At 45.4% G+C, this 142,688-nt stretch overlaps 6 protein-coding genes and 2 long non-coding RNA genes across 14 annotated transcripts; 5 read left to right on the plus strand and 3 right to left on the minus strand.

Annotated features, from left to right (window-relative positions):
• Positions 1 to 26,248: 26,248 nt before the first annotated feature.
• LOC130536839 (uncharacterized) lies at positions 26,249 to 30,719 on the minus strand. The gene is made up of 3 exons (XR_008953486.1): positions 30,478 to 30,719; positions 27,274 to 27,475; positions 26,249 to 26,662 (listed from the first exon to the last, which is right to left on the minus strand). It is a non-coding gene; the product is annotated as an uncharacterized LOC130536839 (long non-coding RNA).
• LOC130536838 (uncharacterized) lies at positions 27,377 to 29,143 on the plus strand. Its single transcript, XR_008953485.1, has 2 exons — positions 27,377 to 27,740; positions 27,820 to 29,143. It is a non-coding gene; the product is annotated as an uncharacterized LOC130536838 (long non-coding RNA).
• Positions 30,720 to 45,520: 14,801 nt separating the features above from the next.
• ehf (ets homologous factor) lies at positions 45,521 to 52,060 on the plus strand. Of its 3 annotated transcripts, none has more exons than XM_057052772.1 (10): positions 45,553 to 45,775; positions 45,964 to 46,122; positions 47,273 to 47,404; positions 47,730 to 47,987; positions 48,924 to 48,968; positions 49,064 to 49,108; positions 49,209 to 49,265; positions 49,349 to 49,393; positions 49,488 to 49,683; positions 51,519 to 52,060. In XM_057052772.1, exons 3-10 carry the CDS (start codon positions 47,329 to 47,331, stop codon positions 51,616 to 51,618), a joined length of 822 nt encoding a protein of 273 aa, XP_056908752.1. In that variant the 5' UTR covers positions 45,553 to 45,775; positions 45,964 to 46,122; positions 47,273 to 47,328; the 3' UTR covers positions 51,619 to 52,060. The 3 variants fall into 3 exon arrangements, with proteins under 3 accessions (XP_056908751.1, XP_056908752.1, XP_056908753.1); XM_057052773.1 differs by lacking the exon at positions 45,964 to 46,122 and adding an exon at positions 46,689 to 46,731; XM_057052771.1 differs by lacking the exon at positions 45,964 to 46,122 and having other exon boundaries at positions 45,521 to 45,775.
• Positions 52,061 to 54,944: 2,884 nt separating this feature from the next.
• pdhx (pyruvate dehydrogenase complex component X) lies at positions 54,945 to 71,247 on the plus strand. Its single transcript, XM_057050955.1, is given in 12 exon segments — positions 54,945 to 55,121; positions 58,539 to 58,622; positions 60,249 to 60,349; positions 62,433 to 62,641; positions 63,932 to 64,030; positions 66,692 to 66,848; positions 66,985 to 67,132; positions 67,886 to 67,944; positions 68,070 to 68,228; positions 69,784 to 69,848; positions 70,506 to 70,633; positions 70,636 to 71,247. Coding segments are annotated over 12 exon segments (1,470 nt in total). The 5' UTR covers positions 54,945 to 54,985; the 3' UTR covers positions 70,761 to 71,247.
• Positions 71,248 to 76,232: 4,985 nt separating this feature from the next.
• On the plus strand, positions 76,233 to 84,928 carry cd44b (CD44 molecule (Indian blood group) b). Of its 3 annotated transcripts, none has more exons than XM_057050956.1 (9): positions 76,233 to 76,376; positions 76,493 to 76,679; positions 81,460 to 81,625; positions 81,886 to 82,028; positions 82,121 to 82,177; positions 82,296 to 82,562; positions 82,999 to 83,073; positions 83,164 to 83,242; positions 83,404 to 84,928. In XM_057050956.1, the coding sequence occupies exons 2-9, from the start codon at positions 76,613 to 76,615 to the stop codon at positions 83,615 to 83,617; spliced, it is 1,068 nt and encodes a 355-aa protein (XP_056906936.1). In that variant the 5' UTR covers positions 76,233 to 76,376; positions 76,493 to 76,612; the 3' UTR covers positions 83,618 to 84,928. The 3 variants fall into 3 exon arrangements, with proteins under 3 accessions (XP_056906936.1, XP_056906937.1, XP_056906938.1); XM_057050957.1 differs by having other exon boundaries at positions 76,259 to 76,380; positions 76,502 to 76,679; XM_057050958.1 differs by having other exon boundaries at positions 76,290 to 76,380; positions 76,506 to 76,679.
• A 420-nt stretch (positions 84,929 to 85,348) lies between these two features.
• Positions 85,349 to 108,448, minus strand: slc1a2b (solute carrier family 1 member 2b). Of its 3 annotated transcripts, none has more exons than XM_057050953.1 (11): positions 108,249 to 108,448; positions 94,823 to 94,962; positions 93,271 to 93,423; positions 92,779 to 93,029; positions 92,322 to 92,466; positions 91,648 to 91,774; positions 91,233 to 91,466; positions 90,950 to 91,144; positions 90,383 to 90,517; positions 89,881 to 90,142; positions 85,349 to 88,541 (listed from the first exon to the last, which is right to left on the minus strand). In XM_057050953.1, the coding sequence occupies exons 2-11, from the start codon at positions 94,950 to 94,952 to the stop codon at positions 88,470 to 88,472; spliced, it is 1,704 nt and encodes a 567-aa protein (XP_056906933.1). In that variant the 5' UTR covers positions 94,953 to 94,962; positions 108,249 to 108,448; the 3' UTR covers positions 85,349 to 88,469. The 3 variants fall into 3 exon arrangements, with proteins under 3 accessions (XP_056906933.1, XP_056906934.1, XP_056906932.1); XM_057050954.1 differs by lacking the exon at positions 108,249 to 108,448 and adding an exon at positions 96,882 to 97,144 and having other exon boundaries at positions 89,954 to 90,142; XM_057050952.1 differs by lacking the exon at positions 108,249 to 108,448 and adding an exon at positions 96,882 to 97,144.
• A 3,631-nt stretch (positions 108,449 to 112,079) lies between these two features.
• Positions 112,080 to 127,331, minus strand: pamr1b (peptidase domain containing associated with muscle regeneration 1b). Its single transcript, XM_057052525.1, has 14 exons — positions 127,087 to 127,331; positions 122,512 to 122,688; positions 121,972 to 122,097; positions 121,366 to 121,480; positions 118,883 to 119,100; positions 118,262 to 118,369; positions 116,370 to 116,540; positions 116,108 to 116,299; positions 115,095 to 115,940; positions 114,840 to 115,016; positions 114,614 to 114,680; positions 114,303 to 114,532; positions 113,144 to 113,502; positions 112,080 to 113,072 (listed from the first exon to the last, which is right to left on the minus strand). The coding sequence occupies exons 1-14, from the start codon at positions 127,244 to 127,246 to the stop codon at positions 112,503 to 112,505; spliced, it is 3,516 nt and encodes a 1,171-aa protein (XP_056908505.1). The 5' UTR covers positions 127,247 to 127,331; the 3' UTR covers positions 112,080 to 112,502.
• An 11,084-nt stretch (positions 127,332 to 138,415) lies between these two features.
• On the plus strand, positions 138,416 to 140,662 carry fjx1 (four-jointed box kinase 1). The gene has a single exon (XM_057052673.1). It carries the CDS (start codon positions 138,790 to 138,792, stop codon positions 140,071 to 140,073), a length of 1,284 nt encoding a protein of 427 aa, XP_056908653.1. The 5' UTR covers positions 138,416 to 138,789; the 3' UTR covers positions 140,074 to 140,662.
• Positions 140,663 to 142,688: the final 2,026 nt, after the last annotated feature.

The following is a 142,688-nucleotide window of genomic DNA, read 5'->3' on the forward strand; positions in this document are numbered from 1 at the left end:
ACCTGACTTAGCTTCCTCTTTTCAGGGGTCAGTTTTTCTAAGTTACAGAAAATCAGGTGCTGAGGAGCCAGTTATTGCGGCTGAAGCCCTGGACTAAATTGATGCATAGGCTCTTCAACCTGCTGAGGGATGGAATCTATCTGACCCCTGACATGATCTCTCCTCTGAGGTTTCAGGCCAGACCTGAATGAAGGGTTCCAGTAGATTCCTGGACATCACGGTCTCAGCTGCACCGCTAACATCACATAGATTCTCTGATGGACTGAGGTCACGGGGGGGATCTCCCGTTCCTGCGGAAGATCTGACAGTTCTGCACTGTTCTGTTAGCTCTCAACCATGGTGCTGCGAGCTGTGATACACTGGTCTGTCCAAGGATATGCCTCCCCAAACATTCGATGACCCCCCCCCCCCTCACCCTGGTCACGCTGGATGATGCCGCGCCCCTGGACTCATTGAATGCTGTCACATCTGCTCAGCCTGACCTGAAGTCTCATCTGTTAAGAGAATGGGAGGGCGTCGGGGTAGACCTGATGCTGATGCTCTCTCACAGGTGCCAATCACTCTGCACGGCTAGACTGTTGCCCACTGGGGGTCATTTCACAGATACTGTGCTGGTTATGGGGTTGATGGCCATCTTTGATGCTGCACGGCTCTCCCGTCCCCCCATCTCCAGACTCATCAAACCTCTCAGCTGCCCGTATTTGTTGTCCCATATCAGCGTCACAACATGTTTCAACTGCTTGTATTCAGCTGGATCGAGATAAGATGATGTAGTCTTAGTTTGCAGCCAGATTTACTGTATTTTGCCATCACGATCCAAAATGCAACCCTATTTAGTGAAATGGGTTTTATAGCTTAATATCATTTGAATCTGACCTTACAGCTGACTTTCTCTGTATGTTTGTTCATGTATTTTAGAGTTTTAATGCAGTTCCAGCAGGTCAAACTCGGACAGATCATTATTTGGCCTCCCACAGATCTGGCCATTAGATTTGATTACATGGCATCTCACTTTTAAGGGGTGATTACTGTTTAAGTGTCCTTTTGGAACAAAACAGTTTGATGAGCAACGGTGGATCGATATTCCCCAGGTAGGGGAAGAGAGCGCCGGGGATTAAACGATCTCATTGGTCACCCTTTTTTATTATGCCGGCCTAATATCGGCCTTGGAGAATCACACTATTGATCCAATAATAATAATAATTTTTTAAAACCACAGTCTTGTAAAGGCACGGCGATTCAGTTCTATCCATCTGACCGATCTGCTGGTCGCGTCTCAATGGGGACGGTCCAGAACAAAGTATAAACACGCGCGTGCGGGGGAAAACTCGTTCCCTTGAACACGGCCAAATGGCCACCTCTGCAGATCATCAGTCACCGAGCCAAAACTGCTGTGAGTCATTATAGGTGCAAATGAGCTATTGTGGGTTTGAGTGGGCCTGTGTTCCAGCAGGACCTGCAGACACTCGATATGTCTCCACGCTGAACGTTTCAGAAGACCGACTGGCATATTTCACGCTCTTTACGCAGCTCTCTTGCTACTTCATAAAATTATAATATTATCCCCCAATGTTTGTTTTTCCCCCACTTTATTATTTCCCAGCTTGCATCTTGGCACTGTCCCCATGCGCATATTTATATATGGGGAAGTGGCATTGTGGAAGTGATTGAGAAGCTGCCCTGAAGATGCGGGTGGTTTGTGCAGCCTGGCCAGGCTCTAATCCATCCTGCCGCCGCGCCGCACAAGAAGAATATCAAACAGGGGATCCCGGAGGAAAGAAGGCGGCAATGGGGACGGTGAGGAGAGATAGAGAGACAATCAGAGGCAGAGAGAGAGAGAGGGAATGGACACAGAAGACTGTCAATAGCAAAGAATAACAAGGGCTAAAACAGGAGGGGGATAAACAGAAGAAAGAGAAATCTAGTGAAAGAGATAATGCCAAACAACACAACAATGCCTGCACTCCTGCGGCTGCTAAACTCAGATCACGCATTTGTCCCAATAAGACGGGACTGAACAAGTCAAATCCTGCTCATGTTGGGGATTTTTCACCTCTCCATCACGACCAGCCTTGTCCTCTCGCTTCCACTGACACGGCATTGAGCTGAAGGGGCAGCATTTGGGCGAGTTTGTTTGATGTGAAAAGAATAGCAGTGACATTATTTAACGCACTAGCTTGTAGTGCATTGCTCCTTTGCCCTTGTTGCTAAATTACTGCGGAGAAGTCCATCGGTCTTCCAGTGCCTGGCAGGCTCTTCCAGGGGCTGTGTTCTGGCTGTAGTTTTCACCATTTGATTTTCTTTTTAAAAGAAGGTGAATTTTATTTTATTTTTTAGACCTCTCTCTCTTTCTCTGACAGTTAGCATAGTGTTGGTTGGGGGAATATTCAGCCACCAAAATAGTTTTGGAAAGGGCTGTTCCTGCCTGGGTGAAACACGGAAAGATCTGTCATGTTGACAGGCTGTTGTGATGATGAAGTCCTCTAAATAAAAGAAGCTCCTTCTCTCAGCAGCATATACGCACCGGCTGCAAGTGTCGGGAGATGCTAAAACAGGCGAACATTAAAGCCGCTGCCTCTGTGATACACATCACAACCTCCCTGGTGCTGCAGCGGGTTGATCGGTTGGACCTTTGCTGAACTTTAAAAGCACTCCTTCTCCATCTTCAGCCGCAGGAACGATCCGACCTGCTATCAGACAGGATTTCCACTCTGGACCGGTAGCTCGGACAAAAATGGCGATGCAGATTTTATTTTGGTGCAACTGGAGCCACAACTTCCAAATACCAGCTGTAATGAGAGTCGGTCTGCAGCTGCCGTGTTCTGACAGCTTTACTAATGGCTTTTCACAGTGATGTATGTTCACCAAACCTTCACAGCAGCTAACAGCTTTGTCCTTTGTAGAGAGGTGATTTCTTTTTTTAAACCACTTATTTTGTTCTCGTAAATGTGGTGTTATTCTGCGGTGACCCGCAATTAACTCTCCTGATGTGAATCCCCGGTTGAGATTTACGAATTTGCCGCGGTTGTTTATGAACGCCCTCCTTCGATGGGCCCAGAGCTGCTCTGTGCTGCGGCGGCAGCGGCGCCTCCTCCAGTTCAACGGCAGCATCGGCGAAGCACAACAGACTAATTAGACCAGTAAGAGTGGCGGCGACTGTATGTGCATGAAGAAAGGTCAGGGAGCAGTAACAAGGCCGATGAGCACAGCCATCAGGAAGGCAGTTGTGCGGAGAAGAAGTGTTGTTTTTTCCTGTGCATTAGTTTAATGCTTCTACCGGGATGCTTACAGATGTTTTATTTATTCATGACCATGTGTGTGTGCATCTGTAACTAACCGTTTACTCTAATGAGGCTAAACAGGCCATCGCTGCTGCAAATTTTCACAAACAGAGCGGTGACATTCGAACGGCACCGCGCTAACGGTGTCGCAGCAGCACAGAAAGAGGCACCGAGGTTTTTGACGACGTGGAATATTCACAGTACACAAACTCACTCCTGAGTCCTGTGATCAAACCGGACAAACTGCGGGGATCAAAATGAGTTGAAATACAAAAAAAAAAGCCAAGTCAAAGAAACCCTCCAGCATTTTTTGCATCTTTTTATGGAACCTTCTAAACGGAAGATCTCCAAAAAGCCACCTTTGGGTGCGATATGGTCTTGTTCCACATGGATGGCACATTCTACTCAGAAGAAATGCTCCAAATGACACCAACTTGAAAACTCGGTTTAAAAAAAAACAACGTATATTTGGAGCTCCAATGATTGCTTTGAGCTGTGGAGGCTTCAGTTCTAGTTCGGTCAACACTGCTAAACTTCATCTTCATCTCACCGGGGCCATTTTTTAAAATGGATTTCTCTATTTACTTTAGTTTGCCCATGCGGTTGTGAATGCCCTCCACCTCCCTGTCACCACCAAATTTTGGAAGCCTCAGCGCTGGTCTCAGAGTCATCAGACACCACCAGCTGTGTCTGGACCCCAGGGGCAGACTGCTGCTGCTCGGGAGAGATGTTCTGTGATTATGGGCTCCCCTGTGAAGCCCCAGTCCTTATTTTCCCCTCAATTTAAGCTAAATAAATTACAATAAATATAAAACAGTTAACAATTTAACTGAAGTAGCAATGGAAGCCTGTAATGTTGCGAAATTTGAATTAATTGTAAATAAAATGAGTCATTGAGCACCAACAAATATTAAATCAACACCATTTTTGCTCAAACATTTTCAAATAAATAAGGAGCATTTTGAATTTTCTTTCCATGTAACTCTATATTTCTATAGTGTTGTACTATATGGAAATAAAGACCTTCCAAATGAAAGTTCTGATGTATTTTCTAAACAACAATGGCGCTCTTATTTTTCAAGGTGTCTGCTTTTAAAAATAATACCTTTTACCTTCCAGTGAGTGCAGTAAACACCACTGTGAAAAGAACTGGGACTGGACTGTTGCTAAACAACAAAACACAATGTAAATGCCCCACAGACGTTGGCCGCAGCCATGACAATCCATGCCCGACACGTGATTGAGCGCCATCGTCAATAGGGCAAATCTCGGGTTGTGTCCCACAAGAGAGGAGACAGGAGTGGACCAGGGATGCTGTTAATACACCAAAGGGTTTATACGCCCTGATCGACCTGATCCGTGCTTGTTTCTTGTTTATTTAGCTGTCGGAGTGTTTGGTCACGTGCTGTCTTGAGTGTTATTGGCTGGTCTTCTAGGAGACAGTCTGACCCGGTAAAGCCTGCACTCTCAGGGTTTAGCACTGAACTTTCGTCTTCTTCTTCCTCAGCCAACACGATCAACTCAGGCCCCGTGGAATCGGCTGAGATGTAATCCACATTAGCACCAGCCGTCCTGATTGCCAGCCTAATGTAATCTCGGTTCCCGAGCCAGCGAAGGGAGAATATTCCATTAGTGGAACATTAGCTCACAGGCTAGAGCGCGCAGATCAAACGTGCAGATTTGAATCCATCACCCATTCATCTCATGTGCTGCTTTTATGAATCCCAGCTCCTTCATAAGAAAAAAAAATAAGGATTTTCCCTTTTTTAGACTGATTCAGGTGTCTCGTGTCGATAAGCAGCCAATTTCTGGGAAAACGGGTAAAAAAGAGAGAGTGTTCTCGACGTAGAGCCGACATGGTGACCGAATAGTACAGCTATGAAGTTTATTTATTAAAAATATGACACGTTTAATTGACAAATGATGCTCACTGTATAGTAGAATCAGCGTGGCAGCAGCTCTGATGGATTTAAACCAAGGGCCTGTGTGACCTTAAACGGTCTCCTGACCCCAGCGAAAACTGTCCCCTGAGTGTCACCCTGATTTTTGTCCATTTGCAAAGACGCGTCAAGGCTGCATTTTGGTTTTTCCTGGTGATTGAGCATGTTAATCTGTGGGATTCAAGTGTAATGAAGCCCATTGATTTTATTGATCCGTACTGCGAGTTTGCAACACGATTGAATGTGGTGTTTTTGGCAGTGCAGAGAGTGGCCTCTTGGCTGCCGCTTGTGTTTGCAGATACAAGATGGGTCATTCTTAGACGGATTCAAGTTACTTTTGTCTTCTCCTGGATCAGCCCGTTGAGTGACAGCTGCTTTATGCCCGCAGAATCCGCAATGCTAAAAGTAATGCTGTCGCTGCTGGTGGGTGATTTATAATTTGCATAGAACATCCACCTCAAAGCACAATCGCTCAGTGGGTCTGCATCGCTGCGTTTTAGTGCCAATTTCTGTGCGCTGCACCGTCAAGGCGAAGCGGGGAGCATTTCAGTCTTTGAAACATGGTCCAGAGCATAATGAATTGGCTCTTACTGTACAATTTTCAAAGATGCGTCGCAGATGCAGGAGAAGCTAACTAGCTTTCCCAGGAATCGATTACCTGCGCTGTATTTGAAAAATGGACACTACATTTATGTATTTATACAGTGTCTTTCCAAATAGCTAATCAGGATTTAGGAATATAATCAATCAGCTGCTTAATTATGCATCTTAACAAAATCTTTATTTGCGATATTATTTAATAAGAAGTGATTATGTCAAATAATTTGTTGCCTAACCATGAAATAAGGCCTGGGATCGAAAGACTTTTTAGCCACACGCTAAACATTTTTTAGGTAACGTTTATCACATTAATCTTATGTTCTTTACACTCTCATTTCTGAATTTGAAAGCATGTGAGCGAGCTGCCGAAACATAAGGCTACCTTTACCGGCACTGAATAAGCTCCTTCAAAAGCTAGCGCTACTGTGTGGGAGCGCCTTCAGAGAAAAATATGTCATTCACATGGAGAAAGTGCAGCAGTCGTGACTCTAAAAAAGAAATCACCTGACAGGAACAGTGGGCGTCAGCGCACGTTCCGGGGGTTGACTGCAACTGAAAATTGGCAAGTGACCCTTACGACAGGCTAGTCCCGACTTGCAGGCAACAAATTATGTGGAAGGCATTGATTAATGGGGAAGACACAAGCCGTTCTGGAGTTGTGGCGTCATCGTCTATCTCCGTCTGGCTAACCCCCGCTCCTCTCCTTGTAAAGATCAAACCTAAAATTCCCTTCAATAAATGAGCCCTTAATGCAGCGCTGTTTATTCATTATTTATGTTTCAATTTATTGCTGAGGGCAACCAATGATGAATTTGAAAATCAATGTTTTTGATTCAATCCATGTTTTGGAGGGTGTCAAACATTGTTTTGAGCCTAACCGTGACAGCTTGATGACTCTTTTACCCGGCCTGCTCATGTGTGGGCATCACATGATGCCAACATTGTGTTGCTTTGGCAAGATGTGATTATAGAAAACATAAATAATACGTCGTTGTCACCGCTTGCTGTCAGCCCGTGATGGGCGCTCCCTCGTTTCTTGTTTCTTTTGTAACGATTGCTCGTCACCGATCAATTGTTTGAGGCACAACGGATGGGAGCACTCAGCAAAGAACACAGAGAAAGTGAGACATTAGTGACGGCGCTTCGGGTCCTGGCTCTCAGCACAGACCAGCTAGCCTCTTTGTTGTGATCCGAAGGTTGTCCCTGATGCCTGAGTGCCCACATTTAATTAAGAATCAGACCTCCAATTGCATCAGAAGTGACATCATCTGTCGTCAACCATTGTTTCCCAAAACTTTACAGTCATAATGTGACTTTGGCTTATGAATGGGTGAACGAACCCGCTGTGCCGCTCTCAGCACCGGTCTGGCCCCAGAGACGACTTTCTCTCCCTTATTGGGTTATTTTATCGAGCCTCTCAGCGGCCGTGACAGCTCCAGCGGTGATTGAGTTTGGCTTGTTTTCACTACAAACCCTGACACCTGATTTCATTGAGGGAGATGGCTTCTGAAAGGTGGGGGACACGGGTCGCCAAACCCTTTTTCTCTGCATTAGATGATACACTGTGCTCGAGCCACTGATGTGAAAAATGCCTTTGCGTACCTGCTCCACATCCCTCTTGTTTTTGCCCTTTCTGTCATCTCTTGAAGACACACCGCTTTGAATTTTTGGAGTTTCTGATGAATCTGCAACCCCCCCATCTCAAGGCAGCCTGAACCTTGGAAACAGTAATCAGGTGTGGAAAAAGCCAACAACAGCTACACAAAACACTGCAGGTGTGAGCTGAAAGGTAGGATTCTCTCATAAGGCTGCGAGATATGCAATATATGTGTAACACTGATTTGAGCCAGTTATATCAGTCATCCACAGTATGGAATCAGTTGAAGCAGGGGCAGAGGATCAAGGTCTCAAGGGTCTCTTTCAAGGTCTCTTTCTCAGTTGTAGTAGCCCTTGCCTGCCTGGAGCGCCTTCATTTCTTGTGAACGAGTGAAAAGGTGCTAAAAGTAAGACATTTTACAAGCGCATCAATTGACTCTTAAAGGCGGGTCAAGTGGCGCCACCTCTGCATTCAAACAGCCCTTTGCAGTTGTGGGGACAATTGTGGGCCCTAATTTATTTTTATTTTAAAAACTCAATATGTAGGAAATGCATGGATAATTAAACTTTATGCCAATCAATCAATCAATCAATCAATCAATCAATCAATCAATCAATCAATCTTTATTTCATCATCAGCGTCTGTTACAATCAAAATTGTTTCTAGGTGCTTTCCAGAATCCCAGGGCCTAGAGAAACTACACAAGTGGGGTTGACAGAGGCCTGTCAGGTGATCATGTTTCTGGACCCAAGCACAATCAGCTTATAGCAGCATAGCTAAGATATTAAACTAATAATTAGACGAACATCTAAATATGATCATTTGTCTGTCTATGATAGTAACTGGAACTACAGAATTAGTGACAACAAGCTTTTTCAAAGAGAAAGGTTTTAAGCCTAATCTTAAAAGTAGCGATGGAGTCAGCCTCCCGTACCTGGACAGGGAGCTGGTTCCATAGCAGGGGGGCCTGGTAGCTAAATGCTCGGCCCCCCATTCTACCCCTAGAAACTCTGGGGACCACAAGTAGACCAGCATTCTGAGAGCGGAGCGGTCTATTGGGCTGATAATGTATCACTAGCTCCTCCAGGTAGGATGGAGCTAGGCCTCTGAGGACCTTGTAGGTCAAAAGAAGGGTTTTAAAAATTATTCTAAATTTAACGGGCAGCCAATGAAGAGACGCCATTACAGGAGTTATGTGATCTCTTTTGTCAATACCTGTCAGAACTCTGGCTGCAGCATTTTGGATCAACTGGAGGCTTCTTAAAGAGTTGTTTGGACACCCTGATAATAAAGAATTACAATAGTCCAGCCTGGAAGTAACAAATGCATGGACTAACTTTTCAGCAGACTGGACTAACTTTTCAGAGTTAAAGGGATATTAGCAATTTAACAGTTAATGAAGGACTCAGACATGAATGGCAGAGAGAGACTGGTGAGCTACCTTTTTTTTAGCTTTAACAGGAGCTTTTAGCTTTAACTTCCTGCACTTGCAATTAGAACCCTGCCTTCATGCCAGCTCGGAGGGGGCCAGTTTAGCCATCGTTGAGTTCTCTTCTGTGCAAAGATGTTGTGAAAATGAGACCTTTGATTCTGATTCCTGGAGTCACACAAGCAGTGCAGCAGCAGATTTTTTTATCAGAGCTGGGCGCTCAGGTTAATTTATACTTCTCTCATTTATATTTGTCATCAAGCATTGTAATGAGCTGTATTAGAGATTAAGACATTTGACTTATTTCTTCGCCACTGTTACTGATGGCAGACATAGATCTTTCTCCCCTCTCATACAGACGGAGAAGAATGGGGGCGATTTTACCGCTTTCCAATTACCGTCACACAGGCAATTATGAATATTCGCCGATATTATTAAATATTGATTGTGGCCTGTTAACTCAGTGCTTGAATAGAATTAAAACAAATATCAATCACATGGAGGAAAACTTTATTAAACCTGTAATGAAGGCAAACAGACAGTGCTCTCCTACGCAGGACCCCATTTGTCCCCGTCCATTTGAATTTTAAATGCTGCAGCTTGGATTGCAGATTTTCACCAATTCAGGTTTTTGTAGATGTACATTATTAGCTGCCTGAGCAAAGGACACCTGGAGCAGCCGAGAGCTGTGTAAAACTTTGACCTTGCAAATTTGCCCCTCGATTAAAAAGGATTGCTCTTCATCTTCCGCATTTAAAACTCATCTTGGCTTCTTTGTGCAGCCGACATCAAAAGACCTTTGCAGAAGTACAATTGAAGAGAAGTTTGACCTCAGAGGGAGAGCGTTTGCGTGTCTCTTCCTACTTCTCCTAATCAATGGAATTCCATTGTGTAGGATTCCATTGATTCTTGGTCAAACAAAACTATTCAGAGGAAAATTTTAGGGATGAAAGTGACGTGGCAAATGTTTGAGGAGGGTCACGGATTCACGAACAGCGTCCTTCTTCTGTTTTGGTCTGCAGGCTATGAAGAACGCTGAGGAAATTTTTGGCACTCTGGAGCATTTTCTCTGTGGAGTTCTGTCCTGTGCAAGCTGTCTGGAATTTTGCCAAAAGCATTTTCCCAGAACCAGGAGATAAATGACCCCTCTAAAGTTCAGAACCACAATTCCTAGAACAAGAACTTCCTGCCAGTAGTCATAATGGAGTATATCCACTCTTCTGAGAGGAAAAAGGTTCCAGACTGATGTTCTGACACTGTCTGGAGCTATTATATATATATATATATATAGTTGCTTATGACTGTTCTCCAACAGGCTGCGGTGAGACTGAAGTACGGACTGAACCAACCTGATGCCAGCTGGTTTCTTATTCCATGAAAATTTAAAAAAGAGCATGATTGTGTATAGTTAATGACACCACAGTTGCAGTCAGGGATTTGAAATGTACAGTATAGTAGATGTAATGCTGTTCTAAATAATAGACACATGTGGGAAGAGTATTTTCATTGTGGACCCACAGCAACACCACTAAATAATCCCCTTAAAGTTTAAGTTGATTCACTCTTCTCTGCCCAGCAAACATTCTAGGCTTCCTTGTTTATCAGCCAATCAGAGAAATCTTTTAAAGGAAGTTTTAAACTAAAGTGACAGCAGTAGCTCAGTTTTTTAAAATCAATATTTAAACATTAGGGCTTTTTTGAATGTATTCAAATATATATTTAAAATGTTTTACTATTAACAGACTTATTTTTCTCAGTAAAACTACCTTACCAAGCTTTATAGCCACACCATGATGCGTTCAAGCTGCATAGGATATATACATTGTTCCGCTCACATCAACAAACTGTGAAAATCTCTCTGATGTCAATGATCACGGTCATGCCGGTATCACCAGGGTTTATTTATCCAGCGTGACGCTCACCATGAAGTTCAGAAAAAAACAGTGGCGTGACAGCTCACACACTGTGCAGGTCACCAGCCCATCACCAGTCCATCACCAGCCCATCACCAGTCCATCACCAGTCCATCACCAGCCCATCACAGACCATCACCAGTCCATCACCAGTCCATCACCAGCCCATCACCAGCCCATCACCAGTCCATCACCAGCCCATCACCAGTCCATCACCAGTCCATCACCAGCCCATCACCAGTCCATCACAGAACACCCACCTCACTCACACACTCACGCCTGAGGCCAGCTCAGGGTCAATGTAGGTGGACATGGAGAAAAATATTGGGGGACAAAACATCTACAGCCCTGTTTCTGTTGTCTCAAACATCCATCCATCCATCCATCACCACGTTTCTCCCTTAATGCGGTCACAAGCAGCAGGGTGTGGCCTGGACATGCTCATCCCAGGTCTAAGATTTAGAAACAGACAACGATTGTTGCTCTCATTCACATCTAAGGTCATTGTAGCGTCACCCACTTACAGGCAGGAGGAAGAATGAGCACCCGGAGAGAACCATGCCAGGATAATCGAATCTGGAACCTTCTTGCTGTGAGACAACGGTGCTAACTACTTTGGATAAAAGGGATTTTGGAACATCCTCCAAAAAGACTTGCATCTAATCCTATTCTGCAGGACGCCTGTGACCCTGTCTGGAGTGACAGCGCCCAACCCCAGACTATTCCTCAGCGCTAGCGTTTTTAAATGGTGTTCATTAAACCCGCTCTTATGCTGGAGAGACATCAGCCGTGTAAAGGAGATCACCCTCTCAGTGGCTAAATATGTTTTTGACTTTGAGAAGAACATTTATTTCAAATGTACAGATTTGTTTTCCACACCTGAAGATCAGAATGGAGTCAAGCTTGTCTGAGCCTGGAGGTCAACTGTTTGTTTGGACCGTTAATCATCATTGCGCCGCCATTGGCCGCGCTATCGTACGCGGGAAATCTCTCAAGCTAATCTCACCGAGCAGGACATAATCAGCCGCAAGGTCAATGAGAGTTTGATGGAAGCATATGCCAAACACATGGCGGTGGCGCTGCGCTATAATAAAGGTGACAACGAGTTAATGGCGCATGTTCAAAGGCAAACATAAACAACGCAATCAAGACAAATGTCGGGATGATACCAGTTTAGCACATCTCACTCAGTTGTCAATAAAGCCGATGTGAATTATCTTCTCAACTAGCTGTTCTGGTCACACATCGTCGGACTGGCTAATATTTCAGCGCTCACACATGCTGTCTGTAGCGGTGTCTAATATCTAGCCCTGATCAGGCTGATATCAGGACTGATACATGGACATTTGGCAGAAGAAGTGGAATTACTGATCTTGACAGCAGGGACGACAGATGATGACAGATTCCACTTGACAGGAGGGGGCCGCTTCAGCTGGATGTGCTATGAGTCATTTCACTTCGCTGCTTCCCAGTTTGTTACCACTGGATCACCGTAGCACAACAGCAGTGACCACCTTCAATTCAAGTAGGATTTAAAAGTCACAATTAAACAAAAAAACACTTCAGACACAGGACAAAATGGCATCTAATAAGAGGCAGTTTATCTTAATATAACACATGCTAACGTGTACTGGAGTTCGCATTCTTGCATTTAAATTCCTTTCTTATGTAGCCTGTATCGTTAGTCATGTGTGTACTCTATGTGCTCTTGAGTGTCTAAGTTTTGTCCTTTGTTTTCCTTTGCAGGGCTCATTACTATTAATCTGCAACCAGAGCAAGGGCGACGCCGTGTATAAGATTAGGCTAACTTTCACTTGTCCCCTTGTGAGCGATTTGATTTTCACTTCTAATTCATCCATCTTATCGACCCGTTCGTGTTAAAAGTGCAGAGACGGGGTTTTAAACAGACAACCCAAGTATAATAATGTTTTTATTTTTACATACATCTCTTCAAATGGGAGAAGTGGGTCTTTGAAGCATTTCTCCATTCTGCTTTACCCTTTAATTGTCAGGAAAAGAAGAAGCCCAATACCCCACAGGAACTCTTGTGTGGCTTACCTCTAAAAGAATGTCAATAGTAATTACTCACAGGGCTTATCTTCAGCCACTGCATCATTGCCCTTCACAAGAATCTGCATCAGCTGCTCCTCCACCAATTAATAGAGGCAAACACTGACATTAATTATTCAACTGGTAGATGGTCAGAGGTTGCAGAAGACAAATTTGGCTTGTATTCATACCACAAAAATGGTCCTGAGTGAGCATTCTCCATGACCACTGACTTCCACAAGTGGGACATTTTGAGGATAATGTACAGTACATGGTACTTTTAAGATTAAGTGTAAAGCTTTCTCTTTGATAAACCTCCTACTACTTCTGTAGCTACAGTCCTTAACAGAGCTCAGGTCATACTTAGGAGAGGGTCAGCTGACCATCGGAATTATTTGTAAATCGAGGCTGCTGCGGTAGAAAAACATGATCCACTAAACCGTTTTCCCCTTAGCTTGGTCTCGTCCTCTCCTCTTCTCTCCTCTCCTCTCCTCTCTTCTCCTCTCCTATAATCTCCTCTCCTCCTCTCCTCTCCTCTCCTTTCCTCTCCTCTCCTCTCCTCTCCTCTCCTCTCTCTCTCTCTCTCTCTCTCCTCTCCTCTCTCTCTATATCTATCTACAGGTGTTATACTCCATTGTTGTGCACTGACCTTTGACCCCTCAACCCAGACAGTACAAACCATGACAATTTCATAAAGTCTCATGGATTTCTTTGCATCATGCATGTGCCCCTGCCCCGTGTCCCCTTCTCCTCCTCCTTCTCACCCTCCTTCAGCCCATTTGAGCCTAGCCCTGCTCAAGGTTCCTGCCTGTTAAGGGGGACATTTTTCCTGTCACTATTCTCTGTTTGGGGGTCAGGCACTGGGTTTCTACAAGGACTGGTCAGAACATTAGAACGAACATGAAAGGTTCACCAATTTGCCAGGGAGGATCTGAGCGCTCTGTCTGACAATGAGAACTTGCCATACATTTTTTATTTATGAAAATCCTGTCTGTCACCTGCATTGAAAATATTGATATAAATCAAGAATATCCGTGTTACTGTCATGTTACTTGATATGTCAAATCAGAAAAAAAATGTGCATTTGCATCTTCCTCCACTCTGGCCACATGTAAACATATAATTACAGAAACCACTATCTGACTGCCTTCCATCCCTCTGAGGCCGACATTAATCCCAGAAATCAATGCTTCCAGGCTCAGATATGCAGAGCGCAACAATCCATTGATCAGCTTGGCCACCTTATCGGTCTACAAGGAGCGGAAGCATTGATAATAACCTCTACCACCTGACACCATGCACATGTTTCCAATGGAAATCCCCACAGATAATGAAAGAGGACACTCGACTTCAAACAAAATGTATATCACATGCCCAGTCGCCTCATTCATGCACTACAGAGGACAAAAATTCAAATCACCCTGAAGGTTTTGAAGCCTGAGCAACGAAAATCACGACCCCAGAATCCAACGCAGATGCACCCACATACATCTGAGCACGTAGGAGCATGTTCAGCTTCTTCAGATGAGAGTGGTGCTGCTTTATTCCAGCACAGAAAGATCTTTCAGAGCCCAAATGTGCTGCACGGGGACTTGTTAGAGGGATGAGACAATCATGGTTAACTAATGGCTAAGGGTGAACCAAAGCATGAAGAGGATCAATTTGGCACTGATTGCCCCCTGACAAACTAATTCCCTTCAAATCCACTGCCATTGTGGAACTGATGAGGTATGCTGTAATCTGCTCCAGTGATTGGAAGAAGCCGCACAAAGAGCCACAGCAGCTTTGATTTGGATGGGCGGCGACAGCTGGAAACTCAGCATTTCCACTGTTATTGCTGCTCGGGAAGGTGGCCCTCCTCTGTTCCTCCTGGCGGCAGCAGAACCTCGCGTCTCAGTCCTGCACGGGTGCAGATGAGCCTTACATAATCCACGCGCCGTCCTCCTGCAAGCAGGCTGGAACGACGGCAGCACGCATTTCTGCTGGACCTGAACACTCCGGAATGTTCAAGTTCAAATCTCTTTTTGAGAATGTGTTACCATGGTTACAAGCAGAAGTCATGGTCCTGTAGCTACTGTAAGTGCATGTGAACACAGGGACACTGAAAGGTAAATCAAGTCAAAGCAGCTGTTGGCTGGGCTTACTGTCTGTGACACCAGCACGGAAACGGGAGCGACGGAAACTCACATGACCCACAAAACACATTAACGGCACAGGAAAGAGATTATGTAGACATGTCTAGAACCAAGATGGTCCCCACTGGTGCTTGTTTATACTATAGAGATCAATCTGCAATCAGATTATGCCACCTTGGTGTTGAATGATTGGTTTAACCCACCCGCCCACCCATTAAAGCAGTTTAAATCTCTCACTGCTCACAAACATTATTGCGCAACCAAGGTTGGGCTGTTGTGTTGTTTCATCTGAAGTAGCAAAGTGTTGCTGTTGATTACCAGTATATACTGGGAAGTCACTGTTGTGTCCTTCCTACTGGAAAATGGCATATGGCTCTGTCATTTGTCTGTCATTTTTAGACCTCTCCAGTACTCTTTAGGGAACTATTCATTGTGGGCATTGGAGCATGTAGCACATACAGTAAAAAATAGAAGAGAATGCTCCTGCCCTGATGCTAATGCACTAACTAATAAAGACCCCAGGGGCCCCGCCAGGTGGATTTGTGATGACCTACTTTTGTGTGTGTGTGTGTGTGTGTGTGTGTGTGTTTGTGTGAGTGAGCGTGAGTGAGAGGTTGCTTTTAGGGATTCTGAAGAAGACTTGAAGAGAAAGGTAAAGATTCAGGATGAAACAAGACCGTGGGGGTTTGGACTTGATAGAATCTCATGGAGCCATTTAATGGGTGGTGCAGCCAAAGGCAGCTACAGGAGCCACCGCATCGACTCGTGCACGGACAATCAGAAACCGCTGAGTGACGCCGCAGTGTGATCTAGACCCCTCGCATTGACCTCGTTTTGATTGCTTCACGCATTCCAAACGGGTGGAATGGGACATTACAAGAGCTTTCTCTCTATAATCTGCCGTGTTTTGCCTTCCCTGCTGAACAAAATTCCATCACTGACCTTTGACCCCATGTTTACCAACTCTTAACTTATACTGCCAGCGCCAAAGAACAAGCAATGCCTTGTACCTGTTGCCAAGTCAGGTAGAAGGAAACCTGCTTGCTTGGCTACATTCCTGAACCCTGTTCAAACTAGGTTTGAACTGGGAGAGTCGTGGTTTCCAGTGCAGCCAGATGACAGTGTGTGTTGCCAGTGCAATTGGTTCAGGCGGAGCTTTTGGTGCCCAGACGGTTGGCAGCATTGCAGGAACAGCAAGGCAAACTGAGGATGTTTCTGTTCTAACATATTATCTTTTGATTTTTTTCAAATTTGGAAGATGCCAGTATACAAGGATTAAGATAACATGTCAGTACTGAATACAGACAATTGTATTTGTAGGATTCCAGTATCAGTTGCTACATGCAGCAGCTGTGAGCTGTTTATTTAGTTAAGAAAAATAAATCAAATCGCCTTTCCGCACATCTCTTTATCATTATGCCAACATTTTTATCTCACTTAAACGTGAACTCTTCATGAACTTTCAGATTTGTTTGTCTCCGATTCAAACTACATACACATAAAAAGAGGGACTAGCAGGTGCAGCCAACTTCTACTTATAGTCTTCTTTATCAACAAACAGATATGCCTTACGTAAATGTAAGATAAAGAAAAGATAGCTTGACACTGAGATCAATGTCTTTTGAGAGCCAACAAGAACTTCTTTTTCATGAATGTTTCTTGCTTCTTTGAGTTAGCTAAATAGATAAGCATCGCAACACTTTAGCACTAGCTAGCTCCTTTGTAAATTGGTTTATTATGTAGCTTCCCTTTAAACGTATTGTTGTAAATATTGTTTCTATTATATCTGCAGAGATAAAAACACCTAACATAGCTATTAACATAGATTAAATATAGCAGAATATAGCTCTGTAGGAGTTGATTATTCTTTTACCTATGTGCATTTATATTTTTTCGTACCTACATTCTCTGTTCTCAGTCAGAAACAGCTGTAATATCTATTAGTAACTCTAGATTAATAATTAATATTATCTATTAATAACTCTATTAGTAACCATTAATGTGAAACGAGCTTTGTCCATGTTTGTTAAATAAGCAGTTCCTGGAACGTGACTGGAGCCCCACTCACATTTCCACAATTCAGGACTGGTGTGGAAACCCTTTCATATTTTATAAATTTGTATTCATTTTCTCCAATTTAGCTGATGCTGTGTTGAATTTTAATGACTTCAACCATTAACAGTTGGTTTTACAGGCCCACCTTCATTTCAAGGACCTGGGACATTATATAAAGGGGATACATTAGCTATACACTGAACGGTAACACTGCTTTGTACCTCACAAATCATGTGGCCCTATCCATTCAACTTGATTTCAATAGTTCTCACATGTGAACACACACACACACACACACACACACACACACACACACACACACACACACACACACACACACCCTCAATAAACCAAAACTCCTTTAGAGAGTAAAACATTATTATCACATCAGGATAAATGGTGCCAGTCGGGACTATATTACCCAACTTCACTAAAACATAAATGATATTCAAGGACTTGTATTTGGAAATAAATTGGATTTTATTCAAAGACAGATGATATTACTGTTAATGAAATAATGCAGATTTTTTTTTTTTTAAAAAGGGGTTTTTTTTGCTCCCCAAGTTTACTTCATCCATCTGTTTGCCTCTTGGAGCCAGGTGAAGAAGTTGCAGACGGATATTACAGAGACTGTGGACGACTTCCATTTAAAGAAGGTCTCGTCCTGGATGACTTCTTCATCCAAGAGCACGTCAAAAAACATCCAGAGCAGACTTATACGGACACACACCAGCAAAAATCACAGGGATAAGTAAATAGAAACACACCACTGGCTTCTGAATTTAGAGTTCAAAGTTAAAATGAACAAAGCCGTGACAGTCGAGGTGGATAGATGGGACACTCACCATCAGGTTGGTCTATGTGGACCACCAGCTGCTGCAGAATGTTCAGGGCCACCAGCTGCTTCTCGTCCTCCTTGATTTATTTCTTTAAGAGGCTCACTCTCTGGAGCAGCTCGTAGGTTCTCACCCCACCTGACAACACAAACACTGTCTTCACACCACTGTAAAGAAACTGAACACATCTAATCATGGACCATAAAGTGTCAAGACTGGTTTTGTGGATGTGCTCACATAATGTAAAACAGACATCTATGTGGAGTAAAACTAATGAATCATGTTTTTGGACAGAAACAGGCTTAGTTTTCTGCCTCTATATGACATTATAGAACACTTACAGTCAGCAATAACTGACTGGCAGACTGCCCGCATCAATGCCCTCACAAAACCGTCTGATGACCTCTGTCTGTCGTTGAGGGTGTTCTGGGAGGGGGGAGAGGAACCTTTGTTAGTTTCATGCCTACAGTCACAATCTCTAGAGAAATATCCAGTTTAAAGGCCATTCTCATCGGCGGTTACCTGGATCCACTCTTCTATTTTATCATTATTGCAGTTCCTCTGCAAAAGTCTTTTTAGTGCTTGGTACACTTCTTCTTCATTGCATTCCTTTGCGATCAACTCCAAATAAAAGGGCTCTGATAAGAATCCTGCCTGCTTTGGGGGGGTCTTGTGTTCAACTGCAAAGAGCAACAAGTAGTGAAAAACCCTATCCAGATGTCTGCTTTAAAAATGCACCCAATCTTTTGCCTTTTTCAGTTATTTACCTGGAATTTTGCTGACACACGACATGAGCTGCTGCCCAAATTGCACCGCTGCTTCCTTTCTCTATCACAGTCGCGGCTGGAGTCCTGATTGACCTTCCCAGGAATATCCTTCACTTTAAAGGATTGGCCGCGATCTGCCGACCGGCCACCACCTCTCCAATGCATGGTAGTCTGCCGGTTCTTGAACTGGAGCTGCTCCCTCTCTTCAGCCTGCTTCACCTCTTGGTGAAGCTCCTGAAGGGTTTTCGGTCCTTCAATTTTCCTGCAGGGCACCCAGTTGTGCAAGGTACCAAACCCACAGTAGCTCACATAGAGCCCTGTGATGAACTCAACCAGGAGTATACCCTGCCTTCGCCTACATGTTTGCCCTCCCCATGACCCCGAAAAGAATAAAGAGGTCATGAAGATATTAGAATATGAATACATTTAGTAAAAATGCTAAAGAAAGGAAAAAAGTTCATAGTTTCAAGATGACTAAAAGTGCAGCCTTGTAAAAGCTCAGTGGAAGTTATCTTAAGTTAAGTTATCTCTTTAACCTAATTATAGCACCACACCAGTGATCTGCAGGTTATAAAGCTCCACCCGATCCAGCATTTGGTGGGCTTTTTCTCCTACCTTTACCTGATGTCCCCAGTTGCTTTGCCTCTTGGTGAATTATTGGATTTCACACCTACAGCAAACTTCACCCCTTCACTCACTTCATCCAGGCACTTGCTCACACCCCTGATTGTCACCCTCACCTGCCATATTCCTTTGTTGGGTGTTTTCTTTTTGGTTTGACAAATAAAGGGTTAAACTGGTCAGCGTGTCTTCCTCTTTCATTGTGGACCTCACGAGTGGGCCATAACAGCGGCAAAAACTACAGCTTAGACAGCTACATTTTCACTATTTTTGGTATCTTTAATTAAAATGAAATGCGTTTTATCTGTTTTTATTTAATTTTCTAGTATTTTTATGAAATATGCTAGTTTTTACTGTTTTTTTTTTTTTTCAAAAGGGAAATGTGTGTGTACAGTATACATCTAAACATGTGTCAGGGTGTTAACCTATTTAAAAATCAACTATGGCCTGGATAGCTACATTTACATGATCTATTTTCATTGAGACCTCCTCAAATAGCATCCTGACTTTATATATATATATACACATACACACACACACACACACACACACACATATATATATACACATATACACACACACAGACAATATCTACACACTGTCTGCTGTGGCACAGTGGTTGAAATAGATTTAGACACTTTGCTGCTTCTCTGGACTCTTCTTGTCTCAGTAAACAGCATCCCACATCCTTCTCTTTCATTTTATATGAACCACACACACATACACACACACACCAGCACACACTTTATATCTCTTTGAGCATGTGAATGTGATATATACGTATAACCAGTCCCTGAGTCTTGTCACATTATCATCATTGATCATGGCTGCCGCTTTATCTGCCATTATGTCCAGTCCATTAACTGGTCCTGGAACATTAAAAACTGTTAAAAAATAAATAAAGTACATGGTGCTACATACGACACTGTTGTATCTAAGAAAGTTAAAAGTTGCTGGGATGATTGGAAATTCACATTGTCTATGTGTGTGTGTGTGTGTGTGTGTGTGTGTGTGTGTGTGTGTGTGTGTGTGTGTACTGTTAGAGGGTCGCTGTCAGAGACCCAGTCCCTCCAGAGCACGTTGGCCTCGTCCTCCAGCCCTTTATAACAATAGGAAGGGTAATGGCCTCCCCAAGGCCTCCTCATTCAGTCTGATTGTGCTGCCAGCATCGGCCCAGTCGTGCCACGAAACAATTAGCTCCATTTATCAACCTTACATCCACCATCAATGTTAGGGGAGGAGTGAAGGTGGACACTTGGACATGAAATGGACAACTGGACGGATAGTCTGTAGAAACCTGAAGCAGCACTTGTCTATTCGTTCTTTAAATTCTTTCTTAAGCCTATTTTTTGAATAATGTTCTAGAAATTCTAACTAGGATTAAGGGGTTTCAGACAGAAACGACATCAGAGCCATCCAACAAGCGGCGATCTTTGGAAAAAAATTCAAATATATCAAAAAATGAGTCAGGACCCAAAACTAGCTTCAAAGTCGAATTGTAGGAGAGAAAGAAATGGGCGAAAAATCAGAATAAATGAATGAAAAATTAGCATTCTTTGGGATTTTTCCTGCATGCTCCACTGCGCTGTATCATCCCACCATTGCAGCCACCAGAGGAGTGGGACCATCTCAAGTAACAGTCCATAATGGAATTTGCATCCCCCAAAATAGGTTTTGCCAAGTGAAATTATGCTTAAATTTGAAGGACAGAAGGTGTAAATAAATAATGCAAATAAGGGCTAAATAACAACTAAACGTGTCAGCAAAGATTAATAGCAGCACCTTCCTGCAGTCTTCCTGCCCCCCGCCGCCCTTCTGCTGCAGCTGTTCCAGGCTGAGGAACAGTTGTCGAGATTCTGTTTTACATCCTCATAATTAAGATACTTTACCTGCGGTTTCAGCAAACATTTGTGTAAATGCCACTGTTTTAAAAGCAATTATGTCCTCATTTATATTTATATCGTGATTACGGTTTATATTGTTATTACAGTAATTTTAAAAACCACCGCATCATTCTGATTCCTTCCTTTTTTATGTCCGACATTATGCAGAAGACTCGTACTAGTGTGGATGTACAGGAGGAAGCCTCCGAACACCGTCTGCCATTGTTCAGCAGGGGGTGAGCGTGAGATCAGCTAAATTCAAAAGAATGTGAAGTATGTCAACATAATAATGGATACAGACACAACACAGAGTCTGTTTATAAGGTAGCTCGGCTCATAGTTACAGCAGGCTCAGCTCATCTGTAGCATCATCCCAATTAATCAGAAACATGATTTAATGAACAGTATATCTATCACCTTATAGACCTCTCCTCTCCTCTCCTCCCCCCTCCTCTCCTCTCCTCTCCTCTCCTCTCCTCTCCTCTCCTCTCCTCTCCTCTCCTCTCCTCTCCTCTCCTCTCCCCTCCCCTCCCCTCCCCTCCTCTCCTCTCCTCCCCCCTCCTCTCCTCTCCTCTCCTATCCTATCCTATCCTATCCTATCCTCTCCTGACCTCCAAACCCACTGACCTCAGTCAGTTAACAAACCACAAACCACAACCAAATTCTAAAATGTCTGTATGGATTTGCAAGTGTGACGTATGTGTCTGTGCGTCTCTCCTGCCCTATCTCTCATTCTCCTCCTCCTTCACCCATCCCATCCATCAGCACCTCTATATAAGCCTGGTCCTGCTCAAGGGTTCTTCCTGTTGTGTGTTCGGACTTCAGGCAGCTGACAGGAACACGGTGTAGTCTACCAACACGAGTCTGTGTCCTGGTGTAGGAGCTGGAGATAGAGAACTCCAATGGCCCTTGTTACAGCCCTCACACCAGTGCACGTGGGCTCCCACAACATACCCAGTTACCATGTCTTCATAACCCGGAGCTCAGCGTTGATGTCAGCAGGAAGGGAATCTATCTCTGGCCTTGAATCAAGCCCTCTGCTCCTCAAAGTCTTTAATTAAGTCCCGATCGTCCTCCTCCCTTCCAGTATTAGTGTGTTTAATTTCCTGCTGTCATATTGGCTTCCCTTTTGGATATATTATTCATCAAGCTTCTTCACCTCTTCCTCAGCAAGCGCTGCTGCAGATGACTGCTGATCTCGATCCAACGGGCCCGACCATTAAGGAAGGCTTAAAACCATAATTCCTCATGATATTACTCTCAGGTTCAAATGTCAACATTTAGATAAGAGGCTGGTTGACTCCACTCCCACTGCAGAGAGGGATAGAGTCCTAAATGTCTGCCGTGTGTTTTTATTAGTAGTGACATTAATGTATTCCCTGACCAAATAATACGAGCAGGAAAATATGTGCGCCGCGAGATTAGAGCACGTTGTGAAAAGCAAAACACGGTGTGGCGTCAAGGGCTCATAAGAGACTCCGCTGAAAACGAAATTGATTGTTCATCTTCCGCGCGTGTATCCCACGTGGCCCCGGAGCCCAAATTCATCACATTTGCTCTTAGTGTGATCCAAAGTACCGCCGCAGCCGATAAGCCGAAGCCCCTCGAGCAGATTTCTGCGGGTGAATCCTGACGTTTTCCTTTTCGACAACGACACAGGAGTATAAATATCCACTCCGGGAACCACTCAAGCGTGGCAACTGGCCACCCACCGCAGCGACAAACAAATGGAAAAAACCCAATGCAGACTGTGACCCACAGAGTTGGGCCAAACATCAACAGGTCGCCTTATCGCTGCGCCGTGGACCGTGAGCACTTGAGTGAAATGGGCAGAGAGGCTTTCTGCTGTGAGATGGGTGGAGGTGGTGGCGTTGTCTCTGATCTGGTTGGTTGGCTGAATACCGAGGGGCTGCAGCCAAAGTGGTAGATCACAGGTCAGCGCCGCCGCCTGATTTTGTAGCCAAGGTGCGTCCGTCATCACGGGTGCTGGTGGCTACCGTGGAGCTCCAAAGAGCAGCGTTTGAGTGGCATTTCCAACCAGTGAATGTGGCGGAATGCATTCGTGCATGTGTGTGTGACTGTGTGTGTGTGTGTGTGTGTGTGTGTGTGTGTGTGTGTGCATGGCGTGTTCATTGTCTGCTCTTAGTAACTGTTGTTTGTTTTTATCCCAGTGTCTTTTGTTCAGCAATCACAGCAACATAGGCTGACAGCAGGATTCTAAGGTAGTGCCTTACTGGGATGGTGAACACATGACAAACAGGGTGAGGAACATCAACAATATCTATATTTGAAAAGAGAAGGACAAGTTTGAGATAAAGCTCATTAAAAAAAGTAATTAATTTCAATGATATGACACATGTATTTCTTATGAGTTGATTGGATATTGGACAATCCTTTCATCTGCATCACTCCTGCACAGCTTAATTCAGACAGAACAGCAAATCAGTTTGCGAGAGCAATTTCTTTTTAATTTTAAATTTTAAAGCTTAGACTCCTGTAAAATATTGTCATATTAAGATTGATCTGAAGCCCCTGAGGTTTCTGAGTGTGAAGCGTTTGTCCTGTGACTGAATGGATGGATGGATGGATGGATGGATGGATGGATGGATGGATGGATGGATGATGGATGGATGGATGGAGACGGACGGACGGACGGACGGACGGACAGACGGACGGACAGACAGACAGACAGACAGACAGACAGACAGACAGACAGACAGACAGACAGATAGATAGATAGATAGATAGATAGATAGATAGATAGATAGATAGATAGATAGATAGATAGATAGATAGATAGATAGATAGATAGATAGATAGATGACGGACGGACGGACAGAAATACTGGGGAGAGAAATTTGTTCAGTCATGTGTGTGTGTGTGTGTGGTGTGTGTGTGTGTGTGTTGGGGTGTGTATTACATTATTACGTCCAAGCAGGCTCATCTTTACTGATTCTTTTCCTCAGTTATAGAAATGGTTCTTACATTTTTGAAACTATTCCACTAGTCTTTCAAAGGTTCGACCTATTTCACCAGGAAGTGGGCACCCGTGCGTGAGGGCATTTTAACACAACCCAAATTAGCGCACATATGAGCTTCAGAGGTTATGACAGTGGAACCCTTTTAACGGCATCATTGCCCCCTGGCTGTAGCACCATGCTTGTTATACAGTCAACTTTAGCTCTATTGTTGCTCAGCAACGGGACTACATAGAACTTAATGCAGTTATAACGGGAATACACTATATTAGTGTATAACTGACACCAGGGTCTGTAGTTCTGCTGTGAACTACTGGACTTCTGACCTGCGCTCAGTCAGCATCACTACGACACAGAACTCCACCCTGGAGGTGGCGGGAGGATAAAAGCAGCTGCTCTCAGAGGCCAGCAGTCGCCGCGCACGGTGCCAGGCGTACCCTGTGCACTGCCTCCCCTGTTTGCATCATTCTCATGCACCCGGGGGGGTGGCAACGTTTCCTTTGTTCGCTTTTCTGGTGGCCGCACTGCGAGAGGCTGCAGCTCTATTAGCAGAAGCCCGGGTGACATGAGCTGGTATTTTTTGTCTGTGGCCTTCCCCACCCCCATCCCCCGCCACCCCTCACGGCCCTTCTGGGTCACCCTGCAATCCTTCACCTTCCCGCTGCTTTGACAGATTGCTGTATAGAGGCCATACATCAGGAGGAAGGAAATGTCTGTCTGGTGAAAAGTTTGACCGATCGCTAACAAGATGGCGTCTAATATTCGGCAAATATCACAATGTAACGCGGGTGTTTGAAATTCATCAGCTTTTACTTAAGACAAATTGCATCTCATCAAGCCTGAATGGCCTGTAGCTGTGATTTTCCCCCATGGGAGCGTTCATGTCCTCGCCTGTGTTTTGTCTCCATTTCGAAAAAAAAAAAAAAAAAACGAACCGAAAAATAAAAATTGCCTAAAACTCGCAAATGCCTGTCAGTGATTGAGCCGGCTGAAATGGGCTTACACGGCACATTTGGTAATTTGCACACCTACCTGCTCTTCAGAGCAGCACAATTACCGAGTGTCTCAGGGGCCATCATGGGGCCAGGCTGCACCCGAGCTGTTTCCCTCCGACGCCACCGCCCCGCTCAGCGAGCGGCCGGCTAGCGTGAAATGGCCGTTAATTCCTTCTGCTATCTGTCCCACGCAGGGCCTGTTTTAAGCCTTCGTATGAATCTTTCCCCTACTCGAAAAAGCGAAAGGGAAATGAGGAGGAGTGAAAGTTTCGGAAAACAAACATCAACAAGTAGAATCTCTCGACATACTTGAAATATGCAGCTGTTATGCCCGTCCTGACCTGTCAGGGACTGTCCATCTGGACTGGGACGCTGATAAAAACTCCACACTGACATGTTGACTTACAGCGTGCATATCAACACATTGATATGATGGACATTGGCACCTGTCATATCATATTAGCTCCACCCTGTAATTCTCTTTTTTAGGGGAGAACAACTGTTGTGTTTGCATGTGAAATGGAGTTCTTTATCACATCCTGTGTTTTGATGATACGAGTATCAATACTAAACGGGTCAACGTTACAAACCTGCGGATATTTCAAACCTTTGGAGGGTTCTCTGGGTGGATTGTTTTTATTCAGCAAACCAACAGAATGGTTGCTGCAATGCCAACCAATCCAATGGGCGTGGTGGATGTGAGGATGCCTTTGTGTCTGTGTCATATTTGACAGCTTTTGTCCTGTGCAGCTTCGCCGTCTACAGTGACGATCTCTGATTGCTGCGCATCAAGAGTCATCGGCGCCATATGTTCCCGCGGAGGAGCCATTTAATTAATCATAGTCAATAAACAATTTTGCTGAATGTGCTTATGTTGGCGCCCCAAACTCAGTAACAGCGGCTGACAACAGCATCTCAGATGTTTGTGTTGGCTTCTTTTTTAGGTTAAAATCACACACAGTTCTGAGCTACAATCTGACAGTTTTCATAAATTCTCAACAAAGAACATAAAAAACCATCATCCACGGCTGGAGTAGGCTGACACACACCTCCAAATTGTTTTCCTTCCTTACTAAAGTGCTGAAGATGAACCTGGATCTGGATTCATAAACGTACCAAAAACATTTGCCACACTAGCACTGTGTTTTTACACACAAAATAGAGCCCAGAATCTTTGCAAGGCCGGATGCTGTGGAATTATTTTGCTAACCCGCATCCTCTGTTCCTTCCTGTGCACCCATTTAATTGTTATTATTGTCATTCTGTGCCCAGCTGGAAGTGAATGAATACAGGGCATCACAATGGGCAGAGTATAAATAGGCATTTCCCAGATGATGATCCTGTAAAAGATGATTAGCAAGTTGATTGTATGAATAATGTATCCTGGTGCAGAATAATATAAAAAAAAAACAAAGCCAGTATTTAGAGGTGTAAACTAGTCTTTTTTTTACTTCCCACTGCTGCCCAGTTTACAACGTCGTGGCAGTTCAGTTTCCTCTTCAGGTCATCTGTGAGCAAGAGCTCAGACGGCCAACACTCATCCTCCAAGCAATGGCCTCTTCACACATCGCAGCATATCAGATCTGGAAAGATGCCCCACACAAGTCTGTACATTTCATTTACACGCTCACGACACTTGTTATATCTTGTTATTGGCATGAAGCCAAGAAGGTGAGAAGCCTGTCAGCGTGACGTTCACCCCAGTCGTGACAAATATTCGTGGAGATTAAGACGTTTTCATGGTAGGGGATGGCCGCATCTCTCTACTGTTCCCTCCACAAACCATTCTCTCCATGTAAGCTTTGTTACTGGCTTAAAAAAGTGCCCATCAAGTAATAAGAATGAAAAAAAAAACATATTTCTTTCCAGCGTTGTGCAGATAACTGTTATAAATGAGCCTCTCCATCTCACCTATTCTGCTCTGATTCATTTGAAATGCTTTGCAGAATAAGCTTTTGGACTGGAAAATGATCACCTGCACCACTATACTGCTTAGTGGGCGCGGCTGAAATGATGTGGAATGTAGCTTTTCATCTCAATATGTTCACCAGTTGCAAACGGCTGAGCCGCCTAAGCCACCTTAACCCTGCGATGACTTGAATTTTGCAGGCGAAAACACATTTTCCTTGGTTCTGAATAACAGAAAACCACACAGAGATTCAATGTTAGGCACTCATATTGGTTTTTTTATTACCTGTGAGCTTTGAAAAGCTCCCATGATGCATTGCTGAGGGTGGACGGTGAGAGCCGACTCTATATTCGCTTGTTGCTCGCATGACAACAGCAGAGCGGAGGGGCCACCAGGCAGCAGCTGCAGAGGGGGAGATGGCAGCACTTTGTTTCCCTCTACTGGTCATCAGTGCACGCACCATCTGCACCATCTGAAACACCCACATCTGCACGGCGGGCAGACGGCAGGAGGGAAAGAAGGAGACCAACAGAGCTGGGTTTGAAACAGCGAAGGAAGGGTAGACGCAGCTGCAGAGGGGAAGATGGAGACGGTTTGTAAATGTTGGCCTGGTCGACAATTCATCTCTGAGCGTGAGGGATGTGCGGCGCTCGCCTTAAGTGGAGCTGCCGGCAGCAGAGCAGAAGGTCTCAGTGCAGCGGATAAACTGTGACAGAATTTGGTTGCCTCCAGCTCCCATAATCCAGCAGAAGGTGAGCCGTGGCAGAAAAGGAGAGTTTATTCTTTGCTTCGAAATCCTATACCTCTATCTACTGTTTTTGTGTATGACAGCAGTTGTTGGGTTGCTGTGCAGCTGGTCGGATCATTCTGAGGATAATTGATGGGTTTGAGCGGCCAAAAATAAGGACAATACTTCCCGCTGAGCACAAAGAGTCACTTCCTCTCTTCCACCGCTGTCTGCCTTGAAATCCAAACTCATCCTGGGGAGATCCTAAACATCTCAGGGTGATTTCCAGAGATGATACAACACCAAAGACATCACAATAGAATAGAATAGAATAGAATAGAATAGAATAGAATAGAATAGAATAGAATAGAATAGAATAGAATAGAATAGAAAAGCTTTAAGGCCTGCCCTTGAAGGAAGTGTTTATGTGTGAATGCTTTTCTCTCTAATTTTTACTCACAGCTGAGTGAGCAGCAGATGCGTTCCCAGCATAAACTCACACTTGCATGGACACAGACACACACACATACACACAAGATAAACACAAGACAAACACACCAGCCCAGCGTGATGTGCTGATGCTGGTGTGGCCGTGTGAGGCCAAGGTCACACACTTTCATTCCTTTATTCCCGTAATCCCCAGTGTTGGTTGGGTGAGAGGCCTGCTAATGGCTAGCACTCCCTGAAAAAGAGCTAGTGCGTTAACATAGACCCCAGAGACTCCCGGCACTCACAGCCCACCACCCTGCCTAAGGAGCAAAGCACAGGGTCTATACAATCCATCAACATGGCTAATTAGGCCCCAGAAAAATCCCTGAGAGAAGCATTAAGTAGAAAACGGGGGTGTAGAGGTGGCACCATTGTTGGGAAACTAAGGACACAATGAAATTCTGCTGGGGAATTATCTGGCTTGTTTGAATCTACTAGAAAACCACGCTGATTAAAAAACTGAAAAAAACAACTGCAGCCTTGCTCTGAACCCCTCCAGTGATGTGGTTTTTGAAGCCAGGTAATGATTAGAAGTCTGTATTTTAGTGAGAGGACTCTCATTTAGGAGGATGGATGAGGATATGCCACTAACCACAGGCTTTACACACATCATTTAATTTTTGGTTTTTTTTATCATTGTTGTTGTTTTTCTTCATATTTCCAAACATATCCAGTTAGACTCTTTCTGTACAAATAGTCATATTTTTAAAAAAATGTAAAATGCTAAATAATAAAGGGACGTTCCTGTACTCAACATGCATAAACAGACAGAAAATCAAGACGATTTCCTTGAAACTGGCTGTCTGTGTAATCTCAGTCAATGTACAATTATCCACATGTAAGTCATGGATGTTGGCGGCTAAGCTCCTGATCATCGTATCACCGTTTCTTTATCATTTTTTCCCCCGCCGGCTGGTCAATAAACGTACATCATCCCCAGCTGTCGATAAGTGTCCGTGCGGAATTCAAAAACCCTCCCGTCTCAATCCTTTAGGATCAACAATCTGTCCTCCAGGTAAATGAGAGCCCTGCAAGCTGCCGAGGAAATGGCTCAGATTAAAACGGGGTAATGGCACATTTGCCGGCTCCTTTTGTGTGAGACGCACATGCAATTTAAGGAGCTGCCATACAGGAGGACTTAATATTTCATTGCACACCAGAGGAAGGGGAATAGAGGGGAAAGGGGCAAGAAAAAAAAAAGCATACGCCTCATTTTTGCCGTACGATTCGTCGCAGCAAATCAGACTGAGTCAATGTCATTTCATAATGAGCTCTCCTATTGCGGCAGCTCTCCGCTCTCACACCCACAGAACAGGGAATGTGTGTCGACAGGGAGCGAGGATAGGGTCTCGCTTCCCATTTTCATCTTTGTGTTGTCAGGTTTGCCCCACCTCCCCAGTTTGGTGCGCCTGGCCTTCTCCTGTCCCTCCATCACTACCTGGGCAAAGCTTTTACTCATCCGTCCCTCCGCCGTCTACGCCACCGCTGTCTCTCTGGGAGATGGTGGGAGGACAGTGCTCCAGCGACAAAGATGCCGAGGTGTGATCGTGAGCAGCTCCAGCTACACATCTGAAATCAGTTCACGTGGGGGACAGAGAGAGGAGAAGAAGGGAAAGAGCTGGGGCACGTGTGATGCTCAGTTTATTGCATCTCAAGTTCATTTGTTTGTATTTCATACCTCATTTCAGCTCAGACGAGCCAGCTCCACGGGAGCGGGTGACCTACTTTTCGCAACACTGTGCCTCCCTCTTTTTCTCTCTAATAATATAACATTTGCCTTTTAACGCATCACTTTTAGTAAATACGCTGCAGTTTGCAGTTTTGGCTCCATGCGAAGTACCTTCAGACCCGTTTACCAAAAGGAAAACAAACTCAAGCTTTTCTGCTGGGATGGTTTCTTCTATTGCCCCCTCAGACAAAGCTCTGCGGCACGTTAGCGTGTTAGCGCAGCGCGTGACACCACGCTGACAACATTGGAAACATCAGAGGGACTAAAGCTCATCTGGGCTGTCAGGGATAAAAACATGGGGTGTTTAGAGATAGCCTGTTTATGGGGAAGCAAACAGGGACGCCTGCGTATGGGTAAGGTTGACGCGAAGAGCCTCATTTTATAAACTTGCAACAAAACTGCATCGAGATTTATATTCAAACTCAACTCATTCCCGAACCTGCAGCTGCATGCTAAATCGTGTAGGGATCAACACGTATAATGCCAGCAATGTCAGGCACGGTGCTTCTTAGAGCGCTTTAGCACATTGCTAACATGAACTCACCGGCTTTACTCTGGTATTATCTGCTGTGCCAAGCCAGAAAGCCCACAGCTCTGCCTTTCCCACTGTGTTCCAGTCCAAAACATATCCTCTCCCCTCGTTGCGCGAGGAGAGCCCCCGTCTGTGTGCTGGCTACAGCTGGTGGGCAGGAGGCGGGGCTAGCGTGGGACCACTGGGGCCTCTGCGGGTCGTAGCGAGTAGGGCGGTGCAGCTCAATCATCTTGCTACCCTCCGGGCATCTCGGAATTGTGCAGCTGCAAAGAAAAAAAAATGCTTGAAAACCCAGCACCTATAAATACCGCAAAGCATTAAAGATAAATGTAAATACAAGCGCACACTGGAGTCAGAGAAATGCATACAGAAAATCCTGTTCCCTTATGTTCCCCCATCTGCCCAACCCTCGCTCCACCTGTCGCCTCTATGTACAGACGCTACATCCCCATTCATTTCTCCCTCAGACCCATCTCCTGCAGCAGGACCAGGTAGGAGCTGAGCCGCACCATCCATTATTTCAAGGCAGGAGTGCATTAAAGATTCATCTCCGCAGCTCAACCTCAAAGAGAAGACTATAACCCCTGGTATAGGTGCTGAATTATGGAGACCACCAATAAAGTTGTTTGCCTTTGATCTGGTTCTCAGAGTACTCCCTCCTAGGTGAACGTGGACAGGTGAATACAGTACATGGATGTCGCACACTCACAGTCTCCGACAAAGTACTGCCATCCACTTTATATTCATGTTTTTATTCAGTCTCTCTGGTGCTTGTTGCCTCTCTTTCAAACACAAATTGCACTTGTGTTTTCCATATTCCATCTTTCTGTGTGTATTTACCCCTTCTCTGCCACCCAGCGAATCTTTCCGTCCCACTAGGGCGCGCAAACACACAGAAGAACACAAGAACCCAGACAGAAAAAAGGGAAAAACAAGAAGAAAAGAAAAGCCGCACAAATAAAAGCATATCTCCAAGAAGATTATGATGGAACAATTATGTGCAAACAGTCAGGGCACTCCCTCTCCTGCATACCAATTTGCTGCCTTGTGCCATAAATTTCGCCCTTGCAATCAAATACAATCTATGCCTTCCTCTCTGTCAAGCTAAAAGCACCTCACCGCACCCGTGGCATCGGAAGAAGCACATATGCTCACACACAAGCATTGTTTATATTTAATCGATGTTGAGAAAAAGGTCCCGTTCAAAATGGCTGTCATTTGTCAAGTATTAATAATTCAGTCACAGCAGTGCAAACAGAAAGAGAGGAGCATGCAAGAAAGCACACACACGCGCGCACACACACGCCCACAGATCCCCGCGCTGCATTCTATTAAGTGCCGCCTCACGTCAAGGTGAATAGTCAGCTTTAATTTTCCTCCTCAGACAGATAGGCTGTTTACGGCCTCGTGGTTATGACAGAGGCAGAAACAAGTGCACGGCACAGCAGAGAGACCAGGCCACTTGTGTGAACAATTCTGCTGGAAATGAAAGGCAGGGAGAGCCTTGAATGTCATTATCAGTCACCGCATGGAGTCCGTTTCATCAGCTGGAACGGGGAACAGGTAGCTGGACTGGTCACCATAATGGAACATTATCTTTCTTCCTAACAGGTTCAAGAGACACGGACGCCGAGAAAGACGGCGCGCAGCCTTGGAGAGTGAGGACAGACGATAGGTGAAGGTTAGGTTGAGAATGGGATGGGAGTTGTCCCATTACCCACGTCTCCATTATCAAACCAGGCTGACCCCAACAGAAGGCGCAGAGGTGCGGAGCCCCAGGTTGTTACAGTCATTTCCTGTCCTGCAGTCCTCCACGCATGTGTGCGTGCGCACAGACCTGAGAAACCAGTTGTTGTGTCTCCTTCACGTGTTGATGGACTCGTGGCGATTGTCACAGGTGTACAGCAATGAAAACAAGAGTTCCTACTTGATTGATGAGGTGTGACCAGCTCTCAGTGTTATGTGTGAATAGTTGTCTCAAGGGATTTACCGGGAATGTCTCACACACACGCACGCACACACACACACATATACACACACACAGTGACAAATCCCTGCAGAGCCTGGCACCTTACGTCGAGTGGAGTGCACTAATGGCATGCCGCTGCCACACAGAGATGTTCCAGCAGAGATTTGGGAAGTGCAAGACAGCAGAGGGAACCTGAGCGACAGCATCGGCGGTCAAGGGCAGGTGCCTGTGCAAGCGGAGCAGGTGGGAGGAAAGGTCGCGAGGTGTCTGCGGCGGGAGACGGGGCAAGATGAAATGACGCAGGAAGGGGGGAAAGCAAGAGTGCCAATGAAGCAATGGCAAAGTACTGTTGCATTAGCACGCTGTGCTAAAAAAAAGAGTGCTTCTAAAAGAGAAGCAGAAATCCAACACCTGGGGAATCTCACCTGTGCTGACTTCCACCTTTTGAAGGTCACTATAAGGGAGACAAAGCACGTCCTCCCCAAGTTAACTTCACCAGTCACATGATGAGTTATAATAAGGTCTTGTAATTCGATCCGTGGCGTAATTTATTCGCCTTATTCTCCAGAGAGCAGCACAAAGACCGTGCGTTACAATCACTTACCTCAGCCTAATGCACATTACCTATAAAAAAGCAACACACAAGCATTTTTTTCTCAAGCATGTAGATGAGATGCGGGACCTGAAATGACATAGTATTCTCTGGTCCTCGCCACATAATAGGTAAATCATATTTCATGTGCAGCCAGTTGTGCGCGGCGCCTTTGTCTGCGAGCATTATAATACATCAACCATCCAAACATCCACATTAGCGCTCCGATCCTGAGGGGGTAGAGACCACTGATGTGTGAAATAAAGGACAGCTTGATAGCACTTGAGCCGTCCTGCGTGACCCGTACGGAACAGTCGACATCAGGAGACAATGAAATTCTCAGTCAGACTTAAACGCAATACATCACACAGTCTTCACTGCCACAATGGGAGAGGGAGACAAAGGGTAATAAATCATCCCAGACCGCTGTGACCCTCCTTTTTACATAATCCTTTTCTAAGTTTGTCACCACTGCATATTTGAGTTCTACCTAACTGGTTTTACCCGGGCCAGGTGGCGGTGGGCTGGGCCATTTTAAACAATGATGATGTCAGGGAAATGTGAGTTTTTTGTGTCCGGCAGGCCGTTTTTTTGTTTTTTTGTTTTTTTTTCAGGAGAAGCGGGATAAAAATAATCAGCCCGCCAGAGTGTTGATCTCAGATGATGAGCACGGGGGAACATGTGGCGGGATCTAATAATGGCACTTCAAACGTGTGTATTTACACATCGTGAACAATTTATTCTGCTTTGCAAATCAGTCTCGTGTTAACGTTCTGCTTAACACCGAACGACCTGAGACCGGGGTGTTCGTTTAGGTAAATAAAGAGACGGAAGAAAAACCCAAATAGTGATTGGTGTTTCACGTCGCAGCAGCTGCTTGGAGCAGAGGCCTGTTGCACGTCGTGATGGACTGGGATTGTTGAGACGAGAGTGTCAAGGTCAACCTTCCGTTGCCAGTTTTTTTTAACATCCCCCTCCATCTGTTTCTTCCCAGAGTGTGTGTTGATGTGTCGCGAGGGATGATGTACGTGCACGCGATGGATGTTTGCATGCACATGCTTGTGGGCCGGTTGTCATGTCGTGGAGAACACCTCCCCCCAGGGCACTATTTTATCTCACACCTGCTCTATCTATCCCCTTTATACTACCCTTTTTTCTTCGGCTGCCTAATCTACAGAAAACTCCGCTAAGTGCCCATATCTCATTTTATTCTTCAGGCGAATGGCTCTGATTGGTGACTTTGATAAAAAAAAAAAAAACAACATCTCCTCAGAGATCTGATAAGAAGTGTTGTTGTCAGCTGAGGCTGCCGCAGCCAATCATCAGCAACCTGCCCCCCCGCCCCCAATGACTGGAGCAGAGAGCAAAGAAGAAAGAGAATCTGGTTAAATGTCCTTTGCTAATTCTCATTTGTTCTGTTATAATTCAGCGTAATTGTTTTATTTACCTCCTTGATACCTCACAATATAATGTCTGGCGCTTACGTGAGGAGCGCACAGAGCAGAACGAGCGCACTATTACCATTTTCAGGTCAGCGTGCAAACAGTGCCCTATGATGCTTCTGAGCTGTAATTTATGAGGACCATTTCCTTGGTTGAGAGTTACTTCCCTCCCTTTATTTATAATGTATGTTTTCTAACTCAACTTCCTGAAATTACAGCATTTTTCTGTATCACTTGAGGTGAGCATTTCCCATAAATATACCCTGGTTCCTCTCAGGATCGGGCCACTGCTTATCGGCCCGAGCTCAAAAATATGAGTAAAAACACAACTAGGCAGTTAGAAATGATGAGGACTCGCCCAGTCCACCGCAGGGAGATGGTGGAAATCAATACAACAAGTGCATACGGTGCGAATTAGAGGGAAGAGGAATGAAAGCAGGTTTGGTGGCAGTGAAAAGAATCCTAAAATAAGAATATCTCCAAGGTACACAAGCAAGCAATTTCTTTCAAACTTCAGAGGATTAAAGCGGAGAACTGTCAAGCTTTTTTTTTTTTTTTTAACCAATGAACACATTAATTTTGCATTTACCTGAACCAAAATCAATGGAAAATGTAGAGAAAGGAGCTGTGCAGAGAGTCTAGTTCATTCCTATCTGATACCTTCATTGATTTATTGAAATGACTTTATTTTTACACAGGAAATAAATGACGTATCAATGATGGTGGGCAAGCTTGGATGGCAAATGTCGGATCAGCCTCTGGTAAATTCACTCTGACAGCTCCAAACTCTTCCTCAGCACAGTCGGCTCGTTAGACCAGGGTCTGGGGTTCTAGCACTGATTCTGTGTGGGGACTTTTATGTTCTCCCCCAGGTAGATTTTTCTTAAACAGTTTCATTTAAAACCTCATTATCAGAAAAGAAAACATGTGCATACATTACAGCCTGTGAAGTTAAAGATGATGCTGGCCGGCCGTCCACCACTCCTCAGGGATGACTTAAATGCAACAGTGAATTTCACACTAAATTGCACCCTAAATACTTTGGCTGCTGTTATAGTAACTATTTTTGGATATCTTAACTAACATGGGAATGTCAAATGAAGGCAGTGACTGCTCAGTGAGAAACAAAACACGTATATTGCATCGTCTCTGCTTTCCCTCTGCGTTTTCTCGGGCAGTCAGCAGATTTGGGATGAATTAAATGGGGATTTGTGGGTGCGTTAAAAGGGAATAATTTAATTCAGCTTAATCATCTCTTCACTAGATTTTAAAAGATCAGAGAGACATTTAATGTAGCACCAGTTTAAATCTGTGGGATGGGAGTGTTTCCTTTTCAGGAGCAAAACTCGCCAAATCAAAGCAATGAGCTGAGGACAAACATGAAGGAAATGTCCCTGTCACCCGTTCTCAGCTCATCCAGGTTGAAAACATACCTCTGTGTCCTGGAGAGGAAGTTTAGCGGATCTGATTACCTGAAAGAATGCCATTAAGCATGGAATCCTTCCCTCATCCAGGCTTGCTACACGCTCTCCGTGCTGCACAGCCTGGGAGTCACAGAGAGGTAAACATGCCTCCCTGCCACACAGCTCAGCCAGACGCAACAAATGGATGCAGGATGTGCTAAATACCAGACAGCCTCTGTCCTCTGTCACATGTTTAGTTTTCTTTAATTTTCATCGACAGACAGAGGAGGCGAACAGCTCTATATTTAACCGATTTTTCCCACCCAAAAAAATGCACATGAACTGGTGTTGATCAGGGATGGAAAAACACGTGTCACCGCCTTTTAGGTTCAGGCCTGCTGATGCAACCAAAACACTGGCTTGTTGCATGCATGCATGCATGCAGCCTCTGGGTCGGGTTGTACCCAGCAGTAACAGCTTGTCCAAATGTCACAGGAACATGTAGTGTGTGATGAGACATTCATCAACGCCCCCATGACCCCGGTGTTATTTGGTACACAACTGCTGGGCTGTTCTTATAGGAGCCCATCAGTGAGTAAATATGTGGCTTTCCCAGGGAAGGAACCATAATCCCTGTGTTTGGCGCTCAAGAGCCCTGATTACTTTCCTTGCGGTGCGGATTTGCTGTAAGAACGGGGGTTCTGAGTCGTCCCCCTGGAGACAGGTGAGGGACGTCAGCACGTGCGGCGCCTGTCGCCATCCCTTTCGCCCGTCATCGGTGATGGGATCGGGGATAATGCCTCACGGGGGGACGCTTTGAAGGAAGATGGTCGTTACCCAGATATGGCGGCGGAGCAGCGGAGTCAGCCGTCCACGGGACGGTTAACAACAGGCGTAAGGGACACAAGCTTCGAGTGCTGCGGCGCATCATTTCCGCGCCCTCTCGCCTTCAGCGTGGCTATTACGCGCTGCGGAGAACAAAGAGCTGAATGGAGGAATAACCACATTAGTCACTTCTCCTCACAAGACACACAACCCATAGCTCATTAAATCCCAATGTCATCACTTTTACAACATTTGTGTCTTCCATAAATCAGCAGGAGCGCTCTGTCTAGCAGCTAGGAGTCTATACAGGAGTGTCGGAAGGCGAGTGAAGGGCCGGAGGAGGAGAAAAGCGCACATCAATAAGACACATATGGTTCTTGACCGTTCTTCCTCCGAGGAAAGGCTTTAGTCCGACTCTCCTCAGGAAAGAGAAGAGGCATCATTATTTTCTAGACTGTTAAACTGTGGAAATTGGCGGGAGAGGAGAGAGGGAGGGGCCGCCGCTCCGTGGTTATGACCAGGAACCCTCTGATTAGGGCCGACACAATCATTCAGTGGTGTGTCATCTCCAATGTGGAGACACATTTGACTTGATTCACTTCAGCGTTCATTCCCATTTTCAAATCTTTTTAAATGCCCATAAATCACTTAAATAAGGTGTTTTGATGTTCTACTGGACAAAAAAACCCAACAAACTGTATGTCGGAGGCATTGCTGTGACATTAATGCAGATTAAATGCTTCAACTCTTAATTTTATACAGGCTCCCATTATTTCTCACCTCACCCTTCTTCTTCTCCTCCCTCCCTTCCTCTGATGTCCGGCGGCACGCAGCGGGCGGCGTGCTGCTTCTGCTGATCAAAAGTTGAGCCACAAGCACGGCAGTGCCACTTATGCTCAGGTTTATAGTCTTGGTTTTATTATACACCTCCCCATAAGGCGGCCTTAGGAGACGACGGCACCCTAGACACCTATTGGAAGTGCTTGGTTAGCTGCAGATGAGAGCGCCCGGGCCAGTGGCAGGTTGTCATCTGCAGGCCTTGTTGCTGTTTATGGGCTGTTAGAGTGTTTGAACCGCGGGGTCAGTCCTGCTGCGGAGGCACCGTAATATGCGGCAGACCACAAAGTGAACAAAAATAAAATCCTAATGAACCTTTTAAGCCCTCTCGTCCGTCCAGGGGCTGGAGACACCGCGTGCGGGGAGATAATGCAAAGGGACAGGGGGAGAAGTGCTCAGCCGGCAGGGAACCGATGAGCGCGGGGCTGCCATTGCTTTGTAAATCTAGCTGACGATTCTCTGAGGTGACAGATGCTGAAGAGGTGATGTTGCACTGATACACGCACCACAGCGTTGTTTTCCTGTGCTGGATTGTGTGGGTGAGTGCTTTGAATTCAGCAGTAATGGTAGCTGTTAGTCCAAAGCCTTCAATGTGCGCATAGCTTGCAATGGAACACGGATGACAAAGGCATGAATAGACTTTTCTGCTCAAGCCTCAGTTCAGGGAATAGCTGAGTGACGCCTGCTCGTTTATTTCCCAGCTGCCACCGCTGCACCCTGGACGTCAGCTGTCCATCTAGCGGCTCTTTCCATCTCGGCACAGATGGACCCGCACTAATAAAAACCAAACAGATAACCTTTTATTAGAGAATTTCGGTCTAGATCAGGTGTTAAACTGAAATCTTTAAACCGAATGGAATTTTCGGATTGAACTGCCACCATCCGGACAACAAAGGGGAACATATATGGTATTGATTAAAGCTGAATCCGCCCGTGTTGCCACCTCCATTCCTTTTCATCGTATTAGAGAATTATTTCATCACCCTTGTGACACAGGAGTGCATCAGCTGCACCTCAGTTCCACCCCCGCCACCATTATGCCCCATCCACCTTCATCCCGTCGCCCCTATCACAGAACACGCGGACAGCGCTTCAGCCGAAGACGCTGGAGAGGAGCGGCAGGCTGAGGAGGAAGGTAATTTCTGCTGTTTCACCTCAGCGCTTTCCTCATTCCACTGTTATTAGCTCCAATAATGTATCTCAGACTTTTCAGCTGCTGAGGAGGATGGTGGCTGAAAGGAGACGTGCAGGAGGCACAAGAAGGTTGAGAATTCGCCCCCCCCCCACCCTGCACAGCTCTTCGCACCATTAATCTTTCTCTCCACTGTGTTGGCTTGAGAGGTTATGTTGACTTAATTGCATTTAAGGAAATCATCTTTAGTGCGCATACCATTAACGGATGTGTCAAACTTTGCTAATTCACATTAGTTCCATTTCTATGGTGATAGAAAGCTTTTTTCCTTTTCTTGCATCAGAAGAAATTATTTTAAGAAAGGTTACAACCTATTATAACGTTCTTCCAGGTGCTTAAATCTCAGCTCCTGGCGTTAATAAACACGAGCTGCAGTTCATTAAATTGCTTGATTTTGGTTCATAAAAATGCACAGGGTAACCTTGAAGGAGATTGGCCACACATTCCTCTCATTTAGAACATTACGAGCTCATTCCACCCTCTGTTGTGCCTTTCACACTGTTAATGACTTTGTAAAACTACAAGAATGAATAAACAGACACAGCTTTCTGAAATGTTACAAGCCGGTGCATCAGCATGCTTACGCCAGTGAAACCCATGATTCTTTCCACTCTATTATCCCCCGCATCATCTTCCTTAGTTGTTCAGATCAGTAGATCAGATTTTGCTTGACTGTTTTTTTAGGTCAATTTTTCCAAATGAGATTTTGAGTCACAAATGTCATATTTGTGTCATTCTCAACACAAAAAAACAAGGTGACTGTGACATGCAGCCGTAATCTTTTTGCCTCCTAAAATCAGAAATCCGTCTATTGTTTTCCAAATCCGACAGTGTCTCCCTCCTCCTAATGAGCACCGTATCGAGTTGCATCTAGACCTCATCCATTGCTTAGGTTTTCTTTTGCAGCAGAGATCTGCATTGGGACTCAATAGGGTGCTTGTTAAAACAAGATAATGCTCCTGCGCTGTTCTCAAAACATACATGGCTATACCTGCATCACTACCACGGCAACCATGTAAATTGGTCGGCTATAGAATTGATAGTGAGGACCGTCGAGCTTCTATTCACCGACGTTTCACTGATGAAGAAGACAATGGGAAGTGCAAATGCTCTGATTTGGGTTGTTGTCTGATTTGGGAAAGACGAAGTGAATTGCACATGAGCTGCTTCACATGTGATTTAAGCCATTTCCCATTACAAAGTCTGTTCAGCTATACAGTACACAATGATCTCCTCGCTGGAGCGTGGAAGAAGAAGGCTCTCGGCTAAGACTTCACATGGCACCGGCTGTGCCGGCCCAGGTTTCAGGTTCAGGGTGCAGATCGCCACTTCACCCCAGAACCCGGGGCGCACCTGCTGCAAAGGAAGGACTATTTTCAGGGAGGCAGGCATCACCTGTTGCCATCTGCTACGCTAACTCCTGCTGTCTCCTCCCCCAGTCTTCATTTTCCTGTCTTCAGTGTTGTAGCATGCCTAATCCTCATCATTAGAGCAATCACATTTCCAGGTATCAAAACACACTAACGCCAAACCTTTTTGCTTTGGAAATGGAGTTATGCGCATCTGCCTTTTCTCAAGCTTTTTCTGGACTAATCTAATTTTTCATTATTAGCGCGTGTAGCGATGCGTGCCGTCTCCTGCCCTCTGTGGAGACAGAAGAAAAGTGGGAGTGAGGTTGTGTGCTGTGTTGTGGGTTTTAAAAACCCTAACACACACTTTCACAGTGGCCACATGACTTGATTCCATTAGCCACGGCACAAAGCTATGAGCAGCTCTTTTTTGGCACGGACACAATGATCTTATATTCAAGCTGTTCCATTTTCTGTCCAACCAGATCAAAATAAGCGCCTGCTTCTTTGCTAGCTCGGTCCTGGCAGTTGTAGCGTACACAATCATGAGCAGACAATTCAAACTCTGCCGTCCCTTCAATGGCTCCAATCAGTCTGTGTTTGAAAATAGTTATGAATCTTGTATTATGGATATAGAAAAGTGTCTTGGGAACTTAAATTTAGATTTATATGTACATCTCCACATCCATCTTTTTTAGGTGCCCAGGAAGAATTTCCAGGTTGGATTACCTGGGTGACCCCTGAGGCATTGAGACCCCAGACTGACAGAGCTGGTTTGGTGGAGGAGACTGTCGCCATACTGATGTGGGGGCAGGGAGAGGAGGCAGGGTCGGTGTGTTTGGTGAAACTGGGCTTGGATGACATTATTTTGCTAAACATAGCTTTGATTTCAGTATTAAAACACTGGGAGAAAACTGTCAATAGTAATTAGCGAGGTGAAATCTGCACGGGCGTCTTGAGCCTTTTAATGTATGGAATGCTCATCCTGAAGCAACAAAGGGACTGATGTAAATGTGCCTGGTCCATTAGGGGCGTACAAAAGAACTCAACAGTCTCTCAGCAAAGGCAGACCATGTGGAAATAAAGTACATGCAACATGCATAATGTCTGCAGGATACTCAGCGGCCATCAAGTGCCGTCTCTTTTTCTCTGCTATGAAAAAAAAAGGGAAAAAAAGCGTGCAACATGTTCATTAAGCAGCAGGGATCCCATTACTGCACTCAACAGCCCCTGTCACAATGCTCACACATAGCTGCTTGAACATGCAGCCTCGGGACTGGTAGGCTAATTGTCATTCTCTCCTCATGTAGTCATGCAGTTCTTTTATTCCAGTTTCTTGAATCAGTCAGCTTTCTACTTGTTTGTTCTCAACAGGTGGCACACGTGTTGTGTGTCATTTTTAGGGTTCCAGCTAAACGTTTGCAAACTACTTTTACAAGTTCCCCATCAAGGACCTAATAAGACACAGAAATATACAAACGTACAGCGTTTCCGGAGACAACACGAAGCTGTGATTACAGTACAGGTGATACACACTCAAGAATGGCCACTTGTTGCTATGTATTTCTACAAAACATGCTTATAGTAAAATTTAACAATGACATTTAATACATATGTGTATATACTATACTACTACCATTTAGGATTTAAGTAGTAAAGCCTCAAAATATAGAAAAATCTATATAATCTATTGGGATTTGACCCAAACTATTCCTGGGATTTTTGACGCACAGATTGATTAAGATTGGATAATATTGACGTCTTTGAAACCACTTCACCTGTGGCATTTCAAGAAATATTCAAGAACTCCTGCAGTTTTCTATTCTCTCCTCCTAGAGTAGATAGAGTAGTTGTCTCTTCCTCATACACTGGAACATTACCATAAATGATGAACATCTGGTTTCCTGGGAAAGTCATGCTACTTGAATTTTTTTCCTTTTTTTTAACTTTATGTTCAGCTGCTGTTGAGCTGTAGGTTTTTATGCACTGATTCTTTGTTCTCATTTTTTACAATTGTAATTCATCATTTGGATGGGGTTTGTGGAGTTTCTGGTGCGTTCTGCTGCGCGAAACGCTGGTAAAACACTGAGAGCCAGCTCTGTAAAACCAGTATTGTGGTGTTAACTTCAACCTAAATAGCATGCCCCAACAGTGGCAAGGCATGTATATAAGATCCCAGCAGCTCTAAGCTTCAGACATATTTAGAACAGCGATGTACATCCATCAAAGAGTGGATCTGCTCATAAATTATTGTCGACGTGGCCACTGCATGCTTGACATTCATGCTGGAGGTTGCAGCTTCACTCTGTGTTACACCAGTTTGCTTTAATAAGCCATTCAGGTGATGTATTGTACCTGCCACAGTTGGAACACAGAAAAAACTATTTGCGCGTAAAGGAACTGGTATGGATTGTCAAAACAAAGTAGAGCTGTTCTCTTTGGACTCTGAAGGGTCTTTGGACACACCTCCTCTCTTCTGCTTCTCGTCCCTCTCGTGCCACTATGATATTTCCCCCAGGAGTGTGGAGAAAGTGCATGCAGGTTATTGTAACCTATATGAGTGGCACCATCCATAAGGATTGTCGTCGGGCGAGATCCGTGTTTCATCACTTTCCCATTATCAGTTGGTGCCTGCAACGGTTCAGCGCTCAGCAGACTGTGGGGCAACAGCGCCCCCTAAAGCCAGGAGAGGGATTTGCACTGTCAGCCGTGGAAGTGGAAAGAGTGTCTGCAACATCTACAACAAGTTTTTTGACCTTTCTGCGCCTTTCTGAACCGAACCGAGCATTTATTTTAGGAAAAGACAAGATGTGCATTCAGGCTGTGAAACTGACGAGGAAAAGAAGAAAGAGGTTTGTGAGTAGTTCTTTTTCTACTCTTTTGCATCTCTAATTCCCATTACTGTAATTACATAGCCGCTTGTCCTCTGAAGAGGAAGAAATATAAAATTTCGAATGAGGCAGCAAGATTGCCATTTGTAGCAGTAATTGACAGTAATAGAATGATGCGTTTTACCCCCACCCCTCCCCCCACCCCCGGATCATATGCCTATCAAAATGTGAAGTATTAAAGAAGACACGGACGGGTGTGATAAGCAGCTAATGAAAGAGGGGAGCCAAGCGGGACAGTAATAGACATTCTCCCTCTAATAAGTTCCTGCTCATTAGAGCGGGCAACCCCCCCACACACATGCACCCCACCCATCCTGTCTGTTTCACAGGACTGACAGCTATGACAGCCTCTCCTGTCAAATGGGAACTTTTGACCTCAATAAAGGTATTAATGTTTCACAGAAATATTAAGCAGGTTCTAAACCTCTTTTGTGAAGGGGGGGATGAGGGGTTGGGTCAGTAGCATTCTGTTACGGGAGGATGACATGAGCCTTTGCTCATCTATTTAAAAATAAATGACACATTCTGTAATGGCAGCATTTGGACGACATCCTCTTGTGTCTGGGAGGATTTCTTCGCTGTCTCTTGTGATGACGGAAGACTGATTCACAGACTGGAGTTTGTGTGACAGACTTTGATCTCCCCCTCTCTGTCTCTCCCATTTGCTCGCACCCCCCCACCCCCCAGTGGACTTTTGCATAGGCCGACCCAGATCCACCCTGGAAAAGCGGAACGAAGATCCATGAAATGAGATGCCGAAAGCTGCTCTCCCCACGACACACAGAGAAAATGTGGCAGACAAAGAACAGGAAAAGAATCGGGCCGAACCATTCGGCGTAATGAGAATTGTTTGACTTTACTTCACTGCTGATGGGCATATTAATCTTCCGGCAACACAGTGTGGTCACGCGTTCCCGCCAAATTCGGCTTAGGTCTCAAATTACACCCCAGGGGCCCTTTACCCTTTAAAGATGGAGAGGAGTGTGTTGAGGAAAGGTGCAGAAGAAAATAGCACCTGTGTTAAAAATAGGCTGCCGATGGGATGCAGGGAGGGCCTGAGGCAACACATCTCTAATCCACAGTGGAGAGGAGGGGGTCAGGGAGACAAGGAATGGCAGGTTTTATCATCAGGGCTGTGCGTCGATCTGCCCTGTATGGAGAGATGTTGGGAACTGTCAGGAATAGTGGCGCTAACAAAGAATTACCTTTGAGGATGAGCAGAAAATAAAAAGACACACACAAACTAGTACTTCCATCTGTGAAAGGACTTTCATAAGCATAGGACATTCCCCAGCCCCTTATCCTAAACATAGCCCCATCTCGACCCTAAATCTCACTTAAACCCAATTCTAACTTTCAACCTTAAAAGCCAAGTATTATCCCTTCAACAGCCAAATTTTCCAAACTTCCTCAATGTCCTCACTTGGAAAGTAAATTTCCTACTTTGGTCCCAATTATGTACAAAAACAGGAACACCCCCCCACACACACATGAATGCAACCACAGCACTGTAACAGTTAACTGGAGTTTGAAGACAATAAGTCACTACTTAATCTTATTTGTTCAGCTCTGCCTCTCGTCTCTCTCCGCGGAAACCTCTGAACCACTTTGAGAGAAACCTGACATACTTTCTGACAGTCATCTGCCTCCCTCAGCTATTATACAGTTCAGCCCTGCTCAGTCTCCGCAGTTATCAGCGTGATGCTGTTAGTGCCTCTGGTCTCCTGAGGTATTTCAGCGGCACAAGGCTACAGATCAGATAAAGCTCTCGGATCGATAATGTTACATTATGTCCGAGACTTAATTGGCATCAAGCAAAAATAGACTATAACTCCCTCTATTTGCCATTTGGGACTTGCAAAAACAGAGAATTGCTAAAACTGCTTTGAATACATTTACTCCTTCCTTTATATTGCTTGAATCAATGCGGTGTTGTTTGGTTCTGATTTTGATGGGCATGTTCTGTTCAGACACACTGTGTTTTGTGAATGTCACAGAATCCACGATACCTGACAGGAAAATAACTCGGCATCTACAGGACCGTCAAAGAAGTCACAAATCATAAAGTCACTCTTGATTCCCTTATGTTCTGTTGTGCTATGCTCACTGGGATTTGTGGGATGCATAACGAAATGCCAGTCGCCTGTCGCTCTCGAGTCCCCCCCACGAGCCGGCATTTGAAGAGCCAATCAAAGTTAAGGAGGATTGTGACAGGACGTGGTCGTTCGTGGCCCCCGCGTATCTGGGGCTGATTTAAGCTTGGCCTAAATTGTGATCAGAAGTGCTCCAATTTTCTCCGATTCCCAAAAAGACAACTAAAGCGAGCTTCTCTGTGTCTGACCTCAGATCATCGCTCGTCTCGATGAACTACAGAAAATTACGTAATCTCACAGCACATTTGATCCCTCATTTGTGTCTCTTCACCGCTGTGTGTTTCTGTGCTTGAGCTGGCAAGCGTGTGTGTATGTGTGTGTGTGCGTAAAGAGAAAGAGAGAGGGAAGAGTGCCAAAGGGGAATCCAAAAGTTGTGTTTGGTAGTGTGGGTGTGTATTATGCAAATGCATACCTAGTATAACTCTGGTAGGCGATCGTAGCAGGTTCAGGAAGTTGGCAGGATAAAATAGTCCCTGGGAGACAAGAGAACCTATTGTGCATGTGGGTTTGCTGTAGTTGCCGGTTTTCTTTTTTATGGGGAGGGCTGTTAGGTGACAGATTTTGGATAAAGGGACTCATCTCGCAATAGAGAAAAGAGTGCTGGGATGATCTTTGCTGGTTCAATCTGCTCTGATTGGACACCCTTCTCCTGACCTGGTAGGTGCCATACTGGTCACGAGCACCCAAACTCAAGTAAAGTCGGACTCAATTATATCGTAGTTTAGCTTCTCGAGTTTCAAGCATTGTTTTAGCTTGTATCAAAGTATTTTATGATATTTCCTAAAAATTACACAACGGCATTGATGAATATAATGATAACGTGTTTATGACTGTAACATGCCCAGGCAGCAAGGGTGTCCTGTGTCAGAGAGTCAGTGAACACCAGGGGTTGGAATGTGTTGTTCTAGTTTCGGTTAACTCATGTGGGAGACGCTAAGGTGTATAAAAGCCATTAATCTACCAAGAAGAGTCAAGCCTAACTATTAGCTATGGGACATGCAATTGTAAGTGTCTGGTTTTCTTACACCATAAGTTATCAGATGCACAACTATTTGCAGTATTGTGAATTGAAAACCTGCTTGGGAGCAAGTGTAGTAGAAACATCTGTCCCAAAATCTCATTCAGGGCTTCCAGGTGGTAAATGGGCCATTCTGCCGATCTTGAAGTAGATAAGACAGCCTGCCTCCATGTAGCAGACATGTTTGCATGGCAGCATGGTATTCGCTGTTTAAGTAAGCATGGGTCTGATCTCATACTTGTTTATAACTCACCACAAAGGTGTTGCTAGAATATCTTCTAATGAACAAGTGAAGTTATGAGTTAGTAGGATGGTAGCAACACCCCATGAAAACGTTTTCTTTTCTTCTATTTTTAAATTACTGGATTTAAAAGCAAAATGCTTTATTTTATATTCAGACAAAAAGTGCACTGTGAAAACGGTATCGGCTAGTACAAATATAGCGTTTCTGCGTGGTTGACTTGAGAGGAGCTGCTGAAATTCTAAACATTTACATTTACATGGGAGGCAAATTTCCCTACGTCTGAACTCTGTGTTCATTTCCACCTCGAGCACAAGCTGGAATTATGGAGCATGAGAGGAAGTGACCTCTGAAGTAAGTGACTGTAGCTATGAAAATCATTCGGGGCGATAACATCATGAAACATCACAGAAATTCAAACAACGGCCAAACGTACACGTCTGCTGCTCAGAATAAAGCTCCAGCTACTTCAACAAATCTGATCACTCAAAGGGCAAATGGATTAAATGGAAATTTAACAGCACACGGAATGTAAAAAAGCCTGACCCATGTACAGCCCATAATCACTGCACGATCTCTTTGTGCTCCTGAGGTTTGCAACACTAAGGTGTAAGAAAAAAACCTAAATTTGGTAGTTTAGAATACAAAAGGGAAAAAAATCAACTCTTTTTCACTAAATGTTATACATCTGTGCATGTTCTTGACTGTTCAATGATCCAGCTTGTCCCAAATTTTATGACCACGGAAATGCCTTTATTAGGAGTAATATAATAGCAATATGAATTATTTTCTATCATAATGTTATGTTAATAGTACAGAGTACCAATGCATGTTGTTTTATATGATGTGTGGAACCACTCACGTTCATTTTGGCCTTTTTAAATCATCCATGCAGCTCATCGTGCCTCTCTTGGCCCTGGGCCATGGTATAGCAGAGAATAAAGCCACAGTATGAGTGTAACTCCATTCAGCACCCTGGACAACCCACTGACCGCTGCTTGGGGACCCCCCAATACATACCCCGATGGTGAGCCGACCTTTTCTATGCCACCCTGACATCAGGGGCTTTTTTTTCTGGGGGGGGGAAAAAAATCTGTTGATTTATTTGACTCATAGCTCATAGGCCTCAGGAAATTCAGGAAAATCTTTTTTTTTTGGATTGATTTTTTTTCTTAGTTAATAACCACAACCACAGTGAATGGCTTTTAAACTCCTGATTGAAAGAGAGCTCCGAGGCTCTCAAAGTCAATTTATATGTGGAGGAATTATTTGACAAATAGCTTGACAGAGGCAATTTATATGGCTGCATATTTATGGTTTAAACAAATGTTCTCACGCACAATGTTGCACAGGTCCAATGGTGATGTCCGGATATTCCAGCCACCTGTGGTCTTGTGAATCCCAGCCACAGTTCTGGACAAAATTCCAGGTGTGGGATTGGGTGCAGCAGGTTCTGGACATGCACCAGATCGACACCTCCAGCTTTCCCTTCCAAAGCTTTGACATGGACGGCCATCAGCTCTGCAACCTGAGTCACCAGGACTTTGTCCGTGCTGCCGGCAGCGTGGGGTCCATCCTCTTCCAGAGTCTCACTGAGCTCAAGTGGGGCGGTGGGTTTTCATTTCTGCTCACGGGGGGGTATTTATTCCAAATAAAAGATATACTAAAAGGTTCGACTTTGTTGTTGCTGAAGTGTTGAAAGGACTCGCTGATCTGTGGAGGAGCAGAGGGAGATGATGGATATGTTATTTGAATTTGCTTGAGTGGTTCTCTTGACAAAGCCCAGAGGAGGAACAAAGCTGTGAATCAAGCTGCAGAAGGGCTAAAACACTTGAAATTAGTTTGAGAGTTGAAGCATACGGGGTTTAGAAGCCCATGGCTACACCTTATCAGCTTCCAGCTAAGGCTGTTAAACAGCTCCAGCATGCCGAAAGAGTAAAATGCTTTAAATTCTTGTGCAGCACGATTCTGAAGCAATAATGGCACGGGTTCACTGCCTTTAACCTCTGTTCCACACTAATTGTGTAAATCCAACTAGAGCTCAATGCTGTTGTTGTTCATAAGCAGTTCTGCTGAGACAAACGATCAGCTTCACGCCGCATGCTCCCCCTAACTGCGATACATGGGTTTACAATACGCGGCAATTACGACAAAACCGAAGGAGGTAAAACTGTCAGAGCTGTTTGTGACAGTGGGGATGGGCTTTGTGATTACATTTCCACAGTTTGAATGCTATTCCAGCATGCCAACATCAACAAAAACAAGGCGCCATCCTGTTTCCCAATGCTGTAAAACCTCATCTGCGTGTGCCATAAAGCAACGCGAAAAGAATCCCTGCGTGGTCTGTAGCAAATCTCCGCCGGCATTAGAGTGTTAAAAAAGATTCTTGAACCCAGAGAGAAGGTTGAGAGAGTCAGGATCTGGTTAGGTAACTTTTGGGTTTTTACACTTGAAAGCGAAACGCTACAAGCGGCGAATATTAAAATATGCTGAAATATTCTCTGAATCGTACTGATATTCAAAGCTCTTTTCTCATTTACGCGCAGGGCAGTACCATGTGGAAGTAGGACAACTGGAGGTCAAATCAGAATGTAAGAGGAAGGGAACTTTTCTTGGCAGTTGGTGGAATAATCTGCATGTCCCGTTGAAATCTGCCCCTACTTATCTTCATTTCTTTGCCTTCCAGTGGACTTCACTTGTCCTTTCCCCGATGTCAGCTATCCACTTGGAGGTACCGAAAAAGCTGCGTAATCAAATGCTTTATTTCCGCGAGTGTTTTGTTTGGTCATGGATCACATTTTAATCAATTAAATGCTAATGTTTTATTTTAGAAATCTTTGATCCCTTAATTAATCCGATTGGACCGTCTCCAACCACGCCCAGTGCCGGTGAGGAATCAACAATTCATTTTGTTTCTTGACATAAATATGTATATTTTACAAAGTGTAGCTAATTACTTTGTCTCGTTTAGATGAAAAAAGGCCCACACGTCATTCTGTTCAGGTCAAAAAACAAAGTAAGTAGTGTAAAAAAAAAAACTGTTTTAATATTGTGATCCCTGTTCAGATTTCCATATCCCATCTTGTAAATCCTCCCTCTCCCTGCTGCAGATCAAAGGGGGACCCACTTGTGGGAATTCATTAGAGACATTCTGCTGAATCCAGAGCGAAATCCGGGGCTGATCAAGTGGGAGGATCGGACAGAGGGGGTTTTCCGCTTCCTCAAATCCGAAGCGGTGGCACAGCTATGGGGCAAGAAGAAGAATAACAGCAGCATGACGTACGAGAAACTCAGCCGGGCCATGAGGTACAGACTTCCCAGTCCCACCATCAACACAGGATGGATTTGTTGTCTTTATTTCAGTGGAGACGCTCTTAAAGGTGTCGTTGATTATTCAGTAGAGACTTCAGCCATTAAAGGCTATTGTGTCCAATTTTACTGCTCCATGCTGACGTCTCAATGTGAAACAAATGTACAGAAAGTTTCTATAGGAGTGCCTGGTAATTGCCAGCTATGTCTCCCAAGAGGCTGGAGCAGATAAACCTAGTTTTGTTGGTGGTCGGATGAAGAAGCTGCGGTTAGAATCTGAAATACACCAGAAGAAGCACAACTAAAGGAGAAGAGATAGTTTGAGGTTGTTAAGATGGTGCATTATGGTCAATGATATTCTTAATCTACAGAAAAAGCATGTCCTTTTGGGTAATTAACTGGATCAGAATCCCAAAGCCCTACACATTAGCCCCACACAGAAAGGTGTTCAAAAGGAACTTTTTTTTTCTTTTACCTAGGATTTTAAAATATTCCATTGAAAGTACCCAAAAACAAAACTGTTCAAATGTCCCCTTAAAGAGCACCTAGTGAAAGGTAGGACTTTTCAGGTTCCTGGATTTTTTTGAGGGTTTTCAAGAACTTTCAGACGCTGTTGTAATGCAAACGCCACAGATTACCATGACTTGTTTTTTACACAGGTAAAGTCCTGGGAATAAAAGCGTTGGTGGAAAAGGGGTTTACAACTGGCAGGGCTTAAGGGTCAATCACACGTTCTCTCATCCAGGATTTGTAGTGAGTCCTGACGTTGCCCTTCCTTTATCCTGAGATAAAGCAACTCCAGGAGTTCATCTTTTAGCTCCGCCCACACTACGGTCTGCTGGCAGGTGAACAAGGAAGCGTGAGAAGGTGCTACATTCTCTCGGATGTCCTCGTGGCCATAAAACTGTAATAACAAAGACTTTCATGCTAGATTGTTGCTAATCCACCTCCAGATACTTCCCCACAACATCACAGAGAGTAACACGCTGAAACCAAACCGGCTGATCTCACCTTTCATGTTAATCAACTGAGGCGACCTGCTCCTCAGAGCATCTTTGTGACGCTCCGCTCTCAAAGAGCTAATCTAATAAGCTTAATTTCATTGTCAAGGGAGCCTGTGGAAACCACGCGACGCGCCTGCGGTTGTTTTTTTTGTTTGTTTTTTTTCGTTTTGCTGCTCTAACTCCGGAGGATTTGCAGCATGATGGCAGCACCAGACGGATCTGCCTCCGCTGACAGCAACAACAAAAGCAGAGGGATGTCAAAACTCTTTGACAAAGTTTTATTCCTTGCCATCACTTTCGAACCCAGCCGATTAGATAAATGTGTTTTGAAGATGCCAAAGGAGAGATTCAAGTCCTGCTATATTCATTTTGCCTTCATTGTAATTTTAAATTTGATAGATCTCTCAGCACTCCACTGCCTTCGGGGACTGTGTTTTTTGTTGTTTTTTTTCAATGTTGAGTTTTGACAGTTGAGAAAACGGCTCCTGGCCAGACAAACTGGTTATTCAATAGCGCCCACATTTTGCGTGTGCATGCCTTGCTTGTGTCGTGGGCTGCAGGCACTGATGCAGAATAAAAAGAGGAAAATCACCACATCTGATATTCCAAAACAGAAGTATGGTCAAGGCTAGTTTGGGCTTATCGAATGAACAAATGATTTGGCCGCCTTGTGCAAGTTATAGAATTAGCAGCCAGGCCTTGATCAAACCAGATTTGGTGTGGATTCAATCAGAAGTGTGTGATTGTGCTGAAACCCAATAACTGGGTCTTGGGTGAGGTCACAAAGTGAGGTCACGAGGTCACATTCCAGTCTTCCTTCTATTCCAGATATTACTACAAGCGAGAAATCCTGGAGCGAGTAGATGGACGCAGACTTGTTTACAAGTTTGGACGCAATGCAAGAGGATGGAGGGAGTCCGAGAAGTGACAGTTTTGAAGAGTTCATCCTTTTATTGTTGACGATTTAGTATGCGTTTGATATTTTTTACCACTGTGATGTTTTTGTGGTGTCTCAGGAACCATTTATTTGAATGTTATTTCTTTTTTCCTTTAAATTCTCCATTTTGCTGTGACACTGCCCCTAGACGTTTTGTTAAAATGGTGTTTATTATTCCAGTCTGAGAGTCTGGAAAAAAAATAATGTTTTTTTGCTTAAGATTCAAATGAAGAACCTTTAAAGATGGTCAAGTGCTAATGTGAACCGCTTTTAATCAAATGCTTTTGAAGTTGGTGAACGTGTCAGGGACATTCTAAAGAATTATACATGTATTCAGTGTGTGTTGAGTGTGTGTTATTTATACTGTGAAAGAATGGAATGGTGATCGATTGCTGCAGGAAAAAAAATGAAAATAAAACGTTCTATGCTGAAACCCAGGATTCCACTGCTATTTGTGACAACATAACGATGTTATTCTTGGGTTCGTGGTTCCATACTGAATTTTCACTGGCTTTGGTTTTGGAAAGCAGTCGCTTTTTTATTTAGTTATTTATTTTATCCTGGCGCGATGTAATGTCACTCTCTGAAGCGTTTGCCAGCGCGCGCCATAGTTGCCACACTGGTACCTGCAGGCAGCAGATAGAACCTGGAGATGGCCAGCGAGATAAAAGCTGTGTCAGTAAAGGGATCCTTTCTGTGACCTATTCAAATAAGCAAATCCACACTCGCTCTTTCCTTTATCTGCCTTTTGGAGCGTTTCTTTGAATATCCGAGCTTTGATTGAGGCGTTATGCCCTTCTCATCATTGACTGCCGACTTTAAAAATGTTCTCCCACCGTACGTTTTCCGGCCCGTCCCCGCAATGACGCCGGAGGAAATGGCATCTTAAAGCGCTCCATCAAGAACAATCTGCAGGAGCCGATTTGATGGTATTTGTGAATGATTAGCAGCGTTTCTTCCTGGTGGCAGGAAACCATTTCGCTGCACTTGTGCATTTCATTTCAGATGATGTAGCCAACAGTGACAGCCGCTGATTGGACTGGGATAATAGCATCTGATTGCAATGCATTAAAGAGTAAAGAAAGGAGGCAGCGCAATTAAACTTCAACAGCCATCAGGTTCTATTGTTTCGTTGAGGTGACGTGGCGCTGTAGTGTTCATATGGAGTAATCAATGTTTACTCCAAAGCAGCACTTGTTGTGACCCTTTTAATTTGTCAAATTCAGATGAGTTTGATGTTGACCTCTTTGAGATCTAAAAAAGGCTACCCTGACCTCTCGGGTGTATCTCAACAGCGCTAATATGCTATATTAGTATAGCAATGCATCACAGTCTGCTCTGCCACCGCCAGGACAGTCGTTACCCCTGTCACTGTCTCCAAAGCCATTAGCCCAATCTCACACAGCTGTTCCCCAGTTATACCCCCCAGCATTACACACACTCTCTGCCACATTATTAGTTCCCTCATGTCTGACTTTCCAGCACTCATTTTTAGATGTTTTTCCTGTTATCTGACTCAAATGCACCTTCCCAGCCCTGGTAATGTAACTCTCCTTCTGGCTGGCTATATCTCAGTCTGCTACCTGCTTCGCTCCTCTCTGCCTGATTCCCCTTACTTGGGACTGTTTATCCTTTTGTGTATGACGCAAAGATTATGTTCTTGCATTACTTTATATGTGGACTGTTTTGCTGCCACCTGTGTGCCGCCAAACTGTCTAACGTCCATCCTGCTGGTGAGGATGTTGTCAGTGAAGGTTATTTAACAGCTTCTCCTCTGTTTGTGTGCTGCTGCTGGGTCCAATTTCAACCCTTTACCAGATCCTACAAGAATCCCAAATAAATGATGACATTTAATATTGCATAGAAAAGATGAATTGATGACTGTAGTTATCCCAAATACAGAACAATATGGCCAAATGTTTACGAATCCTGTGCTATCATGAGGACAGTTACGCAAATATTTTATCTGCAACACAAATAGATGCACCCTTATTTTCCTAACAGACCACTGGCCTGTACACGCATATCAAGGCTTTACACACCCTTGGCGTGTGAGGATCCACAGCAGGATTCAAAAACAAGTGTTTTAATGAGATCACCGTGTGTGACACAAAAAGTGACTTGTGATGGATTTCTGACAATCACTTGCACAAGTGTATTGTTCTCACTAATTTTGGAAAGCACCATTAAACCAGCATAACGAGTGTTTGGCAAGACTGCCAGGAACCTGCATGTGGCAGTGATGGCATACAAGGAAACATGTGCCCAAACCAGTTGTAATTAGATGATACAGAAAGCGAGAAACACACAGGTGTAACTGAAATATCGCGTCAATAAGCTTAACTTTGTGGCTAATGGAAGGCAGAGGTTGGGCTGGAATTATGAAAGCACCTGGTCACACAATAGTTACTTTTGTTCTGCAAAAACAAAAGGGGATGTCAGTCCATACAAGTGTCTTTATCTCCTGGTATCAGAAAGCGTTTCTCACATTTAAATAAGCCCCGCATGAGCTGTTTCTTTATTTGCATAGAGTGCAAAAATACATTCAGATACTGAAGGAAGAAGGGAGGAAATGATCAGCCACACAGCCAGCTAGGATTTTGTTCATGTGTGCCGGCTCAGTGGGTTCATTGTGTAAAACGTCATCTTATCAGGCCATCCTATCTTAGGCTCTTACAGTCAAATGGTCCTGGGAGCATTTCAACCATGACTGTGAGTTGGACCAGTAAGAACCACAGCAAGTTCATTCTTTTTTTTCCCCCACTGACTGGTCATAAAACATGTGAATGCATGAATCCCATGAATGGACATAATTGTAGAGTCCTGATTCCTGTGTAATCTCTTGTGTAATCGATTAACTGTAATTTGGGACTGAGATATAGAACAAAAGGCATGATTTGTTGAGATTTTCGGTGTAACTTTAACCAAAGAAATATCAAAGCAATTGTGTGTTTGCTTTGGTATATTTAAAGCATGAAAACCTCAGTTACACATTCTTATGAAGAGTACAAATATCCCGAATGCGCTTAATTACATTTAAAAAGAAAAAGATACATTAAAAAGTTCGAATTTATCAGAACAGTTTATTCTGCATTCCCAACGACAGGGGGCAGTATCTCTCATATCAGTCATTTTTGGAAGAGAAGAATAATGACGTAAAAAGAGCTTACTCTTTGAAAGCCTGAACGTTAATCATAGATACGTTAAAATAAAATACAATACATTACGATACAATAGATTTTAAAAATCAATTGTCGTGGAACAACACTTTGACTCCGATTCGTGTGTTTAATTAGTTCTACTTTAATCTTGTAGTCAGGCATCTGTTTTGACGACCCGACCGACCCAGGACGAAAACATGGCTGCCTCCTTGCGTCTCGGTCGTCAAGGGGTTTTATTTGGCTTCAAACTATCTAAATTCAATAAATGTTTATGGTCCACATACCCCTGGAAAGAACAGGCTCGATTTCTTTTCCAGTCACCATGGTCTCTCGGTGAGTGCTGTCAATTCTTTATTAGGACGTGTTTTTTGCCCTTGGTATGCTGACACCCGATCAGTAACGCCTTGTTTTTATTTAGGAAACATTTTCCATGTATTCCAACACGATTGGCAGCTCACTAGCTAGAGGTAGTGTTGCTGAATATATGGGGTCGTTTTCATGGTTTCAGAACTCCTTATTTAGTTAGTAAATTATCTGTTTGGGCGGTCTGTTATTTTAAAATACGAGTGCAACCTGGAGAAAAATCTCCCAGAGAAGACATTTGCCATTTCATGATTTTAAATACATTGTGCCATCAAGTCTATGTATGTACTCGAGTAAGAACTAATCAAACAGCAAACAGTCATGTAATATTAGCAAGGTGTTAATGTTAGCGTCAACAGTTGCTCTGGGGTCAATGACAATAGCCATTTTACCATGCTGCTGCACACATTTATACATCTCGAATTCATCTGGAGGTAGAAGTTTCAGTTGGTACCATTCTAATCCAAAGAGATCCTGTCCAGTTTGGCCAGTTTGTTGTAAAGATGCAGGGATCTGTAGGCCACTGACACAATGATTTATTGACATAAAATTATTTTGGTAGTTGAATCATAGCAGCTGGACTGTTTGAGTTCCATGAAGATGTATCACCTCCCTTCCAAGAGGCTTTATCAGTTCTGACATTTGGGGAGTTCCAGATACTTATACTCTTCAGGAGCCATTAACACATTTGGAGTTTGGTCCTTCATCAAATCTTCTAGAAAACCCAGAGGAGAAAGAGAAGAATCAACCATAAGCAGAACAACATTGTCTGGCCATATGTTGCAGAGCTTTCTGAGAAGCTCAGGAGGATTCTCAATAAACACATCATCACATGCACTTCAAGCCTTCCAACATCCTGAGGCAGAAGCTCGTCCACCTAAAGGACAAACCACAGAGACACAGACAGAGTAACATAGTGTATGCAGTCCAGTGCAGCGAGGAATGCCCAGACCTGTACATTGGGGATACAAAACAGCTGCTTCACAAGCACATGGCCCAACATAGAAGAGCCAACTTCTCAGGCCAGGACTCAGCAGTTCACCTGCATCTGAAGGACAAAGGACACTCGTTTGAGGACAGTGATGTACCGGTTTAGGCCTGGGAAGATAGATGGTTCGAGTGAAGAGTGAAAGAAGCCATCTATGTCAAACTGGAAAGATCATCATTAAACAGAGTTGGGGATCCGAGACATCACCTCTCACCTGTTTACAATAGTATTGAAAAACTTTCCCGGGAGGAGAAGAGGCCATTCACACGTGACCACTAACGAACCCCATTGTGTCAGGGGAAGTTTCAATGACCAGCATAATGAGGGTGGAGCAACCCACAACCAGGTGACTGAAGCTCCAAATGTGTTAATGCTCCTTAAGAGTATAAATATCTGGAACTCTTTTTCAGTCTGAACTGATGAAGCGTCTTGGATGAGAGATGAAATGTCTTCATGGAACTCAAACAGTCCAGTTGCCATGATTCAACTACGAGGATTACCATGACCTGGATGACAGACCCTTCAAATAGACATAAAATTATCATCAGCAGCAGAACAACAAAGGGGGAAAATTACATTTCTGGTCTTAAAATATACTCCCATGAATTGTAATTTATGATGAGCATATATACAGTGCTGCAAGGTCCAAGGAAAGCTGTTAGATTTTGTAAATTATGTATTGTGCACTTGCGGTAGGTGATCATTTATTGTATTTCTTCAAGTGGCTAACATGATGGTCTCAGCTGTCACTCTATCAGTGACAGCTGAGACCATCTACCTACCTGTGCAGTACCAACAGACAGAAATGAATTGCGGAAGATGACAATGACAATCAGCCTCCAATCTTGACACATGCCACGGCTGCGGGGGCAATCATGTTAAGCAAATGTTGCGATATTTCAATAGCCCAGCGAGAAGTAAAATCAAGATTTGCATGGTTGGAGAATATCTTGACATATTTCCTCCTTTTCACCACTTCACAGCATCACTAAGGTCAGTATACACAAAGCTTTGAGCACTTGTGTATATTGCCTCAATTTCTTTTTTAAATCTGATGTCATACCACAAATTAAATACCTTTTAAAAAATTTGATTTTTATTTATTTTCAAATACTCACCCCAAACTCGAAATCACTGTATAATCAACCCTGACTAAATGATGCAGAAGAAGAATACTTGAGTTTATATTTTAATTGCTGTTAAATCTGTATTGAGTTCAAGTTTAGATATATGGCACATTTAAAAACAACCTTCATCGACCAAAGTTCTCAACAGCAAGGCATGGTGATAACTTGTATTAAAAGTTAATGAATAAAAGTTTGCCTTAAGCAAACTTTCAGTTGTGCCAGCAGTTCTTTTTCAAATCTATTCAAGAGATTAGGAGCAGCAATTGGAAACCAATTCTATTTTTTTATCGACCAGAATCTGAACAGAAGCATGAAGGGGTGAACGTTCTGATAAATAAGGATTCTTCAATCAATGTCGGGCCTTAAATTGAGTCTATAATTGACTGAAAGTCAGTAAAGCGGAATGATGCCCTCATATTTAGTAGACTGATATGTGTTGGACGAAATTCAAGAATTTCAATATCCTGCTAAAGTTCTATTCCTTATACACGCATTGCCTTGTAATATTGCGATACATCCAGCAGATGGCAGCAGCACCCATGATGCCCCACAGAATCAGGACCGCGTGTGAATGTGCAGACATCTAAAGTGGCTGGTGGATTACAAGTGGTCAAAATGGTAGTGCTGAGAAGATCAATAAATACCTAATATTGAAATATATATGTAGATGTTTTTAGGGATGGATAGTTCTACATGGTCCAACAGATTTAGGTGTTCATCAGCGAGATGGGCTGTGGAAAGAAACTGTTCTTGTCATATATAGTCTCTTGTAGCAGCTTCCAGAGGGAAGCATTGAAAACCAGGTGGTGTCAAGGGTGCGACCGGTCAGCAGTGATGTTTGCTGCAGGTTTCCTGGCTCTGGAGAATTGCAGGTTCTGTTTGGTGGCTGAGACACACCCGACAAACAGAGGCAGAACTCTGTCCGGGGTTCATTAAATGCCTCCGTGGAGATAGAATAAACCATGTTTATCCTTATCTGATGCCGTGATTGTAAGAGAAAATGTATTTTTTTTTATTATTATTTGTCCATGAATATTAAATACTTGTATTTCAAGCATAATTTGGAAACTGGCATCTAAGTTCAAACTAGTGTTTTCTCTAGTGTTGTTCTATCTGTTTGTTGTTTTCTTGGCACTTTTTTCTGTTTCTATGCTCAGTGATTACTTGTTTGGAATAGCATTCTAACCAGACTCATGTTTGCCAAATCCTATCAATGTTCTAATTCCAACCCAAATTTTGTCATGTAAATTCTATTCTGTTTCTATCCTGTAGGTGTCGCTCCAGTCAAAATCCAAATGCCTGCTCTGTCCCCCACAATGGAGGAGGGAAACATAGTAAAATGGCTTAAGAAGGAAGGTAAGAGAACCCAATGTTGTCTCTCTTCATTAGACTGTTGAACTGGAACTCTTGTAATCAATCTGCTACATCTACTATGAGGTCATTACTTTATTTTTAGATGAGTGAACATATGAACACGATTTACATTAGCCAATTTTAAAACAGAGCGCTCATTGTATCTATTTTCCCCACAACATGGCCCAAGGGGCGTGCAGCCATTTACTGCATAACGTCACTTTTCTTTGAGGGCCCCTGCATTGGAGCACCCGAGGGCCTCTGGTGGCTAATTGGCTCCCGGAAACACAGCCGTCACCATTCATCAATGCTTAGCAACTCTGCTCAGCCAGCCGCCTCAGCCACACGTTCATTTATCAGGCAGCAGCACGCTGAAATCTGATTGGCCGCCTCGCCGTGTTGCCATGTGCTTGTGTGACTCGGGGTGTGATATGTACATATGTGCAGATACCAGGGAGATAAATTCTCTGTGACACGAAAAGCACATCTGGGTGCTACTTTATTCTTCATGGGAGCTTGCTGCTAAAGCATTTCACTTTTGCAGTGGAATCTTGCATCTTATTTACCACAATCAAATAGTATAAAATGAGATTTCCAAATTAAAACCTCAAGGGAAGTGAAGCATTCTCTGCGTAAGTGTTAATGGATCTATTTTTATGGATGTATGTGACGTCGGTCCCTGCATCTGTGTTGTTATTTTTGCCACCTGTCCGGCGGCGCAGAGGTGAAAAGGCTCGAGGTCGCCTGTTTAATCTTTAATATTGCACATCACACGTAACCCCGGGGGTCACAGCATGTTAAAGCCTCATACAAATCCAATCTTGCCTCCACTGCTGCTCGTTCTCAGGGGCTTTCAACATCAATACCTCTGCACTTTCAACCTTCCCCTCACCCATTCTCATCTTTCCTTAAACCCACCCTATTCTCTTTTTTCCCTTCCTGCACAAACAGATTTTACTTTACTTTTTACTGCAACGTCACAACTGTCTCAGTTTTTTCTATTTGCGAATTTGTGTTTTTATTTGATGTGTTCTTGTATTTGCTGTAAAAGGTCCTCCCTACCTCTATGATGGAGGCATGAACTTCAGAGGAACCTTTCCCCTTTACCTTCTTCTTCTTTGCGTCTAAAGACAAGAAGGCATGGCCCAAAGATCACAAAATCATTCATCCTCGACTAAATACGGCTGAAAGAGTTTAAGATTTGAATCCTCCAGTAGTGTAATTTTTCTTGTTAATACTACAAAGTAACCTGTGGTTTCAGAAACTAAAAGCAGACATACAGAGATGTTCAGACCAGCAACCACTAATATCCTTCCTCTTTCTTTGCTAAGCAGATGTTAATATATTCCAGCCTTCTCATGTAGTAGATCAGTAGGAACCTCCTGGGCTTCTAAGGAAGGGCAAAAACCTTCCCTTCTGTCACAGACAGTGCATTTGTGTAACTCACATCTCTGAAACAATAATTACAGTCGTCATTAGATGTGCTGGTTATAGTTTCTTGCACATACATGTTGTTTCTTCATGAAAATTCTTCATTTTTATTGCTGCAAATGGACTGTTGATGCAGGAATTGTAAATGCATTTAGACATATATGCCATGTTCTTAAATGGGTCCCAAATTCTTTCCAGGAGAGGCAGTTGCAGCGGGCGATGCCCTGTGCGAGATCGAGACTGACAAGGCTGTTGTTACCATGGAATCTAACGATGATGGCGTCATGGCAAAGATATTGGTGAGTAGGAGCGCGCACGTCTGCGCAAGGAAAAGTCCAACTTCTGTCTGTTCTTTGCCAGCTCGGCGCTGATGGTCTTCAGTGAGCAAGCTTTCACTTATGTCTACAGCCCAGGGACTGAGTACTCGGTCGGCTGTCGTCCATTAGTGTCCCACAAGATTCCTCCCCTTTCTCTCATTAACTGATGAATGCATTAAATACGTTCTTTTCTTCTCTTACTGCAGAACCTAAGGTATTAGGACGCAGTATTTGGTGGGTTAGCAGAAGCCATTATTTCTTCGCATGGAAGCTTGAATTGATCTATTTCATTTTCTAAACTAAGGGGTGAATGTGAGGATTTTGCCCTTTGTTGTCAGCTCATAATGCAGCTTCTTCTTTTTGAGACATGCTTGATAAAGCAATAACTTGTATTACATCATGTGTTTGTGCAACAGCACCACAAGTAAACAATAAGGCAATGCTGATCTCAATTGCACATGCAGATTTGGAACATTAGTGATGAAAATCCATCTCTTTCCCACAAACAAAAAGCAGAAATGGTTGAACGAATCTGTTGAATATCAGATTGAACGTTTGTTATACAGCTCTGCCTTGCTTCCATTTTTCCACATTCCCTTACTCCATCCTTGTCTTTATTACTGCGGGGCTGATGCAGTTTCCATAGCAACTGGCCAGGAATTGGGGGTAGGGGCTGAAGATGGCAGAGAAAGAGAAAGATTGTCTGCATTCTATAAGCCCCCCTCAGTCCTCCCTCCCTCCTTCCTTCTGTTTGTGTTACACAGAGTGTGTGTACAGTTAATGGAAAACAGCAGCTAGTGGCAATATTTTAGAGATTTTTCTGCTTCTCTAATAGGGCATCAGGGGCATGGCATTCACTGTAGGGTTCATGGTCCCTACTCCTGTAATTGTGGCTCTCCAGGTTGCCCAGCGGGTTTCTAATTTAGAGGTTACCATAATTGCCCGCCTGTGGCCGAATGCCTGGACAGGCTGCAGTTAGACAGGAGGCTGCCTCTGGATCACAGGATTATTTATAGGGGTCAAGTTCTCTTATAGCCCTCATCCAGAGGGGTGAGGAAATGGAGAGCTGGACGTTGGGGGAGGTAGCAGCACCAGCACCATGAACCCAGCTTACTGGGGTGTCGTCATATTTATACTACCGTACATTGTCCTGTCCTCACAGCAGGGCTGCTGTTTATAAATGGATGGGATCAGTCATAGACCAGAGAACGCAGTAAACATTTGTACGTGCATAATCCAGAAGCGCGGAGCCCCCCTGGGTTCAGATGGAGGTATGTTGGGATGAATGATGTCCAGATTTAAACTGCGCTGGAAGGCCATGGGGTCGCCATGGAGTCGCTGAGTGATATATAGATTTCTGTGCAATAACTGTTAAAAAGATGTATGAACTGGTCAATAATTGAATGAATACACACGACATGTTCTGCCACACTAACTGCTCAGTTTCCTGTTTGCCGTTTCACTTTCTGCTCTTTCACGTCCTGCACCAAGGGATCGATTTATCGGTTGTTAATAGATGTGCGGCTACAGCCTGTAGCACAGCCATTGTAAGTTGATTTAGCTCCTGCCTCCAATCCTTTGTTAACTGTTGACTCTGAAAAGATCCTAAAGTGGCGCCTTCTCAGGTCTTTGTGTCTGTTTACTCTGGAGATGCTGTGGGCGGAAAAACTCGGGGGCATATTTTTATTAAGCCGCTCTAAATTAGTATTAAAGCATTCGAACATGTGTAATCATCTATATGCTTCCCATGGGTTGAATTGAGTGTAACAGCATGATTACCATTGGATGGCAGTGTTGCACCCACCCACTCCCAACATTTCAGTCTTTGTACGCATGTTTATGATGATGTCTTGTGTAGACAGCAAATGTGATTTACGGATTCACAGCTGCCTTTCTGGTGTGACTGCTAATGTGGTGAAAATGAGGGGAGTCTTGGGCTTACTGGTGCATTCAGTGTGTCAAGGAGTACCCACAACTCAGCCTGTGTTACTGTTTTCTGTAATTAGAGTCACTCTTCCTACAGTCTGCACTGTCATCATTAAACATTTCAACCCATTTTCGGCAGATGGAGGAGGGCAGTCGCAGCGTGCGCCTGGGCACCCTCATCGCCCTGATGGTGGAAGAAGGGCAGGACTGGAAGCAGGTCGAGATCCCGCCTCCTGAGGTAGTGGCCCCGCCTCCTGAGGCTGTGGCTCCGCCTCCTGCACCTGCCGCCCCTGCCCCGGTCACGCCTCCCGCTGCAGCCCCTCCACCGAGACCAGCCACATCAGGACCGTGAGTGTTTCTGCTCCTCCTTTCTGCACTTCAGATAATCTCTTAACAGATTAAATCCCTGGATTTACCGTAACCTCTAGGGCGGTACAGGACTGGCCACCGGCCCCTGTTTACAAAGTATTGTCACATGATTTGGTACCGTCTGTTTATGGATATTGGTCTTCTCTCTGATATAGGGTCTTTTTTTTATTCTCTCAGTCTACCTCCTTTTGTCTATTTTCATGTTTTCCACCAATAGGCCATGACATTAGTTAGCGATGAAGGTATTTAGCTCGTGACCTGTTAGCTGTGGAACCTTTGATCTCCCTCTTCACCCAGCCAGTTATTATCATTAGTTATTATAATCAATGGCACAATAAGAACTGCATGTACTGAATTTGCGATTTGTGCTGCTCCAGCCATCAAAAATAAAGTATTGTGAGGAGGGGAGACTGTGGAGTCCCCCATCCCAGATGCTGATGCGGTCATTTTTTCTGATGATCGCAGCTTCACTCGTGAGGCGTTTGTTGCCTTATCAGCACAGATTTAAAGCTAACCAGTCACGGCTGCTGCATGTGATCGTTTCTCATTTAATCGTCAGTCTCCTTTGTGAGTCAGTTAAGGACTTATTTAATATTTTATCTCTTCAATATTTTCATGCTTGAAAAGAATTTACATAGAAATGGGCATCTCCAATAGTTTATGTAATATTAAGAATGCAAATCTTGTGACTCATTTGGTAGATCGGTCGAGAGATCGGTCGATAAAAAGATCACAAGATGTCGGCAGCGAGTTGAAGGATTGAAAACATTCAATTCTTTAACCTTGTAATGAAATTTAGTTACGTAATTGATTACAAAAGCTCTTTTACAGTAACACTACTTATTTCAAGTGTTTTCTCTTTTTTTGCCAGCGCCTAACTCGCTCACCGAGACCATTTTCTTTCTTCCACTTCAGAAATGTGTGAGACTCCACCGGCTTCTGTTTACACAGTAAATACTCTTGAGGCTGAGAGAAGCGCTGCCTCAGAACGAACAGGGCTTCTTTGTTATGCCAACATTTTATGCTGAGTCCGTCCATATATTTAGTCTTCAAACTGTGCTACAGTTTGAAAGCATGGAAGATGGAACTGGACGTCCTGTCCAGCAGGCACCATTGTTAATTAAACCCGCCAGACTCTATGAGCCTTACACCGTGACCATTTGTGTCGATAACCCAAAGATGGATCTCTATTTCAATTTTATTTCTAACATTCTTATTAAAGTTTTAATGACATCTAAGTTCAAACTAACTTCCCACTTCCTTGTCCAGGTTACGTCTAAGTCCAGCTGCAAGACATATACTGGAAACTCACGGTTTAGACCCCAAGCTGGCCACGCCCACTGGACCGAGAGGGCTCATCACCAAGGAGTGAGTGGGGGGTCATTGGGGTACAACTTCATATCACTCAAAACCTGAATACAAGTCTTACCACTGACTCAAATCCGTACAGAGTGTTCTTTTCTAACATAAATGATTGACCGGGAAGACAGGTGTAGGGAAGTCAGCTCTAAACAAATTATAAAAGTCAGGCTACAGGCGTATATGGAGAGGCAACCAGAGGCTAGGGAGCTAAATGGGAGCATTGTGTTCTTATACTGTATTATAAGTTGTTTTGTTTAGATGGAAAACCTCCTTCGTTTGATAGACACGTATCAAACATGGCTGCAGTTTAACTGGGTGATAAATGAAACTTGAAAATAGGGGCTTTAATCCCGAGTGGAGGCTTTTTACTTTATTTTCTTTCATGGGAAATGATGTCTTGGGATGGTCTTGGAGGACGGGTCGTATTGGTGCAACAGATCAGAGACCAGCACAGGTCGCAGCCGCCGCGTAGGCAGCGTGTGGCGGTTATGCTTTCAAGCCCTTTATTTCCGTTTTTGTGGGGAATTCACACTGCAAAAAGCTGCAATCTTTCTCAACCTCACACCCCCCACACACTTGCATATGCAGCTGTAATGGCCACCTGCTGTCAGAAGAGACACGAGTGAATGTCCTCGTTACCCACCTAACACTCTACTGGGGAATCTCATTAAGCAACTTCTGTAACTATAGCAACTCAGTCTCCAGGACCAAGTGGTGACCATAGAAACCCAAGCTGCATTTTTCACAGAGAAGAAAGGGAACTTCCTCATTGTGGCTTGTGGAAAAAGGGATCCGACTGCTACCTTTCAGCAAGGGGTTACTAATCTGAACCAGTGGTGCCTGTAGACCAACATCTTGAGAAGCAGAGTGTTTATGCACTCTGGACTTTTGAATTGAGGACAAAACTCCATTTCTTTCCGAGCTCTTTAGATGAGACTGAAACCTGCACACTCTGTACACAGCCCCCTTCCTTCGTTCCTGCCGGGGCCCCTCTGCAGTGCTCATTAACAACAGGCCTTGTAATGAAGAGGTGACATCATAGCATGTTATGTAATCCCTGGGCGACATTAATTGGTTAAGAGGAAATCATGTTTTGCCCTTTTATGCATTTCGATTTCAGGATTCTTATTCTTCATTTAATTCTACTCATTATATCATTTTGAATAAGTACTTTTGTTTGTACTTTGTTGTTGAAAGTTATTTATGATTGGACCTCCTCTTCCAGGATATACAGGGTGACACTGGACAGTTGATCAATCAGCAAATCTTTGGTTGTAGTTTGTTGTTTGGGCTTGTTTATTGTTGTTTCTCCTCCACTGTACCTTCTCCTAGGTGGCAGTAGAAGCTCATCCGACCATGTTGGTGTTTGGGGATGTTTTTGTGGGACCTACCCTCCTTTTTAAAATTCTGCTCACTCTCTCCGGCTTCTTTCAGAAGCTCCTTTGCTTTGGTTGTCTGAAGTATATAAAGAGTCGTCCTGAGTAAAACACCATCTAGCCACAAAAGCTGGTTCACCACAGCCACCGTGAGGTTACATTATCTAATGGGTAATGAGAGTTGGGATTTTTTTGGTTTGTTTTTGACCAGCTAGAATTTTTTTGTTGCATGGTTTTAACAGATGTTCCGTTATGTTTTTATGTGATAGATCAACCTTGTGCTGTTTTTTTTTTGCCTGGTTATTTGAGGGAATTTCCAAATAGCCTCAGACCTCCCATAAATAAACTCTTGTATCAGTGACAGACAAGGAGGAGCTTTTGTATTCCAGAAAATACCAAGATGACGCTCACAGAGAGCCAAGAATGGAATGGCTGTAGGGCCCGGGCTGCTCTGGAATATGTAGCGTGGCAGCTGGTCCAGACAAAAGACGTGATATGGGTGGGTAGGTGGGTATCAGAGCACTGAACTGGAACTAGAGCTTGGAGCAGGCGCACCTGATACCTGCCCCGCCTGCAGCCTCTCTGCTAACATCAAAATGATCTGTCTCTGCCAGAGAATGAACCGTCCTATTTCTCTTGGAGAAGGAAGATGAAGCAGTAGAGAGGTTTTAATAGCACCGGTCAGAATAATATATGACCCTGATTGGGTCGCGACATGGATAACTCTCATGACGGTAACATGCGGCTACAGGGGTGCAGCAAATAAAAGCAAGATGCCCGACTGATACTGGTGCTCCACCCCTCCCAGCTGGGAGCGCTGCGGCGAATAAAACATTGTTGTGTGCCTTTCGAGAAAGAGCCGAGTTATTCCCCCGTAAAATATTAGATCGCCATTTTAAAAAGGGAACAAAACCATGATTAACAAGCGGATTATTAATTACAATTAATAATTTAGCTGAGAGCTGGGATCAATCACTGTGGAAAACGGTGACAGTGACAATCTTTCAAGACCACCCGCATTAAAAATGAACCACCCAGCGCAGCTCAAGACGGTTTGATTCGATTTGGGTGTATTGAATTGCCTTCTTCACAGCCGCCATTCATTCTAAAAGATGCATCAAAGTGTGGAAGATGCAGCTGTTGAAGATGTTTAAAAGAAAAAAAGTTCTGTAGAAGTGAATGATTAATTCCATTTAATCTCACAGCTAACCCAGCTACCGGTTAGCCTTGTCCCCCTCAGGGGAAGCAAGAACATTAATACTGAAACCAGCTTTTCTTTTGTTTTAAACAGAGATGCACTCAACCTCTTGAAGACATCTCCTGTCCCCAAAACTACCCCAGCCCCGCCTCCCCCGAGCCCACTTCAGCCAAAGGCAGCTGCCCCCCCAGCCCCCGGCAGCAGACCCAACATCCCTCCTCTGTCTACACCAGGCAAACCAGGAGCACCAGTGAGCATCTCTGACCCCTCACCTCACGATTTGTCTGTTTTCTGGGACTCTCAAACTTTATCTCGATCTTTTGGGGCCGAGTCCTGACGTGAAAGTCTTGATTTGTTGAGTGACTCGATGTCCGTGGCTTCCTCAGGGCACTTTCACAGAGATCCCAGCTTCCAACGTCCGCCGCGTGATCGCTCAACGGCTGACGCAGTCGAAGACCACCATCCCCCATGCTTACGCCTCCGTGGACTGCGACATGGCGGCCGTCATGAGCCTGCGTAAAACCTTGGCCAAAGGTAAAAAACACTCACGTGCAGGCGAAAGATGCTTCTGTGAATGTGTAACTGTGACGGCTGGAAGGAGACGATGTCCATGAACACGTGGGTCTCGGGGTTCTCACATGACTGTTGTATGAGAAAGAGGACGGTCACGCTACGTTTCCAAACAGTCGTGCACGTCACGCTCAGTCAACCCGCTACACCGACTCCAAAGCTGATCCATCTGTAAGGAAATAAACCAAATCAGTCACTGTCAACCTCCAATTTAGTAAACCAGCAACACAAAAGAGAGCGTAGATGAGAAGAAAATCCAAATATGCTCCGTTCAGCGCGTTTAAATAAGAGGACTTCATCAGTGACTTATTTTTAAACGTTTCGCTCATCGCGCTGTCACGTCGTTGGCTCTGTTTAGCTTAACTCGCCGAGCTTCCAAACAAACGGTAAATCCCTTCAGTCCCGTCTCTGTGATGGAGGAAACGGAGCGGCCATTCCTGACCCATTAGAGAGGTGGTGTGTGTACCGAGGGATTCTCTCTCCCCGGTTGTTTTTGCGGACCCTCATTGTTCAGGGGCGGAATGATTTCACAGTTAGGTCATGAATAATCCCGATCGCTGCGTTCATAACGGTCTGGTACTGCATTAATGGACGCGAGGAAACGTTGGCAGCAGCGGCCGACAGCACTGAATCATCCAGATCCTGATCAGATGGATCCAGATCAGTAGGTCTGATGTATGTTTTCAGAAATCACTTGTTCCTTCTTTCTCTTTTCAGAAGAAATCAAAGTGTCGGTCAATGATTTCATTATCAAGGCAGCTGCTGTCACACTTAAAGTAAGTGCAGTTCACAATCGGTTTTGATGATTTTTTCAAAATTTTTGAATGATTCAGTTGTATCGGTTTCTATATGAGATCAATGTGGCACTTTTCCTTCTTTGTTTGCTACAATCTGAAACCAGGAAATGCCCGAAGTGAATGTAACCTGGTCGGACAACGGCCCCCGTCCTCTGGATTCAATCCATATTGCGATCGCAGTGGCGACAGACAAGGGCCTCATCACACCCATCATCAAAGACGCTGCCAACAAGGGGGTCCAGGAGATCTCGGCCAACGCCAAGGTACCGTAAAATAATAAATGACTCTTGTTAGCAGCAGCTCGAGGTGACTCTGAGTCAAACACCTGAAAAAAACTGTTGCTGTTGCTATGCACATGCTAGCTAATGTTACCCCTCTGACTTCCTTAGTAACAGTCATACGGGTCGTTATGAGGACACAGTCGGGAAATTCCACTACGGCTTTGGGTTTTTATTTTATGAAATGATCGCATTATTTCAATGTAATGGTTTTTTTTTCAGTGATTTGGCCTGTGGTGTGCTGCTTGAGGTGACTTATTAGTCTCTTATTATATTATAGGTTCTCTTATTAGTCATATTTCTCTGGGATAGAAAATACATGTTGAAATTTCAGTGCGGCTGAGTTGCACAAGAGACAAGATAAACACAACGCTGGTGTAAAATGTGGCGCTGTTGTAATCAGCTCACTGAGAACAGACATTTTCAGCTCAGATACTCGGGTCTGAAGATAACTAACGATAGCCGCAGCAAGCTGAACCTGGGTGTTTCAGGTCTCAGCTGTCACCGGCCGCAGATGGTGATCAAAGCCGCAGTGATCGGATGTTCCTCCCACTCGCGGTCTGCAGCTGCACGCAGGCAGTTATGAGCACTCGTGCTCTGGTTAAATATATAGCGACGACTCCATACATGCCAGACATACAGATACGCTGGACACGCAGGATCAGTAGCTCACGCCGTGATACACAACATGTGGCGCAGCACGTCATCAACATTTGTGCCATCGGAGAAAGGCCGATCGTCACTGAATACATCCGGAGCTTGTCCCAACCCTGTAAATGTGATGGTTATTACCCAGCAGAACTTTGTGCTGGTTCACATTTAATCCCGATGCATACGCTAATGACAGACACTCTGAACATTGGAAATGTTCTGTCCCACCCAGCGCTCCTCAGAAGCTCCAGGAGCCCTGGGTTACATCTGCAGCTGCATTGCTGGTCTCAAATTAACATGCATGTGGTTGCACACCAGTTGCTACTGGCTGTTGTGTTTATGGAGTCCGAAATCACAGCGCTCGTGTATCCTGGGATCACGAATGCGCTCTCAAATGATCCTGTTAGTCACTCTGCACTTTGTCTGATTGCTTCAGCATTTGCTGCATTTGCATTTAAATACAGCTGAAGAATAAAAACCCTCCAGTGAGGTCAGTTTATCATCACAGGTCTTTTTTACAGGGTGGTCTCTGCTGCGTCGTACGCTGTAAATAAACATATGGTTGTAGTTATATCAGCGTCACCGCTGTTGATGTCGGAAAAGCAGATTTAGGGAATGACGGGTGCATTTTTCATTCGAGACTCAGGACTTACTTGGATCTGTAAGAGAGACGCTGTGTTCTGCTTGAGTTGATCACATGCTGATAGAAGATTCACAGATTGCCCCCATCTTCCCAAATCCCTGCTTCATTCTTCCACGGAACAGTAAAGTGCGTACGTTTGGTGTCAGAAAAATGAATAAGTGTAAAGAAAATGAAAAGAAGGATATGACGTCTCGCTTTTTTTAATGTTAAGCCTGAGAATTTCTCTGAATCGCTGTGGTTTGACAGGCACTGGCCCAGAAGGCTCGAGATGGCAAGCTCCTACCTGAGGAGTATCAGGGAGGCTCATTCAGGTAACCATGAAACACAAGTCTCATTTTAAAAACATGGTCTGTGAGCAGCAGTGAATCCATTTTTGAACACGTATTTAATATTTTAGCGCTTCAACAGTAAAATGGGATAAATTAGCAGCTTTCTGACAGATCAAAAACACCCCATGCCAGTCTGAATCGGTCGGGCTGGTCTAGGCTGGGAGCGCCTTAGAATTAATGATGTCATTTGGACACAAATGAGGTTTCTGTGCCAGGCAGGAGTGATCATTTCCAGTAGAGATGCAGCTCTCCTGAGAATGGATTTTACGTCCTCTCATCCTCTATTCATTTGATCCCCCTGCACGCAGATTCTCATTAAGGTAAACTGCAAAGTGTCCTCAGGTCAGACCAGTTTCCCATAAACAACAATAATGGAGCTGCTGCTGTACTGAGATTTGCTTTACTGAGTTATAATATTTGATGCTAATTAGCCAATTATATTTATACAGTTAAAAGAGCCAGCTTGTTATTCAACTCCCTCTTAGCGGTAATGTGCTGTGTTGTCACAAAGGAGGTGGTTTGAGAAGCATCGTTGCGTCGGCTTAGTTAATTTTATGTATTTTTCCCCAGCTGAGCTTGGATAATGATGTTTAATGCCTTCTTTCCTCTCCCACTCACTCCCCCCGGTCCCGGCTGCAGCATATCTAACCTGGGGATGTTCGGCATCAGCGGCTTCAGCGCCGTCATCAACCCTCCTCAGTCGTGCATCCTGGCCGTGGGGACCTCCAGGTCGGAGCTGCGGCTGCACGAGGACGACCAGACCCTGCGCACCAGCAGCTGATGACCGTCACGCTGTCCAGCGACGGGCGCCTGGTCGACGACGAACTGGCCTCGCGGTTCCTGGATAAGTTCCGCGCCAACCTGGAGCAACCGCAGCGAATGATCCTGGTCTGAAAAAAAACTCTAGAACTAAAGCTGCGCTCGGTTTCTGGCTTCCAGGAAATCATCCAGGATTTCTGATAGATGATGGGATGTGAAAACCGGGCCCACGAGGACTCTGTTGTCTGTACTGATTTCTTGCTCTGGGCTAAATCCAACACGCTGTCTCGCTTCTGGGCTGCGGGAGGAGTGGTTGAACTGGTCCCAGTTCGTCTGTGTTTGAATTCTGTAAAAACAGCCTATTTTTTTCAGACGAGTATATTTATTCCCGCACTTTTGTTTCTTTTCCACTTCCCGTTGTTACAAAGGCCCCAGAGCTCGACTACAAACCTGTGATATTACCCGTTAACTTATTTAAGACTCACCCGTCTAAAGAGTTTTCTTCTAAATCGCCGTTTGAAAGAAGGGAAAAAACTAGTCCTAATTTTTCTGTCTCGCCAGACAACGGCGTCATCAACCTTGAAAATCTTTAAACCTCATTAAAGCTTCTCTCTCCACCGTGCGCACGTGCATTTGTGTGTTTCTGTTTAATTAGGATCTACAGAGGTTCTATAATAATAATTGCATAGAAGCCAATTAAGATAATTTGCCAGGGTGAGCATACAGGTCATTCTCTGCTGCCAGATGTTTATCTTCGCCGTGAGCGCCGCGAACAGCTGTTTTCATACGCGTCCGCGCCGTTTGAGCAGAGTTTCTCCCAGATATGGGAGGTGTTGGCAGCGTAGATGAAGAGCAATTAAATGACTGATTTCACTGTTTGACAATAATCTGCAGCCACTGAGGACAGTTTGGTTGTTGTGATGTAACACCTGAACATGAAGGCGGACCTTTAGCACACTCCAGCCGCCTGTAACGCGTCTAATGATCATCTAAGAGGTTGTTCCCGGTTGCCAGGGTAACTCAATACATTGGGGGTGTGGATGTGGTCAAGACAACTTGCTGAAGTTCAAAGCAGCAGAATGGGGAAGAAAGAGAAGTTAAGGGAATCTGGACGTTTGTCGGTGCCTGATGAGTAGCAGGGATTTTCACACACGCGACCATCTCTGGGGTTTACAGAGAAGGGTCCAAGAACAAACCATCAACTGAGCTTCAGTGCCGTGGATCCAAAATGCCTCGTTGATGTGAGAGGTCGCACGGGCTAACCAAAGAGTAGGAAGAAGATTGGGGCGACGTCAGCTGGTCTGAGGCGTCTCCGTAGCGACTGTATGATGCCGTCACGTCAATATGGAGCGAAACTCTCAGGAATGTTTCCATCACCTCGTTAAAAGTGGGCCACGACCCATTAAGGCAGGTCTGAAGGCGAAATGGGGTCCCACCTTTTACTGGGAAGGTGTCCCCAATAGTGGCTGGTGAGTGTCAATATCACGATTTGTTGGGTTTATTTGTTCCATGGACTTAAAAACAGTAATAAATCATGTCACACACATACGTGCATGTATGAAATTGAGTTTGGGAAAGAAGAAGAATGTCTTCTTCAAATGCAGGAAATTCTCTAAAAATAAAAAGCTGCAGCTCCTGGTTTCCTGTCAGCTGTGACCTTTGCGACCTTGTCGTGAGGAGCAGCACTAGTTTGACAGGTGATGCTCTGATTTTTGGCTGGTAAAAATCTGGCAAAAGCAAACCGAATTCCTCTTTGATTTATCAAGAATCCAAATATAGTTGCCGGTGATCCGAGCGCTCCCTTTTCAAATATCAGCTGAGCCACTCTGACATTTCTCCGGCTTTCCAGTGGCAGCCTGATATTTGCTCCCACGACTGGCCTGGATGAACGCGCAGACAGACTCACTCTGATGGAGGTCTGGAGCGCGGGGGGGCTTAGAGATGGAGACGGAGCTCTGGAGGGTGCTAAGGTCAGACACATGGGCGCACAGCGTGGCGCAGAATGATGGAGGCAGTTACCATAGTGACCAAAGTGTGGTATTTTGGGTGCCCTTGAGAGGCGGCATGTGACTGAGGGAAGGGCAGAACTGGTCTGAAGGACAGCGTTTCACACCTCTTCCCCGCGCCAATCTTCCCCCAACCGAGAGAAGCAGTTCTTTATTTTCCAGAATCGGATTGAAATCATACGTCCAAATCAAGTGGATGCTGCCAAACGCTCTTTAGAGAGATGGGGAGCCATGTCGTTCTCCGCCCCAGGCTTCTCCGTGTGGTCGTTCCCATCGACATTATCTCACGCTCAAGTTCACTCGGTCATTGTTGCCAGGATTTCCCCCAGTCTCCAGCTTTCCCCTCAGCCTCGGCACTTCACCATTCGCCTCAGGTCCCGTCTTCTGCGTCCACACCTTTAATTGCTTCCTCTTCTGGTTTGACAGGAAGTGGACCGAAGTGAGCGGCCCGGGCTCACTCCACCTGTGCCGTTGCCTGCCGCTCCTCACTCCGCTGCATACCTCAGGGAATGATGCAGGCGTCAGGCATTCCTGGCAACCAGACCGAACCCATGTGACAGACGCTGTGCAAACACGCCCACTCTGCTCACCCAGCACCAAACACAAGCTTTGTTGTCACTGCACAAAGCTCCCATGAGGCCTGGGCGAGCGGAGACGGGGGTGCTCCGCGTCGGCCTCCCTCCTCATCCCGCCACATCTGTGCAAACACTCAGCTGCAGACCGTAGAGTTGTTTTAGCCCGTTCATCCTGGACCGACTGTATATGGAAATGTTACGGTCGTTCCCAGTCACATTCCAGCGATTGCTCTGGTCACAGGGAAGTAAAAGCACATTGGACAGGAATGCCGACAATCTGCCGTTCGTCAGCGACCACAAGGACTCCCAGCCGCAAGGACGTCTGACAGGCGTCTACATAGCCACTCTTTGTTCTTGGAGCTTTTTCTTCCTGTTTTATTTTAATCCGTGTCGTCACCACAAGATATTGACCTGGGGAATCACTTATGCAAGGTTACCTTGCTGTTGCTATTGGTTACGTTGGTGTTCCCTGTATTATATTGGCATCAAATGTTGACTTGGATCTTGTTCACTCATCAACAACAGAAAGTGTTGTCTTAAGGAGGGGCCCGTATTTAAAGTCTGGGTCAATGTTTCACCAGATAAAACTGGTTCAGGTCTCTGCAGAGGAAGCAGGGTTCTGTTCACAGGGAAGATGGAGCAAAATATGTGCTTTCAAAGAAATTCTGCAATTCTTGAGCAACATGCACGCCCACGTGCGCGATTAGAATCAAGTCTGATTCTGCTGTGTTTGCCTCAGATGAACCAACGTGAGTTGTTTTGGATTCGATCCAACGACATTTAAATATAAAATGAAACCTCTGCCCGGAGGTTGCACTCTCAGACACTCACTGTTTCTGTTTTTCCTTTTCCTCCAAAGATCACCCCTCTGTTCTCCGTGACCATTCGTTTGATTGTTCCCTTTGTTTGGGTTTTTGGGGATTTTGTATTTAGCATTGTTGCTAATTTAGCTCATTATTTTCCTTTTCCCTTTCCTGTTCTGCCTTTTGTTCAGTCCTATGCGAGTATTTTTAGTGTTTGATTGTTTTGGCGTTTCAGACTGAACAACGGATCCAATGTCTGCCGATGGAAACGATCCAACAGACGTCTCCAATTGAACAATTGAAGCCTCATATTAGATCTCTTGACTGTGAAGACCCACAGTGAAAGCATTTCTTGATCTTATCTCAGATTTGCTATTTGGTAGACTAATATGAGCTCTCTGAGAATTAACTCATATGCTGACGATCTTCCTTTTTTTTAATCAAAAACAGCAAAATAACGAAAGAGAGATGTACTTTATTCCTGAAAATCTTCTGTGTGTCACCTCAGATGGAATTCCTGATGCTAAATAGCATGTTAACCTCCTTAAAAGTGCATTTTTATAAAATATATGCCGGCAGATGTTACATATGATGTCTGCCAACATTATCACTCATAGCTCATTAGCACTCAGGATGCACATCCTGTGCATTCAAATGTGGCAGTCAGCTTAAATACTCACAGGAAGAGAAGAAAATAAAGCTCTCTCTCTAGATACCAACTGTGTGGTCACAATCTAAACATAGTTCAGGGGTTGGACTAACTGTTTGGCCAGAGGACGCTGGCAAAAGTCAATTTGTTTATTTAATGATATCTTGCACTTCTCACAAATTGCTCTTTAAAAGCCTTGTTTCTCCTGGCATGAAAAAGGCAGTGTAGCGCTGGAAATGCAGTTATTGAAACTTCGTGCCTGTTTTGGTTTTCAGCTTTGTTGATGTGGTGAGTTACACAGAGGTTACCCTGACAACAGTCTCTTGAAACAGCTTTTTTTTTTTAAAGTATTTATTTAAAGCTTGGTCGCGTCTTCTGCTCATGCCCTCCACGTGTTAAATATTTGATAGCAATCTGCAGAAAACTGCCGTTGTCTTTTTGGCCGGAAACATCCGCGATGCTTTGCACCACGCCTGACGCGTGACCAGCTCTGCACCCGCCCAACATCCCAAAGACAAACCCCACCCCAGCATGCTCAGCCCCAGGCTGCCAAAAGACCCAGCACCATTGTCACAGGCCCAGGCGGAAGCTTCGGTCCTCAAGCTGTGAGACTCAGCCTCTCAAAGCTTATCATACGTCTGTCCTGGTTCCCGTCTCGTCCCGGCTTGTAGGCTGAACGAGCTCCAGCGTGGAGTTTAATGAGCCCGTGGAAAAAGAAAACGCTCCTTCTGTGACTGCAGATTTACTGCTCCCGCTGAGTAATTACACATTCACTGCTGGGCTGGAAAGGACGTCACAAACCAGTCATGCAGTCGGTCTTGTCACAGATTGACTTTATTTGGGATTTTGCACGGTAAACAGCATCCTGTTGCCGGGGAGATTCCAGAAACCCGAGATGACCTCGTTCCTCATCTGGCAAAGTGAAATATTAAACCAGAGGCAAGAACGGAGGCGAGTTTCTCTGACACAAGTGGAAAGTTTGGAGGCTGTTGAATGGATTTGGCAGCTAACAGTAAGTGGTAAAACACTGGTGTAACTGGGACAGATTCTCCACCGTCCATCTTTGACCACGTTGCTGCCTCCTCTGCTCTGAACTAGCACACGTTGGGCATTTGCAATTCCAACTTTTGCTAACAATCCCAGTCTGGGTCCAGATGTTGATTTTGCGTAGGTGTCAGTCCAAACAAAGACCATCTGAGCACAGCTTATTTGATTCATTGTCTGGGATCTCTGGAAAGATGAAAATGAAATACATCTGTGGATGTTACCAGGATCCCACTGAGACACACAGCGAACGGGAAAGAAAGAGACGGCAAAATGGGATGAATTGGAAACCTGGAGGAGGGGGGGGGGTGAATAAAAGACCAGATGGGCTCTCAAAAAGTGTTGCCGTCAGGAACGTGAAAGGGGGAAGGAGGGAGGGGAAGGGGGGATGCGGGGAAGGAGGAATGGGAGGCAGCCAAACAGCAGGAAATAGGACCGTCGTATCGGTTGCAAAAGTGCGGCGGCAGGAAGTGGGAAGAGAAAGAGCAAGAGAGGCGAGACGACAGTCTGTTGATGTGGGGTGGGTGGGGGAGGTGGGAGGGCGTGTCCTCGCCCCGCTCTTCCTCCTCTGTGTCTGTGCCACATGAGCCTCTGCCTCTTTTCGGCGAGCAGAAAAAAGTTGTGGTAAAGTCTGAGTCAGCTCCAGCCGCCTGACATCGACTCCCTCCTCACAGGCAGGTTTCCTCTTCTCCTCTCTCCCCCTCTCTCTCTCCCACTCTCTCTCTCTCTCTGTCTCTGTCTCTCCCTCCGTGTCCTCACTACTCTCTCGCCCATTCATTCTCTCTCTTAGCACAGACAGACAGACAGACGGACAGGCAGACAGACCGCCACGCTCTTGGCAGGTTGACGACAGGAGAGCCCTCACACACCTTGACTCCCAGCCTTCGCCCAGCCGTCAGCAGGACCCAGGATGTGGACGCTTCTCCTGGGGGTCACCTTTGGATTACTGGCCTCCTCCAGGTCAGAGCAGCTGAAAGGTGAGGGGGGCTGTGGCTTCGCCCAGCACACGTTTTTTTCTCCATCGTCTCCATTATAAATGACTGTCTGGCTTCTTTGTTGCCGGTTTGATGGTCAGACTGGTAGTTTGTTGTTTGCCCCCCCCCCCTACCTTCCTCCTGTTGAGCCTCACTAAGATTTTCTGTAAAGGCAGAATAGTGAAAAAGAGAGGAGGCGGTTCGCTGCCGGCACCGCCGCGTGCGTGGCTGGAGTGGATGCCGGCGTGAGCGCGACACCGGCACAGACTGGCTTACGTCTGGCGGTCTGAAGCTGCTGACAGACACAAAGGAGACGAGCACGCTCGCTCAGCCACACGCACCTTCACGGATGTAAGCCTCTTTTTTATGGGGGCTTTGCTCCTTTCCTCAGGTAGCAAGGCCGTTTCCACGGGTTACCGGAGAGTCCACGAGCCCCTCTCCAAGCTCCGTGTTTTATTCTCTGACACAAAGGATGTTAAGCACACGCTCGTGCCCCCCGCCGACCCCGCGCCGTCTCCTTCTCCTCTCTTTGTCTCTCACGCGTGGTTTCGTTGCTCAGGGTGACAGAGATTCTGGGCTCTGGCTGAAGTCAGCGCCGCTCGTTTGTGTCAAAGGTTTCAACTTTTTCACTGCTCTCCGGTCTGGGTGTAATTGTGGCTGAAGCTCAGCGCCAGACCAAACGTTTGAACTTCTGAACTTGTGGTGATCTTTCTCCAGAAGAGCACAGCTCAACCCCTGATGTGTCTGCCCCCACCCAATAATTCTGATGAGTGCTGATATTTCGAATGATTCATTGGATCGTGGGCCTATCTGATAAGGTTCCGTTTCTGGGTTTCGGTCGCACCCTGACCTCTCTGTTCCCTTATATACAATCGTGTTCTATTGTCTGAGGCTCCTAAAGGTCTGCCTACGTCAGTAAAGAAGGGGGCATGATTTTGATTTTTGCCTCTTTGCTTCTGTTCCTCAAACCACTCTGAGCTCTTTACTTCCCCTTAACATTGCCCATGTTTGTCCTTTTGGTCTAACAGCTTCTCCTCAGCGCAACCTTGACAACGGGGGCCTGTGTTTGTGCCATTTCCTGGTGCCTGACACCCACACGTGTTCCTTCACTGCCAGAGCACCTTTCTCACAAATCAGCCATCCTGAAGCCGAAGGCTTCGTACATATTCGTCATCTCCTTCTTTTTTCTGCCGATTTTATGCTCCAAGACACAAAAATGTCCACGTTGTAAAGAGAAGAACAGGCTCATTGTTATGCCACAATTTCTAAAAAGGGGAAATGTAGTTTCAAAAAGCTTTAGCCTTGAGCAAGAAGCCTGGTTAGACAAGTCATCAGTGTTGTCTTCAACAGACGACATTGAAAATTTAGAAAGGACGTCAAAGATAACAGGCAGATCCAAGTAACTGTTCTAACAGAAAAATGGTTTTATCTATTTTATCCATTTTATCTAAACGACACAAGTTCCTACAAGAAAGTCAACCAGTCAGAAGACATTTCCAGAAAATGCTTGTTCTGTTCCAACTTGGATGGGTTGATGGGCGGATGTCAAAGGTCAAGAGATTCATTCAACACGTGATTTTTTTTGTGTGTGTCAGTGAGTTTTCTGAACAAGGACTCAGCTTCGGACCCGAAATGAACAAAAAGGTGTCGAAAGAAACAGTGAAGAGAAAAACAGGTGGTGAGAGTCCTTGGTGTGACCTCCAGTCTAGAATGTGTGTGTGTGTGTGTGTGTGTGTGTGTGTGTGTGTGTTGTGTGTGTGTGTGTACGACACAAACATATTTTTACTGACTCTCACGTTTCACCTGTCACTCCGGCCCACCGGACCCAGGCGCAGTTACGCACTGACCCTGCTGACTGAGCAGCTTCGTTTGAGTGTGATCGTGCAGAGCGGCATGGCGAGATGCTGGTCACAACATCTCCCCAAACCAGCTGACGAACTGTGACTAAAGAGACGCTGGGCCGCTCACAGAGGCTCCTCTGTTCGCACATCGGCTCTGCACATGTGATGCCTTCACATCCTCTTTAAGAAGAATGTTAAGACAGGAAGTCCAGAAGCCCTATCGCTCCTTCCAGGACATGACGTCAACACTTTCTGACCATTTGCGACTGAGCTGTGACGGAGTTGTTGTGTTTGTTGCGCTTTCCGGTCCGTCATTTGCCTTTCGAGTGTGCGCACCTGCGCGCTGTGTGGCGCCAACATGGCGCACAGACGACAAACAGGGATGAAGGGGTGAAAACAAGGGAGAAGGGGATTCATACGGTATTGAGAGGGAAACTCTGTGGTTTGTCATGGAGCAGCTAGAAAGGGTTTTCGAGACATTGTGTTTGAAGCCCCGTCCCTCTCAGCCTCTGTACACACAGCTTTCATCCGTTTCCTTGGTTTCAGCTCCGTTAGGTGAGTGTTTAGACAATCAGAACCCTGGGACAGCGTGCTACTCCACTGTGTAAAAACAGGCCAAACTGTCCGCTCTGCATACTGATTAACGCCCTCAATTCACATCAGCCCCCCCCCCAACCCCGTTCTGCTCGCAGATGGTGAGTTCCGATCCCTCTGGGAGGTCGCGCGGGGCCTCCTGGCTTTCAGATGCAGTGTGGCGGCCTGAGCTGAGACGCTAACAGGTGTTTGTGCTGCGTTCTGGTTGGTGTGCTTGACAGTGAAGCAAAGAAGTTGTATTGGCAACCCAGCAGTTTCAGCAGTTTCAAGTGGCCGTCTTGCTGCAGAAAGCCCAGCTTTCTGGCGGGCTGCAGCTGTGAGGAGGGGGGGGGGGGGGTGTTAGCCAATCCAGTCTCTGTATATAAGGTTCATAGATACCGGTAGTTCAAACTCAGTCATTTCTAGGCTGCTGGTGAATAATGAGATTATAACCTTTTAATTCTGAATGTTTGATCTCTTTTTTTCCACTTTTTTTTAATATTAAGAATATGTTTTGATACCAGTTGTGGGGCCAAGACACCATTAAGTGAAATATCCCCTCCGTCAAGGGGCACGTCGCGATTCTTCATATGTGCCCTTTTCCTTCCCCCAAACTGTCACCGTATCTGCGCATCTTTGAGGTTTCAGTGATGTCATCATCACCAGCGCTTCCATCCTGTTCACTGCACTTTCACATTTTGTGCAACCGTCACCATGGAAACACACTAAAGCAAACACCAAACAAGTCGAGTATGTGTGTGTGTGCGTGTGTGTGTGTGTGTGCGTGTGCTTACTCTGTGCTGGCAGATTTTCATACTGCACATGTGTTTGCAAAGAAACGTCCCATTCTTGCTTTCACCACTGTTCTGGCACAAGTCGTCATGTGTCTCCAACTATTCTGATGATGGATTTCACATGACGGACATTTCATGCTTCCCCGAGGAGGTTGCTCTGGGTGAGGGCGGCTCCCAAAGATCACAGGGGGGGGCTTTTTGCACTGTTGGGGAGTGACCTCCACAGGCAAACATGCATGTGGGTCAGGGCTCTCTTGTCTTTCCATTTTCCCGAATTCTCCGCCTTCGCTTTAGCAAATGCTAAATGCGGCGTCCTGCTTGTGCAGGACGGATTTGACTGGATTCCCGTTCACTGATCAGAAGATATCGATTTCCCTCTGACACCACGTAGCTTTTGGGGATTAACGGCCAAATCCTGTAAAGTCTCAGGATCCTCTTGTCTCTTTGCGGTTGAATGTTTTTCTGAATACTAACAACAGTGAAACTTTGGGTCCTCTGCTCACGCCGAGCGCATAAAGAACCAGATGAACACGGCAAAGTTAGCCGAACCTCTCTGCTTCTGTCAGCTCAAGTGTGATTAAGCACGGGGAAACTTTTCGTTCCATTATTCATTCAGCAGGTCAGAGTAATGGCGGTTTACGACCCAGACGGCCTCAGACAAAGCCAACAGCTAACTATGAGAAGGAAAAACACAGTCCCATGATTCATCTGTGCTCCCCTGCCAGATGTATGAACCAGTCAGTCCATGACTCAAGACTCAGTTAATCTATTATTACTGCTGTGGATGCGTTAGCATACAGATTCACAAGGTTTTAGGGTCCAAGTGAAGCTTCCAAATGGCTGAAGTGATGCAGTGAGGAAGGATGTGGTCTGGATTATTATGGCTGACTGGGAGTTAAAACAATAAGAGTTCCTTCCAGATGCCTTCAGCTTTGCCTCATCGTTCCACCAAATGCCAAAAACAAAGAGAGAAAAATGGTTTGGTTATGGCAACTTTCTAAATGCAGCACGTAATGACATCCAAAACCGCCTTTCCCCCTCTCCCTCCCTCCCTCCGTGTGTGTTTATGTGTGTCTTTCTCTCTTCCCTCTGCTTCTCCATCTCTCTCTGTCTTCTATCTGTCTCTCCCTCGCTGTCCATCTGCCATTCGCTTCATCCCTCTGTGTGTCTCTCTTTCTCTCTCTCTCTGTCCTGTGTGCATCCCTGTCTCTGCCCCGTCTCTCTCTGTCCCCCTGTCTCTCTCTGTCCCCCTGTTTCACTCTGCCCCCGTCTCTCTCTGTCCCCCTGTTTCACTCTGTCCCCCGTCTCTCTCTGTCCCCCTGTCTCTCTCTGTCCCTCTGTCTCTCTCTGTCCCTCTGTCTCTCTCTGTCCCCCTGTTTCTCTCTGTCCCCCTGTTTCACTCTGCCCCCGTCTCTCTCTGTCCCCCTGTCTCTCTCTGTCCCCCTGTTTCTCTCTGTCCCCCTGTTTCACTCTGCCCCCTTGTCTCTCTCTGTCCCCCTGTTTCACTCTGTCCCCCTGTCTCTCTGTCCCCCTGTCTCTCTCTGTCCCCCTGTCTCTCTCTCTCTGTCTCTGCAGTGAACGCCCGCAGCTGCAGCTATGCCAGGGTGTTTCATGTGGAGGGGGAGAGCCGTCATTCCCTCAACTTTGACATGGCCCAGACGGTGTGCGAGCAGCTGAACACCACCTTGGCGAGTGCAGAACAAGCCAAGGAGGCCTTCACCGCCAACATGGAGACATGCAGGTAAACCTCCAGGCTGTCATGTTGAAAAGCTTTGTTCTGTTCCACCTATAGAGAGATTGCCTATAGAGGATACATGCAAGGGTCTGTCAACACATGCGTTGTGGCGAGTATGACTCATGAGGGAACCATCAAAAAGAGGAACTGCTCTTTCGGTGTGAGAACAGATTCACTTCTGCCCGGTTCAGGAAGAAAATTCTCAAAGAAAAAAAAACAGCCAACTCTCACTGCTGTACAATCTCAGAACCTCTCTGTCCTCGCAGGTATGGCTGGATCAACAACATTAGCATCGCCATCCTCAGACACACCCCCCACCAAAACTGTGCCAAGAACATGACCGGCTTCATCATCCTGTCCCACGTGAAGGCCGAGGAAAAGTTCGACGCGCTTTGCTACGACGAGAATGGTAACGGTGCCCTGGCGAGATGAGAAAAGTCTGATAAAAATGGTTTTGCTTGTAAATAACACCCACCTTCTCTCTGCTCCCCCCAATGCTAGTTGGGCCTGAGAAGAATTGTGCTGAAGCTTTTCAAAACACATCCTTAGAGCCATCAGGTCAGTATAACTCACGCTGGTTTATGGCGAATAGACAGAAGAAAACATCGAACAATTATTCTGAACTGTAATTCATCGCTCATTCATGGTTGTCACTGGTATCTTTGCAAATATCCAGATCAGGACAGTGATGACGAGCTGACACCGACGCTGTCGGCCACGTCTCCTCCGACGGACCCAGACGCCACCGATGACAACATCACCCAGCGCGTCCCGCTCATTGACTTTGATCAGTCCACCGGTTCAGGGATGCTGCCCTTTCCTGAGGAGGCGGATCCGACTCCGACGCCCCCTGTTGGAGACCCGAAGGAAGTACAGCCCACGGCAAAGAATGACCCCCAAAGCGAGCCCCCGGCGCCTAAAGGAAGCGATGTGACTCCTGAACGTAAGAAAAACACCCGGAGGGGCTTCTGCTGACAGGACAGTAAATATCTGGATCATAAAAAATAGCTTCTTATTCAACAGGAACACACTCTCAAAACCTGGAGGCGTTTAGGATTTCTGATGTCCATTAAAAATGAGGATTTACTTCTAAATTGCATTGAAAAAGTGTCAAATGACGATTTACCAAGTGCACACGCAACAGGTTTTGGGAGGCTTGAAGTAACTTTACACACAGATGACGCCCTCTTGTGTTGGCCTCGGTTATTTTTGTCTCTGAGTCCCCTCAATGTGGGCCTCTTTAACAAAATAACACAAAGGTAAATGCAAAACTCAATGAACAGGCAACAAAGTTAAACACACATATATGAACCGATTCGGCGTGTATTGGACGCGATTTTACCAGTGGAATCTAAGGGTTTTCTGCTTCCCTTCTGCAGCTCCCATACCACGAGACCCTAACGGCAAAGGTCCGGATGGGCCTGAGCCCAAAAAACAAGAGGACAGCAGCAGGAGTGAGCCACTAAACTAATAGTCCAATCTTGCTGGGACGTTACTGTCCTATCTGGATGATCAATGTTGTTTTTCTGCTTTTCTCCCTACAGACTGGCTGGTGATCACTCTTACCATTCTAGCCGTTCTCACTATTCTCCTTGTGTGTGTTGCTGTTGCAAAAAGAAAAAGGTGTGGCCCCCTTTCAAAGCCCCGACACCCCCTCAGAACAGCATGTATAATGATTTAGATTAGAAGATATCTCCTGGCTGACGGTAGCCTGTAGTCAGTCCATCTTTCGCATAAACCTGAAGGAAAGGTGAAAATAATCCAATCTGCTGTTGCTCTTTCAGGTGGTGCGGCAAACGTCAGACCCTGATGATCACGTCAAAGGATGGTGGCGAGGGGAACGGAGCCACGGCGTTGGCATCCAGTTCCCAGGCCCAGGAGAGGGAACAGGAAATGGTGACACTCATGAACAAGGAGAAGATCCAGGAGAACGGCAACACGGAGGAGTTCACTGTCATCAAGCTGGAGGAGACGGCAGACAAAGACCAGCTAGCATGAGGGAAGACGCAATGGTGGGCGGGAAGGCGTGGGTGAGGAGCGCAGGGGCAGAGTGAGACGGTTAGGAGATTGTATGGGTGGGGGTGGGGCTCTGAAGACAAGGAGGTTAATATATATATAAAACTGCTTTGGTAGCCAGCACTGAATGGACACTGAGTGTGGCACTGAGTGTGTTTGACTGAGGTCCAGGGTCTCCTTTCTGCCCGTGTGGGGCGGCCTGTCAGGCGACCGGACGCATAGTGGCGTTACGCACGTACCATGCTAATGTATCATGTGAATATGTCCTGTGCCAGTTCTTTGCATGCTATAGCTCTGTGGAGGCGAGGGCCGCAGAAATGTGCTGGGTTTTAAATCACAGGTTCCTTTAGCCCTAAATGAAAAATAATCAATCAGTAGCGAGAAGTGGCTCATTTTACCAGAGGGGAGGACTTACCCCCCCTCTATTCCAATGGGTTTTTTTTGTTTTGTTTTGTTCTTTTTGGCTTACATGCTAGCCTTGTGTATATTTCAGACATTTCACCTGTGGTGTGCAAACTTAATTTATGCAGCATTCATTGTTTTGTTTCTTTTTGTTCCTGGGTTTTCTGTATATAAAGTATGTGTCTATGGAAACGCCTTAGTGTTAGCTACCAGTGCTTCGGTGGTGCTAGTGGTAGAAGGAGATATCCCGTTTTCAATAAAGGAATATTATTGGGTTTGGGCTTTTCTTTTTTTTTAGCTATTTGATTAAAGCCGAATCTTTGAAGTACACCACTGGATTTTGCAGTAGTCAGAGTAGAATGGATCTTATTGTGTAAATCGAGTTATTATATTGTGTCCAAAACTACATGACGGATTAATTATTGTAGGTGGTTAATTAGTTCTAGACTTGAAAATGTGGTTTATCCTGCTGAAGATAAGCAGGAGTTTTAATGCTAAATTAGGTTACATATGTCATATTAGGAGGGGGGAAAACACATGGTCCTGTGAAAAAACTGCTTAATGCGCTGATGAATGGAGCTTTTTTGCCTCTGTCCCCGTGTCCCTGTTCCTCTATATTCATTCATGTTAACAAAGAAAAGATGTTTTTCTACTGAGCTAAATGCATAATTCCGTGTGATAGCTAGACGTCTTTAATGTAGCATTGAAATCTGCACATCAATTACAGGCCAACTTTTGTCTCTGACTGCTCCCCCCCCATCCGCCACTTTTGCTTCCATAATTTCTTTTCAGTGTTACGTGTATAGGCCGGTTCTTTCACGGCAGATGAACCCAACGCATCACTGACAAGATTTGTACGACACAAACGACAATAAATGTGTACAGAATTTGCCTTTGATGTGCTCATTATTTTGCACGTGGGAGGAAAATGGATTTATAAAGAATTCCCATTCGACGTGAAAAAGAAGCGGTTGCCATGGCGCCAAGGATGTGGTGAAAGAATGTGTCAACACAAGAAGAGAAGGCGGAGAGGCAGAGACTTCAGTTTTTTTTAATAGTGCCAATTGACATGAATCATTTGGTCCTCTGACAAATGACAATAATTGTTTAGCGTTGGGGAGTCAATGAACACGATGGAGGAGAGAAGTAGGCGAAAGCTTGGCAAAGTCTGGCTGTATACCTGAATATCCTCTATTTTTTGCAGTTTTGTTCCTCAAATGAGAAGAGCTTAAAAAATGATGGCTGTACAAATACGTCCCAACTTAGCAACAGCTTCTGTACGAGTAACAAAACAATCAGTATGAGACCATATTTAGTTATGAATCAACATTTATTAGTTATATTTGTATATGTACACCAAAGGTAAAACACTTACTGATATGTAGAAACAGCAACTTTATGCATACCATAGACCCCAGAAAGAATTCTTGTCCTTTTTTTCTTCTTTTTTTTAGTTTGATAGTATCTCTCCCACACGTACGCTCTGCCTTCACATCAGAATCACAACAGCTTTACAAAGAGGGAAGGTGCCGAAAAGTAAAAGTCGGAGTGACCCTCTGCTCCACCATCTACTGGGATCTCCCAATCAGTCGCATCCGTTTTATTGGTTTGGCTCAGTGCGTGTCTGTGCGCGTCGTTTCTCGGTAGCCAACATAAAGGCAAGTTTGTATTAAGGTAGTTTGCTGGGCAGGAGGTCGGCGCCCGAAGGTTTGAAGTGGCGTCATGTAAAACAGATGTAGATGCACCGCGCGCACGGAGAGGCCTGAGACTAACGCCAGAGCTGTCTGGTGACGAGACAAAATGGCGGCCAGCGGGTCACCTGAGGGGATCCGCCCCTGTGCTCCAGCTGTCTGACGTCGTCCTTCCCCCTAAGATGAACCCTGTGCTCGCTCTGCACCCCCCACCCCCCACAGGCCACACCTGACCTTTGCACTCACCTTGTTATTCACCTTGTCATCCTGCCTGCTCAAGTCACTCCCTTCCCTCTCTTTCCCTCCTCCCTTCACTCACTCCCTTCCTCTCTCGTCGTCATGCTAACGGCCATGTTACCGGAAAATAATTTTGCATCGCCACTGAACAGAACAATTATATATTTATGTATGTACAATTAAAATGAATGCACACTTCTTATATCTTCATGGAACGAACATTCAGTTTACATTAGATTGAACAAAAAAAAAAGAAGAGAGATTTATATGTTGGTGTGTGACAGGTCAGTAGAACAACTAGTTACAACTATTAGAGAATAAAAAAAAACAAGCAGACACATTTTCCTCTATACGTTTTTTTTTCTTCCTCTAACCTTATTTTGCTCAGCACATAGATGATATCGTTCTAGCGAATTACATTTAAAATGTCACAGCAATGAAATCTACACTTCTAACGACCCAAAGCGCCCCCCCCACCCCACCCTTCCCTCCCCTCCCCCCTCCCAACCCAAAAAAAAGAGCAAATGAAAAACAAAACAGAAAAAAACTCTGTTACCTACAATATATACACAAAGTGCAAGGAGGCACTTCATAATATCATGCTTTTTTTTTTCAAAGATAGTGGTGCAAAGAAAAAAAAAATATATATCGTATTCATGCTTCTACAACTGTGTTTGAAGAAAATAGTGGTCCCACACTGTGGTTTGCATCTCTGCTCTGAGATCTCTTTCATTATGTGTGTGTTTTTAATGTTTATTACTTCACAGGTTGAGGAGACAGACGAGGCCGGTTAGTGTGTCAGTGCTGCGACACTACTCTAACGTGTGGCGGCCTCTGAGCTTTAAGAGTGCATGATTGGCCTGTGAGGTGGAAGGTGGAGGTGGGCGAGTCTACGTGCGAACTCCGTGTCGATGCTTCGGTGTGTGTAGCAGGAAGTAAAGGGCAGTGCTGTGGCTGAACGAGGTTATTTTCACAGTTTTCTTGCCATTAGCCTGACGTTTTCCTTTTGTTGTGCGCATGGCCGCAGGTGTCTTGCTTTCTAAGACAGAAATATAGATGCGTTCTGGCTCAATTTTCCGATCATGTCCCAACTGCAGCATTGAGGGTTTATGTGAACAGTCTTGAGCTCTGGAGGCTAAAATGTCTGTCTGACATGGCTGATCTGTGTGTGCTGGTTGTGCATCTGTCTTTATCTCTGTGGCAACATCCGCCAGGAGTGTTGTCAGTTTATGTGCTCTTCTCTCCCCCCCAGTCTGTGCTCAATTGATAAATTAGTAAACAGCTCTTTTTTTTAATAAGCAAATTTAGCTCCTTTGCAGATAATATATTTTCACTTGAAACGGTTGTGCTCAGGGTTTTCTTTCCGTGTTGAAGACTAAACATTCAAGGCCGAATGTGGTTCCCTTTCTGTGCATTAAAAAGTTGTGAAGGATCATTCAGATCGGGCCGCTGATTCAAAGGGATCCTGGCTGGTGTTTTGGTTCCGTTTGTGCTCCGGTACTCAGTTTGTGCTCTATCAAGCCTTTTTTGTGCTTTATTTGATTACATCTTGCTTGTTTTTTCCATATTTGGGCACCAAATAGGGCTGGCCGAACAGGATTTTTCACATTTAGGGCAGCAGTTCTGCTTTTGAGGCCTTTTGATCGACATCAGTGAGGAAGCCGGCGAGCACGCGCTGCGTCAGAAGGCAGCTCAAAGTCTTCTTGATTGATTTATTGATTGATTTTCTGCCTGTTTGGTCCCTTTCATTGCCTTGGTCATGTTCCTAACCTGATTCTCTCCCTCCTGCTCTTTCTCTGTCACATGCACACATGCACACGCGCAAGTATCTCTTAGCAGGCGACACAAATGAAAAGTCCCTTTCTTTTGAATATAAAAGAAGAATAAAGGTGGCGAGGACAGAGGAGGGCTTCCACAACGACCGTGCTTTACCTTCCGCCGCTTTGCTGCGCGGTCAGAGGGCAACGTTGGACAAATGTGATCAGGGTTCTGATGCGTACTCGCAGACTGACAGGAAACAGACAGCACAGTACTTACAGCGACTCAAAGGCTCCCATTTAAATTCTGGTGCCGTAACAACGGAGCACTTGGGTTTACGTGTGCATGAAATGTGAGCGATGCCGCCGCTCGCGTCACAAGAGTCAAGAGATATATTGCTGTGAGTATCTGGTGAACTTTCCTCCCTCCCTTCCCCGAGCCTCGGAGTATGTTGTGCAAGTACATGCTATTAAAGAATATTGTGCTCTAACAGGTAAAGGTAAACCTCCGTTATCATTTCACAGTTAGGTGAATTAGTATCATCTCATATCAGTCAGACAACTGCAAAAAAATAAAATAAAATAATAATAGAGGCAATAAAAATTAAAAGGGACTAATTAAAAAACTAAGCTACATAAAAAAACAATTAGTAGTTCTGTTCATGTGACTTTTTTTTCTCATTCACTCTCTTATCATGAGATAGGAAAGCTGGTAGAGCCCAGGTGCAGGGGATCTCTGTGCCGCCATTATTCGCGTTTCCACGGCTCCTCCTCAACAAGCGTGCACTCTGCGGCAGAGCCAGTGGTGCCTGAGGTTACCTGCAAGCAGTTACACAGTTGGTCCATGCCTCGGAGACAATCAGGAAACCACTTAAGGCATTCTGGGGTTTTTGGCATTCAAAAAAAAGAGGGGGGGGGGGGGGGGGGGTAATCAAAGCAGTTAAGCAACAGACAAAAAAAAATGTGTGGAAACACAAAAACATCAGAACGGGAACGTGCATGACAACACTGAAAACCGTATTTCTTGCGTTTACATTTCACGTGCATTAATGAACAAGCTCCAGATGCTACAGGCACACACACACACACAACAGGATAAATGCTTTGTTATCGCACTAAAACTACAGTGACAGCTCTACAGAGCAAGTAGAAAAAAGAAGCCAAAATATTTAATTGTGAGCTTTATTATTTTCGGAGCGACAAGCCACAAAACAACAGAAGAGCATTAGCCGCAGTGGAAAGAGCAAAAACTTTGTGTCGTTTTTAAGTTTAAATATCCGAAATGCGCTGCTAATTTAACTTTTTACCGGAGGTGCGATTTGCCAGCGTTGCTAGGCAACATTTATCATCCCTCAATAGATGAATGGGCTCATTAGGAGACCTTTTTCCTGCCCGTGCCAATGTGCACACGCATGCCTGAGTGCCAGGGAACATGCTCTGCCAACTCCTCTTAATATTATTTTAAATATATATACATTTAACATTTACAGAGCTATAGATTCATTTACAGCGTTTGATTTCACAAATACACCAAGTAAATGAATAAAGTGATGAGTCATGGCAGCCATGTCAGAGATAGACGGAGCCCTAATTAGCAGTGACACTTCCTGTCCTGCCTGCAGTCGATGCTAAAGGTTGGACGTTTCATTAGAGGGCAGCAACCTTTTCAATCACGGGGCTGCACATTTCCCTTTCACAAGAATAAAGCAAGAAAAAATGGCTTTGCCGAAAAAAACCCTTACATACTGACATCTGATGAACCAAAATGGAATGAACCAAAATGGAAGTTTTAATGCACCACAGGGCTGCTAAATAATTCCTGGCTCACGCTGAGGTTTATCTGGCTTTGGCGTCTGAGTCGGCTCCAATCCCCAACAGGTTGCAGCTATCAGATGAAGCTAACCACAAAGCACTGATCTTTAACGTGTTTTGTCCTTTCAGAAAGTGCACTTTAAATGTGCTGCCGAAATGTGTAACCGACAAAAATGCTCTTCCACATGGCTAAAATACACACATGCGTTTCAGTTATAAAAAAAAATAAATCTTTATCGTTTAGATGCAAAGAACAGATCATGCGTTAAAGAAGCATGTGCAGGGTGAGCATGCAGCAGAAGAGGGGTTACATAGAAGTCTCTATGTCCGTGAGCGTTAATGGTACCTTGCATTCATCTACTACGACAGAATTGTTAGCAGCAGTGGTGGAGGTTGTGGCGGAGGCGGTTACGACGCACTGGTTGGAATTGTTCTCGTGGTGGTTCTTCATGTCGTCATAGTAAGACTGGGTCTTCGTCATCATTTCGATGTCGTCTGATTTGGCTGCGTGCGCATCCAGCTCCTCCAGCTCCGCCTTGGACAAGTGGTACACGATGCCCGCACCGTAGGAGTCACCCACCACGTTGACAGAAGTCCTGAATCGATCCCTAATCAGAGAGAGAGGGCATAATAAAGGTTGAAATTCTATTGATTGAATATGGTAATAGTGTATCTTTGGTTGGGGTTTGGATGATGGATCCACCTATGGTTACAAAATGGTGAAACTGGAAACCATTTATCAGGCTACAACCCTCGAAAATTGGACCTACCATACCCTTCAATGAGAGCGAACCTCCTCTGGAGCTTTAAGAGCGTTTCCACCACATTTCTGTCTTGTTTAAACTTACAGCAGCCAGTCAACAGCGACCAGCAGGCTGATGTCTTGGGTTGGAAGCCCCACAGCAGTCAGGATCAAGAGCATCGTCACCAGGCCGGCACTGGGGATACTGGCTGCTCCGATACTGGCCAGGGTGGCGGTCATACTGGATAAAAACACAGTGACAAACCACTCAATCACATTCACAGCCGTCCCAACCACATCCTCCACAACCATCTGACCACTGATTGAATATAATGAGGAGGTTCTTGTATGAGGAAGGTGCTTGTATGAGGAAGAGTGGCTGAAGAGCTCTAGAGTCTCTCCAGTGAAAAAGAATAGAGGGGAGAGAATGTGAGGGATGGGATGGATGAGAGGGTTAAGTTGAGGGTCAGCTCGTCCATTTAAACTCTCTTGCCCGAATGTTACGACAGACGTTTTTATTCAAATAAAAGAGATTCACATTAATGTGGGTATTTCCCATAAATCCGCTGGGTTAAAAGGCCACAGGCATAAATCAAAAGACACGAAGAAACAGAAGAAGCTTGGACTAAATGGACTTCCTGGTTGGGGGTTCAAATAAGAAGTGTATCCTAACCTGACGGTTACAATCTGACCAGCATCAAGTGCGATGCCGTTCATCTGGGCGATGAAGATGGCGGCGACGGCCTCGTACAGAGCTGTTCCGTCCATGTTGATGGTGGCACCGACCGGGAGCACGAAACGGGTGACCCTCTTGTCGATACCCAGGTTCTCCTCCAGGCAACGGAAAGTGACGGGAAGGGTACCGGCGCTGAAGGGCGGAGAGAAGAGGACAAGCTGGGGTCACGTTGTGCACGAAATGTGTCAACCACGGCTTACTGTCCAATCGTTTGAGTGACCTGGAGGCCGTGCCCAGGGCGGTGATCCAGGCCTGGAAGATGCCGAGGAAGAAGGAGAAGGGGTTTTTCCTGACAATAACGAAGTAGATGCTGGGCAGGAAGATGGCTCCATGGATGATGAGCCCGATGATCACAGTCACCATATACATGCCCAGCTGCCTGGCTACCACCTCCAGGTCCTTAATGGAGATGATCTTACCACAGATGAGACAGGCGATACCAAATGGAGAGTACCTGTTCAGGCGTAAAAGCTGCAGTCATTTCTTTAAATTCAGCTCAGCGGGGCACAATCTCTGCTCACTGTAAGCGTTTAAAGTGTCGCATGGCTGAAGAAATAACTCCCGGGAGTTATTTCGGCTCAAAGAAATCGATGAGGTTCAGAATGAGTCAATGAGATTTCCCAAGTGATACTGACCACATGATCATGATGACTAGTTTCATCACAATCTCATTGAGGATGTTGAAGAACTCAATCATGAGCCTGGCCTTTTCACCCATCTTCCCCATGCAGATGCCAAATGCAATAAAGAACCCAATCAGACCTGTGGCAGAAAATCAAAAGCGTATCACACTTTGGATCGCGCTACAGCCCAGCGAGATCGCCACATCTCGATGAGAGCCTTTACATTTACAGTCAAACATCTGGTCTTGCATCTGGTCTTGCCACATGTTGAAAATCCTGTAAATGTAATACTGTCAGCAAATATCCTGTTTGGAGCCATGCAAGTTTAGGCCAGCAGATGAAAATGCCAGTCCATTCTCACTAAAATACACTAGTAATTATAGCAGATGAAATCCATGAAATCTGACTTTCATGGTCCCCAGGGGATGAATTTGAATGATTTTTTGCCCCCTTTTTGTCACCAACAGCTCTGGCTTTCATTTAATCTTCCACATTCTAATATTTCTGCAACACTAATGGTATTCCCCATAGTATCAGCTGAGCTCTCCGTTGGATGCTAATGCCACTTAACAGTACATGCTGATTTTTAGTATTTAGCTCAAAAGAACAGCTGTATGCCTTCATGATGCATCAACCATGGTGGCAGCATTGATGTTAGGCTTCACTTCTCACGAGCTGTTACATACCCAGAACATTCATGCCACTTTTAAACTGCAGGGACTTTTTAATGATGTATTGAGGCTCCTTGGTAATGTTAGCCACCAGGCCCTCCATCGCAGTGGTGTTGACATCCTCAACGACCACCTCTACCTTCTTTGTGACTGTCTGGATCTGAGTTAAGAGAAAAACAGAGACTATTTATCCCAGTAATATGTTCCTTAGCAACTGTTAGTTTTTTATTTAAATATGGTTTCTTAATCAAAATTAAATTGCAATTTTAAGCTATTACAAGTTAGCTTGTTGTGTATAATGTATAAAGTAAGTTAAAATTGGATCATGTATGTACACAGTCTAACCAGTAGGGGTGCTGCTGTAGCTAGCCAGGACAAAATAAATATTTGGTTCAATATGTGTGGTTGTATTTGTTGCAAAATTATTTAGCTATGCAAACTTCAATTTGCATATTACTGCAGCCTCCCATACCTGCTGGAAACAAGCCTGCACCAGGTTCTCCGGGAACAGGTTTCTTATCAAGTCAAAGAAGGCGTCCAAGCTGGAGACATCATCATTTTTCTCGCCCTCGCCGAGGTTTTCTTTCAGTTTGGGGTTTCCGGGGTGGATGAGTAACACCAGGATGACCCCCAAGATAGCAGCAATGATGGTGGTGGACATGTAATAGATCATAGCTCTGGTGCCCAGACGACCGCTGGATTTGGCATCCAAACCAGCCAGACCTGTGATGATATGGTATTCAATCGGCAATTACTTGGATTTATCCAGTGGAAATAAGACTCACAGGCCAGAAAACCTGGACAAAAGCTAAAATCAAGGGATTACAAAATGATGTCTTGTCATCTGCTTAATTCACATGTTAAATAGAATCCTGTCATGGATTTTTCATTCAGGATGGCAGCATGACGAGGTCACTGGTCAGTGATGTAGCTGGACACAGAGACAATACACCAGTGTGAGCACCTGTGATTAAACTGGAGATGATGAGTGGCAGGATCAACATCTTCAGCATCCTCATCAGGATGTCTCCGGGAAAAGCAATCACCATGACAATATCAGGATGGATCGGAGAGGCGACGCGGAGCAACATCCCAGCTACAGCTCCCAAGATTACTCCTAAAGATGGGAATGGGCGCAAATGAGCAAAAGGGGTTAAATTAAAAGGACATCTGGGGTGAATGCAAAAAATATAGAATATTAAAGCAAACAATGCCATCCATTTTCTCATAGATAGTTAGGCTCATGGGGTGCTGGAGCAAATCCCAGCTGAACTCTGTTCTAAGACATAAAAATGAGATGTGATTTTCTGGTTAAAGACTTCTAAGAACAGTGCCACATAAATCCCATTTTTGCGAATTGCTAACAGGCATTTTACTTGAAGATGAGAAACCTACTACGAGAGAGTAACGCTGCAGGGAGGATTTAGAACAGATCTTTGAAACAGCAGGGAATAGATAAAATGTCAGGCTGTCTCGCGGTGCTGTAATCTGTGCAAACCTGGAGTGTTTTCAAGGATTTTTCACTTGAGGACAATCAAAATTAGACGTGCCAGTGTTCAACATAAGGCCTAAATATTCCATCTAAAAGTGGTCACCTTCAATCCCCCAATCCCTTCTTTAGTTTTACTTACCCCCCAACCCATATTTGCTATCCAGAAGCCTAAGAAAGATCATACCCTTCCTCTTAAAAGACAGGTGACCTTTGGCAGCTCAGATGTTTCCATCAGATCTGTCTTTGGTCCCTTCCTCCCTCCCTCTGACTGAACTTCCTCTGTGGTTGAAGATTGTGCAAACCAAGATGGCATTTAATAACACAGACCAATTAAAAAGCTTCCAGCTTATTGAGTGTTTAAAGCAAGCTGTCCTCGGTGCCTCAAACTCTCCTTCACCCTGGCAGCGTCCTGTGAATTTTGCCAGACAGAGGACCATTGTTGGTCCTTGCCTTCCCCTGCCTTCTCCTTGGCCCATGTGCAAGCTCCCATTCAGGCTCTTATCTGCCGAGTGACAGATGATCAATGAAATGGCCAATGAGCTGGCCAACATGACTCTGCCAAGTGGGGGGAGATGTGCACGTGACTCATGTTCCCATCGAGACAGACACGCACACGGCAGATACGTGTGAAATGAATTAATGCATCTTTATCTGCTTGACTGGTTTTAAAAAGGTTTGAAGGGACCATGAAGCTGCCAGACACAGCTGACATTAAAAGGCAATGCAATTCAGATCCAGGGTCAGATTTAATAAGGCTTCACTATCATGATGCCGTTGTCTCGTCCCTGTGGTGCAATTAGCTGCTGCTATAATGATGACGTCGTTTAATAAAGCAGCCGAGGCTGCGTGATGGCGCCGAGATCTTTAGATAGCGGCAGGTGGTGCGGAACTGTGGAAGGTCATGACGCATTTAAATCATACTTCCTGGTAGAACCGAACAATCACTGGTGGCATCCAGCACTCATATAATATAGCCAGAATCAGCTTTTCACTTTAATAAAGAGCTTGTGATGAGTTCTCTTACCCAAGACAGTGAGCGTGAGCAGAAGGTTTTTGAACAACTTGGACCAGATTTTGGCACATTTGGACTGAGGCCTGGCCTCGATGGGCTCCAGGTGGCTCTCGTGCATCCTCACCTCAACTTGTTTAGGCATACTGTTGGCACTGGGGGAGAGAAAAGAGGAGAGAGGTGAATGCAGAAGCTGATGAAAAGCTCAGAAAATGCAGATTGCATCTCTGTACTGTGAATACTCTGAACATTGAAAAGCCTAAAAATGCAAATATGAAGCGAGGGAATGTCTGAAAGAGATAGTATCATTCAAGCAATAAAGGCTGTTACCAAGCTGTCACTCCAACAGTTCAGCAAAAGCCTCTGCCAGATGGAAGTGAGTTTAAAATGACACTTCAGACTTTTTTCTGGCTTGACAGGAATTTATAGAATATAAACTTGACTGGAGGAGCTGCCTAAGATTTTACACAACCATCGTGAATAATGCGTGATTGCCTACAGAATAATGATGCATTTATCAGAGGATCCATACAGTTAGTTGACTTTGAAATGCTCCAATGCAAGAATCCGCTCCGCCAAACATCATTATTTGAGTGTAAAAGGCGGTGAAATTAAAAAAAGAAATTCCAATGTGTGTATTAACTCCCAAGAAGTGTCGTAACCATTGTGAATCATTATGCATGCACCAATATGCTTCCTTTCTCTCTCACTCTCCGTCTCTCTCTCTCAATTATGATTGTTGGACACTAAAATTAGAGACACTCAAAATCTCAAATACAATTGTGGGAAGAGAGGACCTCAGACATGCAGCCTAATTAATTGAAGAAGTGATTTTCCATTACAGACAACACAGCTGTTTCCTGGGGCCCTGTCAGGGCCAGAATCAGGCTGTCATTGAGAATAAGAAGTACTTGAGTCGGAGTAAAGAGGTGCCTCTGTTCAGCTTGATTGTCCTTGCGAAAATAAAACCATCCCTGCTTGGGTTTTCTTGACACCACACCAAAGACAATTGTGGTGAATAAGGACAGAACAAGTGAAAATAATCTGAGCTTTCACCTCACCCCTCAGGGGTTAAAACTCACAAATCTTGATCTTGAGAACTTTTTTCAGAACTACACAAACCGTACACATATTAATCATGTGGGCTGTTAGATGTGTGTGTGTGTGTCCCCTCCTATATTTCCACATGAGCACACACACATAGAGACCCACACATTTGCGTACACCCCCCATTTTGGTATTGCTGGGGCCGTAGGTAGCTTCCGGTCAAGGACACATGAAAACCCTTCCGCCCTTTCTTATCAAATAAAGTGGATAATGCAGAGAATACCCACTTCCGTAAGAGTGAATGAATAATACTCTAGGCATGGTTCCGTGGAAAATTTGTCAACGCTGTGTAATCTCATTCGGTAAAAGCGACGAGTCCCGCTAATTCAATTTTCACTCCTTTCTCTCACTTTCATTATTTTTAGCACCGAGGGGCTGGGGGAGCGGAAGCAGATGTCGGCCATCACCGGCATCGGAAATTAGAGTTTGAGGCATACGGGGAAGTGTGCAGGTATGATGAATGACTTCGGAAACTATGGTGAAAAGCAGTTAATTGTGATTTTAAAGTAATGGGAAACAGGAAAATTTTCAAGCTGTGTTTTTGTCTAGTATATGAAGAAATTCTCTCTAATGAAAAAAAAATTGCATTAAATAGCAATGATAAAAATCTGTGACTGCATATGACGACAAACCTAAGATAATAATGTGGAAATTGCAATCTGCAGAGCCAGAACAGCCTCCAAACAAGCAGTCACACACTCTGCAGCCTCTGCTGAGGTCATATTATGAACCATTTCATCTTGGCTGATGATCGTGAAGCCATGAAGAAAGAAGGAATGCTTCATTAAAACATTTGACAGCTTTGCCAAATTACCAATTATTCAAAAGACGTGTAATATTTCATCTATGATGCACTTTTATACTTTTGAATGAACGTTTAATGAAAGTATTAGTAGTAAATGTATAACCAAAAGCAAATATATAGAAGAAACACTTGCTGCTCAGGACTGTTGACAACTGTACTCACTTCATTTCTGTTGACGGCGAGGGAAGTGCAATATACATTGACCGCTGTCAAACTTTCAGCCTTTGGTATTTAAGAGCAATTAGCAGAAGTTTTACAGAGGATCCTTAGTGCTCCATCCACTAATATTACCGGGCGTCTACAGATAAGTTCCCAGGTACAGCCAAGAGCCGGAAAACACTCCTCTCAGCTGTCCACCAACTCTTCCGAAGCATCCAGAGCAGACGGAGCCCAGATCACACTCACAGTCCACACAACCTGAATTGCCCCATCTTGATGTCAGCATACCCCCTTCAGCCCCCACCCCCTGACTCCACCACCACCAACCACAATCAGCTTCCCAGCAGGAATCGCACACACGACGTAGATGCATTTCGAATAAAACCTGGAAATACACAGATAATTCAAACAGAAGAGGGAGGAGTCAGTTATCTGAGCTTAACTGTCAAATCCCTCATGGACCCTTTATTCCCTGGTGCTCTAATCCCCGCAGAGAGCATGCTCCTAGACTCATCCAACTAGGATGTTATAGTGAGGCAAAGGCCGGGATGAGACGATGACCGCTAATGGCACGGTGTAGACAGCGGCGCTTTGTACTGCGCAACAGCTAAGTGATCATCGTACGATAGAAACAGAAGATTTAATAGTCATAATGTTGCAGGGGCGACCTAGGGGGTATTAGGTTCATCCTGGTGGAGCTCAGAGGAGAGGTTAATGTTTAATGCTGCTCTCTGATCATACTGAGCAACACATTTCTTTGGTATGTGATGTAAATTTTTCTCTATAAATAATTTTAACACCATTTGTGGGTCTGCCTTGAAAGATGATGTTGACCGCATTTAAATTTATGGCTCTATGATATTAGCATAAAACTCCAAAGAAGCGAACTCTGAAGGGAAAAATGACGTGACATGATTTATTAGAGGACGAAGTCACGCTGATTTCGCCCCAGTATCCCAGCAGCATGGGACTTCACATTGCACTGGGCAGTATCACATTATTCTAATTAGGGAAATGTGTTGGAAAGCTATTTCCTCTTCAGACAAATGACCAAGCGCACAACAAAAGCCGGAGGAATCCCATCTCTGTTGGCAAAGGTTGTGTCATGAGAAATCACTCATCCTAAATCCCTCGACATGTCATCTACATCAAAAAGGCTCTCAGGGAAGCGAGCAGTTTCAGGATGGGAGTTGGAGAGCAGAGAAGAAGGGGTTACTGCAGGGGAGTGTGAGGGACACTAGGAGAGAAGGGGGTATGGGGGTCACACCAGCACTTTTCAGGCAGAAGAGGGGCCTTTGAAGGGGTAGGCAGAGGCAACCATCCCTGCTCTTGGCTGATACCATGTGAAGCTCTCCGCTTCCTCTCTTTTTCTTCAGAGGGGCTTTGTTTCACATGCAAACAGTGGCAGTGGCCCCAACTTGCCTGGCCAAGCGCTGCATCCAAACTGGCAGAGCCGAGAAAGGAAAAAGAAGGGGGGGGGTAGAATAGGCTAGGGTAGAAGGGTAGAACTGGGGGGAGTGGGTATGTCCAGAATGCCCGTTCTTTCAGGCCACTGATGTCATGCCTGTGCCCACCGTGGGAGAGCTGTGGAGGGACCAAGGCACCCCCTTTTTTTTCTTTCCCCCTACACAGTCTCTTTTTCCAGGATGAATGAATCTTTCAGAAGCTGCTTCCCATTGTGTCCCATAATCGACTGCGATTATCCCAATTTTATGCTGCCTTCCTAGTGCGAGGAGGTTCCCTGAGTGTCGGCATTGAGGACTGCTGCGATGCAGTAAAGACCATGAGGGGTTGTCGTAGCAACACTCTGTGGCCTTGGGAGAAAGGGATGAAGAGAGAAAGAGGAAGCTCAAACACACTCGCAGCATACAAACACCTAAACCCCCTCTCATAGCAAACAAGATGGAGCAGAGCACTTTGAAAAATTAGCGAAGGAAAGGACACAAGACAGTTTACTCAACCAATACTGCTCACTTCCTAGACAGCCTCCTCATACAGCATTCAGAGTACATTTAATAAGAGACTTTTTGGACCCATTGTGTCGATATGCAATCTCAGCTCATGTAGTATTGAATGCCGTTAGTCCGAATTCTCAGACTCCGATCGCCGCCATCTATCCATCTGATGAACACATGATGAAGATCTAAATGAAAGTGAAAGTTTCCCACTGAGCTGCAGTGGGGCCCGATGCCCGTTCTCATGACTGGATCATCACAATATAGTGTGAGGTAAAGACAACTGGAGCTGGGCCAAGCTCCGGATATATCAGTCCCCTCTGGGCCTCACAGCCACTTGCCATGCAGTGGGAAGAAATGGACTCACACATACTGGCTGCCTAGGAGCTGAAACCACCACCGCCACCTTATAATTCGACAAACACTCTAAGCTGTGCTGTGCATAGGAAGTGGGAAATAAATTCCAATGCCTGAAGAAAGGCAACCCTTGTCACTCTACACCTCTAAATTATGTATCCTTAGCTGGTTGTCCACACATCAGTGCGTGTTCTGAATGCATTCATCCATGGTGAGACACAGCGATGTGTGGACTATCATACAAATCTGAACTACACAGACACACACACACATACACAAAACTGGTAGAACAAGAGGAAACTCCAGGAGTGCAGATCAATAAAAAAACAATGTGTTTTTATTAGAAGGGGTACCGCAACTGAAGGTTTCCCATGGACCTCACTGTGAAATTTAGCACTGCGCAAGAGACACATACAAGCGCTGGAAACACACAAATGTAACCCGATTAAGGTTCTTAACTATCTTTGACTGTCTAGAAAGTTGAAAAATATGCAGTTTGGTAAATGTGTGTGACTGTTCCGAAAGTGTGAACCTTTTGTCTGTGATGCATCACCATCCCGGCAGGTGCTGATGGAGCCATACTGTACGTGCATGTGCATCAGCATTCTGGAAGATTTCCCTTTGTTTGGCACAACTCTTTGTGTCCGTAATGAGGTGGTCATTAGAGGGACAATCTGGGATTCCTGAAGCTAGTGCTGTAGTCTGCAAAGGTCTCTCAGATGTGACCAATCCCTCTATAATTACGCACTAACAACCTATTATGTCATAGAGTGCCTTTTGCAGAAAATTAATCCCATTCGTCTGGAAGTTTTTTGGATTAATAGCATTAAATCCAAACCCCTTTTTTCCCAGTCAGATATAATTCACATATAATTAAACATTGGTTGGAATGTCTTGTTCCCTGCTATAAATATGGCCTGGATGACTGAGAATCTACATAGACTTCCCTGCTGCCTCTTCTCTTCTCTTTTTGGAAGTTTACACCTCCAAAGAAGCACATCTGGGATATTTCATGCCTCTGGTTCTGGAACCATCTGTCAGCAATGCTATAGTGGTTTCTGGCATGTCTTGCAAAGCCCCAATCCCTGTCCACTATCCCTGTCTCCATCTTTTCCTCAAAGCTGCACAAATGAAAGATCAGCACGGGAGAGATATTAATCCAGTTCCTGCAAACCCCCTTCAATCAGATAGTGGATCACATGGGCTTTTTGCTCGTTGCTCTTGTCGTTCTTCCAGTAGCCTCTCCTGCCTTCGACACATGAAGCGAGAGCACAGTCGTTAGTAAAGATGTGTTAAACCTAGTGGGCTGTATAGCAGAACGCCACTTTTGACAGCGTCTGTCCGATCCCCATAGGAGCTCATTAAAATCTGCCAGCAAGACAGGACCACCCATCCCCCACCACAAGCGCCAATATGGTATACCCACTGCATTGCTGAGGGGGGTGACAGAGACATAGGCAAAAAAGATAGAGGGAATGATGAGGATGGACTACATGAATACCATATAAAGGTATGTGGGTAACAATGTATGGGGGGAGGGTAAAAGAAATAAAAAGAAGGTGTGGCTGAGGTGAGGATGGTGGCTAAAGGAGATAAATGGAGAAGGAGAGGTACAGTGTGATGAAGGAGCGCCACGTATACAGTATGCAAGTGTTGCATCCTGGCATATATGTCTGTGGATAAATTCAGGGCTGACATCTGTGTCGGACAGCTGGCTGGCTAAAATGGGATTAGTGCACAAATCATGTTTCATACATCACTAGACTCACCTGCCACACAGTTAAAAATATATGGAAATCGGTTGTCTCTTTTGTTTCACCACATTTGAATTAAAACAAACAAGCACACACACACACATACTCACAAACGCAAATGCACACCTCAGTTGGTCCAGTCCTGTGGTATGGGGGGAGTTACAGACTTACTCAGGATTTGCCAATAAGAGGACTAAGGAGAAGAATAGATGTTCTCTCACTAATTAAACACTGGAGTCTGTAGGGACTGAGCATAGCCTGCAGCAACGGTCGAGTTCTGCTCCGCTCACACCACCTCACGGTGTTGACAAAAAAGGCATTCCTACACACGCACATACACACGCACACAATTGCTTCACACCACTGTGAATTTTAAGAATGTGTAATAACACGACTCATGGAAACCATTTACATATTTAAACTTAAATAGGAGGTTTTTTTTAATCCTTAATGCTGCAGAGTGTGAAATGTTAGTTTTTAGTGTCTTTTTTCTCTTCGCTTTTGTCTCCTTGAACTTGAACCATTGTCTACTCTCCAATTACTGAACTGGACATTGGAGCCAGCATTTGTCAGATTATGTGGAGGGATGACAGATCTTTGCCCTCCCCCACACACAAATTTACACGCACAAACTTTATTCGCATTGATTTACTCCTGGATTGTACGCTTAGATTCTCAATCTCTTTCATATCAATAGTGGCGGTGAAACAGCTTCCAATAACGGATAACCAATGGCAGTTTGACACCTGAAATAATGTGTTTTCTGAATGTTTTTAAGCACTTGGAAGTGGTGACACAAAATTGCCGTAAAACATTCAATGAGTTGCGCTTGTGTGAAACATTTCAGCAGTCAGAAGAATGCCGAAAGTTACGTAACTGTCATGATGTCACAGAAACAATAACGGAATTCACTCACAAATTCTTGTAACTACAACCGTGAAGTTCCGGATGCTTTGACCTTTGACTCTCAGAATACAATGAGGTCACATTTGGTTTGACATTATGTTGGATCTCTGCCTTAAACCTGGTAAATGTGCACACTTTTGCTTCATAACTAAGGAGACTGTGTCTTTTGTCATGTCTAGACAGTAAAAATCTTCATAGAACTCTTCTCACAGAGCATAGACATAGCGCCTCATCTGCAACGCAACGTCGCAGACTGTGTGTATTTCTCCGGGCTTCAGACTCTGCTAGGCTGCTTTCCATTCAGGACCACGTCAGTGGTACTGTTCTTTCAGAACCACATCTCCACGCACTGACTGTGACTTGTTTTCCCAAATCCATCAGAAGCTGTGTCAGTGAGAGCTAGAAAAACGTGCTACTGCTCGCCGCTACTACGCGCAAGATGCCACAGAGGAGTGCCTGCTCGCCTGCTGCTGCTGCTTCTCGCTCAGCTCAGTGTTTTTCATTCCACCTCATTACTTGCCGCATACTTTGTCAAACTATGTAAATATTTCTTCAGTCACATGCCACCATGGAATGCCACAGAGAGCCCATTTGGCTTTTTCCACTGCTTAATTATGACAGTCCGCCTAAAGTCCCGATCAGTCATTGTCTGACTCCCTAGGCAAAAAAAACAACATTTCTGGCACATTTCTACCGTTTGATCACAGCCAAATCCCTCGACGGCAGGCGTCGTGGGATGTAAAGAGGATGGTAAACCTCCTTCAGTCACATTTCGAGGCATAGAACACAAATTCCTCCAAAATCCCGGCTCACTCTAATCCTTGTACAATGAACGCTTGGGAATCCCGTTGATGTCAGGATCTGTCTGAACAGAACAAGGTTCAGAGTCCAAATACTGCAGTTAATTTAATATAACAAAATACTGACTTTTATTTCATTTGACACTTTACATGATGCAAGGCCTGGTCATTCACAATACCAGCTGAAACTCCTTAGAAAAAGACAACGGACGGACAGACAGACAGACAGACAGACAGACAGACAGACAGACAGACAGACAGACAGACAGACAGACAGACAGACAGATAGATAGATAGATAGATAGATAGATAGATAGATAGATAGATAGATAGATAGATAGATAGATAGATAGATAGATAGATAGATAGACAGTTCCTAATTAACCAGCGAATGATGTTCTGGGCCAAAAGCCCCAAACAAAACTCTCTCTGTGTTCAGTAGCCATTCAGGCAAGCTGCTCTTGGAACACGCCACCCCTACTAGAATAATGGGGCACTTTACAGGCCTCCAAGTTAGTTCACAGATTCTGGAGCTGGGAAACCGCTAGCACAGGGTTCATAGAGAGGAGGGGCATGTAATTGTTTCCTTGGATTTTTTTTTTTGTTTTTGTAACCCCCCTCCACTTCTCTGTGACTCTCTCTTCTGCTCTCTCTCCTTTTATATGTGGAAAAAAATGGGACTGACAAACATGCAATGAAGGGGATTGTTGTGTGTTCCTGGACAAGTGGGTGAGATAAACAGATCCAGACTGTGGGGTCTAGCGACTGTGCTCTTCCGGATGGGAGGACCATTGGGGTACAACACACACTCATGGGGGAGTGTGCGATGGTAGGAGGGTAGGGGGCTAAAAAGTCCCAAGGGTGAGAGAGCAAAAAAAGGTCCATTCCGGAAGAAGCGCAAGGTTGACATGGGTGTTACAGTTCCTCCTCTGAGAGAAGACATTGTGCTTGGTGGTGAGGTTTTAATGCATGTCCTGTTTTACCTCCCTAAAACATCTGAAACTCTCCGCGATTAAGCACACAAGTGGCAGCTCCGCTCGGCGCTCCCACAGCACAGGCTATTTACATACTGAAGAGGGACATTAATGCGGGCCGAACCCCCGGAGCTGAACAAAGACGCTCACAAACCTGCCTCAGAGGCCCATTACGCACTTAATTGAGGATTTGTGGAATAGTAAAGAGGGTGCAAAAAGAGGAGGAAGGTGGGTGGTAAGAGAGGGGGGGTAGCGGCTTTCATTCAATTTCAGTGTATTGGAATTTTTAGCTGTTATTACTTCAGGGTTTTGATCTTTTGTCTGTCAACAAACACATTTAAGTTTGCCAGTGGGATTATGGAGATACAGGGATCTGAAATTGTATACAGTCCAGTAACTAAAGTCTAGCACTGGTTCTGGGGTCCCCTTTATGTGCCTGAAGAAAATTACCAATTCACAATTCAACTTTATATCACAATAGAATCCACCTCACAGCCTTGCTAACAACACCAGGTTTAAGCATATAAACAATGTGTACATCTTTTTCACCATATGGAAACTGGTGGCATCGTAAAATCCTTTGTTTTCCAGTCGACCGCTTCCTCTTTACTCCCCCTGATCCTCCCATTATCCTCATTATGAAACTGTTATGAAAGCTTTCCTGAGGATAAAAGCAGCCCAAGAAGTCTGTAGCGGGCAAAGCCGGGGAGAAATCAAGCCAAGGCTACCCAAACTTCAAGTAAATTTGCATAAAATTGCCTCACATTTACATAGAATTTATCCGCGAAACAAGGAGTAAACCATCATTTAACCATCATTCTTGTTGACAATTGTTTAACTCTTCAATTTGTTTTGAACAAATCCGGTAATGTGCTTTAATTATGATTCCTTTGTCGCATCACAATGGACCGACTGTTCTCCGTGGCATGGTGTTTGGTGCCAAGACCAAAAACAAAACGGGACTCCCCCTGTCCACTCAGGCTTCCAGTCACCAATCCCTCATGGGGCAGTTTTTCTGACTCCTCCTGCTGGCCTGAATTCCAGCATAGCGGGTACCGATGGGACAGAGAGGGAGAGAGGGGGAGAGTGATGGTGAAGGGGTTGGGAGGGGGGGGTTCACTACACCGCAGTAAACAGTAGCTCATTTCCTTCTGGGGCCTCTCTAGTGTCTTTAATAAGCACAACTTTAGGGTGTGAACCATAGATTGAACTGGTAAACTGCTCAGCTGTGACAAAAAAATCTTTATGGTGCCTGAAATCTGACCAATTGCAAACCGGAACAACAACTCACAACATGGACATGAGTAGCTTCTAATAGTTGCTTATTTTCAGTTTCACATTGACTGTGTTACCAAAAGATTCCCTCCCTTTGTTCTCCTAAAAGTGCACGCACACAGATTTGCAATATTTTGTAAAACCATGGCTGGTCTGACCTGAAAATCCTTAATAATCTCAAAAGCGGTCATGGAGCTGCGAGGAGTGTCGAGGCAGCTCTTTGATATATGTATGGATAAAGTTGTTGCAACCCGTCAAAGTGTTATCCATTCTTTACCCAGTAACAATTGCTGCACCGTGCCTGAACCACAGCCAGATCCATCATTTCTCCACCGGCAGCAGACCTGCAAGCGAATGCCTCACTTTCTGTTCCTGTGGAGTCACGAAGGGAAGTCATAAAGGGAGCCGAGCTCTTTGTTCCGACGACCCATGGGAAAATGGGAATTTACAGCAAAGCAATTACAAAAAAACAAAACGGTAGATGTATTAGTCAATGAAAGGGAGAGGACGAGAGGTAGGCGGGAATGTTTGTGTCAGGATATATGTGTTTGAGGGGAAGTCCCGGAAAGACCTTACGCAGGGAGAGAACTGGAACATATGAAAGTAATTAAGAAGGAATGTAAAGAAGAGGGCATCTCAAAGAAGTGACACGGGAGTATGGGAAAGAGAGAAAAAAAGGACAGCAGCGGAAGAGCAAGAGGCTGGTAAAAGGAGGAGCTGGAGGGCACTTTGGCAGCTTTGGAGTATTCCCAGGAGGATTACCAGAGCTGTAGATGCCACTAACTGCCAGCAAGAAGCTTCTTCATTGGAGGTACATGGCAGGAACACAGGTACACCTCGTGGACACATGAAGGCTTTTAGGCAGCTGTACCCTCCATTCCTTTCTACCCTACCCTGATTAGAAATCCTTCTGAAGGTTCTTTTGGGGCAGAGTCCGCAATATAGAGAAACGAGTATAAAGGAGGAAGAAAAAGTCAGAGTTCCTTGTGTCAGCACGCCCTACCCTTCCACTCTTTATTCAGTGAGAGAGTTATCGCTGATCTCTAGCTGTTCCTAATCTTTTCTATATCTGACTTTATCCAACACTTTTGGCAACACTTTTTTTCCCATTTCTTTGGTAGAACCTGAAATGAATCATTGTTCTTGGGTGGCAACATATTTTTCCTGAGCATTCAGTGCTGAAATGAGTGCACATTCTAAAGGTGCGTGAAGTGCCCACTGCCACCGTACCTAACATCACCAACAGAAGCCGGATTTCCTTTTGCACATCAGTTTGGCTTCACTTGTTTCCTCAGCGCACAAGAGTGCTTTAATCAGTGGCCCGAATTCAATTCCCACAGAAAAGCAAGTGTCAATAAAGATGCTATCAGGTCATCAGAGTCTGGAAGTTTTTAAAAACCACTATGCTGTTACCTCCTTCCTTTCCTTATTATTCACCGCTCAGTTCCCCACAGCTACCGTCTTTTGTGTGTGTGTTTGTGCGTGTGTGCCAAACTGCTGCTGGTGTGACCAGCTAGTCTTTGTCTAGGTGCTCTGAGCGATGTGCTCCTTCATTAGAGGCACGTCTCAGACAGATGGTTATGTTAACTGGGAAAAATTATTGTTTGGACTAGTTTCTTTTCCAGCAGGAGCTGGCCAATGCCTCGGGGATTTGTTTGAGCTCTGCTGTACGTGCAAGATGCGTAATTTATATTTGAATATCTCACACTGTTACACCTTTAGGACCGTGTAACGCTTCTGTTATTTGGTCGAGTCTTTTCAGTGATCTCGATATTTCTAAATTTATTATCTGCATGAGAGTAAAGGGGAAAAAAGTGCTCATTTCCCAGATGACATGTCTTAAACACCCAAGAAATTTGTTTCGTCTGTCACCCAATCGCAAGTAAAATGAGTCAAAGGAGGTTTTCCCTTTTTCTTTTCACGTACAAAGAATAAACGCACTTGTGTTTAAATGCCAAATGGTAATGGACCAAACGGGTTGCTGTCAATCATCTCCATTTACGGTTTCTGCATTCACAGCCCATTAAGTTCTTCGACAAACATGGGGGTGAATGGAATTGAGGGCATGAAATTATAAATGACTCATTGGGCCTCGTCGCATGTGTCGGCTCGCTGGGTACCATGTGCAATAATGCAGCAAATGACTGAAGAGCAGCCTCCGGGAAAAGGAAAACACGTCAACAAACGCGCCTCTGTGCAGAGTCTCCCTGCCATCAAATGAAAGGCCTCCTCAGACCCAGAGCACCACGGTTCAGCCAGTTCCTGTCACAGGCACCAGTGGAACAATAACCCACCATTAAAACCTCAAAAAGACACAGCCCACCTGGCTCCCACCTCTCATGACTGTGAGGGAGGGGATCAAAACACTCCTGTTGTCATGTGACAAGTCAGGTGCGATGCCAAAGGCGATCGGGAGATTCGGTTTCCATGGCGACATTGATGGTGCTCCTGGAAAACCACCTTATCAGTGCGTGTGAGCCCAGAAGCGTTCTAACATGAACGCGGCGGAGGACCGCAATGATTGGCTCAAAAGGTGGGTGGCGTTAGTGAAGCAATTGGAGCGGCTCCGCTGCTTCTCCAAGCTGATGCTTTTCATTTGGCCGACACAAAACCAATACACAAGAGCTTTCCACTGTACATCATCAAAATCACCGCTGTGCAATTAGGAGGGGCGTCACAATTCAATTAAAATCGCGCGTCACTGCCATGGTCTCTTAACGACGCAAATTATGGCCAAAAATCATTTTAATTTCATTCCTTCGCATCGATTGAAGCATAATTCAACACAGGGCAGCCCCAGATTAGGAAAAAGAAAAGTTTTTAGCCGAGGCTTCTGCCGCAGAAGGTGGCTGGTGGCTTTTGATGGCTCCTTTTGATGCCCCTCCGCGTAAATGTTCACTCAGATCACTCGTCGACAGCACACTGGTGCGACTTTTATTGGAATCCATTCGCGCTCGAGCCGTGACAGAAAGCATCGTGAGCGACAGAGGGAGCTCCTTTGTTCACACATTAAATATCAGGTGAGGAGCGCGGTGGTTGTTGGTGACGCCGTGCGCTCCGGGACCTTCAGCGACCGCTGTCACCTGGCTCCATATGCAATTGCGCGCAGTGCAATTCATAAAAACACAATTAGAACATCCACAAGCTGCTTTCTGTTGGAATGGAAATGGAGTGGAGTGCTTGCAGATGTCTTTCAATCAAAGTAATAAAACTTGCAAATGAGAGTGACACTGGAAATGATTTAAGCGGGTCACAGTGCTAGGCGAACAATAATAATAATAATAATAATAATAATAATAATAATAATAATAATAATAATAATAATAATAATAATGGACTTCCCACTCACCTTTTTTAACAACCAGGGGGAGAAAAGTTTTTGGTTTTGTCCCTTTGCGGGGTTTTGCCGCATCCGCTTCAGAGAGGCTCCAGGACAGACGCTCCACAGACCAAACAGGGGGGATTTTCTGCCAGTAAAATCCGTGGTGCTCCGCAGCTCCGCGATTCCAGTGAATGAGCTCTGCCTCACCTCGCTCCTCGGCGCTTTACTCCCCCACCAACCCCGCCCGTTTCCCCCCGTCTTTGTCTTGTGCATGGGAATGCCAACTCCTCGTTGGTCGACGGTGGGCTATAGCTCCTAGCGCACTCACAATTCACCCTGCACGTCTCCTCTCGCCCACCCGGATCTGAGCTGCTGAGAATCTTCATCCTGTAAAGACGAATCTTCAACATTTGGCGCAAAGAAGCCTCAACCTTTGTAATTCCATCATTACCGACCCTCCTTGCTGATCAGTTTCTGTGCTTCATATGTTTTTTATTAAGCTCCAGAGAACTAAGAAAAGGGGCCAAGTAAAACACATGATTTGTATTTAATACATTTTATTTAATGTGGTGGAAATGCTGCATGCCACAATATGCAGCTGATGGTCAGAATCATGGAGGGAAATGTTTGACACACTGCCGCCATAGTTTAATCCACTAAAAGTTGCCTATAAAGTTAATTCTAATACTATTACGTGTGTATTTAAAGGGTTGTTTTCACTAAAATCACTGCAGGGGTTCTCTGCAGTGAGTTTAGTGAAGCTGTGAAAATCTTTACTGACCATGCAGGACACTAGAAAAACAGGTCTATCAGCAAAGCACACAAATAAATTAGAAAAAAAACAAACTCTGCAGTATAGCCTGTCAAAAATTCTACAAATTGTCAAACAGGTTTGCACAATCGCATTTTACCTGGTGGGAACAACACAAAACCCATTTCCTTTGATGTGGGGCGACAGAGCAAGATAACAAGCCACCAGGACAGCATGCCAGAGAGGTCCACACTATGTTGATAACATTTATTCATGCAAAAGCTACAAAACCAGCTGATTAATTATTCGGATTATCCTTCAGAGGGGGATCGAACCCCAGGATAGACTCAGTAAAGTGTACCTTACATCAGTTAACCGACGAGAAAAGGTGTGCCATTGTGGGTTCAAAGGTGGTTGAAAAGTCGCTGAAATATGGTAGCTGTGAGTCACTCAAGGCAAAACTGGAGAGCAACAAAAAGAATAATGCGGAAGTTCAGATGATCAGAAATGTGGCGAATGGAGAAAATACCAACAACTGAGCCTGAAATTTAAAAAAAAATGAGTAAAAAAAAAATGTTCAAAAGAGGCAATCATTAGATTCCAAAGATAATAAAAAGCAAACTACCTCTGAAGATTCAGGATATGACAGGAGGATCTCAGATACCACCATAAATTGTTGCATAATACGCACCACCGCTGTGCCACTCCCAAAGAAAAGTGTCAATGTGAAACTGATTATTTTAAAATCCCGCAGGCAATGACAGTGCAGGGTTCATTCCAATCTAAAATCTAACAGGGCTTTGAAAATAAATAAGGGCAGGAAAATCAAAGATGTGCACATATAAGCTAAATGTCCCACCGTCGCCGGGGTGAGTCCTGCAGAAAACATGAAGCAGGCCGGAGAATGCAAAGGCTTTTAGCTTGTCTGGTCCGACCTGTTTGTCTTGCAATGCAACATCGGAGTGTGTGTAAAGACCTGGATGTTGCAGCGGGCTAGAGGCACGTGTGCTTTCACATAATTCCCTGATTCCTTGTCTCCTAAACATTGGTGATATCATCTCTTCCTTTAGCACCACTGGTATGGCCGCTTGCAGTCGTGATAGGTTTCAACGCCACTCCCGGCACTGTTTAGGTTCACGTCAGCTCTGCATCAATTCAGCCCATGGGCTTTGTGTTGAGACAGATGATTGGTTTCCAGTCTGTTATCATGAGCAACGCGCGACCATCATGGTTGGAGTAATGTTCTGCACAGTTTAGGTTTATCCTGGGAATCGTGGCCTTTGTGGGAATTATAGATGGATACAGAGCTATTTCTAAGGCCAGATGACACAGTTCTATGCTGAAAGCATCCATTGTGTCTTTTTGTATACCCAGCATGTTTAGACAATTATCTTGAGTAAGTTATCTTGCATAGGTTAGCTGTTGAAACATGTCTGGTATGCAAAAACAAACTGCCTCTGTGTCTGGAACAATTAAGGTAAAAAGTAAACTTATGGCACGGTTCCGCTTGAACAGCACAAATGGTCGTTTTTCTAGTAGAATCTGTAATTTCTCTTTAATTTTAATTTAATTTTAATTTCCATTTAACAGACCTAAACTATCACTGCACTGAGAATGAATGAAAATGCAGGAAGTTGTGCCAGTGTCGGAGCAGGATCGTGTCCCCGCAGCTGCTTTTGGATCCAGAATGACTCAGAAAGGGTTCTGTTCTCCACACTGGGAATGGGGAAAGAGCGGCGTAAAGGGGGGAACTGGAGCCCAACCTAAAGATTTTTGCGTAAGTCTCATGTGGAGTGTTTCGGCCCTCTGCATCGGCGTCAGCGGCACGGTTCTCATGACAGTGTCTGATCGTCGGCATTATTCCGATCCTCTCGCTCGTGGGTTCGTCTCAGTTCCCAGGACGGTCGGACCAGTTAAGCGTTGCCACCGTCTCAATGGGAGATGCCCTACGAGCGAACCGGGGGCCTGTGAACAGACCGTCTCCCAGCCTGAGTGGACACGACTTTCCTCTGGGAATCTCAGGGCTGCACAAGGTGGCTGTGATGAAAGTGTCGTGCACGTGATTTTGGGCATTGTAGACCCTAAAGCTGACCGGAATTACAATCTGCGGTGAATGAGGCTTTAAACAGAACAAGCCAAATACCCAGAATGCACTTTATCCTACATACCACTGACAATTATTTCAGTATCACAAATGTTTTTACTCCATATTAGGCTTGTTTTAATTAAACTGGATTTGTTCATCCTTCACAGAATATTTTTAACGATAACATTCCTATCAAGGCTGTGTTGTTACACATAAGTAACATATGGGCCTTAGTGTAGCATTCCTTATTTAAAAATAAGCAAATATGACAGTTTTACTGCTTCATAGAAATTTGCATTCTATTATGTTTTATTTATATATATAGATATATATCTATATATATCTATATATATCTAGATATAGATCTATAGATATAGATCTATATCTAGATATATATAGATATATATCTAGATATATAGATATCTATATATCTATATATAAATATAGATATATAGATATATATCTAGATATATATCTATATATCCACATATATATCAAAGACATGGTCAGGACTGATTAAATGTAATAACGGATGTGTTATTAAAACTCTGAAACTGATAAATGTGATTTAAGAGACCTTTGGTAATGAAAAACAAGATTTTTAAAGTGATCTTTTATATCCAGGAGACACCACCATCCTGGTGGCTTTACTTCCTGTCCTTCTCATGCACGCACAGCTTTCCAACAGCTTTCCCATCTATCGAAAAAGAGCAAATGGGGAATAATGATCGGCCCCTGTAGGAAGTGGGGCTGCTGTTCTCCTGCCTGTATGTATGAGTCTAAGGAGAGGACGGTCAGAAAGGAAGCGATTGATTTAATCGGACCAGAGGAGACCAATTGATCTGTGAACAACACAGTGCGTTTATGGAGGTGAGCATGTTGCCACTCTGACCTGGATTTATTTGCGTCAGGGCACAACAGCCATCATATCCTTCATGCGGCAAATTAAGAGATTTCCTTTCACGTTGTTAGAAATTTCAATATATCGACAGTAGCTCTGTGATGAATAATACACAAGGGCAAGCATTAGCATGTTTTCTTTAATCAACAAGGCACAATGACTCATAATTTCCTGCATTAATAAATTATGTACAACTCTTTCCTCAAATAATTTGATAGAATCATTCATATTACAATATATATATATATATATATATACATTCTAATGGGTACAATACAAACCATCATCAGCCAGAGGCTTGAAATGGCTTCTTGGTCGTTTTCAAGTCTTAAACCTGACAATTACGGACCTGAGCGCTGGTGGAAGCAAAAAAAAAGTAGAGTTTTGCACGTCTGATGTGTTAGCGCCCTCTTCGGTTAGAGCACCATCTTTCCCAGTGTTTCCAGTGCCACTGCCATGAGGAGAAGCATGCCCTTGTGCACACCATCAAGACGAAGGATGAAGCGGTTAGCGTGTAAAAAGCGCTGAAAGGTCGGGGATGTTTTATTTCATAATGCTTTCTACCCAGTCCTTGAAGTTGGCTACGTGTGTGTAGACGGTGTAAAGGTCGGGATCACACTCGCCTTGATCGTAGCCAAAGCTCACTAGGCCCAGGAGCCTCCACCGACCTTTGTCCTCGCCCTTTACCTGTGAGGGTCCGTGGTAGCTGCTGGTGCTGCTGTCAGCGAGGGGAGGGAGGACGAGGATCCCCCCGGTGTCAGAGGGACAGATGTTTGACCCATAGTCAGGCTTTTGGCTGCCGCACAGCATATTGTCTGTAACGCTGACCGCTACGCCGTTGCGAGCGTACTGCTGCTCGCAGGGGACAACGTGGGCGAGGTGAACCAGCCCGACCCTCGCTTTCTCCTCGGGACCTAAACTGGAGTCAGGTAAAGGAGACCAGCCCATCACAAGCCCTTGTCCCGAGGATGTCTCCGGATCCTCCTGACTGTCTGAGAGACAGAGGGGCACGACCTTCTCCCCGACCTTCGCCTTATCGAGCAGCGTGATCACGGCCACATCAGAGTCGAGGATATGGGGGTCGTAGTTTTCATGAACAGCAATAGAATCCACCTAAAAGGAGCCAGAGAGGAGCTTAGCATGGAAGTGATTTAAAGGGAACGATGAGAGTGCTCGGAGCTCACCCTCAGGTGTTGAGGACCTTTATCTTCCCTCTGATCGTCACGAAAGTGCTTCCCCACCACCACCTTCAGCTTGGCTGCATCTAAAGGATACACCTTTCCCAGCGATGTCACGCAGTGGGCCGCCACAACCACGCTTCTCCGGTTCACGAGCGCCCCGCTGCAGACCAGTTGCCAATCAGACGCCTGGTCCGGCGTGCCAGCTCCTGCTCCACCATCCCTCTTCACTGATCCAGTCTGGTCGTCTCCATCCGTCACCTTCATCGGCGCTCTGTTGTTAGAGCGACGGTAAATGGCGGCCAGCCAAGGCCAGTGAGAATCTGCCGGCCTCTCGGGGTCAAAGGTCGGGTACTTCCCACAGACTAGCAGAGAAAAGGTGAGGGGATGAAAGGATGTAGAGGGCAGAGCAAAACAGGAGAAGATAAAAGGATGGTGGGACAAAACAATTTAACAGTAACAGTTTGTGGTGTCCTTCATGCTGGTTTTAACATGTCGGCAGTCTAATTGTTAAATCCTAACAAAAGTTGCATAATTTCCACGACTTCTAAGGAAAAGGCGTCTGTGCTGATGATTATACTCTAATCACTGCCCTTTTTTGGCTAGCAAACATGTCAAAGTTACGGAATTAATTCTGTTGAAATTTGTCAGACGCGACAGTAATGAAGTTTCACATAAGAGAGGAAGTTGGTTACTTCTGTTTTCTCTCCCAGGTCATCAACTTTCACCCCCCGTGAGGATATTCTGCAGTGACAACATACATGCTGATTGGGTGTGGCTTAAATGCAAGTGCAGGAAAACAGATTCTTCTGCTTTTAGAGTCAGTAAATCTTTCAACATGTATTATCAACTAGCAACATCTATTACAGGCTCTGCAGATAATTTTCTGCTAATGGATTTTAATTTAATGCTGTTGGTAATAAATGCTGCTTGGTTTAAGCAAGAATGCTGTTTTGAAAGATATGTAAAACATCACTTGAATGTCTTGACTAAAAAATGTCAGCAATTAGCTGCTTGTGTATGAAAAATCATTTAGATGAGACTTTTATATCTTGTGGGAATGATTAAAAGCTCTGGGACAGCAACGGGTGGGATTAATGTCGCTTGACTGGTTTAACTTCTGCGGGAAATCTCCAAGAATTGAGCGGTCCTCTGCTGCCCTCACCTGGCGAACAGGACACATGACGCCCGCTCCATTTGCCAGTCTTCAAGCAGGTCCGACGTGAGCTGCCAAAGTGCTGGTAATACTGAGAGGCGCATTCATACTCGATGTGAGTGTAAAGCTGGTGGAAACCCTGAGGCAGCGGAGAAAGAATCGGAGGTCCTTTAGTGGGGCTGTCAGACTGCAGGTTTCGACTGTGCCCAGAGGAGAACAGCCTATGCACAGGTGTCTTTCTACAAGAGAAGAAACACAGCTGTGTTAAATAATTATTTGTATTTAAAATGACACATTCCCTCAAGAAACGAAATATATACCTGGATGGTGCCAGTGGTGGTAGAACCCTTTGCCTCACAAGTTCTGACACTTTAGGCTCCCGACAGGCTGCAAACACACAGGATCACATGTCATGTTACTAACTGGCTCTTTTGAATCTCTTATTTATATTATAATGCAAAATTAATGGCCAGATAACGTGATAAGAAGCCATTAAAAGCCCAGTAATATGTGGTGTTGTGCATTACTAATAAACGACGGCGGTACCTCGGACACAGAGGGGCTGTCTGCCGCTCCAGGTGCCGTTTGACTGGCAGCTGCGACGGGCATCGCCGCTGAGAGCGTATGAGTGGTTACAGAAGAACTCCACCGTCTCCGGCTCCACCCCGGGCATCACCCGGTGGTAACCGTGGTAGAGGCGGGGCAGTGGAGGGCAGCCTGTCTCTGTGGGGGAGAAAAAGACAGAGGCTGAAGTTGGGTGGAGTCAACAGTCATTTGGAATTTCCCCCTCAAGTCTCTGACCTCTGAAGCTCAGGTTGGCTTCCTCCTCTCTTTCTGTGCCCTTCCTCTCCTTCTCCAGCTCCCCCCTTCTCTCCTCAGCTGGGTCCTTCTCTGTCTTGCCCTCTTTCTTTGGTGGCGTGCTCCCGCCCTCCTCGCCCCCCGCTCTGTACATCGTGTACTGCGTGACGTTGACCCGAGCTCTCCTCCCATTCGGAGAGCCGATGCTGTTGTTCGATTTCTGTCGCTCCTTCGCCTCAAACCTAACGGTGCTGTTCTCTGTTACTTCCATGTTAAACACCTCCACTGTGTTTTCCACCTCGCCCCCGGCCGCCCTCAACTTGGTGTCGTTGGGGCCGACTTTATCTGGATCTCTCTTTCCATTCACTTGCAGCTCTTTCCTCTCCTTCTCCTGCTGCCCTTTGTCTTTTGTCATGGATTTTCCCGTTGTATCTGTCTTATCTGACCCAAAGCTTGTGTCTCTGCTGCCCTGTGTGTTCTCAGGTGTCTTTCCCAGCTCGGGTTCTTGACGTTCCACTGTATTGAGGCTGTTATCTGGCTCTTTACTGCCCACTCTGTCTTCGCTGCCTAAAGTCCCTTTCTCTGTCCCACGATTTCTCTCTTCTTGCTCTCCTTCATGCCTGCCCTCAGACTCAGTTTTCTCTGGAAGAGTCCCAGTATATTTATCTTCTCCGCTGGCTGCTGTTGAGTTTTTGTGCCCTGAGATTGTATCTCCCCCTCCAGGACGTTCTCCCTCCCCAGCTTGACCTTCCTCTGTGGTTTGGCCGGTGTCCTGGTTGCTGAATGTGTCTGGTTTTGTCTCCGTTACATTCCCTTTGTCTTTTTCCGCTTCGGTGAGTGTGTTATTCACTGTGGATGACAAAGAATCATCATTACCGCGCTGTCGATCAACCGCTCGCCAAAGTGTCAAGGTCGTCCTGATGAGTTGATACAGGCACCTTTAAAGCCAAGTGAGCAGATCATCCCATGCTGTATTTGCACTGACTCATTCAAATATTGCCCAAATCATGTCCGACCTTTGGTGCAAACAGGAGGATTCCCGCTCCAGGTGTTGTTGGGAAGGCAGGTTCTCAGGGAGCTGCCGCTCAGTTCATAGGGCTGGTAGCAGAGGTACTGCAGGGCGATCAGGACGTCGTTGGGCCCATACACCAGGAAGTGGTCCCCCTGGGCCGGCTTCGGGGGTAAAACACATGCTCTTTCAACCGGTGCTGGAAAGGGAAGAGAACACTGGGTTTGGAGGTGTCAAATCAAACAGGCATTCAACAGCCGGAATCTCACCACAGTCTGGGGCCGGAGCGCTCCAGGTGCCGTCGCTCAGGCAGACGGCGGAGCGGAAGCCCCGCAACTGGAAGCCAGGATTACAACGAAACGTGACGCGCGCCCCGGAGTGATGGAACACGCCCTCTGTGGATCCGTGCACAGGCACTGGAGGCCTGAGGCATCCCACCACTGAGCAGAGACGCAGAAAACAGAAGGCGTTTCTGTTTGGCGAACCAATGTTAACGCGCTTTAAATGCAGCTCAGTCGTTGCAGGTTTGGCAGGAAGTCCGCGAACGCGGCTCACGGCCTTTGGGATCGGAGACGTCGCATGGATGCTGATTAATGAAAGCACAAGGAATTATGGGAGGATCACAGCCGGGCTTTGACACATGGCTACTAAACGGGAAATAAATGAAATGCAATGAAATCGTTGCGGTGAAACTTTCCACCGGAATAAAAGTGGGTTTTATGAAGACTCGGTAATGAAGAGAGGAGGTGAAATTCCGAGGCTCTCGCTGAAAAGCTACTGGATTATAAAAGTGTATAAAAGCTGCGAGTGTGCAGAAGAAAGCCTCACGTCCATCCTGCAGCTTCTGTGCTGCTCACAGCCGGTGGATCCCTCCTGTAAGCTAAATGGGTTTTAGCCTCACAGCAACTCTAGGGCCTCAAAAACACTGTTGCGTGGCTAAAGGTGGAAAACAAACAGCTGTTTTTCCAGACATGTTGAAGCAGGAAGCTGGTCTTTGTTGCATTTCAATCGAATCACCTTCACACATGGGAACAGTGTGTGTAGACGCAGGGAGAGACTGGAAACACAGATCAGGCCCAGAGGATTCTTTTGATGTGGTAATATTGGGAGTAGCTATCAGGCTGACTTCTCACTTTTGCAGGTGGATTTCAGGTTGTGAGTCTTACCAACGGAATGTTTTTTGTTTTAAATTGTAATTTGCCTTCTGCTCGTGTTTTCGCTGCGTCATTGTGTATTTGCTGTTGCCAGGACTCTCGTGGGGAAAAAAACGTTTCTAATCCCGACAGGGTTCTTCTGGTTAAATAAGGGGTTTGCAGTAATTACAGCAAACGTCAGTGCGGCTGACACACGGTTCAGTCACAAGTGGAGATTGTTTTGAACGTTACTCCAACTTTTGTCTCCACCAAATTGAAGCGAGTGGAGCGGAATTCAGAGACACACTTGTGTTTTCTGTGTGTGTGTGTGTGTGTGTGTGTGTGTGTGTGTGTGTGCGCACCCTCCTGTGGAAACACTGACCTGTGATATAGCCAGAGAATTGTTCCACTTTCGGGTTTTATTGAAGGGAGCTTGGCTCTTAAAGTCACACCTCAACAAAAATAAAAAAATAAAGTGATTTGGCTTCAGGAAGTCTGAGTCTTGAGGGAAATGTATCAGATATATGATGACAGAAACACAAGACCCTACGTGCCGACCACAGAGATCTGCAAATGTGCGGCTGCAAAACAACAGATTCCAGGTGATGCGGAGGGGGAGGAGGGGGGGGGGGAGGGGTGGGGGGCTTTAAATCGCACAGCAGCATTGCGTGCCATTTCTATCGCCATGCTTCATTTTCATTGCGTGTCCAAGTCTTCTGGATGAGCACACGTGTCTGTCGTTAGCCGGTCTAGACAAACCGACTCACCGAAAAACAAGTTGCGTGGAAGCTGAAAGGCAGCTGGCCTCAGCCTCTTCCAAACCACACTCATCACCCCCATGACTCTAAAGCCAGGTCCTTTTGTGCTACATCAACCGCACAGTAATCCTGCAAGGGAGGGGCTCGTTGCGACTAGATGTTGTTGGTTTCTGAACAAAATGACTCACCCAGAGAGCAACTGGTGTGCAGCTGCCCAAAAAAGACTTTTCATAATCAGCATTTACCCGTTGCTGCTGTCATCAAACTCACCGTGCTCACAGTTTCTGCCCGTGTAGCCCCCCAGACAGGCACAGCGGTAACTGTGAGAGCTGTCCAGGATGCAGGTCCCATCGTGCTGGCAAGGAGACGAGCTGCAAGCTGTAGACATGGAAGAATTCGACATCAGGGTCCGCACAGATGCCAAATGCATGATTTGAGCAGAATAAAGAGAATAAACTCGCAGAATGAGCTCTGGCTCGCCACTCTTGGCTACATCAAAAGCTCCACATTCAAAGCTGAAATGTCCGCTTTCCATATCTGAATGTGGCATTTGTGCATTAAAAAAATGAATAGATCTGGCTGAGCCGTTAAATAGATCTAGCGGAGCCGCTGATAGCTGGGTGTGTGTGCACGCATGCAGGAATAAGCGTTTTTCCGTACTTTCCTCATCGGGCCATTAGCAGAAATGTGAAGGTGCTGTTCATGCACCATTAAGAGTTTTGCTTTACACTCTGGATCTTTTGGTCTTAACCTGAGTTTCTTTGTCTACTGAGGATTTATCAGGGCCTATCAAGGTCACACTTGTGTCAGCGTTCTGGGGCCGAAGCCATAATTCTAATATGTGTTCTGGCATGTTCATGTTAATGCTAAAGTCACTCGTGTTGGACGTGCCTGAGATCTCCTGGAAGGTGGCAAAGAATCCGTCAAAGTTCTTGTACCCATCAGACACGAACAGGACATGCAGGCTGGAGCCGGAGCTGTGAACCGGAGGAGGTCGGATGTTCCCGCAGAAACGGCCGATCACTCGAGAGTTGACGCTGTCGCCGTCTCGGACCTCCACGTAGTCGTAATGACACGAGTGGTGGGATTCCAAGCTGAGCATCATGAACCTGTTATCAACAAAATCAAGTGAACAGCAATAAATGGCAAAGGAATGAAAGGGAACCAGCGCTCTCTTTGATTTATTGATTGATTTATTCAAAATTTATTCAAAAACATTGTGTTTGGCAGCTCTAAGTGGAATTGACCTGCTGACCTCATTGCCCTAGATTACTTGTGAAGGTAGAGGAGTTCAGTCCAAGACCGTGAAACGGTCCATGTAATTAATAAAGTCTTGCTCCAGGTCTTTGGGAGCCAGATGTGCCTTAACTTTTGCCAGTACAGCCACAGCTGCTTCATGAAAAAAGCTCCCCCGTGCCACAGAGTCATCAGCGGTGAACATCTGAGCCATGCAGAGTTTATAATCATTAGTAAATGAGCGTCGCTCACAGCTGCAATTCAAATTTAATCCATAAATAATCATTCAAACAATGTAGTTGACAGAGAGAATGCTGCTTCTGTGGAAATGATTTGAGTTGATTCAACCTCGACTGTTTCAAATCAACAAAGCCAGAGCCAGAGAGCCAGAGCCAACAATGTGGCCCTCTTGTCCTCCCCTGTTCTCAGGCTGTCGTCCTCCTCCCGTCTCCCGTCTCCCACATCCACACACCTGCAGCTCATTCAGGGCCATCTTCTCCACCTCCCATCAGCTTTAAAAGGCCGGTTCCTCCACCCTCTCCTCGCCACGTTGCCGTAAACCTACATGTGCCAACGTTCGGATCCTTGACTCTCTTGGTTTTCAGACCTTTTGTCTCTCTTCTTGTGTGTCCTCTCCGCCCACTCCACCAACTCAGACCCAGAACTGTGTGCAACACATAAAATCTTTAACTCGTGTTTGTGTTTACTGCATCATAGCTGTGTTAGAATCACTACCATTACAGGTTCTAATGAAAAATGGAAGTCCCCCTACCAAAAAATCTCATGATTTAAGTATAAAGTTGTGGCTGATCTTGGTTATTATTAAGCCTCATTGGCTCAATTCAATGTCAATTTGTCTGTAACTTTGAGCATGGATTAGGGTGCTCCATGGGCAGTTCCTCCGTTGGAGGCTTCAGCAGCACATTTAGAAAAAGATGCAGGATCGGAGGTCATGGCGGCTCTGACATGAGATTTAGTGGCCTAATGTCAGAAGGAGAGTCAGAGAGATGAGAGGGAATGTAACAGAGCTCCTGACACGTACAGACATGCACAGTACAGTAACATTACTGAGGAGAACTTTTGTCTGTACACCCAATAATAACACAGTGTTTTAGCTCAGACCATCAGCTCATATAGTTGCTGACCTAACTAAGCACAACTGCTGAGTTTAAACTCGGATTATGATTAATATTTCCCAGTGGAGCTATATAACACTCACTCTGGGCCCGGTGTGTTTATGGAACCGCCGCAATGATAAACAGCATTCCCCATTCTCAGCCTAATTGGCCGCAGCGGCTTGATAAATGACAGATATCCAACTGCTCCCAAACTGGCTTGATATGGTTTAATGAGCAGCTTTAGGGCATTTGGAGCAGTCTCGTTGGGACAGTGAAAGGACGCCCTGCTGCTTTAGCAGAGGCACAAAAGACCCTCTGATCCTCGTCTGTGGCATTTTTATCAGATTTAATCGCAATGGTTTTACATCAATATGGACACGAAGTTCTGCGGAGACACATGCACGCTTTCAAATCCTCTCATCGCTCCCTTTGTGACTCACCTGTGGGTTACAGTAGCTTAAAGTAACGTGAAATAGAGGAATAATAAATAGTACGTAAATCTCCCATCACTCACAGCCAGAAACTGTCATTTTCCATTTGTCCATGTGTAATCTGGAGTGTAGCAGCTCATATCACCACAAGATTTCTTCAATTTTATGCCGCAAAGGACAAACGGTGCCAATAGAAAGTGTTTGTCAGCTGTCAGTGTTTAAAGACAAACCAGACATGCTGCACGTAATAGTAATAGCTGCTTTATAAAGAGGGTGTGCTTCCAGACTTGGCTGAAGAGCTGCCACCCATCCGTGACAGAGAGCACATCTTGCAGGACTGTGGTCTCCGTGGAAACGGAATGGAAACTGCAGCAGGTCAGCTAATAACTATTTCAGATGTATGAGGAAGAACCCAAAAATAGATTCCTCAAATGATGTCATCATTTTCTCTCCAGCACATCGGATTCAGAGTATCTCAGGCACCTGTTGCCTCCGTTTAGACCTATTTTTTCTGTCACATGAATGATAAATAAAGTGTAAAGCTGAGTGTGTCCGCTGGTCTGCGGCTGGGTCACACCCACGGTCTTACCTGAGCTCCACTGCGAAGGGACGGTCCACCTGTATGGTCCACTCACATCGAGCGTTGTTGGGGTAACTCTCCAGCACCAAGTGGCCCTGCTTTTTGTGGATCACTCCGCCACACTCTGGAACACACACACACATTAGGTTTTAGCAGAATCGCGACCTTTGACACATTACTTACCACACTTTACCAAGCTAAGCAACCAGGACTCAGCTAAATTCATACAAAGCATCATTATTTAATTTCTGACTACAAATAAAATGAATTCCAATAACTTCTCAAGCAGATACAGAGAAGGATGTGTCTTCAACAGCGATTCCCCACTGCTGCTTCTAATTAAATGTATAGTTGTTGCCCCCCGGCATATGATTTATGGTACCCAAATGATATCTATTAAATGTATAAAATTTAATGAGATGAGCCGTGCTGGCTTTCTGTTGACGTTGAGCTTTTTATGGAAGCTCTCCTGAGCTTATGGCTTACGTCCAAGTTCTTCCAGGCATCCGTATAAACACACATGAAATGGTTTCTTTATCGCAAAGAGCCCTAATGGACATTCGCTGAATTAAAGCAACTATTTCAAACATGCTCAGCGTGTGGGGAGAAACTCACTCATGCAGTCGCCACCGGACCAGCCAGGCCGACACTCTGAGCAGTATTTACCACTGATGAAGAAGTCGTCCCTGGGCCCCCACGTGCCGTTGTTGCATCGCTTGCAGTTCTCAAATATGCTGCAGCCTGATGGAGGAGAGCGGAAAGCAGAGCACAGTGAGGCTGGAGGCCACCATCACCTGAGGACGAACCTCCACCGCTGATGTTGTGACGTCTGAGCGCAGCTCTGCGTCCTTCACGTGGGCGTTTATGACTCCCCGCATCGCAGCTGCTTTTCCCAGTAAAAGTTTTTTTTGTGTCAAAACCTGTTTTCATGCTGTGAAGACAACATGACACACGTGTGTGCGTGTCTGTGAGCGTGACAATAAAAGCAGCTCGTTGGTGCAGAGAGCAGCATGTGATTATGTTGTCAGGTATGTTTACAGGCACACACGTGCGCACCTGTGCCAGTGTCACACACCAATCAGCGTTGGAGGGGGAGGATTCTCCTCAGGAGAGGGTTTTTGTCGAACCCACATGGAACGCTTGCAGGCGCCTCACCTGGATGGATGATGCAGGGGTCGCACTCGTTGATGGCGTTGCGGCAGCAGGGGACGGCGTAGCCCACCGGCGTCCCCTGCAGGGGACATTTACAGCGGATGACGTCGTACTCGCAGCAGCCTCTGCACATGACGTTCCACTCGGGGCCCGGGCAGTGGCCGTACAGGTACCTGTAGTCTAGACGCCACAAGCGCAACAGCGTCAGGAGACCCTCCGGCCGAGAAGAAACGTTTGTCTACTTGATCTTAATTTGAAGTGAAGAGGAAAAATGAGTCAAACTTGGGAAACTCTGACAAAGTGGGAGCAGATGTGGGTTCGGTTAGCTGGACTCTCAAGGCTTCTGGGGTTTGTCAAAGCTGCTGGTGAACGGTGAACTTCATCCAGCTCTGTTTTATTTATCATAAATCACTCATTTAGGGTCATTAATAAATTACATTTCAACTGCTAACAGCTGCTTTGAAGATGCGTTACCTGCGAATGAACTTTTGACTTAAGTCAGGAACCTTTAAGCCACGCGGCCTGTGATTATATAACGCTAAACTGAATCATGCAAATGGAAATTCTTCGGAGGCAGATGTGGACGGAGAGACAATGACTTGCGGCACTTAAGCTGATGATGTGGCAGCTAACCCAGGCTGCTGCTGCTGCTGTTCATTCCTGACTGGACTGCATCAGCTCCACCCTTCAGCTACAAGATTTCTCGGAAAAGAACGTTCAGTGCAAAGCCGGGTCAAGAGCAGCGTTTGGCCTTGGCTGCAGCCCGGAATGATTCGGCTCTCTTCGGCTCCTCAGCACTCAGCTTTGTGTATTCACCTGCTTCTCCTTCTACAGTTGATCCAGAACCAACGTCCTGGTGAGCTCGGTCTGCCTCAAAACACGCCGACAGTTTTGAAGGTCGTATTTGTGGTTTTCCCTTGTCCAAACGCGCAAACCACAAATATCAATGTAACCTCGTGATGAGTGCCTGCAGGCACGCGCGATAAAAGAACGTTTTCAGTTCAAAAGCAGCAACTACATTTCATTCAATTCCATTTATTTAATTTATCCAGGGACGTGCAAAAACAGCCAAAAGAGGAGTGGATGGAAGACAAACACACAAGCAAATGTGTGTACTTTATTTTTGTGCACGGCCCGCGCTACAGTGGAGCCGTTGGTGACTGTCTGATGGTGAATGGCTGCTGTCATTTGAGGCTGTACCGGCCTCAAATGCACGCGTGGTCACGGGCTGCCGAAGGGCGGCCAACACGGTTTCCAGGCCTGTCGGGACAACTTCCTCCCGTTCTTGCTGAGTTTTGCAAAGAAGATCTAACTGAGAGACTATGAAATCTGATTTATGGGGCAAAAACATGAAGGGGGTCAAACGACTTTTTACGAGCCGGCCTGGAAATGTAATTACGCAGGTCACGGCTGTTCGTCCTCTCCGTGGTCAGATAAATGACATCCTGTGGCTGCATCCATCCTCCAGAGCGCGGATGGGAAGATTAGGGCTTCATTTATTTACCCGAGCGCGGAAGCTTACCGATCTCACCTGAGGACAATCAGTGGAAGAGCAGGTTGGACAGGATTAGCGTCCAGATTTACACAGTCTGCGTCCTTGAGGTAAATAAACACAACCAGTGGTGTTTACAGCAGACCGTGTTGACCTCCAGTCTTATCAGGGAAACGGGACCGTGTTCCCTTAACTGTTCTCCGTTAATAACTGCTGATTTACAGCTAGTGAACATTGTTGTTTACACACTTTGGTTTTACTGATCTGGGCGATAAAGTTGGCTGTCTTGTAAAAATACATCCGGGTCAACACCTGCAGGTAGCTCACAGAGCGGACACTAGCAGTTTCATATGCGTTTTTATAGACTTTTAAACAGGTGTAGACACTCACGTGCAGGCGAATGACTGTTTTAGTAGGATTTGCAGGATTCCACGTGCACATTGGAGGATTAAAGGCAAAATCTATACAGTGATTATTAGAGGCATTAAAAATCAGCTTAGACATGTGAGATAAGGATAACACAGTTTGACATCACCAGTGTGGCTCTGGTTATTCTTATGTGGCAGATTTGTTTCATTCCATTCCAGGATCCTCATGAACTGAAATGAAGGAATAGTGCTGTGTGCATCACAACAGACACCTCTTCAGCTGCTGGAGACCTTGGCTTGTATGTTTTTCCACCAGTCAGGAGCTCCGCAGTCCCAGTATGGCTCGGTTGGAGCTCTTTGATCGCGTTACTAAGGTGGTTCCATCATGACTCACTGTTTTGCTGTAATCTGAAGGGGAAGAAACCTCTGGGAAGACCATCAAAGGAATGTAAATACGCAACCTTGACAACATTTTTGAGGTTGTTTTGCTTAAATGAGCAACCATTGAATCCCTGACAGCCCAAACATCGACGGTTGCCCGGGTGCTGACCTCAGATGTGACTCATAGAGCTTCATCAGCTGACAGGCTGTTTCACTTGGCTCCGTTAAACAGAAGGTGAACGTCTGCCCTTTCTCTCTTCGTTTCTCTATCAGCATCCTGTTTGACCTCAACTGAGGGGGGTCTACAGGGTCCCAGATGATGGGGCCTTCAGCGATTTACAGCAGCCACACTTTTCTTTCTGTGCTCACGATTTGGAGGTAACATCATTATAATTAAAGGACTGTAAACTGTGATTTTGAGTTTCACCCACATGATTGAGGTGTTGATGGGGGGGGGGGCGCCTACTCTGACACTTGTGTCCTGGAGTTAGGAGAACAGAGAAGTGGTTATATTTAGGATGTGTATGGTGTGGTGGACTTCCACTGTCTTTGATTGTGAAAATCTGTAGGACAGAGGTGGGGTTGAGACTGGACACGCTGCAGTCAGTTTATTAGCAATAACTAATACTCATTAGCACCTCTGCTAGTTTAGCTTAAATGTTAACCAGAAACTAATTGAACCATGGATACCGGAGTTTATGAGCCAAACTGAATCATTTCACTGTCTGTATCACAGCACATAGGATTTACTCCCAACTGTTATTGTCCAGTTTACTTAAACTATAGCAAACTTTATTCAAAAATGGATTTCCTGTACAGTTTTTAGTACAGTTTGCTCACTGCTTGGCACCAGTTTCCTGCTGTCTTACTGACATGAAAACCTAAGCCAGAGCAAGTCTTCCTTAGAGACAATGACAGGCTGAAATAAAAATACACTTTATCCCCTGCTGAATAAATACTTTCCTCCTGACAAAATCCTGCTTGTTTCTTGCTGATGGATTATGGAAAAAAAGAGCTGTTTTACAGCAGCTGTGAGAGTGTATGTGTGCATGTATGTGTGCATGGATCATTCCTTTAGCCCGCTGCCCACAGCAGCTGTCTGGTATTTTAAGGATTTTTTTTTCTTTTTTTTTTTTTGGTGTCACGGAACAAAAAAAAAAAACTCCCAGGAGGGCTCTGCGGGTGATGCACGTCTGAGTCCAGTTTCATCCGAAAGCTCCGTCCGTGGTCGTAGATCGATTCGAGCACACTTCCGCCTGCGAGGAAAACCGCAAACCCAGCAGGCATCCACTGGCGCTATGGCGCGCACGCACACACACGTACATATGCCGGCTTGTAGCCCGCTCAGGAATCTGAGATGTGCACATTTGTTTTCAGCATTGAACTCGTAAACTTGGAACACGCTCCGATGTGACTCCAGACATCCGTGGTGAGCTGTGTTTTTCCTTCAAACTGCACAAGAATTTAGTGTATTTCAGCGCCTTCCGTGCACTCTTGTTCTTTGTTTCTCACAGCCCTCAAGCAAGTGACCTTTTGCAGCGTCCCAGAGGACCCTCAAGTTCAGTAAACTAGAGGGAAACCACGTTAAAAAACAGAAGGGATGCTTCGGTGTGGGCACTAAAGTCTACAAAAAGCAGACTATCCAGTCTGAAATGCCTCCCATCAGCCACCGATGCATCCTCTCCAAAGCATCTATGCCTGGACTCTATAGGCGCCGTTGCTCTCAGTTGACAACATGTGGGTGAATTTGCCAGATCAGACAGTTTCTCTCTGTCCTATCCTACTCTGCACCACCACGTTAGAAAAAAGTGCAAATTCACTCCTTGGTAACTATGGCAAGGGGAAACCAGAGGGCGGCGGTTTGATTGGGAGCCTTGGAGACGGCGTGCAGTACACACATAACAACAGTGAGCACAGTTGCATCAAACATGAGTCATCTTCAAGCAGAAATCTGAGTGGTCACATGGAGCAAACAAACAAACACCCTCGCCCTATTTGGCCTCCCGCGAGGAAAACCACATCTGTTGCTCACTTGGAAACGAGGAAAAAAGGTCTTTTTTGGATCACTGATGAGGGGAGGGCAGCGTGAGGGCTCCATTACGGGTCAAAAACAAACCATGACAGGCTGCTCCTGAGGATTTCAAAACAACCTTGCGCAACTTTGTCAGTGACAGAGGCGGACTTTTACATCACTGTCTCATGCCAGGTCTTTTACAGGCTTTGTTGAAGCTTTTGTTGAGCGCTTCGAGAATAGAAAGGAAGAGGGGATGAAGTGAGCGCTGACTCGGGCTTTTCGAGAACAAAGAGATAAACACAAATCAGGGAGCTCCATCTTACCGTACGGCCAGGATGTCCCATGGGGCACAGCGACGAGGATGAGGAGGCAGATAATGAGGAGCCGGTTCTTCTTTCCTGAGGAGAAGATGTGGGCTGAGGGAATCATGTGGGTGTCCTGGAGGGTTCTCCCCAGCTGCTGTCCCCTTCCCGTAGGCAGCATGCTGCAGTCTGGAACTCTGTTTACTTTCTGATCTCAGCTGACATCACCTTCTCTCGGCCCTTCAGTCCTTCCCTCCCCCTCCCTCCATTTCTCTCTCTCTCTCTTTCTCTCTCTTCCTGTCTCACTTTCTTTCTTCCACTTCTCTTTGGCTTCAGGTTACATCCCAGCCTATGTTAAGGACTTTAGCTTGCAGCCCGCTCCCAGACGTTCCACCAACTCTGCGGCGGACATCCCTGCCGGTGAATGATTGCTGGGCCGAAGGTTCAATGTTTTAGTCATTATACTGCCAAACACACACACGCACACACATACATACATACACACACGCACACAAACACACAGCTGTTTTTGTGAGGTCTTTAATTTGAGAGTCCGTTCCCTTTCCACTAACCCAACCCAAACCTTAAGCCCACCTTCATTTCACTCCTTACCTTTAAACTCCAACACATACATTTTAATGACAAATCAGGGACCCCGGAAATGCTGAGGTTGCACAGAGTCAAATGAGGACATTGCATCGTCTTCCATTTCCTTTGACCGGCCCAGTCAGAACCATAATGCGTGTTTGCCACACTACCATCTCCCAGGAGGAGCCCTGATCCGGACCGGGTCGAGGTTTCCACCAGAAAAGGTCCCAAACTGCTTTATAGGAGAAGCAGATGCATATAGTTGGTGGGGTGGGGGGAGTGGGGGTTTAGGGGAGCTGCTGTTGTACCCGACACCTTTCCAAGGCCACGTGTAGAATGCTGGCATCATGCCTGTGGGCGATAAATACCTGCGTCATTCGTTCTTGCTGCATATCACAGCTCAGGAAACCGTCTTGACCAAAGGCAAGTCGCCTTTGGCAACTGTGGACCTCGCCTTGTCTGGTTTTTGTCACAACTGTCCCACTGGGGCATGGACGTGAAGGACAGGAACCTGGAAACAATCTTCTCACTGAGCACATTTCCTTTAAATTTCAACAATCATTGAGAATGTGAGGATGAGTTTAAAATGAGTAGTGAAATTATGAACATGTTTCTGATATGCAGTATATACAGAAAGGGAGGAAGTTTGTTGTGGGTAAAATCCTATGGGTTCTGAGGTTTATTTCCACTGTGTTCATTCAAGTAATTTGTTGTTTTATGCTCACTTGGAACAAAAGCTAACAATGAACACACATGAAACAACTGAAAACAGAATATCCTTAGATGTATATCGAAGCAGCAGGATGTACATTACACATGGAGCAGTCGAGGAGGGTTCCAGTCACCCACTAACCTTGCCCCCCCAAAAAAATAAATTAGATACATTTGCACTAGAATTTAGCATAAAGAGGCCTGAGAAATGGATCATCAAATAACAGAGGTGGAAAGGAAAATACCGCCCGTCTGGTTGCTCTGTCCGTGTGCCTTTCACCACCTTTCTGCTGTTTGTCCGGATGCTTCGCGGTTTATTATGAGAAACCTGAGGCTGCAGGATAGTGCGGACACTCGTTCAGGAGTTTCCACAGCTGCAGCCTCTCGGAAGAGGACAGGTTTTCTTGCTGTGTTACGCTGGAAGCAAATAGAGCATCAGCTGTTAGTGAGAAAACACTGAAAAGAAGAGAGATGTAAATCTGATTGAAACCCTCCATTATTTTACAGAGGTCTGGGAAAAGAGTGACTTAAAACACAATCAGCTGGGGATCATTCTCATTCATTTGAGTTGCTAATTGGTTCCATGGAAGTGAGGATTTGGCAGAATCCAACAGCAAACAGGTGGGAGCTCTGCTGGTTTTTGACTGTAAATGGCATCAACAGTGCAGGATGGAAGTGGTTACCAAATGTGGGCTTCCTTTTCATGCCGCCTGGAATCTTAAATTTAAAAAAATGATGCAGGATGTTAAGCAACATTGAATGTGGAGGGAAGGAAGAAAGAAAGGCTGAAGCTGGTGGATGGATGGTTAAATAAAGATGAGAAAAAGGATTTTTTTTCCTTCTCTGCCACAGTCATGAGCCCAAAAGTTAGTTTGCACTGAACCTTCATTTCCAAGCACACAAAGGCAGTTGTGTGTTTTCATAAGGGCCACTATAAATGACCTGTCATTATACTTAATGGATTCCTCCGTTGACTCCTCGTTGGCTACAGAGGGTTTTCCAGAGGATGTTTGTCAAAGCAAACTCAGTCCTAACATGTCTGAGTTGCTCATTTTCAATGACGTCACCTTGTATGTGAGGTACCAAAGGTCACTCGGGGTAAAACGAAAGAAAGATCCTGAACGGGGGCAGCCGTGCACGTTTTAATACGAGAGAATTCAATCAAGCACCACATTCATCCAAGTTTCCATGGTTACGGAGCGGACACAAACACAGTCGCCTTTTTTTCCCCGCCGTCTCACCGTGTGGAAACCGCGGCTGCTTTACAGGTAAGACGAACGCCCGCAGCTGCATTTTATCAGAGCCAGCGGCGACGGTTGCCAGGAGCCCAGCGCCACGGCAGGCTGCAATTCAGCAACTTAATGGGGCAGGATAACCTCAAAGTGTTCCCCCAAATAGGCTCTCATTTACAGTATGAGCTGCGCTGGAGAGAGCAGGCCACTCAGACGGGGTTTATGAACTCTTTCAAGTCGCCTTGTTTGTGCATAATTGTCTGTTTTACAGAGGAGAGGAGCCACGGCTGACACGCTTACGTCACCTTTCTATTGTTATATGTGCAGTTGAAGATGGGGGGGGAGCAAAATAGGAATGTTTAGTGTTAATATGATGTCAGATAACAGAGGGAAAAGGTAGGAAAGAGGGTATTTAAAGTGTATCTGGGTATTTTCCGGCTCTCCTCTCCTGAATGGCCCTTCTTTAACTTAACCATCTATCTCATTCTGATATTTCATCCTTGGACATGCTTGATTAAACTGAATCAGAACTTACATTTCTCCTTATTATTGCTGCCACTGACCAACCAAGCACATAAAATGCATATTATATTCTAGTACAACAGCCAAAATGCTTCATATCCCATAAGTTCGGTGTACATCACATTTTCCTGTATGAAAGCACAATCACCCCCAAAGGGCGCCCATGGTTTGAATTACTTTCCTCTCTCAGCTGGGTCCAAGGCATTTATACATTCCATTTTTTTTCCTTTGAAGCTCTATATGTGTCCTCATCAGCCTCCACCCGACAAAGCTATGCAGCGGCATGTGCCCTGGCTGGAACTAACAAACACCTCGGATTTCACATCCAATTACATCCCGATAATCCCCCGGCAAATCAGTCCATCTGCAGGAGATTGCAAAAGCAGGGAACCACATTAAAGTGGAGATGATTAAGGCGTGGAAAGGCCTTCGGAAACTGCTGCTGATACCCAAACATGCATGTATCCCAGGGTGACTGTGCCACATCGCACATACATTATCCTGCAGGCAGAAACAGCTCCAGCACCTGCAGGAAACGTTGCACGGTCGAGTCAGCTGCAGTGCGAAACTGCTGACATCCTGTAAATGGCGACTTTGAAGCAAAATGTGGGGTTTTCCATGAAGACACATGACACACTGTTCAGGACTTTGCATTTGTTTATTTATCATGCATGATAACCAACTGGAAAAGAAAGCCTGTAGAAATACTTAATGACCTAGAGCCGCGCATGTTCCTGGGATGGTTGGGGAGCTAGCTAAGAAGTAGCTCCTTTGTAAGCTGGTAGGTATTCTGGATGTTTTGCAGCTGAGGACAACAATGCTCTCCCTAAAACTGGAGGCGGACTCGTCTCCAAGGTTGTTTTCTCTGTCAGCACCTCATCAAACAGGGTCGGATGAGGACGAAGCCACAAAACCTTAAAAATCGAATAGTCTGGAAAAGGCCTGGATGGAAGAATACGGAGTTTTGGGGTTTGTTTTTTTAATGATTATGACCAAACTTACTTGGAAGAGAGAGGAGAAAAAAAACTGTCACTCTTGTAATGGAAAGATCAGAAGGGCACGGGAGGGGGAAGTACGATGTGCTGGTGGAATGAGGAGACTTTCCATCTGTTCCCAGTTCCAGCAGAGCCTCGGTGTTGTGCTGGGTAGATCCTTCTGCTGAGTGGAGAACGGCCTTTTCCTCTTTGTGTGTTTATCACGCGGTAGCCCTCGTTGCGACACTAAGTTTGTGTATTTGCCCGTCATTAATTTGTTTTGCTGCGCCATGGCAACTGAGCTTCTGTTCGAGTCCTCTTTTATGTGTCGACACATTCAGTGGAAGTCCAAGGCTGTGCCACCCCCATGGAAATGAGCTGATCGGTGAAGAAGAAGAAAAAAAAAAAGGTGGGGGTAATAAAAAAAATTGATGTAATTGAGGTCAGAGTGAGACGACAGAACTGGAACCACAGAGTTGCTTTCAAGTGGAAAACGGGTCCTCAGAGCTCATTAACAGAAAGGCGACATTTTACAGCACTTAAGCTGCAGCCTTCATCTGCTGCTTTCACAGTTTCTCCTCTCTGAGCCCACACGCTCGCTATTTCTGTCCAACCTGAGTCAGGGTTCCATCCGTCCCAGCATGTCCTCGATGACACCAACGCTACAGTTGTGGGGGGTGGTCCACACTTCGATCAGATCTTGATGTGAGGTGTGAACACTGACGCCTTGATGATGCCTGATTCGGGGTATTTATAGTCATGTTTATTTTAGATTGAGTTATGTGGGAGGGGTTGGCCGTCCACTTCCATTAAAACAACAGATTGTATTGATTTAGAGTTCTCTGTGCATGTGCACTACACACATTTCACATTACACACATACATCGGTAATCACCTTTGACCAGATCATGAGTAGTTTTGATATGATTTACACTTTATCTAAGAATAAATCACAATTAATTCATTAGAATATTTTACCAAAAATTGGTTGTTGTTTTTTTTCAAACATTATGGGCAATGGTGTGTTTGAGGACATAAACTTTCTCTCCATTCTTCACATGAATGAATTTTATTTTATATTGTTCTCTGAGCAACCTGAAATGCTCTGATGTTTGGTGGGCGATGAATTAAAACATTAGTTGTTATATATTCTGCATTTTTTTATGTATTATCAGTTCAAACCAAAATAACATCGCGGGCAAGAATAGAGGTGACGTGCACATAGTGACCTCTAGTGGTCAATATTTATAGTGCATAAACATAAAAAGAAAAAAGTTATTACTTACTGACTAATTGACTGTTCATAAAATGTCTAAATAGGATCAATATTTTTTATCTATTTTAGCTCTCAACATCCTGACTGTGAGAAAAGTAGATAAATGTTAAAAAAAGAAATGAGTCACGTCTGGGAGAGAGAAGCTTTGTGTTTTGTATCAGGGGTAAGTTTTGAAGTCAAAGACTCTTAGATGTCATAAACAAGAGAAAGATCAAGAGTCTCTGTGTAAGCGCGTGACAGCAACAGCAAGTGAGCAATCAAAACACCCCAAGATGAAACCAAGCAAGATTGAAATGACTTTGAACGTCCTAACACATCCTGAAAAATTAAAAGTCACCGCCGCTGTCAAGGTCACTGCCTCAACGCTTGTAAAATGCTGTTTCACCGCCTCATCGCCGCATTTCATCAGCATCTTGCTTCTCTCTTTCCTTCTGAACTTGCCACAGAGCAAGTCACTGCGTCTACGTGGCTGCTCCAGCTGATTAGAATATCAAAGATGTGATCAGATCAGAAACAGAGCTTAAAAAGAAACCACGTTCCTCAGAAATCAGCTGACGCACTTGCCAGAAATGGTGCCCCGATCTCCAGGCCCTCATACATCCTCCTGATATCCGAGGATGTGTTTTTGTCACTGATAAATACGCCCTTACAGAAGCGTTTCGTCATGCATTACTCATGCTGCTCCTGCCTGCAGACAGCCAGAGAGAGCAGGCACCACAGGGTGCAGTGATGGCTGCGCTGGTGACATATGCTTCCCCATCAGCGCGTCCACCCTTACAGCATGTGGGAACATATGATTTAGCTATGAGACCTTTATAAGGATGACTGTTTCAGATGTCACCAGCGTCCCCTTCCCCAGATGCGAAGTCTGATTTAGGACCGGGGGGGTGGTGCTGGGAAGATGAAAAGAGGCCTTTTTATTTATCATCTGTTCTAAACGCTCTTCTCCCTCTAGAGGGAGCCAGAGGCTACGAATAATTCAAAAATATCCATCAGGGCGACAGGAGATGAATGGAAAGAGCCTCTAAGGATGATGGAGACGTTGGTGATCCGTCAGTGGCCATTATTTATTTTCTCTCTCTGTGGGGAAGTGCAGAAAAAAGATCATCACACCTCAGGAAATCACTTTTCAGAATTTCCCATGAAGGGCACGCCATCATTCCCACTCGCCCATCTGTTATGGAACCTATCGATTTACCATTTGGGTGGGCAAGTGGAATTCTAATGTCCAAAGTGAGGACCTCAGTGGGACATAAATGTTTAGTACAATGCACTGGACAGGAACTGGGGGCTATAACTAATCACGACGATCTGGGTTTACCATAGTTTTTATCCCCACAGCTGGGTGAGGCCTGATTTGATCAATTGTTCTCCCCCTTCTTTTAACAGTAATGAGCCATCACCACTGTGTTAAATTATTCAACTGGGTCTGCTTTGTTGCTAATAGCAGTGATCATTCTTGCTTAAACGGCATAATTTATGTGCTGACAGCCGGCAGTGATACAAACCTACCCTGCGGGACACAAACACATCAGTGGTGAGCGGCTACATGCCACATTAGAGATCCCGGGCAGAATTTAAGCATTTAAGTTAAATATACTTCGCATCGAGGCCCATGGAAAAGCCTGGTTTCACGAGGCTGCATCTCTAAAGCTAATTTCCAGTGAAATAAAGTCAATACCAAATGAGGAGAGCACCGGTCATTCCCTCTGTGGTTTCAAATCTTTTTAAAATACTGACTTTACTCCGAAAGAGCAGCTTTATGCTGCAAAGAGTTGATGGATCACATCTGTTTCAGAATTGAGACATGAAAGGATTTGCAAAATCGTTCTTTGAGTTCAACAAGACTCTGCTAGCTTAAAAAGCCTCCGTGTTAATTAGGAGGCGGGGGGAGCTTTATTATATTTGCAGTCATTTCCTGGAATTCTTTTCCATGCATCTTGTTTGTTTACCCTTACCCCAGGGGGGAAGCTGTTAAAAGTGTTGGTTGGGAAAAGGTTAGCATGGCAGGGGGTCGTTTCTTAGTCCTGCTCTGTGGCCTGCAGCTCCGGATTCCCCCAACACTGTTGTTATTATTAGAGGGCTGGAAAAAGAGAGAGTACAACGGGGAGGAAGGAATTTCAGGATGAAACAAACAAAAACAGATCTTCTGAAGGTGAAACCGCTGTGAATTCAAGAAATGTGGTTTGCCTGACACGCAAATGGAATAACGGCTGCAGCCTGAGCCGCCGTTTGGCGAAATGCTTCATTTTACTCTCCGACTATTGTCCAGCGTGCCTCTGAGCAGCACTTTGGAATGCCAGAACGAAATGAAAGCATAGGAAAAAAAGAGCAGCCTGCTACTCTTCCCCGTCAGCTGACAGCTGCTTACACAGTGGTGTGTCCCATATGGCAAACGGGCAATGTGATGGCTGCACACACTGATATTTATGTGGAGATGATTCAGCCTTGAGCCACATGGATGTGCACAGCTCCATGTATGTATCTGAAATGCATAATATTGAGTGGCTGTCTGCCAGACACTGCTGCCTATTTTAACCAGATAAACTTTGAGTCATTAGTGTTGACTAAAGTGATGCTCATATGAGCTGGTCACTCAGCGGCGAGGTGATTTATCCAGCTGTTAAACCTCTATTTTAATATCAATAGACCAGCAGCAACCCCCCGCCCCCCATATAGAGGCTGCTAGACCACATGATACACATTAAAGGCGTATTAAGGAATAACTGGAATGTCATGATTTCTTTAAAATACTATTAATAATAAGATGTTAATGACATTGACCTCCAGCCAGAAACCACTGAGTCTCTTTGAAGCAATTTGCTGGTTTGCTGAAGGAAACGGAATAAAAGTTCAATCACAGTATATCACAGGGGAGTTGTGCATGGAAGGTCAAGGGGTGTAATCCCGGAGATTAAACACTGTTTCTTTAATGGTGTGAATCTGCTCCATACACCCACAACTTCCCCCCTGAGCAGCTCTGAATTTCAATGACCACCCACCGTCTGGCTGTTCAAAACTCCACACAAACCAGATGGAGATGAGCAGAACGCATCAATCAGCTGGGCCTCCTGCTTCTCCTCCGCTCCCGGGGCCCGTAATCCAGTTCCCAATATCCACGCTCAATAGCAAACTGCAGCTGACCAGTCAGAGCTAAACAATCTGGTTAATAAAGCCAGTTTGGTGGCTGTAGACGGAAAATTGGGAGCCTCCTCGTGTGGCAGTGGTTCTGGATGATCCGGCAGAGGCTGCTGGGTTTTAAAAACCGCGTCACAGAGGGAGCAGACGGATGCACTGACCGACCTCTAATATTTAACCCGGGCAACATCTGCCGGCCGACTCGACCCGAGGACGCAGCACAGTGTCCGAGAGGTCAGATGGGTGCGGTTGCGTTCACGTCTGTTCGGGATAAAGACTGAGATAAGAGCTGATGGGATCGCTTCCTTTCAAAAGAAGCATCGACTCTGTCTCTGGACTGTTTATCGTAGCGGTACAGCCCTCAAAGCTAACACCGCCAAATCTGAGCGCCGTGAACCGAGGCGCGCACGCTGGGGTTCTTGACAGATGGTCGCATCTCAGTTCCTGGATGCAAGGCTGCTATTGAGAGTCCCACTGGCATGCGTACCTGTCACAAAATGGGGTGGGGGCAAAAACAAATGGGACATTTTGTCTCCTGCTTGATTTTCCTTGCAGAATATCCACCTATTTTCCAAAGGACACAAAGAGGAAGAAGCAGAGCTCCACAGGATGGAAGATTTCTGATTTCCAGCTCATGAGTAAAAACTGGGCCCTGCGAACTAATCAGAGCTCCCAACACTAATGGAAGTCCTGCACATTCATTATTCAGTCCCGGAAGCAGGGAGCGCCGAGGGACCTGTGAGTGATTGCTCCGAGAGAACCAACCTCAGACGGTGGAGAGGTGACAGAAGCCCGCTGCCCCCCCACCACCACCCCCCCACCCCCGGCCTTTCCTCGTCTCTGCCCTCGCCCGACGCTGCGCCGGAGAACACAGCTGTGCCCGCGACCGGAGACTCGCGAGGACAGGGTGACAGACGCTGTCCACGATGGATGACCACGGGGAGAGGCTGTTCCCCGCTGTGGGACGGCCCTCCAGGGATTCATGAAGGAGGAATGTGGCAGTGGGGGGATGGGTGGGCGGGGGGGGGGAGCTTGTCTGACCCGCAGATAACAAATGGCAAGAACCAGATCGGGCTGATATGAGAACATGCCCACACTTGCGCTCGGGGGAAGGCGACTCCAGGAGCCGGGGCCCACAAACACAGATAGTATTCCAGCAATGCACTTAAGCCGTTTTCATTTCCTGTGTCTAGACTGTTCAAGTGTTGTGGTTACTCATCTTTAAAGGGAAATCGGGCTGGGGGGAGCAGCCGAGGTGACACGGCGCTCCTAAACCTCAGGAGCGAGGAGAGATCATGTGTCTCATCTCATCTCAAATCCTTGGAGTCGTACTTTAGAAGGGAATAAGCCTGTTCCTCTCCTACTTTCCTTTGCAGCAGATGGACTTGTTTTATTTTTTTTTTAAAACTTTATAGGACTTTTGTCAGCCATGTTGGGACAACACACAGCCATGCATGAACGGTGCCGCTCCGCTTGTGCACAACATCCCCCATCCATTGTCTGTCCGCATTACAGCGTCAGCTGTGAAGGGAACAGAACAGATCACCCTCTGATGGCACGTGAAAGGCACAGAAGTGAAGGCTACGCAAGCAATATGCTGACATCAGAATATCTGACCTCTCTGGCGATGAGGAGACGTTGCGCGTCTGATGCTGTGTGCATATCAGAGGATATTCCTGTGTGTTGTTCCTCCGCGTCCTGCAGCGATAAGAGTCGCAGAGCTCCGGGCATTTCAATCATACATCAGTGGATCTCTAGTTTACAGGGCGTAATTGAGTATTCTTGTCTGTGGCTGTCTTTTGAACTCCAGCAATTTAGCATGCCAGCGCGTTGCTATAAAAATGGCCCAATTAATTTGATTAGGAAATGGAGAGAGCGAGAAAAGCGGAGCTGAATGGAGAGACGAATGTGGGAGAATGCTAATGAGGCGTGATTTAATGAGGGAGATGTGTATGAATGAGTTTGTGAGCGTGCTTGTTACATTTGGTTTAACAAACGCGTTGGACAAGGATGAAACAGGCAGCTGACTCCTGGTGCCCCGGGTGTTCATGGGAAAACGATCAAATGTTTAACATCCGCGACTCAAATTGGGTTCTCCGGCAACACAAAGCACGAGACTTTGTAGCTTCTTATGGAAAGAAAGAATTGTATTATGGTTTATGAGCCTATTATCTGTCATAATGGAGGGCGGTTGAAAGATGTGTGCTAATCCCCTTAACTTGCATAGTTTTAAGAACTAGCATTGCTTTTTGGACCATTTAATTATAAATGATTGAGTTCTGGATGACTATTAATATTATAGTGGTTCAGTTTAGACAACAACATGAATTCAAACCCAAAATCAGGTGCTTTAAAATGTGTTATTTAAGTTAAAACAGAACTTCTGTTGTCCCGGTCATTGCACAGTCACATGTCGGTTGTTTTACAGCTCAAACCCACTTGAGTAAATAAAATTATGCAGATAATTCTCAATGTGATGGCCTCTAAAATTAGTAGCTGCCATCCATGAATAAAAAGAACCTTTTTTCCTCCTCTTCAGCTCCATGGATATCAGCTGACTACATTAACATTCCATTACTGGTAGGGAAACAGATGCCTCGGAGTGATGATGTAATGTCGACGTGAGCCACGTCAGAGTGGTGTAAAGTTCAAACTTCGTGGTGATCATCAGCGACAAACTGCTGATGGGCGCGTGTTTTGCGCATTTGCGCATCACTGTTTCCCATTGACTGATTCGTCCCGGGGATTATTAGCAGAGAACTTCTGCCCCGGGTATCGACTGTCATAATGTGGTTTTCGTCCGCGTGTGCGTCGCGCAGCCCCTCCACAACGCCGCACGCGGAACGCGGCGCGGTGCACTTGCGCCGCTCTCCGTTCCTCTCTTCGGCCCTCCTTCCCAGATCCGCCCACCATCTCGGGACCGGAGTCACGTGTCTCACCGCCGAGCGCGTCTCTGCGAGCTGACAGCGCCACAACTCAGCGAGCGCCCGGCGGTGCGGAGCGGTGCGGAGCGGCGTAAAGGCTCAGGAACGGGCTCCGAGGACGTCCACTCGCTGGTACCCCGAAATGCCGCTTGTGTTCCCCGTGGGGCATGGATACGACAAGGCGAGCGAGCAGGACGGGGGATGAGGTTGACGCTGTTTCAGAGACCTGCTCGCCTGGGGATCTCTGTGGTCTGCGCGGCTCGAAGGGTGTACGGAACACCGGGATCCGGCTCAGCGGAGGAGAATTATTTTAGTCAGACCTGCAAGGGCTCTAAAAAAGAAAGAAGGCTGGTGTCGCCATGAGGGTTTTTTCTGCAAACTTGCTCGCCGTTCTCTTCCTGTGCGCCCTGGCAAGTGTGTTTTATGTGTGGAGCGCGCTGGAGAGCCGTTTGGAGCGACACAAACGGAGATTTGCGGCGCAGACCGAAGGGTTTTTTCACCCGGGTCTTTCTATGGACCTCTCCTCCAAAACTTTCCGGGCTTTGCTGGCCGTCCCGCTTGCACAAAAAGCGCGTTTGGGGAGCAGACCCGACGCCCGTAACCTCACCGGTCAAGTTGCCTCTGTGAGAAGTGGAGATTACCATGTGAATGAGGATAACAAGAGGTCAGCGAGTCGGGAGGGCCCCGTCAAGTTAGGCTCCCCGGTGGAGGGTGGAATATTTTGGAGTGAATGGCTGGAGGAGCTCTTTTCTGCGGGTTTCGCGGAAGAATATTCCCGGGAATGGCAGGAGAGAGTCAGGACGTACCGGATAGTGAAGCTGGAGCCAGGCTGCGGCAGGATATCCAATCAGCTCGCCACTTTTGCGGATGGAACCAAAGCGTGTGTGCGTTACGGGATAAACGTGGATCAGGTGCAAGGAGAGGTGCTGACGTATTATCTCGCCAGATTGCTGGGCATTACCAACCTGCCTCCTCTTGTGCTGTCTCAGCTGAGCCCCGAAAGCGAACAATGGGCGGCCGTGAGGACGCGCACGGACGCGCTACAGTGGAGCGACCGGGCCGTGGTCTCTCTCACCAAGTGGGTCGCCAACCTGAGCGGGGTGGTCACACCCGGGCCGCTGAGGCAGGAGAGCAGCGGGCTGCACCCGCGGCTCCAGGAGCTCGACAACAAGACGACGGCGGAGCTGCTGGAGCTGATGCAGTGGACCGACCTGATCCTGTTCGATTACCTGACCGCAAACTTCGACCGGCTCGTCAGTAACCTGTTCAGCCGGCAGTGGGATTCACGCGTCATGGAGAGGGACACCAACAACCTTCTGAAAACGCCCGACGGGGACATCGTGTTCATAGACAACGAGGCCGGGCTTGTGCACGGCTATCGGGTGCTGGACATGTGGGAGAAGTATCATAGCGCCGTCCTGAGCTCCGTGTGCGTATTCAGGAGAAGGACCGCGCAACGCGTGGCGGAGCTGCACAGGCGCGGAGACTCCAGGAAAGTGCTGCTGGAGCTCTACAGAGACAGCGAGCCTTTGTCCTCGCAACTGGGATTCCTGTCCGACGAGCACGCTGGCATCCTCCAGGACAGGATAGGCAGATTACACAAACACATCGCGCACTGCAAAGGCACGTACGGCCAGCTGTGAGCGCTTCAGCAGGCGCAGGTGGCGGATTTGCTTCCTCACGCGGTTTGACAAACTCGCCAAACGCTGCGGCGGCGCACCTGTGCCGCGCTGATGCGCGCCTCACATTTGAATATCCAGCTGAACTACCTCCTGTGAACAGAACGCGTCAGCTTCTTTATAAATAGCTAATTCAACACATGTTTATTAGCTCTCCGAGACTTCCACCGACTCGCAGAGAGAAAAGACAAACGCCAGTTTGATTCCCCTCCATCCCGTGGCCACTAAATAGGATTAATTGTGCAGATTAGACCATATTTGTGACTATAGAATCTTATAACGCACCGCATCGCATTTTGGATTCTTGCCTTGTGTCGTAAGCCTTAAGATAAGTTGAATCTTGAATCTCTTCTTTTTATTGGGGGGGGGGGGGGGGGGGGGCACTTTTGCACAGTTCGCGCACGTCTGTTTTGATTGTATATTTGACCTATAAGTTGTACGTGTTGTAATTACTTTGTATATACTGAATATAATGCTTAACTATAATTTATCAGCCAGTGTAACATTCCAGTTTTTTCCTCCTTTTTTGATAAATACACCGTTATTTAACTGAGTTCTGTGTGTTTTTTGTATACAGTTTTTCGCTGCAGACTCCTTTTCAGAGTGTATCAAATGTCCCCAGCTTCCGTACGGTGATCCCATTGTGTGTGGAATATCTCACACTGGCACATTCTTCCCTGCAGGAGCATTTCTGCCAGCCAGACATGCTACAACAGGAATCTCTAATCCCCTTTATAATCCGCCCCCTCCCAAAAAAAAGAAGCAAAAACAACAGAAAACTGATGAGCTGAAGGAGAGACGACATCATCTCAAGCCAAAGAAAAGGGATTTGCTGTTTGCAGGAGTATCCGAAGTTCATCCATTGAGGCATCTTCCAAATGAATTGGCTTTCCAGGCTGTGAAAGCGAGAAGGACGGGCAGTTTTGTGCAGGTATTTGCAGATTACACCTGCATTTCTGGGGATTTAAACACACAACAACCGATGTCGCTCTGTAAAACTGATTTGGAAGGCGTGTTGGCGCTTGTGTTTGTAGCAGAGTTCAGGGAGCCACTCTTGGGTCAAGCGGTTCATTCCATGAAAAGTAAAACCATGGCACCGTGGACAGAAATAATGGAGTTTGCTCGTAGATGAAAGTTTCAACTCACTCAGAGGTTAATTTTTCACCCTCTAAGGTATCGGAGAAAAAACACAGATGGTGCCGCCTGGTGATTTTCCTGCATACGCTGTCCCACATAAGGCTTCCATTTACTTCATTTGGAAGCATCTTCTCCGTATTAGTTCCAGGCTGCTCCCAGCTCTGTGCCCGAGCACATCAGAGGGAAAGTGAATTATCAATCCTTTGAGGGTTTAATTCCTTCCAGTCTTTTGCCGCTCGGCACCTCATCTGGTTTCTGTTGCATTTTAACGGTGATCCGCGGGGGCACGACGCCGCAGTTTTGTGGATTTCCAACCAGCGGGTTAAGTTTATCTTGTTCAGATAGTCGCCCGCATTTCATTTCACGGCTTACAGCACGTGCGTCAGCATGGGTGATTTATGCCTCTCCCTTCGAGGTCACTACATAAGCAGCGGAGCGGCGACGGGGGGTTTAAGCAGGTGTAACTGAAGGCTTTTCCGGGCTAACAACCTGCTGTGGCTCTAATAGGGACTTGGGATCAATATTTGCACTGACTGTTGCACAGAGGAAAGGAGGTCATGTTTTTGTGCAGGATGTGGGGCTAGCATGTGTATATGTGTGGTACACGCTTGAGGCTACACTGCTAATGCTAAACGCTCCAGAGAGATTTACGATGGGCTGCAGACACCAGGGATTAACCAAGTGCTACAGTAAGGCCTGCTGCTCTCACATTCACAGCCTTCCTTTTCTTCTTTTGTATTATACTTTCCTGCCGCACATCTGTCTCCACCGCTAATGTCCGCACCAGCTTCATTTGTTAGCTAAATGAGGAGTGAAAGCTTTGTTTTCCTGATCAGCCTTTGCAAATTTAATTGCACCAAAAAGATTTTTTTTTCCCTCTGGCAGTGACAAACCTAACTGTACTCAGACTAACGGAAGAATCCAAAGAGAGTGCTGAATCTCCGCTTAAAGCGTTAACATATGGCCTTCCTCGCTCCCACCGCCTGGCTTTTTTCAGATCGCCACATAAATTCCTTCCAACCCGCCTCATTTTCTCTTCAGAGGCAACAAAATCCACATAACTTTCTGTCTAATGAGGGCAACCTGTTGGAAGCTCACAGCACAGGCAAGGTTCTGCCCCGCGCCCTGCCAGCGCCGGGTGGTTCCATCCAGATGTGATTTTTTCTGTTCGGTCGGCTGGTCGGATTCAGCCAGACGCGCAGCTGGAGGCCCGCAGCAGGTCTGAGCAGAGACCCGAGATAGGCTCAAACTGGTCCGCTTTGTGTGGATTGCAAACATTCCAGAGGAGCCGAGAGACGATCGTCTCCATGGACACCAACGCGGCGCAGAAGGAGTCCCAGCTGTGTACATAAACCTTTGTCAGTGTCAGACGGAATCCAGCTTCGGGATTTAAACGAACCAAAAAAAGATAATTTTAAAAAAAAATGATTTTAAAGGAATGT

The sequence above is a fragment of the Takifugu flavidus genome, chromosome 13 (assembly GCF_003711565.1).
Source record: "Takifugu flavidus isolate HTHZ2018 chromosome 13, ASM371156v2, whole genome shotgun sequence".
Classification (NCBI taxonomy): domain Eukaryota; kingdom Metazoa; phylum Chordata; class Actinopteri; order Tetraodontiformes; family Tetraodontidae; genus Takifugu; species Takifugu flavidus.

Bases quoted from the DNA above. Each gene is read 5' to 3' on its own strand.
- slc1a2b (XM_057050952.1), bottom strand. From the start codon at position 96,919: ATGTATATTGCACTTCCCTCGCCGTCAACAGAAATGAA. The intron at 92,467-92,778 runs GTATGGGAGGCT...CTCTTAACTCAG, and splicing joins TGCAGGCTTGTTTCCAGCAG to ATCCAGACAGTCACAAAGAA. The intron at 91,145-91,232 runs GTCACTCAAACG...TCCGCCCTTCAG, and splicing joins GCCCTGGGCACGGCCTCCAG to CGCCGGTACCCTTCCCGTCA.
- pamr1b (XM_057052525.1), bottom strand. From the start codon at position 127,246: ATGCTGCCTACGGGAAGGGGACAGCAGCTGGGGAGAACCCTCCAGGAC. The intron at 119,101-121,365 runs GTAAGACCGTGG...TGTTGATAACAG, and splicing joins CCCTTCGCAGTGGAGCTCAG to GTTCATGATGCTCAGCTTGG. The intron at 113,073-113,143 runs GTGAGCTCCGAG...GGCTCCTTTTAG, and splicing joins AAGGTCCTCAACACCTGAGG to GTGGATTCTATTGCTGTTCA.
- cd44b (XM_057050956.1), top strand. From the start codon at position 76,613: ATGTGGACGCTTCTCCTGGGGGTCACCTTTGGATTACTGGCCTCCTCC. The intron at 82,178-82,295 runs GTCAGTATAACT...GCAAATATCCAG, and splicing joins CACATCCTTAGAGCCATCAG to ATCAGGACAGTGATGACGAG. The intron at 83,074-83,163 runs GTGAGCCACTAA...TTCTCCCTACAG, and splicing joins ACAAGAGGACAGCAGCAGGA to ACTGGCTGGTGATCACTCTT.
- fjx1 (XM_057052673.1), top strand. From the start codon at position 138,790: ATGAGGGTTTTTTCTGCAAACTTGCTCGCCGTTCTCTTCCTGTGCGCC.
- ehf (XM_057052771.1), top strand. From the start codon at position 47,329: ATGAGTGTAACTCCATTCAGCACCCTGGACAACCCACTGACCGCTGCT. The intron at 49,109-49,208 runs GTACCGAAAAAG...GTTTTATTTTAG, and splicing joins TGTCAGCTATCCACTTGGAG to AAATCTTTGATCCCTTAATT. The intron at 49,394-49,487 runs GTAAGTAGTGTA...TCCCTGCTGCAG, and splicing joins TGTTCAGGTCAAAAAACAAA to ATCAAAGGGGGACCCACTTG.